Raw genomic sequence first — 122,068 nt, 5'->3', positions numbered from 1 at the left:
GAGCCTCCGTCTGCGCTGTGACACATGTTGTGATTCAGTGTGAAATCACAGTTCGACCGACAGAATGTGGGAATTTAGAAAAAAGTTTATATTTACACAGCCTCCATACGTCTGCGAAACAGCATATCACACGACAGCAGTGGAGGTCTTTGACATCAGGCTCGAAGGTGCCTGCCGCGTGCCAGACAAAAACCTGAAGTGTTCTGTGCAACGAGCGTCTCCAAGCGGCAGCAGAGTGGCGCAGCGGGAGCGTGCTGGGCCCATAACCCAGAGGTCGATGGATCGAAGCCATCCTCTGCTATCGTTCACTGTCACTTTGATCTGATCAGCAAGCTGCCTTTGCATCTACTTGCCGATGTTCATATCGATCCACTCCATTCAAACGGCATGGGTTTTAGAGGTCTCAGTGATATTCTGTTCTTGGTCGGTTTCCTCTGAACTGAATCGCAAAACCGGTTCTCTTCGATGCTAATGAGCTGGTAAAGTTGAAACTCAGACATCGTCCCCCACTATTAGGACGGATACCACCGATTGTGAATAACCTCAGAGAGAGACAAGTGACAGACAGTCGCCGTGGAATCCATGGGCTGAATGGCTTCTGTCTGCGCGACAATGATGCTACGTGTTGCTGAGGGAGCAAAAATGGTTCATTTTTAACCGTCCCTTCCGTGTTGGACTGCCTGCAGTCCCTCAGCTCAGGGCCGTGGGGATGACTCTCAGTGAGTGAAGGTTTCACGCGGATTCTCTTCATCTGGGACACTTGGGGCTCAGATGTTAACTGCTGCGCGGTCGCAGCAAAGAAAGCGATGCCCACTTTGCAATAGACTTTCCGTAAGATTGCTGCGTGAAGACGATTTCTGAACACCAAGCAGGCTGCACAACAATGTGAATTTACCTGGGCGAAGAGTCCTCGGTGTTCATTTCTCTCTGTCCTGCCAGCACAGCATCTTTCTGTCTCTCCGATAACAGACCTTTGGAGAAAGTTCACAATCAAAGTTGTTCATGTTCCCCGCATTAATGTAACTGACACCTCTCACCCCAAGAGTTTCAGAGAGAGAGAGAGAGAGAAAGAGGGAGAGAGAGCAGAAGAGCGAATGGACTCTTACCCTCCCCCAAACCTACATTCCCCCACCCCCCCCCCCCTCCCCCCAGAACAACGTGCAAGTAGAAATAAAATGGTTTAATTATCCGCCAGTGGAGATACTCCTGTTCCTGGGGAAGAGACAAACATCAGCCCCCCCGGGGACAGAATGACAAGCAGATGTTCTGGAAAGGCTTTGCTGCTTGCAATTCTTGCAGCAATGTGGAATCTACTTCACACTGAGCAAGTTTCAGCTGGCTCAGAGTCTCCAATGTTCATTGCTGTGTTTGCCGCCAGCTCAGAGAAAGAACAATAGGCAGGACGCAGGAGTGAATAACGATCCTCGTGAGAGGGCGAATAACTGTTAATGGAGACTGTTAGTGGCTAACAATACGTCGTGTGTCATAGCAGACGAGGTGATAAACAGGAGTCTTTCGTGTGGTAGGGGTCAAGGACATGGGGGGGTTCAGGCCCTATAGTTATAGAACTCGATATTGAAGACCGGAGGGCTGGAAGGGCTCCAAGTGGAAAATGAGATGTTGTTCCTTCATCTGGAGCTAGAACACTGCTGCAAGCCTGAGACAGGGATGTTGGCCAGGGAACAGGGTGATGTGTTAAAGTGGCAGGCAACCGCAAGGTCAGGGCCTTTAGTTTCTGCGGGCAGAAGCGGGATGTTCTGCGAAGCAGTCACCCAGTTTATGCTTCATGCTACGTTGGGGAAACGACACTGTGAGCAGAGAATGCGGTGGAATGAAATAGCAGCAGGGAGACTGGATGAGAAGCAGCTGTTCGGGAAAGTCTTTGCCGCTTGCTCAAATGTATTTCATACTGAGCATGTCTCAGGTCGCTCAAGAGGTGTGGGGCATTACCTGCGTGCGTGCTTTCTGGCTCGTTGGTCTAGGCGTATGATTCTCGCTTAGGGTCTGTTACTGCGCTGATTTGCGAGAGGTCCCGGGTTCAAATCCCGGATGAGCCCGTGTTTTTTTTTAACTTGACTTGTGCAAAACTGCCTGATTGACTTTCTCAAAAAGCACCTTCGTGAAACCAGCGTGGGCTGCCTGGAGTACGAATGAAGCAGAAAACAGAGAAATGAAATGGTTGGAGATCGTGTTCAACAAGCTACTTGGATGCTGCCTGAACTGCTGTGCTCTTCCAGCACCACTAATCCAGAATCTGGTTTCCAGCATCTGCAGTCATTGTTTTTACCATAGTGCTCAACAGGTTGACGTGAGTGGTGCGGTGTTTGAGGAATGTCAGCAATCAAGGTAGATTGGAAAATTGGGACAGCTCTCCTCGGAGAACCGAACTTTTCCAAGTCATGAGGGACCTAGAAACAGGAAATAATGTTGTGAAAATGCTCCCACGCCTGAAAGGATCCATAACGATTCGGCAGAATTTTAGAGTCACGAGCAAAAGAAGTAAAAGTTTCATTAGGAAGAACGTTTTCGTACAGGGAGTGGTGAGGGTCAGTAAGTCCCTGTCTGACATTGACAAAGAGGAAGATTCAATGGACCCAAAAGGGAATTCGGTGGTCACGTTCAGATGTGCAGATTTCCGCTGAGAAGGCGAGAGATTGAAACGACTAGAGTCACACGTTTACTTAAGCGTAGAACCAGCAGAGCGAAGGTGGGCCGCAGAGCCTCCGTCTGCGCTGTGACACATGTTGTGATTCAGTGTGAAATCACAGTTCGACCGACAGAATGTGGGAATTTAGAAAAAAGTTTATATTGACACAGCCTCCATTCGTCTGCGAAACAGCATATCACACGACAGCAATGGAGGTCTTTGACATCAGGCTCGAAGGTGCCTGCCGCGTGCCAGACAAAAACCTGAAGTGTTCTGTGCAACGAGCGTCTCAGAGTGGCGCAGCGGGAGCGTGCTGGGCCCACAACCCAGAGGTCGATGGATCGAAAGCAGATCACTGTCACCTTGATCTGCTTTCTTCAGCAAGCTGCCTTTGCATCTACTTGCCGATGTTCATATCGATCCACTCCATTCAAATGGCATGGGTTTTAGAGGTCTCAGTGATATTCTGTTCTTGGTCAGTTTCCTCTGAACTGAATCGCAAAACCGGTTCTCTCCGATGCTAATGAGCTGGTAAAGTTGAAACTCAGACATCGTCCCCCACTATTTGGACGGATACCACCGATTGTGAATAACCTCAGAGAGAGACAAGTGACAGACAGTCGCCGTGGAATCCATGGGCTGAATGGCTTCTGTCTGCGCGACAATGATGCTACGTGTTGCTGAGGGAGCAAAAATGGTTCATTTTTAACCGTCCCTTCCGTGTTGGACTGCCTGCAGTCCCTCAGCTCAGGGCCGTGGGGATGACTCTCAGTGAGTGAAGGTTTCACGCGGATTCTCTTCATCTGGGACACTTGGGGCTCAGATGTTAACTGCTGCGCGGTCGCAGCAAAGAAAGCGATGCCCACTTTGCAATAGACTTTCCGTAAGATTGCTGCGTGAAGACGATTTCTGAACACCATGCAGGCTGCACAACAATGTGAATTTACCTGGGCGAAGAGTCCTCGGTGTTCATTTCTCTCTGTCCTGCCAGCACAGCATCTTTCTGTCTCTCCGATAACAGACCTTTGGAGAAAGTTCACAATCAAAGTTGTTCATGTTCCCCGCATTAATGTAACTGACACCTCTCACCCCAAGAGTTTCAGAGAGAGAGAGAGAGAGAGAAAGAGGGAGAGAGAGCAGAAGAGCGAATGGACTCTTACCCTCCCCCAAACCTACATTCCCCCACCCCCCCTCCCCCCAGAACAACGTGCAAGTAGAAATAAAATGGTTTAATTATCCGCCAGTGGAGATACTCCTGTTCCTGGGGAAGAGACAAACATCAGCCCCCCCGGGGACAGAATGACAAGCAGATGTTCTGGAAAGGCTTTGCTGCTTGCAATTCTTGCAGCAATGTGGAATCTACTTCACACTGAGCAAGTTTCAGCTGGCTCAGAGTCTCCAATGTTCATTGCTGTGTTTGCCGCCAGCTCAGAGAAAGAACAATAGGCAGGACGCAGGAGTGAATAACGATCCTCGTGAGAGGGCGAATAACTGTTAATGGAGACTGTTAGTGGCTAACAATACGTCGTGTGTCATAGCAGACGAGGTGATAAACAGGAGTCTTTCGTGTGGTAGGGGTCAAGGACATGGGGGGGTTCAGGCCCTATAGTTATAGAACTCGATATTGAAGACCGGAGGGCTGGAAGGGCTCCAAGTGGAAAATGAGATGTTGTTCCTTCATCTGGAGCGAGAACACTGCTGCAAGCCTGAGACAGGGATGTTGGCCAGGGAACAGGGTGATGTGTTAAAGTGGCAGGCAACCGCAAGGTCAGGGCCTTTAGTTTCTGCGGGCAGAAGCGGGATGTTCTGCGAAGCAGTCACCCAGTTTATGCTTCATGCTACGTTGGGGAAACGACACTGTGAGCAGAGAATGCGGTGGAATGAAATAGCAGCAGGGAGACTGGATGAGAAGCAGCTGTTCTGGAAAGTCTTTGCCGCTTGCTCAAATGTATTTCATACTGAGCATGTCTCAGGTCGCTCAAGAGGTGTGGGGCATTACCTGCGTGCGTGCTTTCTGGCTCGTTGGTCTAGGCGTATGATTCTCGCTTAGGGTCTGTTACTGCGCTGATTTGCGAGAGGTCCCGGGTTCAAATCCCGGACGAGCCCGTGTTGTTTATTAACTTGACTTGTGCAAAACTGCCTGATTGACTTTCTCAAAAAGCACCTTCGTGAAACCAGCGTGGGCTGCTTGGAGTACGAATGAGGCAGAAAACAGAGAAATGAAATGGTTGGAGATCGTGTTCAACAAGCTACTTGGATGCTGCCTGAACTGCTGTGCTCTTCCAGCACCACTAATCCAGAATCTGGTTTCCAGCATCTGCAGTCATTGTTTTTACCATAGTGCTCAACAGGTTGACGTGAGTGGTGCGGTGTTTGAGGAATGTCAGCAATCAAGGTAGATTGGAAAATTGGGACAGCTCTCCTCGGAGAACCGAACTTTTCCAAGTCATGAGGGACCTAGAAACAGGAAATAATGTTGTGAAAATGCTCCCACGCCTGAAAGGATCCATAACGATTCGGCAGAATTTTAGAGTCACGAGGAAAAGAAGTAAAAGTGACATTAGGAAGAACGTTTTCGTACAGGGAGTGGTGAGGGTCAGTAAGTCCCTGTCTGACATTGACAAAGAGGAAGATTCAATGGACCCAAAAGGGAAGTCGGTGGTCACGTTCAGATGTGCAGATTTCCGCTGAGAAGGCGAGAGAATGAAATGAAACGACTAGAGTCACACGTTTACTTAAGCGTAGAACCAGCAGAGCGAAGGTGGGCCGCAGAGCCTCCGTCTGCGCTGTGACACATGTTGTGATTCAGTGTGAAATCACAGTTCGACCGACAGAATGTGGGAATTTAGAAAAAAGTTTATATTTACACAGCCTCCATACGTCTGCGAAACAGCATATCACACGACAGCAGTGGAGGTCTTTGACATCAGGCTCGAAGGTGCCTGCCGCGTGCCAGACAAAAACCTGAAGTGTTCTGTGCAACGAGCGTCTCCAAGCGGCAGCAGAGTGGCGCAGCGGGAGCGTGCTGGGCCCATAACCCAGAGGTCGATGGATCGAAGCCATCCTCTGCTATCGTTCACTGTCACCTTGATCTGATCAGCAAGCTGCCTTTGCATCTACTTGCCGATGTTCATATCGATCCACTCCATTCAAACGGCATGGGTTTTAGAGGTCTCAGTGATATTCTGTTCTTGGTCGGTTTCCTCTGAACTGAATCGCAAAACCGGTTCTCTTCGATGCTAATGAGCTGGTAAAGTTGAAACTCAGACATCGTCCCCCACTATTAGGACGGATACCACCGATTGTGAATAACCTCAGAGAGAGACAAGTGACAGACAGTCGCCGTGGAATCCATGGGCTGAATGGCTTCTGTCTGCGCGACAATGATGCTACGTGTTGCTGAGGGAGCAAAAATGGTTCATTTTTAACCGTCCCTTCCGTGTTGGACTGCCTGCAGTCCCTCAGCTCAGGGCCGTGGGGATGACTCTCAGTGAGTGAAGGTTTCACGCGGATTCTCTTCATCTGGGACACTTGGGGCTCAGATGTTAACTGCTGCGCGGTCGCAGCAAAGAAAGCGATGCCCACTTTGCAATAGACTTTCCGTAAGATTGCTGCGTGAAGACGATTTCTGAACACCAAGCAGGCTGCACAACAATGTGAATTTACCTGGGCGAAGAGTCCTCGGTGTTCATTTCTCTCTGTCCTGCCAGCACAGCATCTTTCTGTGTCTCCGATAACAGACCTTTGGAGAAAGTTCACAATCAAAGTTGTTCATGTTCCCCGCAATAATGTAACTGACACCTCTCACCCCAAGAGTTTCAGAGAGAGAGAGAGAGAGAATGAGGGAGAGAGAGCAGAAGAGCGAATGGACTCTTACCCTCCCCCAAACCTACATTCCCCCACCCCCCCTCCCCCCAGAACAACGTGCAAGTAGAAATAAAATGGTTTAATTATCCGCCAGTGGAGATACTCCTGTTCCTGGGGAAGAGACAAACATCAGCCCCCCGGGGACAGAATGACAAGCAGATGTTCTGGAAAGGCTTTGCTGCTTGCAATTCTTGCAGCAATGTGGAATGTACTTCACACTGAGCAAGTTTCAGCTGGCTCAGAGTCTCCAATGTTCATTGCTGTGTTTGCCGCCAGCTCAGAGAAAGAACAATAGGCAGGACGTAGGAGTGAATAACGATCCTCGTGAGAGGGCAAATAACTGTTAATGGAGACTGTTAGTGGCTAACAATACGTCGTGTGTCATAGCAGACGAGGTGATAAACAGGAGTCTTTCGTGTGGTAGGGGTCAAGGACATGGGGGGGTTCATGCCCTATAGTTATAGAACTCGATATTGAAGACCGGAGGGCTGGAAGGTTTTCCAAGTGGAAAATGAGATGTTGTTCCTTCATCTGGAGCTAGAACACTGCTGCAAGCCTGAGACAGGGATGTTGGCCAGGGAACAGGGTGATGTGTTAAAGTGGCAGGCAACCGCAAGGTCAGGGCCTTTAGTTTCTGCGGGCAGAAGCGGGATGTTCTGCGAAGCAGTCACCCAGTTTATGCTTCATGCTACGTTGGGGAAACGACACTGTGAGCAGAGAATGCGGTGGAATGAAATAGCAGCAGGGAGACTGGATGAGAAGCAGCTGTTCGGGAAAGTCTTTGCCGCTTGCTCAAATGTATTTCATACTGAGCATGTCTCAGGTCGCTCAAGAGGTCTGGGGCATTACCTGCGTGCGTGCTTTCTGGCTCGTTGGTCTAGGCGTATGATTCTCGCTTAGGGTCTGTTACTGCGCTGATTTGCGAGAGATCCCGGACGAGCCCGTGTTTTTTTTTAACTTGACTTGTGCAAAACTGCCTGATTGACTTTCTCAAAAAGCACCTTCGTGAAACCAGCGTGGGCTGCCTGGAGTACGAATGAGGCAGAAAACAGAGAAATGAAATGGTTGGAGATCGTGTTCAACAAGCTACTTGGATGCTGCCTGAACTGCTGTGCTCTTCCAGCACCACTAATCCAGAATCTGGTTTCCAGCATCTGCAGTCATTGTTTTTACCATAGTGCTCAACAGGTTGACGTGAGTGGTGCGGTGTTTGAGGAATGTCAGCAATCAAGGTAGATTGGAAAATTGGGACAGCTCTCCTCGGAGAACCGAACTTTTCCAAGTCATGAGGGACCTAGAAACAGGAAATAATGTTGTGAAAATGCTCCCACGCCTGAAAGGATCCATAACGATTCGGCAGAATTTTAGAGTCACGAGGAAAAGAAGTAAAAGTGACATTAGGAAGAACGTTTTCGTACAGGGAGTGGTGAGGGTCAGTAAGTCCCTGTCTGACATTGACAAAGAGGAAGATTCAATGGACCCAAAAGGGAATTCGGTGGTCACGTTCAGATGTGCAGATTTCCGCTGAGAAGGCGAGAGAATGAAATGAAACGACTAGAGTCACACGTTTACTTAAGCGTAGAACCAGCAGAGCGAAGGTGGGCCGCAGAGCCTCCGTCTGCGCTGTGACACATGTTGTGATTCAGTGTGAAATCACAGTTCGACCGACAGAATGTGGGAATTTAGAAAAAAGTTTATATTTACACAGCCTCCATACGTCTGCGAAACAGCATATCACACGACAGCAGTGGAGGTCTTTGACATCAGGCTCGAAGGTGCCTGCCGCGTGCCAGACAAAAACCTGAAGTGTTCTGCGCAACGAGCGTCTCCAAGCGGCAGCAGAGTGGCGCAGCGGGAGCGTGCTGGGCCCATAACCCAGAGGTCGATGGATCGAAACCATCCTCTGCTATCGTTCACTGTCACCTTGATCTGCTTTCTTCAGCAAGCTGCCTTTGCATCTACTTGCCGATGTTCATATCGATCCACTCCATTCAAACGGCATGGGTTTTAGAGGTCTCAGTGATATTCTGTTCTTGGTCGGTTTCCTCTGAACTGAATCGCAAAACCGGTTCTCTTCGATGCTAATGAGCTGGTAAAGTTGAAACTCAGACATCGTCCCCCACTATTAGGACGGATACCACCGATTGTGAATAACCTCAGAGAGAGACAAGTGACAGACAGTCGCCGTGGAATCCATGGGCTGAATGGCTTCTGTCTGCGCGACAATGATGCTACGTGTTGCTGAGGGAGCAAAAATGGTTCATTTTTAACCGTCCCTTCCGTGTTGGACTGCCTGCAGTCCCTCAGCTCAGGGCCGTGGGGATGACTCTCAGTGAGTGAAGGTTTCACGCGGATTCTCTTCATCTGGGACACTTGGGGCTCAGATGTTAACTGCTGCGCGGTCGCAGCAAAGAAAGCGATGCCCACTTTGCAATAGACTTTCCGTAAGATTGCTGCGTGAAGACGATTTCTGAACACCAAGCAGGCTGCACAACAATGTGAATTTACCTGGGCGAAGAGTCCTCGGTGTTCATTTCTCTCTGTCCTGCCAGCACAGCATCTTTCTGTCTCTCCGATAACAGACCTTTGGAGAAAGTTCACAATCAAAGTTGTTCATGTTCCCCGCATTAATGTAACTGACACCTCTCACCCCAAGAGTTTCAGAGAGAGAGAGAGAGAGAAAGAGGGAGAGAGAGCAGAAGAGCGAATGGACTCTTACCCTCCCCCAAACCTACATTCCCCCACCCCCCCCCCCCTCCCCCCAGAACAACGTGCAAGTAGAAATAAAATGGTTTAATTATCCGCCAGTGGAGATACTCCTGTTCCTGGGGAAGAGACAAACATCAGCCCCCCCGGGGACAGAATGACAAGCAGATGTTCTGGAAAGGCTTTGCTGCTTGCAATTCTTGCAGCAATGTGGAATGTACTTCACACTGAGCAAGTTTCAGCTGGCTCAGAGTCTCCAATGTTCATTGCTGTGTTTGCCGCCAGCTCAGAGAAAGAACAATAGGCAGGACGCAGGAGTGAATAACGATCCTCGTGAGAGGGCGAATAACTGTTAATGGAGACTGTTAGTGGCTAACAATACGTCGTGTGTCATAGCAGACGAGGTGATAAACAGGAGTCTTTCGTGTGGTAGGGGTCAAGGACATGGGGGGGTTCAGGCCCTATAGTTATAGAACTCGATATTGAAGACCGGAGGGCTGGAAGGGCTCCAAGTGGAAAATGAGATGTTGTTCCTTCATCTGGAGCGAGAACACTGCTGCAAGCCTGAGACAGGGATGTTGGCCAGGGAACAGGGTGATGTGTTAAAGTGGCAGGCAACCGCAAGGTCAGGGCCTTTAGTTTCTGCGGGCAGAAGCGGGATGTTCTGCGAAGCAGTCACCCAGTTTATGCTTCATGCTACGTTGGGGAAACGACACTGTGAGCAGAGAATGCGGTGGAATGAAATAGCAGCAGGGAGACTGGATGAGAAGCAGCTGTTCTGGAAAGTCTTTGCCGCTTGCTCAAATGTATTTCATACTGAGCATGTCTCAGGTCGCTCAAGAGGTGTGGGGCATTACCTGCGTGCGTGCTTTCTGGCTCGTTGGTCTAGGCGTATGATTCTCGCTTAGGGTCTGTTACTGCGCTGATTTGCGAGAGGTCCCGGGTTCAAATCCCGGACGAGCCCGTGTTGTTTTTTAACTTGACTTGTGCAAAACTGCCTGATTGACTTTCTCAAAAAGCACCTTCGTGAAACCAGCGTGGGCTGCTTGGAGTACGAATGAGGCAGAAAACAGAGAAATGAAATGGTTGGAGATCGTGTTCAACAAGCTACTTGGATGCTGCCTGAACTGCTGTGCTCTTCCAGCACCACTAATCCAGAATCTGGTTTCCAGCATCTGCAGTCATTGTTTTTACCATAGTGCTCAACAGGTTGACGTGAGTGGTGCGGTGTTTGAGGAATGTCAGCAATCAAGGTAGATTGGAAAATTGGGACAGCTCTCCTCGGAGAACCGAACTTTTCCAAGTCATGAGGGACCTAGAAACAGGAAATAATGTTGTGAAAATGCTCCCACGCCTGAAAGGATCCATAACGATTCGGCAGAATTTTAGAGTCACGAGGAAAAGAAGTAAAAGTGACATTAGGAAGAACGTTTTCGTACAGGGAGTGGTGAGGGTCAGTAAGTCCCTGTCTGACATTGACAAAGAGGAAGATTCAATGGACCCAAAAGGGAAGTCGGTGGTCACGTTCAGATGTGCAGATTTCCGCTGAGAAGGCGAGAGAATGAAATGAAACGACTAGAGTCACACGTTTACTTAAGCGTAGAACCAGCAGAGCGAAGGTGGGCCGCAGAGCCTCCGTCTGCGCTGTGACACATGTTGTGATTCAGTGTGAAATCACAGTTCGACCGACAGAATGTGGGAATTTAGAAAAAAGTTTATATTTACACAGCCTCCATACGTCTGCGAAACAGCATATCACACGACAGCAGTGGAGGTCTTTGACATCAGGCTCGAAGGTGCCTGCCGCGTGCCAGACAAAAACCTGAAGTGTTCTGTGCAACGAGCGTCTCCAAGCGGCAGCAGAGTGGCGCAGCGGGAGCGTGCTGGGCCCATAACCCAGAGGTCGATGGATCGAAACCATCCTCTGCTATCGTTCACTGTCACCTTGATCTGATCAGCAAGCTGCCTTTGCATCTACTTGCCGATGTTCATATCGATCCACTCCATTCAAACGGCATGGGTTTTAGAGGTCTCAGTGATATTCTGTTCTTGGTCGGTTTCCTCTGAACTGAATCGCAAAACCGGTTCTCTTCGATGCTAATGAGCTGGTAAAGTTGAAACTCAGACATCGTCCCCCACTATTAGGACGGATACCACCGATTGTGAATAACCTCAGAGAGAGACAAGTGACAGACAGTCGCCGTGGAATCCATGGGCTGAATGGCTTCTGTCTGCGCGACAATGATGCTACGTGTTGCTGAGGGAGCAAAAATGGTTCATTTTTAACCGTCCCTTCCGTGTTGGACTGCCTGCAGTCCCTCAGCTCAGGGCCGTGGGGATGACTCTCAGTGAGTGAAGGTTTCACGCGGATTCTCTTCATCTGGGACACTTGGGGCTCAGATGTTAACTGCTGCGCGGTCGCAGCAAAGAAAGCGATGCCCACTTTGCAATAGACTTTCCGTAAGATTGCTGCGTGAAGACGATTTCTGAACACCAAGCAGGCTGCACAACAATGTGAATTTACCTGGGCGAAGAGTCCTCGGTGTTCATTTCTCTCTGTCCTGCCAGCACAGCATCTTTCTGTCTCTCCGATAACAGACCTTTGGAGAAAGTTCACAATCAAAGTTGTTCATGTTCCCCGCAATAATGTAACTGACACCTCTCACCCCAAGAGTTTCAGAGAGAGAGAGAGAGAGAATGAGGGAGAGAGAGCAGAAGAGCGAATGGACTCTTACCCTCCCCCAAACCTACATTCCCCCACCCCCCCTCCCCCCAGAACAACGTGCAAGTAGAAATAAAATGGTTTAATTATCCGCCAGTGGAGATACTCCTGTTCCTGGGGAAGAGACAAACATCAGCCCCCCGGGGACAGAATGACAAGCAGATGTTCTGGAAAGGCTTTGCTGCTTGCAATTCTTGCAGCAATGTGGAATGTACTTCACACTGAGCAAGTTTCAGCTGGCTCAGAGTCTCCAATGTTCATTGCTGTGTTTGCCGCCAGCTCAGAGAAAGAACAATAGGCAGGACGTAGGAGTGAAGAACGATCCTCGTGAGAGGGCAAATAACTGTTAATGGAGACTGTTAGTGGCTAACAATACGTCGTGTGTCATAGCAGACGAGGTGATAAACAGGAGTCTTTCGTGTGGTAGGGGTCAAGGACATGGGGGGGTTCAGGCCCTATAGTTATAGAACTCGATATTGAAGACCGGAGGGCTGGAAGGGCTCCAAGTGGAAAATGAGATGTTGTTCCTTCATCTGGAGCTAGAACACTGCTGCAAGCCTGAGACAGGGATGTTGGCCAGGGAACAGGGTGATGTGTTAAAGTGGCAGGCAACCGCAAGGTCAGGGCCTTTAGTTTCTGCGGGCAGAAGCGGGATGTTCTGCGAAGCAGTCACCCAGTTTATGCTTCATGCTACGTTGGGGAAACGACACTGTGAGCAGAGAATGCGGTGGAATGAAATAGCAGCAGGGAGACTGGATGAGAAGCAGCTGTTCGGGAAAGTCTTTGCCGCTTGCTCAAATGTATTTCATACTGAGCATGTCTCAGGTCGCTCAAGAGGTCTGGGGCATTACCTGCGTGCGTGCTTTCTGGCTCGTTGGTCTAGGCGTATGATTCTCGCTTAGGGTCTGTTACTGCGCTGATTTGCGAGAGATCCCGGACGAGCCCGTGTTTTTTTTTTAACTTGACTTGTGCAAAACTGCCTGATTGACTTTCTCAAAAAGCACCTTCGTGAAACCAGCGTGGGCTGCCTGGAGTACGAATGAGGCAGAAAACAGAGAAATGAAATGGTTGGAGATCGTGTTCAACAAGCTACTTGGATGCTGCCTGAACTGCTGTGCTCTTCCAGCACCACTAATCCAGAATCTGGTTTCCAGCATCTGCAGTCATTGTTTTTACCATAGTGCTCAACAGGTTGACGTGAGTGGTGCGGTGTTTGAGGAATGTCAGCAATCAAGGTAGATTGGAAAATTGGGACAGCTCTCCTCGGAGAACCGAACTTTTCCAAGTCATGAGGGACCTAGAAACAGGAAATAATGTTGTGAAAATGCTCCCACGCCTGAAAGGATCCATAACGATTCGGCAGAATTTTAGAGTCACGAGGAAAAGAAGTAAAAGTGACATTAGGAAGAACGTTTTCGTACAGGGAGTGGTGAGGGTCAGTAAGTCCCTGTCTGACATTGACAAAGAGGAAGATTCAATGGACCCAAAAGGGAAGTCGGTGGTCACGTTCAGATGTGCAGATTTCCGCTGAGAAGGCGAGAGAATGAAATGAAACGACTAGAGTCACACGTTTACTTAAGCGTAGAACCAGCAGAGCGAAGGTGGGCCGCAGAGCCTCCGTCTGCGCTGTGACACATGTTGTGATTCAGTGTGAAATCACAGTTCGACCGACAGAATGTGGGAATTTAGAAAAAAGTTTATATTTACACAGCCTCCATACGTCTGCGAAACAGCATATCACACGACAGCAGTGGAGGTCTTTGACATCAGGCTCGAAGGTGCCTGCCGCGTGCCAGACAAAAACCTGAAGTGTTCTGTGCAACGAGCGTCTCCAAGCGGCAGCAGAGTGGCGCAGCGGGAGCGTGCTGGGCCCATAACCCAGAGGTCGATGGATCGAAACCATCCTCTGCTATCGTTCACTGTCACCTTGATCTGATCAGCAAGCTGCCTTTGCATCTACTTGCCGATGTTCATATCGATCCACTCCATTCAAACGGCATGGGTTTTAGAGGTCTCAGTGATATTCTGTTCTTGGTCGGTTTCCTCTGAACTGAATCGCAAAACCGGTTCTCTTCGATGCTAATGAGCTGGTAAAGTTGAAACTCAGACATCGTCCCCCACTATTAGGACGGATACCACCGATTGTGAATAACCTCAGAGAGAGACAAGTGACAGACAGTCGCCGTGGAATCCATGGGCTGAATGGCTTCTGTCTGCGCGACAATGATGCTACGTGTTGCTGAGGGAGCAAAAATGGTTCATTTTTAACCGTCCCTTCCGTGTTGGACTGCCTGCAGTCCCTCAGCTCAGGGCCGTGGGGATGACTCTCAGTGAGTGAAGGTTTCACGCGGATTCTCTTCATCTGGGACACTTGGGGCTCAGATGTTAACTGCTGCGCGGTCGCAGCAAAGAAAGCGATGCCCACTTTGCAATAGACTTTCCGTAAGATTGCTGCGTGAAGACGATTTCTGAACACCAAGCAGGCTGCACAACAATGTGAATTTACCTGGGCGAAGAGTCCTCGGTGTTCATTTCTCTCTGTCCTGCCAGCACAGCATCTTTCTGTCTCTCCGATAACAGACCTTTGGAGAAAGTTCACAATCAAAGTTGTTCATGTTCCCCGCAATAATGTAACTGACACCTCTCACCCCAAGAGTTTCAGAGAGAGAGAGAGAGAGAATGAGGGAGAGAGAGCAGAAGAGCGAATGGACTCTTACCCTCCCCCAAACCTACATTCCCCCACCCCCCCTCCCCCCAGAACAACGTGCAAGTAGAAATAAAATGGTTTAATTATCCGCCAGTGGAGATACTCCTGTTCCTGGGGAAGAGACAAACATCAGCCCCCCGGGGACAGAATGACAAGCAGATGTTCTGGAAAGGCTTTGCTGCTTGCAATTCTTGCAGCAATGTGGAATGTACTTCACACTGAGCAAGTTTCAGCTGGCTCAGAGTCTCCAATGTTCATTGCTGTGTTTGCCGCCAGCTCAGAGAAAGAACAATAGGCAGGACGTAGGAGTGAATAACGATCCTCGTGAGAGGGCAAATAACTGTTAATGGAGACTGTTAGTGGCTAACAATACGTCGTGTGTCATAGCAGACGAGGTGATAAACAGGAGTCTTTCGTGTGGTAGGGGTCAAGGACATGGGGGGGTTCAGGCCCTATAGTTATAGAACTCGATATTGAAGACCGGAGGGCTGGAAGGGCTCCAAGTGGAAAATGAGATGTTGTTCCTTCATCTGGAGCTAGAACACTGCTGCAAGCCTGAGACAGGGATGTTGGCCAGGGAACAGGGTGATGTGTTAAAGTGGCAGGCAACCGCAAGGTCAGGGCCTTTAGTTTCTGCGGGCAGAAGCGGGATGTTCTGCGAAGCAGTCACCCAGTTTATGCTTCATGCTACGTTGGGGAAACGACACTGTGAGCAGAGAATGCGGTGGAATGAAATAGCAGCAGGGAGACTGGATGAGAAGCAGCTGTTCGGGAAAGTCTTTGCCGCTTGCTCAAATGTATTTCATACTGAGCATGTCTCAGGTCGCTCAAGAGGTCTGGGGCATTACCTGCGTGCGTGCTTTCTGGCTCGTTGGTCTAGGCGTATGATTCTCGCTTAGGGTCTGTTACTGCGCTGATTTGCGAGAGATCCCGGACGAGCCCGTGTTTTTTTTTTAACTTGACTTGTGCAAAACTGCCTGATTGACTTTCTCAAAAAGCACCTTCGTGAAACCAGCGTGGGCTGCCTGGAGTACGAATGAGGCAGAAAACAGAGAAATGAAATGGTTGGAGATCGTGTTCAACAAGCTACTTGGATGCTGCCTGAACTGCTGTGCTCTTCCAGCACCACTAATCCAGAATCTGGTTTCCAGCATCTGCAGTCATTGTTTTTACCATAGTGCTCAACAGGTTGACGTGAGTGGTGCGGTGTTTGAGGAATGTCAGCAATCAAGGTAGATTGGAAAATTGGGACAGCTCTCCTCGGAGAACCGAACATTTCCAAGTCATGAGGGACCTAGAAACAGGAAATAATGTTGTGAAAATGCTCCCACGCCTGAAAGGATCCATAACGATTCGGCAGAATTTTAGAGTCACGAGGAAAAGAAGTAAAAGTGACATTAGGAAGAACGTTTTCGTACAGGGAGTGGTGAGGGTCAGTAAGTCCCTGTCTGACATTGACAAAGAGGAAGATTCAATGGACCCAAAAGGGAATTCGGTGGTCACGTTCAGATGTGCAGATTTCCGCTGAGAAGGCGAGAGAATGAAATGAAACGACTAGAGTCACACGTTTACTTAAGCGTAGAACCAGCAGAGCGAAGGTGGGCCGCAGAGCCTCCGTCTGCGCTGTGACACATGTTGTGATTCAGTGTGAAATCACAGTTCGACCGACAGAATGTGGGAATTTAGAAAAAAGTTTATATTTACACAGCCTCCATACGTCTGCGAAACAGCATATCACACGACAGCAGTGGAGGTCTTTGACATCAGGCTCGAAGGTGCCTGCCGCGTGCCAGACAAAAACCTGAAGTGTTCTGCGCAACGAGCGTCTCCAAGCGGCAGCAGAGTGGCGCAGCGGGAGCGTGCTGGGCCCATAACCCAGAGGTCGATGGATCGAAACCATCCTCTGCTATCGTTCACTGTCACCTTGATCTGCTTTCTTCAGCAAGCTGCCTTTGCATCTACTTGCCGATGTTCATATCGATCCACTCCATTCAAACGGCATGGGTTTTAGAGGTCTCAGTGATATTCTGTTCTTGGTCGGTTTCCTCTGAACTGAATCGCAAAACCGGTTCTCTTCGATGCTAATGAGCTGGTAAAGTTGAAACTCAGACATCGTCCCCCACTATTAGGACGGATACCACCGATTGTGAATAACCTCAGAGAGAGACAAGTGACAGACAGTCGCCGTGGAATCCATGGGCTGAATGGCTTCTGTCTGCGCGACAATGATGCTACGTGTTGCTGAGGGAGCAAAAATGGTTCATTTTTAACCGTCCCTTCCGTGTTGGACTGCCTGCAGTCCCTCAGCTCAGGGCCGTGGGGATGACTCTCAGTGAGTGAAGGTTTCACGCGGATTCTCTTCATCTGGGACACTTGGGGCTCAGATGTTAACTGCTGCGCGGTCGCAGCAAAGAAAGCGATGCCCACTTTGCAATAGACTTTCCGTAAGATTGCTGCGTGAAGACGATTTCTGAACACCAAGCAGGCTGCACAACAATGTGAATTTACCTGGGCGAAGAGTCCTCGGTGTTCATTTCTCTCTGTCCTGCCAGCACAGCATCTTTCTGTCTCTCCGATAACAGACCTTTGGAGAAAGTTCACAATCAAAGTTGTTCATGTTCCCCGCATTAATGTAACTGACACCTCTCACCCCAAGAGTTTCAGAGAGAGAGAGAGAGAGAAAGAGGGAGAGAGAGCAGAAGAGCGAATGGACTCTTACCCTCCCCCAAACCTACATTCCCCCACCCCCCCCCTCCCCCCAGAACAACGTGCAAGTAGAAATAAAATGGTTTAATTATCCGCCAGTGGAGATACTCCTGTTCCTGGGGAAGAGACAAACATCAGCCCCCCCGGGGACAGAATGACAAGCAGATGTTCTGGAAAGGCTTTGCTGCTTGCAATTCTTGCAGCAATGTGGAATGTACTTCACACTGAGCAAGTTTCAGCTGGCTCAGAGTCTCCAATGTTCATTGCTGTGTTTGCCGCCAGCTCAGAGAAAGAACAATAGGCAGGACGTAGGAGTGAATAACGATCCTCGTGAGAGGGCAAATAACTGTTAATGGAGACTGTTAGTGGCTAACAATACGTCGTGTGTCATAGCAGACGAGGTGATAAACAGGAGTCTTTCGTGTGGTAGGGGTCAAGGACATGGGGGGGTTCAGGCCCTATAGTTATAGAACTCGATATTGAAGACCGGAGGGCTGGAAGGGCTCCAAGTGGAAAATGAGATGTTGTTCCTTCATCTGGAGCTAGAACACTGCTGCAAGCCTGAGACAGGGATGTTGGCCAGGGAACAGGGTGATGTGTTAAAGTGGCAGGCAACCGCAAGGTCAGGGCCTTTAGTTTCTGCGGGCAGAAGCGGGATGTTCTGCGAAGCAGTCACCCAGTTTATGCTTCATGCTACGTTGGGGAAACGACACTGTGAGCAGAGAATGCGGTGGAATGAAATAGCAGCAGGGAGACTGGATGAGAAGCAGCTGTTCGGGAAAGTCTTTGCCGCTTGCTCAAATGTATTTCATACTGAGCATGTCTCAGGTCGCTCAAGAGGTCTGGGGCATTACCTGCGTGCGTGCTTTCTGGCTCGTTGGTCTAGGCGTATGATTCTCGCTTAGGGTCTGTTACTGCGCTGATTTGCGAGAGATCCCGGACGAGCCCGTGTTTTTTTTTTAACTTGACTTGTGCAAAACTGCCTGATTGACTTTCTCAAAAAGCACCTTCGTGAAACCAGCGTGGGCTGCCTGGAGTACGAATGAGGCAGAAAACAGAGAAATGAAATGGTTGGAGATCGTGTTCAACAAGCAATCTGCAGTCATTGTTTTTACCATCGTGCTCAACAGGTTGACGTGAGTGGTGCGGTGTTTGAGGAATGTCAGCAATCAAGGTAGATTGGAAAATTGGGACAGCTCTCCTCGGAGAACCGAACATTTCCAAGTCATGAGGGACCTAGAAACAGGAAATAATGTTGTGAAAATGCTCCCACGCCTGAAAGGATCCATAACGATTCGGCAGAATTTTAGAGTCACGAGGAAAAGAAGTAAAAGTGACATTAGGAAGAACGTTTTCGTACAGGGAGTGGTGAGGGTCAGTAAGTCCCTGTCTGACATTGACAAAGAGGAAGATTCAATGGACCCAAAAGGGAATTCGGTGGTCACGTTCAGATGTGCAGATTTCCGCTGAGAAGGCGAGAGAATGAAATGAAACGACTAGAGTCACACGTTTACTTAAGCGTAGAACCAGCAGAGCGAAGGTGGGCCGCAGAGCCTCCGTCTGCGCTGTGACACATGTTGTGATTCAGTGTGAAATCACAGTTCGACCGACAGAATGTGGGAATTTAGAAAAAAGTTTATATTTACACAGCCTCCATACGTCTGCGAAACAGCATATCACACGACAGCAGTGGAGGTCTTTGACATCAGGCTCGAAGGTGCCTGCCGCGTGCCAGACAAAAACCTGAAGTGTTCTGCGCAACGAGCGTCTCCAAGCGGCAGCAGAGTGGCGCAGCGGGAGCGTGCTGGGCCCATAACCCAGAGGTCGATGGATCGAAACCATCCTCTGCTATCGTTCACTGTCACCTTGATCTGCTTTCTTCAGCAAGCTGCCTTTGCATCTACTTGCCGATGTTCATATCGATCCACTCCATTCAAACGGCATGGGTTTTAGAGGTCTCAGTGATATTCTGTTCTTGGTCGGTTTCCTCTGAACTGAATCGCAAAACCGGTTCTCTTCGATGCTAATGAGCTGGTAAAGTTGAAACTCAGACATCGTCCCCCACTATTAGGACGGATACCACCGATTGTGAATAACCTCAGAGAGAGACAAGTGACAGACAGTCGCCGTGGAATCCATGGGCTGAATGGCTTCTGTCTGCGCGACAATGATGCTACGTGTTGCTGAGGGAGCAAAAATGGTTCATTTTTAACCGTCCCTTCCGTGTTGGACTGCCTGCAGTCCCTCAGCTCAGGGCCGTGGGGATGACTCTCAGTGAGTGAAGGTTTCACGCGGATTCTCTTCATCTGGGACACTTGGGGCTCAGATGTTAACTGCTGCGCGGTCGCAGCAAAGAAAGCGATGCCCACTTTGCAATAGACTTTCCGTAAGATTGCTGCGTGAAGACGATTTCTGAACACCAAGCAGGCTGCACAACAATGTGAATTTACCTGGGCGAAGAGTCCTCGGTGTTCATTTCTCTCTGTCCTGCCAGCACAGCATCTTTCTGTCTCTCCGATAACAGACCTTTGGAGAAAGTTCACAATCAAAGTTGTTCATGTTCCCCGCAATAATGTAACTGACACCTCTCACCCCAAGAGTTTCAGAGAGAGAGAGAGAGAGAATGAGGGAGAGAGAGCAGAAGAGCGAATGGACTCTTACCCTCCCCCAAACCTACATTCCCCCACCCCCCCTCCCCCCAGAACAACGTGCAAGTAGAAATAAAATGGTTTAATTATCCGCCAGTGGAGATACTCCTGTTCCTGGGGAAGAGACAAACATCAGCCCCCCGGGGACAGAATGACAAGCAGATGTTCTGGAAAGGCTTTGCTGCTTGCAATTCTTGCAGCAATGTGGAATGTACTTCACACTGAGCAAGTTTCAGCTGGCTCAGAGTCTCCAATGTTCATTGCTGTGTTTGCCGCCAGCTCAGAGAAAGAACAATAGGCAGGACGTAGGAGTGAATAACGATCCTCGTGAGAGGGCAAATAACTGTTAATGGAGACTGTTAGTGGCTAACAATACGTCGTGTGTCATAGCAGACGAGGTGATAAACAGGAGTCTTTCGTGTGGTAGGGGTCAAGGACATGGGGGGGTTCAGGCCCTATAGTTATAGAACTCGATATTGAAGACCGGAGGGCTGGAAGGGCTCCAAGTGGAAAATGAGATGTTGTTCCTTCATCTGGAGCTAGAACACTGCTGCAAGCCTGAGACAGGGATGTTGGCCAGGGAACAGGGTGATGTGTTAAAGTGGCAGGCAACCGCAAGGTCAGGGCCTTTAGTTTCTGCGGGCAGAAGCGGGATGTTCTGCGAAGCAGTCACCCAGTTTATGCTTCATGCTACGTTGGGGAAACGACACTGTGAGCAGAGAATGCGGTGGAATGAAATAGCAGCAGGGAGACTGGATGAGAAGCAGCTGTTCGGGAAAGTCTTTGCCGCTTGCTCAAATGTATTTCATACTGAGCATGTCTCAGGTCGCTCAAGAGGTCTGGGGCATTACCTGCGTGCGTGCTTTCTGGCTCGTTGGTCTAGGCGTATGATTCTCGCTTAGGGTCTGTTACTGCGCTGATTTGCGAGAGATCCCGGACGAGCCCGTGTTTTTTTTTTAACTTGACTTGTGCAAAACTGCCTGATTGACTTTCTCAAAAAGCACCTTCGTGAAACCAGCGTGGGCTGCCTGGAGTACGAATGAGGCAGAAAACAGAGAAATGAAATGGTTGGAGATCGTGTTCAACAAGCTACTTGGATGCTGCCTGAACTGCTGTGCTCTTCCAGCACCACTAATCCAGAATCTGGTTTCCAGCATCTGCAGTCATTGTTTTTACCATAGTGCTCAACAGGTTGACGTGAGTGGTGCGGTGTTTGAGGAATGTCAGCAATCAAGGTAGATTGGAAAATTGGGACAGCTCTCCTCGGAGAACCGAACATTTCCAAGTCATGAGGGACCTAGAAACAGGAAATAATGTTGTGAAAATGCTCCCACGCCTGAAAGGATCCATAACGATTCGGCAGAATTTTAGAGTCACGAGGAAAAGAAGTAAAAGTGACATTAGGAAGAACGTTTTCGTACAGGGAGTGGTGAGGGTCAGTAAGTCCCTGTCTGACATTGACAAAGAGGAAGATTCAATGGACCCAAAAGGGAATTCGGTGGTCACGTTCAGATGTGCAGATTTCCGCTGAGAAGGCGAGAGAATGAAATGAAACGACTAGAGTCACACGTTTACTTAAGCGTAGAACCAGCAGAGCGAAGGTGGGCCGCAGAGCCTCCGTCTGCGCTGTGACACATGTTGTGATTCAGTGTGAAATCACAGTTCGACCGACAGAATGTGGGAATTTAGAAAAAAGTTTATATTTACACAGCCTCCATACGTCTGCGAAACAGCATATCACACGACAGCAGTGGAGGTCTTTGACATCAGGCTCGAAGGTGCCTGCCGCGTGCCAGACAAAAACCTGAAGTGTTCTGCGCAACGAGCGTCTCCAAGCGGCAGCAGAGTGGCGCAGCGGGAGCGTGCTGGGCCCATAACCCAGAGGTCGATGGATCGAAACCATCCTCTGCTATCGTTCACTGTCACCTTGATCTGCTTTCTTCAGCAAGCTGCCTTTGCATCTACTTGCCGATGTTCATATCGATCCACTCCATTCAAACGGCATGGGTTTTAGAGGTCTCAGTGATATTCTGTTCTTGGTCGGTTTCCTCTGAACTGAATCGCAAAACCGGTTCTCTTCGATGCTAATGAGCTGGTAAAGTTGAAACTCAGACATCGTCCCCCACTATTAGGACGGATACCACCGATTGTGAATAACCTCAGAGAGAGACAAGTGACAGACAGTCGCCGTGGAATCCATGGGCTGAATGGCTTCTGTCTGCGCGACAATGATGCTACGTGTTGCTGAGGGAGCAAAAATGGTTCATTTTTAACCGTCCCTTCCGTGTTGGACTGCCTGCAGTCCCTCAGCTCAGGGCCGTGGGGATGACTCTCAGTGAGTGAAGGTTTCACGCGGATTCTCTTCATCTGGGACACTTGGGGCTCAGATGTTAACTGCTGCGCGGTCGCAGCAAAGAAAGCGATGCCCACTTTGCAATAGACTTTCCGTAAGATTGCTGCGTGAAGACGATTTCTGAACACCAAGCAGGCTGCACAACAATGTGAATTTACCTGGGCGAAGAGTCCTCGGTGTTCATTTCTCTCTGTCCTGCCAGCACAGCATCTTTCTGTCTCTCCGATAACAGACCTTTGGAGAAAGTTCACAATCAAAGTTGTTCATGTTCCCCGCATTAATGTAACTGACACCTCTCACCCCAAGAGTTTCAGAGAGAGAGAGAGAGAGAAAGAGGGAGAGAGAGCAGAAGAGCGAATGGACTCTTACCCTCCCCCAAACCTACATTCCCCCACCGCCCCCTCCCCCCAGAACAACGTGCAAGTAGAAATAAAATGGTTTAATTATCCGCCAGTGGAGATACTCCTGTTCCTGGGGAAGAGACAAACATCAGCCCCCCGGGGACAGAATGACAAGCAGATGTTCTGGAAAGGCTTTGCTGCTTGCAATTCTTGCAGCAATGTGGAATCTACTTCACACTGAGCAAGTTTCAGCTGGCTCAGAGTCTCCAATGTTCATTGCTGTGTTTGCCGCCAGCTCAGAGAAAGAACAATAGGCAGGACGCAGGAGTGAATAACGATCCTCGTGAGAGGGCGAATAACTGTTAATGGAGACTGTTAGTGGCTAACAATACGTCGTGTGTCATAGCAGACGAGGTGATAAACAGGAGTCTTTCGTGTGGTAGGGGTCAAGGACATGGGGGGGTTCAGGCCCTATAGTTATAGAACTCGATATTGAAGACCGGAGGGCTGGAAGGGCTCCAAGTGGAAAATGAGATGTTGTTCCTTCATCTGGAGCTAGAACACTGCTGCAAGCCTGAGACAGGGATGTTGGCCAGGGAACAGGGTGATGTGTTAAAGTGGCAGGCAACCGCAAGGTCAGGGCCTTTAGTTTCTGCGGGCAGAAGCGGGATGTTCTGCGAAGCAGTCACCCAGTTTATGCTTCATGCTACGTTGGGGAAACGACACTGTGAGCAGAGAATGCGGTGGAATGAAATAGCAGCAGGGAGACTGGATGAGAAGCAGCTGTTCGGGAAAGTCTTTGCCGCTTGCTCAAATGTATTTCATACTGAGCATGTCTCAGGTCGCTCAAGAGGTCTGGGGCATTACCTGCGTGCGTGCTTTCTGGCTCGTTGGTCTAGGCGTATGATTCTCGCTTAGGGTCTGTTACTGCGCTGATTTGCGAGAGATCCCGGACGAGCCCGTGTTTTTTTTTTAACTTGACTTGTGCAAAACTGCCTGATTGACTTTCTCAAAAAGCACCTTCGTGAAACCAGCGTGGGCTGCCTGGAGTACGAATGAGGCAGAAAACAGAGAAATGAAATGGTTGGAGATCGTGTTCAACAAGCTACTTGGATGCTGCCTGAACTGCTGTGCTCTTCCAGCACCACTAATCCAGAATCTGGTTTCCAGCATCTGCAGTCATTGTTTTTACCATAGTGCTCAACAGGTTGACGTGAGTGGTGCGGTGTTTGAGGAATGTCAGCAATCAAGGTAGATTGGAAAATTGGGACAGCTCTCCTCGGAGAACCGAACATTTCCAAGTCATGAGGGACCTAGAAACAGGAAATAATGTTGTGAAAATGCTCCCACGCCTGAAAGGATCCATAACGATTCGGCAGAATTTTAGAGTCACGAGGAAAAGAAGTAAAAGTGACATTAGGAAGAACGTTTTCGTACAGGGAGTGGTGAGGGTCAGTAAGTCCCTGTCTGACATTGACAAAGAGGAAGATTCAATGGACCCAAAAGGGAATTCGGTGGTCACGTTCAGATGTGCAGATTTCCGCTGAGAAGGCGAGAGAATGAAATGAAACGACTAGAGTCACACGTTTACTTAAGCGTAGAACCAGCAGAGCGAAGGTGGGCCGCAGAGCCTCCGTCTGCGCTGTGACACATGTTGTGATTCAGTGTGAAATCACAGTTCGACCGACAGAATGTGGGAATTTAGAAAAAAGTTTATATTTACACAGCCTCCATACGTCTGCGAAACAGCATATCACACGACAGCAGTGGAGGTCTTTGACATCAGGCTCGAAGGTGCCTGCCGCGTGCCAGACAAAAACCTGAAGTGTTCTGCGCAACGAGCGTCTCCAAGCGGCAGCAGAGTGGCGCAGCGGGAGCGTGCTGGGCCCATAACCCAGAGGTCGATGGATCGAAACCATCCTCTGCTATCGTTCACTGTCACCTTGATCTGCTTTCTTCAGCAAGCTGCCTTTGCATCTACTTGCCGATGTTCATATCGATCCACTCCATTCAAACGGCATGGGTTTTAGAGGTCTCAGTGATATTCTGTTCTTGGTCGGTTTCCTCTGAACTGAATCGCAAAACCGGTTCTCTTCGATGCTAATGAGCTGGTAAAGTTGAAACTCAGACATCGTCCCCCACTATTAGGACGGATACCACCGATTGTGAATAACCTCAGAGAGAGACAAGTGACAGACAGTCGCCGTGGAATCCATGGGCTGAATGGCTTCTGTCTGCGCGACAATGATGCTACGTGTTGCTGAGGGAGCAAAAATGGTTCATTTTTAACCGTCCCTTCCGTGTTGGACTGCCTGCAGTCCCTCAGCTCAGGGCCGTGGGGATGACTCTCAGTGAGTGAAGGTTTCACGCGGATTCTCTTCATCTGGGACACTTGGGGCTCAGATGTTAACTGCTGCGCGGTCGCAGCAAAGAAAGCGATGCCCACTTTGCAATAGACTTTCCGTAAGATTGCTGCGTGAAGACGATTTCTGAACACCAAGCAGGCTGCACAACAATGTGAATTTACCTGGGCGAAGAGTCCTCGGTGTTCATTTCTCTCTGTCCTGCCAGCACAGCATCTTTCTGTCTCTCCGATAACAGACCTTTGGAGAAAGTTCACAATCAAAGTTGTTCATGTTCCCCGCATTAATGTAACTGACACCTCTCACCCCAAGAGTTTCAGAGAGAGAGAGAGAGAGAAAGAGGGAGAGAGAGCAGAAGAGCGAATGGACTCTTACCCTCCCCCAAACCTACATTCCCCCACCGCCCCCTCCCCCCAGAACAACGTGCAAGTAGAAATAAAATGGTTTAATTATCCGCCAGTGGAGATACTCCTGTTCCTGGGGAAGAGACAAACATCAGCCCCCCCGGGGACAGAATGACAAGCAGATGTTCTGGAAAGGCTTTGCTGCTTGCAATTCTTGCAGCAATGTGGAATCTACTTCACACTGAGCAAGTTTCAGCTGGCTCAGAGTCTCCAATGTTCATTGCTGTGTTTGCCGCCAGCTCAGAGAAAGAACAATAGGCAGGACGCAGGAGTGAATAACGATCCTCGTGAGAGGGCGAATAACTGTTAATGGAGACTGTTAGTGGCTAACAATACGTCGTGTGTCATAGCAGACGAGGTGATAAACAGGAGTCTTTCGTGTGGTAGGGGTCAAGGACATGGGGGGGTTCAGGCCCTATAGTTATAGAACTCGATATTGAAGACCGGAGGGCTGGAAGGGCTCCAAGTGGAAAATGAGATGTTGTTCCTTCATCTGGAGCTAGAACACTGCTGCAAGCCTGAGACAGGGATGTTGGCCAGGGAACAGGGTGATGTGTTAAAGTGGCAGGCAACCGCAAGGTCAGGGCCTTTAGTTTCTGCGGGCAGAAGCGGGATGTTCTGCGAAGCAGTCACCCAGTTTATGCTTCATGCTACGTTGGGGAAACGACACTGTGAGCAGAGAATGCGGTGGAATGAAATAGCAGCAGGGAGACTGGATGAGAAGCAGCTGTTCGGGAAAGTCTTTGCCGCTTGCTCAAATGTATTTCATACTGAGCATGTCTCAGGTCGCTCAAGAGGTGTGGGGCATTACCTGCGTGCGTGCTTTCTGGCTCGTTGGTCTAGGCGTATGATTCTCGCTTTGGGTCTGTTACTGCGCTGATTTGCGAGAGGTCCCGGGTTCAAATCCCGGATGAGCCCGTGTTTTTTTTTAACTTGACTTGTGCAAAACTGCCTGATTGACTTTCTCAAAAAGCACCTTCGTGAAACCAGCGTGGGCTGCCTGGAGTACGAATGAAGCAGAAAACAGAGAAATGAAATGGTTGGAGATCGTGTTCAACAAGCTACTTGGATGCTGCCTGAACTGCTGTGCTCTTCCAGCACCACTAATCCAGAATCTGGTTTCCAGCATCTGCAGTCATTGTTTTTACCATAGTGCTCAACAGGTTGACGTGAGTGGTGCGGTGTTTGAGGAATGTCAGCAATCAAGGTAGATTGGAAAATTGGGACAGCTCTCCTCGGAGAACCGAACTTTTCCAAGTCATGAGGGACCTAGAAACAGGAAATAATGTTGTGAAAATGCTCCCACGCCTGAAAGGATCCATAACGATTCGGCAGAATTTTAGAGTCACGAGCAAAAGAAGTAAAAGTGACATTAGGAAGAACGTTTTCGTACAGGGAGTGGTGAGGGTCAGTAAGTCCCTGTCTGACATTGACAAAGAGGAAGATTCAATGGACCCAAAAGGGAATTCGGTGGTCACGTTCAGATGTGCAGATTTCCGCTGAGAAGGCGAGAGATGGAAACGACTAGAGTCACACGTTTACTTAAGCGTAGAACCAGCAGAGCGAAGGTGGGCCGCAGAGCCTCCGTCTGCGCTGTGACACATGTTGTGATTCAGTGTGAAATCACAGTTCGACCGACAGAATGTGGGAATTTAGAAAAAAGTTTATATTGACACAGCCTCCATACGTCTGCGAAACAGCATATCACACGACAGCAGTGGAGGTCTTTGACATCAGGCTCGAAGGTGCCTGCCGCGTGCCAGACAAAAACCTGAAGTGTTCTGTGCAACGAGCGTCTCCAAGCGGCAGCAGAGTGGCGCAGCGGGAGCGTGCTGGGCCCATAACCCAGAGGTCGATGGATCGAAACCATCCTCTGCTATCGTTCACTGTCACCTTGATCTGATCAGCAAGCTGCCTTTGCATCTACTTGCCGATGTTCATATCGATCCACTCCATTCAAACGGCATGGGTTTTAGAGGTCTCAGTGATATTCTGTTCTTGGTCGGTTTCCTCTGAACTGAATCGCAAAACCGGTTCTCTTCGATGCTAATGAGCTGGTAAAGTTGAAACTCAGACATCGTCCCCCACTATTAGGACGGATACCGCCGATTGTGAATAACCTCAGAGAGAGACAAGTGACAGACAGTCGCCGTGGAATCCATGGGCTGAATGGCTTCTGTCTGCGCGACAATGATGCTACGTGTTGCTGAGGGAGCAAAAATGGTTCATTTTTAACCGTCCCTTCCGTGTTGGACTGCCTGCAGTCCCTCAGCTCAGGGCCGTGGGGATGACTCTCAGTGAGTGAAGGTTTCACGCGGATTCTCTTCATCTGGGACACTTGGGGCTCAGATGTTAACTGCTGCGCGGTCGCAGCAAAGAAAGCGATGCCCACTTTGCAATAGACTTTCCGTAAGATTGCTGCGTGAAGACGATTTCTGAACACCAAGCAGGCTGCACAACAATGTGAATTTACCTGGGCGAAGAGTCCTCGGTGTTCATTTCTCTCTGTCCTGCCAGCACAGCATCTTTCTGTCTCTCCGATAACAGACCTTTGGAGAAAGTTCACAATCAAAGTTGTTCATGTTCCCCGCATTAATGTAACTGACACCTCTCACCCCAAGAGTTTCAGAGAGAGAGAGAGAGAGAAAGAGGGAGAGAGAGCAGAAGAGCGAATGGACTCTTACCCTCCCCCAAACCTACATTCCCCCACCGCCCCCTCCCCCCAGAACAACGTGCAAGTAGAAATAAAATGGTTTAATTATCCGCCAGTGGAGATACTCCTGTTCCTGGGGAAGAGACAAACATCAGCCCCCCCGGGGACAGAATGACAAGCAGATGTTCTGGAAAGGCTTTGCTGCTTGCAATTCTTGCAGCAATGTGGAATCTACTTCACACTGAGCAAGTTTCAGCTGGCTCAGAGTCTCCAATGTTCATTGCTGTGTTTGCCGCCAGCTCAGAGAAAGAACAATAGGCAGGACGCAGGAGTGAATAACGATCCTCGTGAGAGGGCGAATAACTGTTAATGGAGACTGTTAGTGGCTAACAATACGTCGTGTGTCATAGCAGACGAGGTGATAAACAGGAGTCTTTCGTGTGGTAGGGGTCAAGGACATGGGGGGGTTCAGGCCCTATAGTTATAGAACTCGATATTGAAGACCGGAGGGCTGGAAGGGCTCCAAGTGGAAAATGAGATGTTGTTCCTTCATCTGGAGCTAGAACACTGCTGCAAGCCTGAGACAGGGATGTTGGCCAGGGAACAGGGTGATGTGTTAAAGTGGCAGGCAACCGCAAGGTCAGGGCCTTTAGTTTCTGCGGGCAGAAGCGGGATGTTCTGCGAAGCAGTCACCCAGTTTATGCTTCATGCTACGTTGGGGAAACGACACTGTGAGCAGAGAATGCGGTGGAATGAAATAGCAGCAGGGAGACTGGATGAGAAGCAGCTGTTCGGGAAAGTCTTTGCCGCTTGCTCAAATGTATTTCATACTGAGCATGTCTCAGGTCGCTCAAGAGGTGTGGGGCATTACCTGCGTGCGTGCTTTCTGGCTCGTTGGTCTAGGCGTATGATTCTCGCTTTGGGTCTGTTACTGCGCTGATTTGCGAGAGGTCCCGGGTTCAAATCCCGGATGAGCCCGTGTTTTTTTTTAACTTGACTTGTGCAAAACTGCCTGATTGACTTTCTCAAAAAGCACCTTCGTGAAACCAGCGTGGGCTGCCTGGAGTACGAATGAAGCAGAAAACAGAGAAATGAAATGGTTGGAGATCGTGTTCAACAAGCTACTTGGATGCTGCCTGAACTGCTGTGCTCTTCCAGCACCACTAATCCAGAATCTGGTTTCCAGCATCTGCAGTCATTGTTTTTACCATAGTGCTCAACAGGTTGACGTGAGTGGTGCGGTGTTTGAGGAATGTCAGCAATCAAGGTAGATTGGAAAATTGGGACAGCTCTCCTCGGAGAACCGAACTTTTCCAAGTCATGAGGGACCTAGAAACAGGAAATAATGTTGTGAAAATGCTCCCACGCCTGAAAGGATCCATAACGATTCGGCAGAATTTTAGAGTCACGAGCAAAAGAAGTAAAAGTGACATTAGGAAGAACGTTTTCGTACAGGGAGTGGTGAGGGTCAGTAAGTCCCTGTCTGACATTGACAAAGAGGAAGATTCAATGGACCCAAAAGGGAATTCGGTGGTCACGTTCAGATGTGCAGATTTCCGCTGAGAAGGCGAGAGATGGAAACGACTAGAGTCACACGTTTACTTAAGCGTAGAACCAGCAGAGCGAAGGTGGGCCGCAGAGCCTCCGTCTGCGCTGTGACACATGTTGTGATTCAGTGTGAAATCACAGTTCGACCGACAGAATGTGGGAATTTAGAAAAAAGTTTATATTGACACAGCCTCCATACGTCTGCGAAACAGCATATCACACGACAGCAGTGGAGGTCTTTGACATCAGGCTCGAAGGTGCCTGCCGCGTGCCAGACAAAAACCTGAAGTGTTCTGTGCAACGAGCGTCTCCAAGCGGCAGCAGAGTGGCGCAGCGGGAGCGTGCTGGGCCCATAACCCAGAGGTCGATGGATCGAAACCATCCTCTGCTATCGTTCACTGTCACCTTGATCTGATCAGCAAGCTGCCTTTGCATCTACTTGCCGATGTTCATATCGATCCACTCCATTCAAACGGCATGGGTTTTAGAGGTCTCAGTGATATTCTGTTCTTGGTCGGTTTCCTCTGAACTGAATCGCAAAACCGGTTCTCTTCGATGCTAATGAGCTGGTAAAGTTGAAACTCAGACATCGTCCCCCACTATTAGGACGGATACCGCCGATTGTGAATAACCTCAGAGAGAGACAAGTGACAGACAGTCGCCGTGGAATCCATGGGCTGAATGGCTTCTGTCTGCGCGACAATGATGCTACGTGTTGCTGAGGGAGCAAAAATGGTTCATTTTTAACCGTCCCTTCCGTGTTGGACTGCCTGCAGTCCCTCAGCTCAGGGCCGTGGGGATGACTCTCAGTGAGTGAAGGTTTCACGCGGATTCTCTTCATCTGGGACACTTGGGGCTCAGATGTTAACTGCTGCGCGGTCGCAGCAAAGAAAGCGATGCCCACTTTGCAATAGACTTTCCGTAAGATTGCTGCGTGAAGACGATTTCTGAACACCAAGCAGGCTGCACAACAATGTGAATTTACCTGGGCGAAGAGTCCTCGGTGTTCATTTCTCTCTGTCCTGCCAGCACAGCATCTTTCTGTCTCTCCGATAACAGACCTTTGGAGAAAGTTCACAATCAAAGTTGTTCATGTTCCCCGCATTAATGTAACTGACACCTCTCACCCCAAGAGTTTCAGAGAGAGAGAGAGAGAGAAAGAGGGAGAGAGAGCAGAAGAGCGAATGGACTCTTACCCTCCCCCAAACCTACATTCCCCCACCCCCCCCCTCCCCCCAGAACAACGTGCAAGTAGAAATAAAATGGTTTAATTATCCGCCAGTGGAGATACTCCTGTTCCTGGGGAAGAGACAAACATCAGCCCCCCCGGGGACAGAATGACAAGCAGATGTTCTGGAAAGGCTTTGCTGCTTGCAATTCTTGCAGCAATGTGGAATCTACTTCACACTGAGCAAGTTTCAGCTGGCTCAGAGTCTCCAATGTTCATTGCTGTGTTTGCCGCCAGCTCAGAGAAAGAACAATAGGCAGGACGCAGGAGTGAATAACGATCCTCGTGAGAGGGCGAATAACTGTTAATGGAGACTGTTAGTGGCTAACAATACGTCGTGTGTCATAGCAGACGAGGTGATAAACAGGAGTCTTTCGTGTGGTAGGGGTCAAGGACATGGGGGGGTTCAGGCCCTATAGTTATAGAACTCGATATTGAAGACCGGAGGGCTGGAAGGGCTCCAAGTGGAAAATGAGATGTTGTTCCTTCATCTGGAGCTAGAACACTGCTGCAAGCCTGAGACAGGGATGTTGGCCAGGGAACAGGGTGATGTGTTAAAGTGGCAGGCAACCGCAAGGTCAGGGCCTTTAGTTTCTGCGGGCAGAAGCGGGATGTTCTGCGAAGCAGTCACCCAGTTTATGCTTCATGCTACGTTGGGGAAACGACACTGTGAGCAGAGAATGCGGTGGAATGAAATAGCAGCAGGGAGACTGGATGAGAAGCAGCTGTTCGGGAAAGTCTTTGCCGCTTGCTCAAATGTATTTCATACTGAGCATGTCTCAGGTCGCTCAAGAGGTGTGGGGCATTACCTGCGTGCGTGCTTTCTGGCTCGTTGGTCTAGGCGTATGATTCTCGCTTAGGGTCTGTTACTGCGCTGATTTGCGAGAGGTCCCGGGTTCAAATCCCGGATGAGCCCGTGTTTTTTTTTAACTTGACTTGTGCAAAACTGCCTGATTGACTTTCTCAAAAAGCACCTTCGTGAAACCAGCGTGGGCTGCCTGGAGTACGAATGAAGCAGAAAACAGAGAAATGAAATGGTTGGAGATCGTGTTCAACAAGCTACTTGGATGCTGCCTGAACTGCTGTGCTCTTCCAGCACCACTAATCCAGAATCTGGTTTCCAGCATCTGCAGTCATTGTTTTTACCATAGTGCTCAACAGGTTGACGTGAGTGGTGCGGTGTTTGAGGAATGTCAGCAATCAAGGTAGATTGGAAAATTGGGACAGCTCTCCTCGGAGAACCGAACTTTTCCAAGTCATGAGGGACCTAGAAACAGGAAATAATGTTGTGAAAATGCTCCCACGCCTGAAAGGATCCATAACGATTCGGCAGAATTTTAGAGTCACGAGCAAAAGAAGTAAAAGTGACATTAGGAAGAACGTTTTCGTACAGGGAGTGGTGAGGGTCAGTAAGTCCCTGTCTGACATTGACAAAGAGGAAGATTCAATGGACCCAAAAGGGAATTCGGTGGTCACGTTCAGATGTGCAGATTTCCGCTGAGAAGGCGAGAGATTGAAACGACTAGAGTCACACGTTTACTTAAGCGTAGAACCAGCAGAGCGAAGGTGGGCCGCAGAGCCTCCGTCTGCGCTGTGACACATGTTGTGATTCAGTGTGAAATCACAGTTCGACCGACAGAATGTGGGAATTTAGAAAAAAGTTTATATTGACACAGCCTCCATTCGTCTGCGAAACAGCATATCACACGACAGCAATGGAGGTCTTTGACATCAGGCTCGAAGGTGCCTGCCGCGTGCCAGACAAAAACCTGAAGTGTTCTGTGCAACGAGCGTCTCAGAGTGGCGCAGCGGGAGCGTGCTGGGCCCATAACCCAGAGGTCGATGGATCGAAAGCAGATCACTGTCACCTTGATCTGCTTTCTTCAGCAAGCTGCCTTTGCATCTACTTGCCGATGTTCATATCGATCCACTCCATTCAAACGGCATGGGTTTTAGAGGTCTCAGTGATATTCTGTTCTTGGTCGGTTTCCTCTGAACTGAATCGCAAAACCGGTTCTCTCCGATGCTAATGAGCTGGTAAAGTTGAAACTCAGACATCGTCCCCCACTATTTGGACGGATACCACCGATTGTGAATAACCTCAGAGAGAGACAAGTGACAGACAGTCGCCGTGTGAATCCATGGGCTGAATGGCTTCTGTCTGCGCGACAATGATGCTACGTGTTGCTGAGGGAGCAAAAATGGTTCATTTTTAACCGTCCCTTCCGTGTTGGACTGCCTGCAGTCCCTCAGCTCAGGGCCGTGGGGATGACTCTCAGTGAGTGAAGGTTTCACGCGGATTCTCTTCATCTGGGACACTTGGGGCTCAGATGTTAACTGCTGCGCGGTCGCAGCAAAGAAAGCGATGCCCACTTTGCAATAGACTTTCCGTAAGATTGCTGCGTGAAGACGATTTCTGAACACCATGCAGGCTGCACAACAATGTGAATTTACCTGGGCGAAGAGTCCTCGGTGTTCATTTCTCTCTGTCCTGCCAGCACAGCATCTTTCTGTCTCTCCGATAACAGACCTTTGGAGAAAGTTCACAATCAAAGTTGTTCATGTTCCCCGCATTAATGTAACTGACACCTCTAACCCCAAGAGTTTCAGAGAGAGAGAGAGAGAGAGAAAGAGGGAGAGAGAGCAGAAGAGCGAATGGACTCTTACCCTCCCCCAAACCTACATTCCCCCACCCCCCCTCCCCCCAGAACAACGTGCAAGTAGAAATAAAATGGTTTAATTATCCGCCAGTGGAGATACTCCTGTTCCTGGGGAAGAGACAAACATCAGCCCCCCCGGGGACAGAATGACAAGCAGATGTTCTGGAAAGGCTTTGCTGCTTGCAATTCTTGCAGCAATGTGGAATGTACTTCACACTGAGCAAGTTTCAGCTGGCTCAGAGTCTCCAATGTTCATTGCTGTGTTTGCCGCCAGCTCAGAGAAAGAACAATAGGCAGGACGCAGGAGTGAATAACGATCCTCGTGAGAGGGCGAATAACTGTTAATGGAGACTGTTAGTGGCTAACAATACGTCGTGTGTCATAGCAGACGAGGTGATAAACAGGAGTCTTTCGTGTGGTAGGGGTCAAGGACATGGGGGGGTTCAGGCCCTATAGTTATAGAACTCGATATTGAAGACCGGAGGGCTGGAAGGGCTCCAAGTGGAAAATGAGATGTTGTTCCTTCATCTGGAGCGAGAACACTGCTGCAAGCCTGAGACAGGGATGTTGGCCAGGGAACAGGGTGATGTGTTAAAGTGGCAGGCAACCGCAAGGTCAGGGCCTTTAGTTTCTGCGGGCAGAAGCGGGATGTTCTGCGAAGCAGTCACCCAGTTTATGCTTCATGCTACGTTGGGGAAACGACACTGTGAGCAGAGAATGCGGTGGAATGAAATAGCAGCAGGGAGACTGGATGAGAAGCAGCTGTTCTGGAAAGTCTTTGCCGCTTGCTCAAATGTATTTCATACTGAGCATGTCTCAGGTCGCTCAAGAGGTGTGGGGCATTACCTGCGTGCGTGCTTTCTGGCTCGTTGGTCTAGGCGTATGATTCTCGCTTAGGGTCTGTTACTGCGCTGATTTGCGAGAGGTCCCGGGTTCAGATCCCGGACGAGCCCGTGTTGTTTTTTAACTTGACTTGTGCAAAACTGCCTGATTGACTTTCTCAAAAAGCACCTTCGTGAAACCAGCGTGGGCTGCTTGGAGTACGAATGAGGCAGAAAACAGAGAAATGAAATGGTTGGAGATCGTGTTCAACAAGCTACTTGGATGCTGCCTGAACTGCTGTGCTCTTCCAGCACCACTAATCCAGAATCTGGTTTCCAGCATCTGCAGTCATTGTTTTTACCATAGTGCTCAACAGGTTGACGTGAGTGGTGCGGTGTTTGAGGAATGTCAGCAATCAAGGTAGATTGGAAAATTGGGACAGCTCTCCTCGGAGAACCGAACTTTTCCAAGTCATGAGGGACCTAGAAACAGGAAATAATGTTGTGAAAATGCTCCCACGCCTGAAAGGATCCATAACGATTCGGCAGAATTTTAGAGTCACGAGGAAAAGAAGTAAAAGTGACATTAGGAAGAACGTTTTCGTACACGGAGTGGTGAGGGTCAGTAAGTCCCTGTCTGACATTGACAAAGAGGAAGATTCAATGGACCCAAAAGGGAAGTCGGTGGTCACGTTCAGATGTGCAGATTTCCGCTGAGAAGGCGAGAGAATGAAATGAAACGACTAGAGTCACACGTTTACTTAAGCGTAGAACCAGCAGAGCGAAGGTGGGCCGCAGAGCCTCCGTCTGCGCTGTGACACATGTTGTGATTCAGTGTGAAATCACAGTTCGACCGACAGAATGTGGGAATTTAGAAAAAAGTTTATATTTACACAGCCTCCATACGTCTGCGAAACAGCATATCACACGACAGCAGTGGAGGTCTTTGACATCAGGCTCGAAGGTGCCTGCCGCGTGCCAGACAAAAACCTGAAGTGTTCTGTGCAACGAGCGTCTCCAAGCGGCAGCAGAGTGGCGCAGCGGGAGCGTGCTGGGCCCATAACCCAGAGGTCGATGGATCGAAACCATCCTCTGCTATCGTTCACTGTCACCTTGATCTGATCAGCAAGCTGCCTTTGCATCTACTTGCCGATGTTCATATCGATCCACTCCATTCAAACGGCATGGGTTTTAGAGGTCTCAGTGATATTCTGTTCTTGGTCGGTTTCCTCTGAACTGAATCGCAAAACCGGTTCTCTTCGATGCTAATGAGCTGGTAAAGTTGAAACTCAGACATCGTCCCCCACTATTAGGACGGATACCACCGATTGTGAATAACCTCAGAGAGAGACAAGTGACAGACAGTCGCCGTGGAATCCATGGGCTGAATGGCTTCTGTCTGCGCGACAATGATGCTACGTGTTGCTGAGGGAGCAAAAATGGTTCATTTTTAACCGTCCCTTCCGTGTTGGACTGCCTGCAGTCCCTCAGCTCAGGGCCGTGGGGATGACTCTCAGTGAGTGAAGGTTTCACGCGGATTCTCTTCATCTGGGACACTTGGGGCTCAGATGTTAACTGCTGCGCGGTCGCAGCAAAGAAAGCGATGCCCACTTTGCAATAGACTTTCCGTAAGATTGCTGCGTGAAGACGATTTCTGAACACCAAGCAGGCTGCACAACAATGTGAATTTACCTGGGCGAAGAGTCCTCGGTGTTCATTTCTCTCTGTCCTGCCAGCACAGCATCTTTCTGTCTCTCCGATAACAGACCTTTGGAGAAAGTTCACAATCAAAGTTGTTCATGTTCCCCGCAATAATGTAACTGACACCTCTCACCCCAAGAGTTTCAGAGAGAGAGAGAGAGAGAATGAGGGAGAGAGAGCAGAAGAGCGAATGGACTCTTACCCTCCCCCAAACCTACATTCCCCCACCCCCCTCCCCCCAGAACAACGTGCAAGTAGAAATAAAATGGTTTAATTATCCGCCAGTGGAGATACTCCTGTTCCTGGGGAAGAGACAAACATCAGCCCCCCGGGGACAGAATGACAAGCAGATGTTCTGGAAAGGCTTTGCTGCTTGCAATTCTTGCAGCAATGTGGAATGTACTTCACACTGAGCAAGTTTCAGCTGGCTCAGAGTCTCCAATGTTCATTGCTGTGTTTGCCGCCAGCTCAGAGAAAGAACAATAGGCAGGACGTAGGAGTGAATAACGATCCTCGTGAGAGGGCAAATAACTGTTAATGGAGACTGTTAGTGGCTAACAATACGTCGTGTGTCATAGCAGACGAGGTGATAAACAGGAGTCTTTCGTGTGGTAGGGGTCAAGGACATGGGGGGGTTCAGGCCCTATAGTTATAGAACTCGATATTGAAGACCGGAGGGCTGGAAGGGCTCCAAGTGGAAAATGAGATGTTGTTCCTTCATCTGGAGCTAGAACACTGCTGCAAGCCTGAGACAGGGATGTTGGCCAGGGAACAGGGTGATGTGTTAAAGTGGCAGGCAACCGCAAGGTCAGGGCCTTTAGTTTCTGCGGGCAGAAGCGGGATGTTCTGCGAAGCAGTCACCCAGTTTATGCTTCATGCTACGTTGGGGAAACGACACTGTGAGCAGAGAATGCGGTGGAATGAAATAGCAGCAGGGAGACTGGATGAGAAGCAGCTGTTCGGGAAAGTCTTTGCCGCTTGCTCAAATGTATTTCATACTGAGCATGTCTCAGGTCGCTCAAGAGGTCTGGGGCATTACCTGCGTGCGTGCTTTCTGGCTCGTTGGTCTAGGCGTATGATTCTCGCTTAGGGTCTGTTACTGCGCTGATTTGCGAGAGATCCCGGACGAGCCCGTGTTTTTTTTTTAACTTGACTTGTGCAAAACTGCCTGATTGACTTTCTCAAAAAGCACCTTCGTGAAACCAGCGTGGGCTGCCTGGAGTACGAATGAGGCAGAAAACAGAGAAATGAAATGGTTGGAGATCGTGTTCAACAAGCTACTTGGATGCTGCCTGAACTGCTGTGCTCTTCCAGCACCACTAATCCAGAATCTGGTTTCCAGCATCTGCAGTCATTGTTTTTACCATAGTGCTCAACAGGTTGACGTGAGTGGTGCGGTGTTTGAGGAATGTCAGCAATCAAGGTAGATTGGAAAATTGGGACAGCTCTCCTCGGAGAACCGAACATTTCCAAGTCATGAGGGACCTAGAAACAGGAAATAATGTTGTGAAAATGCTCCCACGCCTGAAAGGATCCATAACGATTCGGCAGAATTTTAGAGTCACGAGGAAAAGAAGTAAAAGTGACATTAGGAAGAACGTTTTCGTACAGGGAGTGGTGAGGGTCAGTAAGTCCCTGTCTGACATTGACAAAGAGGAAGATTCAATGGACCCAAAAGGGAATTCGGTGGTCACGTTCAGATGTGCAGATTTCCGCTGAGAAGGCGAGAGAATGAAATGAAACGACTAGAGTCACACGTTTACTTAAGCGTAGAACCAGCAGAGCGAAGGTGGGCCGCAGAGCCTCCGTCTGCGCTGTGACACATGTTGTGATTCAGTGTGAAATCACAGTTCGACCGACAGAATGTGGGAATTTAGAAAAAAGTTTATATTTACACAGCCTCCATACGTCTGCGAAACAGCATATCACACGACAGCAGTGGAGGTCTTTGACATCAGGCTCGAAGGTGCCTGCCGCGTGCCAGACAAAAACCTGAAGTGTTCTGTGCAACGAGCGTCTCCAAGCGGCAGCAGAGTGGCGCAGCGGGAGCGTGCTGGGCCCATAACCCAGAGGTCGATGGATCGAAACCATCCTCTGCTATCGTTCACTGTCACCTTGATCTGATCAGCAAGCTGCCTTTGCATCTACTTGCCGATGTTCATATCGATCCACTCCATTCAAACGGCATGGGTTTTAGAGGTCTCAGTGATATTCTGTTCTTGGTCGGTTTCCTCTGAACTGAATCGCAAAACCGGTTCTCTTCGATGCTAATGAGCTGGTAAAGTTGAAACTCAGACATCGTCCCCCACTATTAGGACGGATACCACCGATTGTGAATAACCTCAGAGAGAGACAAGTGACAGACAGTCGCCGTGGAATCCATGGGCTGAATGGCTTCTGTCTGCGCGACAATGATGCTACGTGTTGCTGAGGGAGCAAAAATGGTTCATTTTTAACCGTCCCTTCCGTGTTGGACTGCCTGCAGTCCCTCAGCTCAGGGCCGTGGGGATGACTCTCAGTGAGTGAAGGTTTCACGCGGATTCTCTTCATCTGGGACACTTGGGGCTCAGATGTTAACTGCTGCGCGGTCGCAGCAAAGAAAGCGATGCCCACTTTGCAATAGACTTTCCGTAAGATTGCTGCGTGAAGACGATTTCTGAACACCAAGCAGGCTGCACAACAATGTGAATTTACCTGGGCGAAGAGTCCTCGGTGTTCATTTCTCTCTGTCCTGCCAGCACAGCATCTTTCTGTCTCTCCGATAACAGACCTTTGGAGAAAGTTCACAATCAAAGTTGTTCATGTTCCCCGCAATAATGTAACTGACACCTCTCACCCCAAGAGTTTCAGAGAGAGAGAGAGAGAGAATGAGGGAGAGAGAGCAGAAGAGCGAATGGACTCTTACCCTCCCCCAAACCTACATTCCCCCACCCCCCCTCCCCCCAGAACAACGTGCAAGTAGAAATAAAATGGTTTAATTATCCGCCAGTGGAGATACTCCTGTTCCTGGGGAAGAGACAAACATCAGCCCCCCGGGGACAGAATGACAAGCAGATGTTCTGGAAAGGCTTTGCTGCTTGCAATTCTTGCAGCAATGTGGAATGTACTTCACACTGAGCAAGTTTCAGCTGGCTCAGAGTCTCCAATGTTCATTGCTGTGTTTGCCGCCAGCTCAGAGAAAGAACAATAGGCAGGACGTAGGAGTGAATAACGATCCTCGTGAGAGGGCAAATAACTGTTAATGGAGACTGTTAGTGGCTAACAATACGTCGTGTGTCATAGCAGACGAGGTGATAAACAGGAGTCTTTCGTGTGGTAGGGGTCAAGGACATGGGGGGGTTCAGGCCCTATAGTTATAGAACTCGATATTGAAGACCGGAGGGCTGGAAGGGCTCCAAGTGGAAAATGAGATGTTGTTCCTTCATCTGGAGCTAGAACACTGCTGCAAGCCTGAGACAGGGATGTTGGCCAGGGAACAGGGTGATGTGTTAAAGTGGCAGGCAACCGCAAGGTCAGGGCCTTTAGTTTCTGCGGGCAGAAGCGGGATGTTCTGCGAAGCAGTCACCCAGTTTATGCTTCATGCTACGTTGGGGAAACGACACTGTGAGCAGAGAATGCGGTGGAATGAAATAGCAGCAGGGAGACTGGATGAGAAGCAGCTGTTCGGGAAAGTCTTTGCCGCTTGCTCAAATGTATTTCATACTGAGCATGTCTCAGGTCGCTCAAGAGGTCTGGGGCATTACCTGCGTGCGTGCTTTCTGGCTCGTTGGTCTAGGCGTATGATTCTCGCTTAGGGTCTGTTACTGCGCTGATTTGCGAGAGATCCCGGACGAGCCCGTGTTTTTTTTTTAACTTGACTTGTGCAAAACTGCCTGATTGACTTTCTCAAAAAGCACCTTCGTGAAACCAGCGTGGGCTGCCTGGAGTACGAATGAGGCAGAAAACAGAGAAATGAAATGGTTGGAGATCGTGTTCAACAAGCTACTTGGATGCTGCCTGAACTGCTGTGCTCTTCCAGCACCACTAATCCAGAATCTGGTTTCCAGCATCTGCAGTCATTGTTTTTACCATAGTGCTCAACAGGTTGACGTGAGTGGTGCGGTGTTTGAGGAATGTCAGCAATCAAGGTAGATTGGAAAATTGGGACAGCTCTCCTCGGAGAACCGAACATTTCCAAGTCATGAGGGACCTAGAAACAGGAAATAATGTTGTGAAAATGCTCCCACGCCTGAAAGGATCCATAACGATTCGGCAGAATTTTAGAGTCACGAGGAAAAGAAGTAAAAGTGACATTAGGAAGAACGTTTTCGTACAGGGAGTGGTGAGGGTCAGTAAGTCCCTGTCTGACATTGACAAAGAGGAAGATTCAATGGACCCAAAAGGGAATTCGGTGGTCACGTTCAGATGTGCAGATTTCCGCTGAGAAGGCGAGAGAATGAAATGAAACGACTAGAGTCACACGTTTACTTAAGCGTAGAACCAGCAGAGCGAAGGTGGGCCGCAGAGCCTCCGTCTGCGCTGTGACACATGTTGTGATTCAGTGTGAAATCACAGTTCGACCGACAGAATGTGGGAATTTAGAAAAAAGTTTATATTTACACAGCCTCCATACGTCTGCGAAACAGCATATCACACGACAGCAGTGGAGGTCTTTGACATCAGGCTCGAAGGTGCCTGCCGCGTGCCAGACAAAAACCTGAAGTGTTCTGCGCAACGAGCGTCTCCAAGCGGCAGCAGAGTGGCGCAGCGGGAGCGTGCTGGGCCCATAACCCAGAGGTCGATGGATCGAAACCATCCTCTGCTATCGTTCACTGTCACCTTGATCTGCTTTCTTCAGCAAGCTGCCTTTGCATCTACTTGCCGATGTTCATATCGATCCACTCCATTCAAACGGCATGGGTTTTAGAGGTCTCAGTGATATTCCGTTCTTGGTCGGTTTCCTCTGAACTGAATCGCAAAACCGGTTCTCTCCGATGCTAATGAGCTGGTAAAGTTGAAACTCAGACATCGTCCCCCACTATTTGGACGGATACCACCGATTGTGAATAACCTCAGAGAGAGACAAGTGACAGACAGTCGCCGTGTGAATCCATGGGCTGAATGGCTTCTGTCTGCGCGACAATGATGCTACGTGTTGCTGAGGGAGCAAAAATGGTTCATTTTTAACCGTCCCTTCCGTGTTGGACTGCCTGCAGTCCCTCAGCTCAGGGCCGTGGGGATGACTCTCAGTGAGTGAAGGTTTCACGCGGATTCTCTTCATCTGGGACACTTGGGGCTCAGATGTTAACTGCTGCGCGGTCGCAGCAAAGAAAGCGATGCCCACTTTGCAATAGACTTTCCGTAAGATTGCTGCGTGAAGACGATTTCTGAACACCATGCAGGCTGCACAACAATGTGAATTTACCTGGGCGAAGAGTCCTCGGTGTTCATTTCTCTCTGTCCTGCCAGCACAGCATCTTTCTGTCTCTCCGATAACAGACCTTTGGAGAAAGTTCACAATCAAAGTTGTTCATGTTCCCCGCATTAATGTAACTGACACCTCTCACCCCAAGAGTTTCAGAGAGAGAGAGAGAGAGAGAAAGAGGGAGAGAGAGCAGAAGAGCGAATGGACTCTTACCCTTCCCCAAACCTACATTCCCCCACCCCCCCTCCCCCCAGAACAACGTGCAAGTAGAAATAAAATGGTTTAATTATCCGCCAGTGGAGATACTCCTGTTCGTGGGGAAGAGACAAACATCAGCCCCCCCGGGGACAGAATGACAAGCAGATGTTCTGGAAAGGCTTTGCTGCTTGCAATTCTTGCAGCAATGTGGAATCTACTTCACACTGAGCAAGTTTCAGCTGGCTCAGAGTCTCCAATGTTCATTGCTGTGTTTGCCGCCAGCTCAGAGAAAGAACAATAGGCAGGACGCAGGAGTGAATAACGATCCTCGTGAGAGGGCGAATAACTGTTAATGGAGACTGTTAGTGGCTAACAATACGTCGTGTGTCATAGCAGACGAGGTGATAAACAGGAGTCTTTCGTGTGGTAGGGGTCAAGGACATGGGGGGGTTCAGGCCCTATAGTTATAGAACTCGATATTGAAGACCGGAGGGCTGGAAGGGCTCCAAGTGGAAAATGAGATGTTGTTCCTTCATCTGGAGCGAGAACACTGCTGCAAGCCTGAGACAGGGATGTTGGCCAGGGAACAGGGTGATGTGTTAAAGTGGCAGGCAACCGCAAGGTCAGGGCCTTTAGTTTCTGCGGGCAGAAGCGGGATGTTCTGCGAAGCAGTCACCCAGTTTATGCTTCATGCTACGTTGGGGAAACGACACTGTGAGCAGAGAATGCGGTGGAATGAAATAGCAGCAGGGAGACTGGATGAGAAGCAGCTGTTCTGGAAAGTCTTTGCCGCTTGCTCAAATGTATTTCATACTGAGCATGTCTCAGGTCGCTCAAGAGGTGTGGGGCATTACCGGCGTGCGTGCTTTCTGGCTCGTTGGTCTAGGCGTATGATTCTCGCTTAGGGTCTGTTACTGCGCTGATTTGCGAGAGGTCCCGGGTTCAAATCCCGGACGAGCCCGTGTTGTTTTTTAACTTGACTTGTGCAAAACTGCCTGATTGACTTTCTCAAAAAGCACCTTCGTGAAACCAGCGTGGGCTGCTTGGAGTACGAATGAGGCAGAAAACAGAGAAATGAAATGGTTGGAGATCGTGTTCAACAAGCTACTTGGATGCTGCCTGAACTGCTGTGCTCTTCCAGCACCACTAATCCAGAATCTGGTTTCCAGCATCTGCAGTCATTGTTTTTACCATAGTGCTCAACAGGTTGACGTGAGTGGTGCGGTGTTTGAGGAATGTCAGCAATCAAGGTAGATTGGAAAATTGGGACAGCTCTCCTCGGAGAACCGAACTTTTCCAAGTCATGAGGGACCTAGAAACAGGAAATAATGTTGTGAAAATGCTCCCACGCCTGAAAGGATCCATAACGATTCGGCAGAATTTTAGAGTCACGAGGAAAAGAAGTAAAAGTGACATTAGGAAGAACGTTTTCGTACAGGGAGTGGTGAGGGTCAGTAAGTCCCTGTCTGACATTGACAAAGAGGAAGATTCAATGGACCCAAAAGGGAAGTCGGTGGTCACGTTCAGATGTGCAGATTTCCGCTGAGAAGGCGAGAGAATGAAATGAAACGACGAGAGTCACACGTTTACTTAAGCGTAGAACCAGCAGAGCGAAGGTGGGCCGCAGAGCCTCCGTCTGCGCTGTGACACATGTTGTGATTCAGTGTGAAATCACAGTTCGACCGACAGAATGTGGGAATTTAGAAAAAAGTTTATATTTACACAGCCTCCATACGTCTGCGAAACAGCATATCACACGACAGCAGTGGAGGTCTTTGACATCAGGCTCGAAGGTGCCTGCCGCGTGCCAGACAAAAACCTGAAGTGTTCTGTGCAACGAGCGTCTCCAAGCGGCAGCAGAGTGGCGCAGCGGGAGCGTGCTGGGCCCATAACCCAGAGGTCGATGGATCGAAGCCATCCTCTGCTATCGTTCACTGTCACTTTGATCTGATCAGCAAGCTGCCTTTGCATCTACTTGCCGATGTTCATATCGATCCACTCCATTCAAACGGCATGGGTTTTAGAGGTCTCAGTGATATTCTGTTCTTGGTCGGTTTCCTCTGAACTGAATCGCAAAACCGGTTCTCTTCGATGCTAATGAGCTGGTAAAGTTGAAACTCAGACATCGTCCCCCACTATTAGGACGGATACCACCGATTGTGAATAACCTCAGAGAGAGACAAGTGACAGACAGTCGCCGTGGAATCCATGGGCTGAATGGCTTCTGTCTGCGCGACAATGATGCTACGTGTTGCTGAGGGAGCAAAAATGGTTCATTTTTAACCGTCCCTTCCGTGTTGGACTGCCTGCAGTCCCTCAGCTCAGGGCCGTGGGGATGACTCTCAGTGAGTGAAGGTTTCACGCGGATTCTCTTCATCTGGGACACTTGGGGCTCAGATGTTAACTGCTGCGCGGTCGCAGCAAAGAAAGCGATGCCCACTTTGCAATAGACTTTCCGTAAGATTGCTGCGTGAAGACGATTTCTGAACACCAAGCAGGCTGCACAACAATGTGAATTTACCTGGGCGAAGAGTCCTCGGTGTTCATTTCTCTCTGTCCTGCCAGCACAGCATCTTTCTGTCTCTCCGATAACAGACCTTTGGAGAAAGTTCACAATCAAAGTTGTTCATGTTCCCCGCAATAATGTAACTGACACCTCTCACCCCAAGAGTTTCAGAGAGAGAGAGAGAGAGAATGAGGGAGAGAGAGCAGAAGAGCGAATGGACTCTTACCCTCCCCCAAACCTACATTCCCCCACCCCCCCTCCCCCCAGAACAACGTGCAAGTAGAAATAAAATGGTTTAATTATCCGCCAGTGGAGATACTCCTGTTCCTGGGGAAGAGACAAACATCAGCCCCCCGGGGACAGAATGACAAGCAGATGTTCTGGAAAGGCTTTGCTGCTTGCAATTCTTGCAGCAATGTGGAATGTACTTCACACTGAGCAAGTTTCAGCTGGCTCAGAGTCTCCAATGTTCATTGCTGTGTTTGCCGCCAGCTCAGAGAAAGAACAATAGGCAGGACGTAGGAGTGAATAACGATCCTCGTGAGAGGGCAAATAACTGTTAATGGAGACTGTTAGTGGCTAACAATACGTCGTGTGTCATAGCAGACGAGGTGATAAACAGGAGTCTTTCGTGTGGTAGGGGTCAAGGACATGGGGGGGTTCAGGCCCTATAGTTATAGAACTCGATATTGAAGACCGGAGGGCTGGAAGGGCTCCAAGTGGAAAATGAGATGTTGTTCCTTCATCTGGAGCTAGAACACTGCTGCAAGCCTGAGACAGGGATGTTGGCCAGGGAACAGGGTGATGTGTTAAAGTGGCAGGCAACCGCAAGGTCAGGGCCTTTAGTTTCTGCGGGCAGAAGCGGGATGTTCTGCGAAGCAGTCACCCAGTTTATGCTTCATGCTACGTTGGGGAAACGACACTGTGAGCAGAGAATGCGGTGGAATGAAATAGCAGCAGGGAGACTGGATGAGAAGCAGCTGTTCGGGAAAGTCTTTGCCGCTTGCTCAAATGTATTTCATACTGAGCATGTCTCAGGTCGCTCAAGAGGTCTGGGGCATTACCTGCGTGCGTGCTTTCTGGCTCGTTGGTCTAGGCGTATGATTCTCGCTTAGGGTCTGTTACTGCGCTGATTTGCGAGAGATCCCGGACGAGCCCGTGTTTTTTTTTTAACTTGACTTGTGCAAAACTGCCTGATTGACTTTCTCAAAAAGCACCTTCGTGAAACCAGCGTGGGCTGCCTGGAGTACGAATGAGGCAGAAAACAGAGAAATGAAATGGTTGGAGATCGTGTTCAACAAGCTACTTGGATGCTGCCTGAACTGCTGTGCTCTTCCAGCACCACTAATCCAGAATCTGGTTTCCAGCATCTGCAGTCATTGTTTTTACCATAGTGCTCAACAGGTTGACGTGAGTGGTGCGGTGTTTGAGGAATGTCAGCAATCAAGGTAGATTGGAAAATTGGGACAGCTCTCCTCGGAGAACCGAACATTTCCAAGTCATGAGGGACCTAGAAACAGGAAATAATGTTGTGAAAATGCTCCCACGCCTGAAAGGATCCATAACGATTCGGCAGAATTTTAGAGTCACGAGGAAAAGAAGTAAAAGTGACATTAGGAAGAACGTTTTCGTACAGGGAGTGGTGAGGGTCAGTAAGTCCCTGTCTGACATTGACAAAGAGGAAGATTCAATGGACCCAAAAGGGAATTCGGTGGTCACGTTCAGATGTGCAGATTTCCGCTGAGAAGGCGAGAGAATGAAATGAAACGACTAGAGTCACACGTTTACTTAAGCGTAGAACCAGCAGAGCGAAGGTGGGCCGCAGAGCCTCCGTCTGCGCTGTGACACATGTTGTGATTCAGTGTGAAATCACAGTTCGACCGACAGAATGTGGGAATTTAGAAAAAAGTTTATATTTACACAGCCTCCATACGTCTGCGAAACAGCATATCACACGACAGCAGTGGAGGTCTTTGACATCAGGCTCGAAGGTGCCTGCCGCGTGCCAGACAAAAACCTGAAGTGTTCTGCGCAACGAGCGTCTCCAAGCGGCAGCAGAGTGGCGCAGCGGGAGCGTGCTGGGCCCATAACCCAGAGGTCGATGGATCGAAACCATCCTCTGCTATCGTTCACTGTCACCTTGATCTGCTTTCTTCAGCAAGCTGCCTTTGCATCTACTTGCCGATGTTCATATCGATCCACTCCATTCAAACGGCATGGGTTTTAGAGGTCTCAGTGATATTCCGTTCTTGGTCGGTTTCCTCTGAACTGAATCGCAAAACCGGTTCTCTCCGATGCTAATGAGCTGGTAAAGTTGAAACTCAGACATCGTCCCCCACTATTTGGACGGATACCACCGATTGTGAATAACCTCAGAGAGAGACAAGTGACAGACAGTCGCCGTGTGAATCCATGGGCTGAATGGCTTCTGTCTGCGCGACAATGATGCTACGTGTTGCTGAGGGAGCAAAAATGGTTCATTTTTAACCGTCCCTTCCGTGTTGGACTGCCTGCAGTCCCTCAGCTCAGGGCCGTGGGGATGACTCTCAGTGAGTGAAGGTTTCACGCGGATTCTCTTCATCTGGGACACTTGGGGCTCAGATGTTAACTGCTGCGCGGTCGCAGCAAAGAAAGCGATGCCCACTTTGCAATAGACTTTCCGTAAGATTGCTGCGTGAAGACGATTTCTGAACACCATGCAGGCTGCACAACAATGTGAATTTACCTGGGCGAAGAGTCCTCGGTGTTCATTTCTCTCTGTCCTGCCAGCACAGCATCTTTCTGTCTCTCCGATAACAGACCTTTGGAGAAAGTTCACAATCAAAGTTGTTCATGTTCCCCGCATTAATGTAACTGACACCTCTCACCCCAAGAGTTTCAGAGAGAGAGAGAGAGAGAGAAAGAGGGAGAGAGAGCAGAAGAGCGAATGGACTCTTACCCTTCCCCAAACCTACATTCCCCCACCCCCCCTCCCCCCAGAACAACGTGCAAGTAGAAATAAAATGGTTTAATTATCCGCCAGTGGAGATACTCCTGTTCGTGGGGAAGAGACAAACATCAGCCCCCCCGGGGACAGAATGACAAGCAGATGTTCTGGAAAGGCTTTGCTGCTTGCAATTCTTGCAGCAATGTGGAATCTACTTCACACTGAGCAAGTTTCAGCTGGCTCAGAGTCTCCAATGTTCATTGCTGTGTTTGCCGCCAGCTCAGAGAAAGAACAATAGGCAGGACGCAGGAGTGAATAACGATCCTCGTGAGAGGGCGAATAACTGTTAATGGAGACTGTTAGTGGCTAACAATACGTCGTGTGTCATAGCAGACGAGGTGATAAACAGGAGTCTTTCGTGTGGTAGGGGTCAAGGACATGGGGGGGTTCAGGCCCTATAGTTATAGAACTCGATATTGAAGACCGGAGGGCTGGAAGGGCTCCAAGTGGAAAATGAGATGTTGTTCCTTCATCTGGAGCGAGAACACTGCTGCAAGCCTGAGACAGGGATGTTGGCCAGGGAACAGGGTGATGTGTTAAAGTGGCAGGCAACCGCAAGGTCAGGGCCTTTAGTTTCTGCGGGCAGAAGCGGGATGTTCTGCGAAGCAGTCACCCAGTTTATGCTTCATGCTACGTTGGGGAAACGACACTGTGAGCAGAGAATGCGGTGGAATGAAATAGCAGCAGGGAGACTGGATGAGAAGCAGCTGTTCTGGAAAGTCTTTGCCGCTTGCTCAAATGTATTTCATACTGAGCATGTCTCAGGTCGCTCAAGAGGTGTGGGGCATTACCGGCGTGCGTGCTTTCTGGCTCGTTGGTCTAGGCGTATGATTCTCGCTTAGGGTCTGTTACTGCGCTGATTTGCGAGAGGTCCCGGGTTCAAATCCCGGACGAGCCCGTGTTGTTTTTTAACTTGACTTGTGCAAAACTGCCTGATTGACTTTCTCAAAAAGCACCTTCGTGAAACCAGCGTGGGCTGCTTGGAGTACGAATGAGGCAGAAAACAGAGAAATGAAATGGTTGGAGATCGTGTTCAACAAGCTACTTGGATGCTGCCTGAACTGCTGTGCTCTTCCAGCACCACTAATCCAGAATCTGGTTTCCAGCATCTGCAGTCATTGTTTTTACCATAGTGCTCAACAGGTTGACGTGAGTGGTGCGGTGTTTGAGGAATGTCAGCAATCAAGGTAGATTGGAAAATTGGGACAGCTCTCCTCGGAGAACCGAACTTTTCCAAGTCATGAGGGACCTAGAAACAGGAAATAATGTTGTGAAAATGCTCCCACGCCTGAAAGGATCCATAACGATTCGGCAGAATTTTAGAGTCACGAGGAAAAGAAGTAAAAGTGACATTAGGAAGAACGTTTTCGTACAGGGAGTGGTGAGGGTCAGTAAGTCCCTGTCTGACATTGACAAAGAGGAAGATTCAATGGACCCAAAAGGGAAGTCGGTGGTCACGTTCAGATGTGCAGATTTCCGCTGAGAAGGCGAGAGAATGAAATGAAACGACGAGAGTCACACGTTTACTTAAGCGTAGAACCAGCAGAGCGAAGGTGGGCCGCAGAGCCTCCGTCTGCGCTGTGACACATGTTGTGATTCAGTGTGAAATCACAGTTCGACCGACAGAATGTGGGAATTTAGAAAAAAGTTTATATTTACACAGCCTCCATACGTCTGCGAAACAGCATATCACACGACAGCAGTGGAGGTCTTTGACATCAGGCTCGAAGGTGCCTGCCGCGTGCCAGACAAAAACCTGAAGTGTTCTGTGCAACGAGCGTCTCCAAGCGGCAGCAGAGTGGCGCAGCGGGAGCGTGCTGGGCCCATAACCCAGAGGTCGATGGATCGAAGCCATCCTCTGCTATCGTTCACTGTCACTTTGATCTGATCAGCAAGCTGCCTTTGCATCTACTTGCCGATGTTCATATCGATCCACTCCATTCAAACGGCATGGGTTTTAGAGGTCCATGGGTTTTAGAGGTCTCAGTGATATTCTGTTCTTGGTCGGTTTCCTCTGAACTGAATCGCAAAACCGGTTCTCTTCGATGCTAATGAGCTGGTAAAGTTGAAACTCAGACATCGTCCCCCACTATTAGGACGGATACCACCGATTGTGAATAACCTCAGAGAGAGACAAGTGACAGACAGTCGCCGTGGAATCCATGGGCTGAATGGCTTCTGTCTGCGCGACAATGATGCTACGTGTTGCTGAGGGAGCAAAAATGGTTCATTTTTAACCGTCCCTTCCGTGTTGGACTGCCTGCAGTCCCTCAGCTCAGGGCCGTGGGGATGACTCTCAGTGAGTGAAGGTTTCACGCGGATTCTCTTCATCTGGGACACTTGGGGCTCAGATGTTAACTGCTGCGCGGTCGCAGCAAAGAAAGCGATGCCCACTTTGCAATAGACTTTCCGTAAGATTGCTGCGTGAAGACGATTTCTGAACACCAAGCAGGCTGCACAACAATGTGAATTTACCTGGGCGAAGAGTCCTCGGTGTTCATTTCTCTCTGTCCTGCCAGCACAGCATCTTTCTGTCTCTCCGATAACAGACCTTTGGAGAAAGTTCACAATCAAAGTTGTTCATGTTCCCCGCAATAATGTAACTGACACCTCTCACCCCAAGAGTTTCAGAGAGAGAGAGAGAGAGAATGAGGGAGAGAGAGCAGAAGAGCGAATGGACTCTTACCCTCCCCCAAACCTACATTCCCCCACCCCCCCTCCCCCCAGAACAACGTGCAAGTAGAAATAAAATGGTTTAATTATCCGCCAGTGGAGATACTCCTGTTCCTGGGGAAGAGACAAACATCAGCCCCCCGGGGACAGAATGACAAGCAGATGTTCTGGAAAGGCTTTGCTGCTTGCAATTCTTGCAGCAATGTGGAATGTACTTCACACTGAGCAAGTTTCAGCTGGCTCAGAGTCTCCAATGTTCATTGCTGTGTTTGCCGCCAGCTCAGAGAAAGAACAATAGGCAGGACGTAGGAGTGAATAACGATCCTCGTGAGAGGGCAAATAACTGTTAATGGAGACTGTTAGTGGCTAACAATACGTCGTGTGTCATAGCAGACGAGGTGATAAACAGGAGTCTTTCGTGTGGTAGGGGTCAAGGACATGGGGGGGTTCAGGCCCTATAGTTATAGAACTCGATATTGAAGACCGGAGGGCTGGAAGGGCTCCAAGTGGAAAATGAGATGTTGTTCCTTCATCTGGAGCTAGAACACTGCTGCAAGCCTGAGACAGGGATGTTGGCCAGGGAACAGGGTGATGTGTTAAAGTGGCAGGCAACCGCAAGGTCAGGGCCTTTAGTTTCTGCGGGCAGAAGCGGGATGTTCTGCGAAGCAGTCACCCAGTTTATGCTTCATGCTACGTTGGGGAAACGACACTGTGAGCAGAGAATGCGGTGGAATGAAATAGCAGCAGGGAGACTGGATGAGAAGCAGCTGTTCGGGAAAGTCTTTGCCGCTTGCTCAAATGTATTTCATACTGAGCATGTCTCAGGTCGCTCAAGAGGTCTGGGGCATTACCTGCGTGCGTGCTTTCTGGCTCGTTGGTCTAGGCGTATGATCCTCGCTTAGGGTCTGTTACTGCGCTGATTTGCGAGAGATCCCGGACGAGCCCGTGTTTTTTTTTTAACTTGACTTGTGCAAAACTGCCTGATTGACTTTCTCAAAAAGCACCTTCGTGAAACCAGCGTGGGCTGCCTGGAGTACGAATGAGGCAGAAAACAGAGAAATGAAATGGTTGGAGATCGTGTTCAACAAGCTACTTGGATGCTGCCTGAACTGCTGTGCTCTTCCAGCACCACTAATCCAGAATCTGGTTTCCAGCATCTGCAGTCATTGTTTTTACCATAGTGCTCAACAGGTTGACGTGAGTGGTGCGGTGTTTGAGGAATGTCAGCAATCAAGGTAGATTGGAAAATTGGGACAGCTCTCCTCGGAGAACCGAACATTTCCAAGTCATGAGGGACCTAGAAACAGGAAATAATGTTGTGAAAATGCTCCCACGCCTGAAAGGATCCATAACGATTCGGCAGAATTTTAGAGTCACGAGGAAAAGAAGTAAAAGTGACATTAGGAAGAACGTTTTCGTACAGGGAGTGGTGAGGGTCAGTAAGTCCCTGTCTGACATTGACAAAGAGGAAGATTCAATGGACCCAAAAGGGAATTCGGTGGTCACGTTCAGATGTGCAGATTTCCGCTGAGAAGGCGAGAGAATGAAATGAAACGACTAGAGTCACACGTTTACTTAAGCGTAGAACCAGCAGAGCGAAGGTGGGCCGCAGAGCCTCCGTCTGCGCTGTGACACATGTTGTGATTCAGTGTGAAATCACAGTTCGACCGACAGAATGTGGGAATTTAGAAAAAAGTTTATATTTACACAGCCTCCATACGTCTGCGAAACAGCATATCACACGACAGCAGTGGAGGTCTTTGACATCAGGCTCGAAGGTGCCTGCCGCGTGCCAGACAAAAACCTGAAGTGTTCTGTGCAACGAGCGTCCCCAAGCGGCAGCAGAGTGGCGCAGCGGGAGCGTGCTGGGCCCATAACCCAGAGGTCGATGGATCGAAACCATCCTCTGCTATCGTTCACTGTCACCTTGATCTGCTTTCTTCAGCAAGCTGCCTTTGCATCTACTTGCCGATGTTCATATCGATCCACTCCATTCAAACGGCATGGGTTTTAGAGGTCTCAGTGATATTCTGTTCTTGGTCGGTTTCCTCTGAACTGAATCGCAAAACCGGTTCTCTCCGATGCTAATGAGCTGGTAAAGTTGAAACTCAGACATCGTCCCCCACTATTTGGACGGATACCACCGATTGTGAATAACCTCAGAGAGAGACAAGTGACAGACAGTCGCCGTGGAATCCATGGGCTGAATGGCTTCTGTCTGCGCGACAATGATGCTACGTGTTGCTGAGGGAGCAAAAATGGTTCATTTTTAACCGTCCCTTCCGTGTTGGACTGCCTGCAGTCCCTCAGCTCAGGGCCGTGGGGATGACTCTCAGTGAGTGAAGGTTTCACGCGGATTCTCTTCATCTGGGACACTTGGGGCTCAGATGTTAACTGCTGCGCGGTCGCAGCAAAGAAAGCGATGCCCACTTTGCAATAGACTTTCCGTAAGATTGCTGCGTGAAGACGATTTCTGAACACCATGCAGGCTGCACAACAATGTGAATTTACCTGGGCGAAGAGTCCTCGGTGTTCATTTCTCTCTGTCCTGCCAGCACAGCATCTTTCTGTCTCTCCGATAACAGACCTTTGGAGAAAGTTCACAATCAAAGTTGTTCATGTTCCCCGCATTAATGTAACTGACACCTCTCACCCCAAGAGTTTCAGAGAGAGAGAGAGAGAGAGAAAGAGGGAGAGAGAGCAGAAGAGCGAATGGACTCTTACCCTCCCCCAAACCTACATTCCCCCACCCCCCCTCCCCCCAGAACAACGTGCAAGTAGAAATAAAATGGTTTAATTATCCGCCAGTGGAGATACTCCTGTTCCTGGGGAAGAGACAAACATCAGCCCCCCCGGGGACAGAATGACAAGCAGATGTTCTGGAAAGGCTTTGCTGCTTGCAATTCTTGCAGCAATGTGGAATCTACTTCACACTGAGCAAGTTTCAGCTGGCTCAGAGTCTCCAATGTTCATTGCTGTGTTTGCCGCCAGCTCAGAGAAAGAACAATAGGCAGGACGCAGGAGTGAATAACGATCCTCGTGAGAGGGCGAATAACTGTTAATGGAGACTGTTAGTGGCTAACAATACGTCGTGTGTCATAGCAGACGAGGTGATAAACAGGAGTCTTTCGTGTGGTAGGGGTCAAGGACATGGGGGGGTTCAGGCCCTATAGTTATAGAACTCGATATTGAAGACCGGAGGGCTGGAAGGGCTCCAAGTGGAAAATGAGATGTTGTTCCTTCATCTGGAGCTAGAACACTGCTGCAAGCCTGAGACAGGGATGTTGGCCAGGGAACAGGGTGATGTGTTAAAGTGGCAGGCAACCGCAAGGTCAGGGCCTTTAGTTTCTGCGGGCAGAAGCGGGATGTTCTGCGAAGCAGTCACCCAGTTTATGCTTCATGCTACGTTGGGGAAACGACACTGTGAGCAGAGAATGCGGTGGAATGAAATAGCAGCAGGGAGACTGGATGAGAAGCAGCTGTTCGGGAAAGTCTTTGCCGCTTGCTCAAATGTATTTCATACTGAGCATGTCTCAGGTCGCTCAAGAGGTCTGGGGCATTACCTGCGTGCGTGCTTTCTGGCTCGTTGGTCTAGGCGTATGATTCTCGCTTAGGGTCTGTTACTGCGCTGATTTGCGAGAGGTCCCGGGTTCAAATCCCGGACGAGCCCGTGTTGTTTTTTAACTTGACTTGTGCAAAACTGCCTGATTGACTTTCTCAAAAAGCACCTTCGTGAAACCAGCGTGGGCTGCTTGGAGTACGAATGAGGCAGAAAACAGAGAAATGAAATGGTTGGAGATCGTGTTCAACAAGCTACTTGGATGCTGCCTGAACTGCTGTGCTCTTCCAGCACCACTAATCCAGAATCTGGTTTCCAGCATCTGCAGTCATTGTTTTTACCATAGTGCTCAACAGGTTGACGTGAGTGGTGCGGTGTTTGAGGAATGTCAGCAATCAAGGTAGATTGGAAAATTGGGACAGCTCTCCTCGGAGAACCGAACTTTTCCAAGTCATGAGGGACCTAGAAACAGGAAATAATGTTGTGAAAATGCTCCCACGCCTGAAAGGATCCATAACGATTCGGCAGAATTTTAGAGTCACGAGGAAAAGAAGTAAAAGTGACATTAGGAAGAACGTTTTCGTACAGGGAGTGGTGAGGGTCAGTAAGTCCCTGTCTGACATTGACAAAGAGGAAGATTCAATGGACCCAAAAGGGAAGTCGGTGGTCACGTTCAGATGTGCAGATTTCCGCTGAGAAGGCGAGAGATTGAAACGACTAGAGTCACACGTTTACTTAAGCGTAGAACCAGCAGAGGGAAGGTGGGCCGCAGAGCCTCCGTCTGCGCTGTGACACATGTTGTGATTCAGTGTGAAATCACAGTTCGACCGACAGAATGTGGGAATTTAGAAATAAGTTTATATTTACACAGCCTCCATCCGTCTGCGAAACAGCATATCACACGACAGCAGTGGAGGTCTTTGACATCAGGCTCGAAGGTGCCTGCCGCGTGCCAGACAAAAACCTGAAGTGTTCTGCGCAACGAGCGTCTCCAAGCGGCAGCAGAGTGGCGCAGCGGGAGCGTGCTGGGCCCATAACCCAGAGGTCGATGGATCGAAACCATCCTCTGCTATTGTTCCCTGTCACCTTGATCTGCTTTCTTCAGCAAACTGCCTTTGCGTCGACTTGCAGAGTGTCCAAATGGCGCGATCGTATCGAAACGCTCGCCAAATCCACTCCATTCAAGCGGCTTGGTTTTAGAGATCTCGGTGATATTCTGTTCTTGGTCGGTTTCCTCTGAACTGAATCGCAAAACCAGTTCTCTACGATGCTAATGAGCTGGAAAAGTTGAAACCCATGCCTTGCGGTTTCGGCCATTCCCTGCAGTAATTCGCCACCCTGGTTCAGATGTGAATGACAAGCATGTCAGAAACCGCATCACGACTCAGACATCGTCCCCCACTGTTAGGACGGATACCACCGATTGGGAATAACCTCAGAGAGAGAGAGAGAGAGAGAGGAGGACAAGTTCAAAGTTGTCATTTGATGCATTCGTGTCAATGACGTCTCCGACCCCAAGTGGTCGGGAGAGAGAGCAGAAGAGTGAATGGGCTCTGCCTTCCACCAGCACAGCTTGTAAGTTGAAACAAAATGGTTCAATTATCCGCTCGTGGAGAGAGCCCGGTCCCTGGGGACGGGACAAACAGCAGTGTCCTGGGAGCAGGAGACAGACGGAGAAGTAGATGTTCTTGAAACTCGTTGCTGCTTGAAATTCTGGGAGCAATGTACAATGTATTTCGTGCTGAGCAAGTCTCAGCTGCTTCTGGAGCTGGCTGCGCCCATGGCATGTGGCTCGTTGGTCTCTGGGTATGAACAGGTTGACGGGAATGGTGCCGTGCCTGAGGAGTGTCAGTTCTGAAGGTAGATTGGAAAGTTGGGACAGATCTCCTTGGACCTATGGTTACTGTGGAGGAGGATGATAAGACCCAGAACATCGAATAAAATATTATAGTGTGAGCAACATAAATGATATATTGAGGAATCCGAGATTGCTGTTGAGTCTTTCATCTTTTAAAACGGGTTGTAGATTTCGGTTCATTAATCTGTAAATCCCAGAACTTTTTAAAAGTCACATTCTCCAGATAACTTAAGGTTCTATAAAAGGAGGTGACACCTCAGGTCAGACAATGCATGAAAGCTGTGAGGGTAGGGTCTACCTGTATCCTAATCTTGAGTGAGACTGGTTCTATTTCCAAATATATAATCCTGCAAACGCAGATTCACCCCAAAGACTTCTATATGTGAGTGCATGCATGAGAGAGAGCGTGTGTGTGTGCATGTGCATGCTGGGTACAGTGTGTGTGTGTCTGTGTGTGTGTGTGTGTGTGTGTGTGTGTGTGATGGAGTAGAAGCATGTGAGATGGTGTATGCGTAGGTTTGAGTGTGGGGATGTATTACTGTGTGTCAGAGAGAGAGCATGTCTATCAGAGAGGGTCTGTACGAGGGTGTGAGTATGTAAGAGAGTGTGCTTGTGTGTGAGAGAGTGTATTGTGCAGCTGGATCTCCTGTAGTGTGACGTGAACCCAGGGTCTCGGCTGAGGCCATCCTCATGTGTTCTAAACTTGGCTATCAGCCTCTGCTCGGCCATTAGATCAAAGAGGGCTGAGGCACGAGAAAGGACGGGCGGGGGCAATGGTGGTGGTGGAGAAGGGAGAGAAATGGAGAGGGGATGGAGGTTGGGGAGTAGAGAATGACTGGGGTTCAGAGGGTTGGGGAGAGAATTGGGGTCCAGTGTGAAAAGGGGAGAAAGGGCGGGGGCAGTGGGTGGGGAGAAAATGGACAAGGGGCAGAATGGGAAGCGAAAGACAGCACAAATCCCACCTTCCCCAGGACTGGTGTCAGTGTCCCACGAACTGGAACCCACTCTTTCCACAGCAGATTTGGGGCAACCATTTCTCAATATAAGCATGGTTAAGGCATATCATCCCTGCAGGCCATTCACACCGACCTTCCCAACAGCATCCCTCTTAGACTCACTCGATTACGCTACATCCTTGCAGTTCCCCATGGCTATTTCCTGATGAAGGGTTTTGCCCGAAACGTCGATTCTCCTGCTCCTCAGATGCTGCCTGACCTGCTGTGCTTTTCCAGCACCACACTCTCGACCCTAATCTGCAGCATCTGCAGTCCTCACTTTCGCCCTGTAGGGGGTGGATGTTATATTCCTAGTCTTTTAAATCTTTTAAAATCATTTTCCCCTCACCCTAAACCTATACCCTGTAGTTTTGGAATACCTCTACCCTGGGGAAAAGACAGAAACGTTGAGCAGCCAAACAAAATGCAAAAGGAATAACATGTCAAGGCACAGGGGAAAAAACATTTCGACAAAAACTTGCTTTGGTATTTTTCTCTCGTATTCGCATTTACACACAACACCAGGTTACAGTCCAATTGGCTTGTTTGGAAGCACTGGCTTTCCCAGCGCCGCTCCTTCATCAGGCGGTTGTGGTGAAAAAGATCATAAATTCTGTGCCTTACGATTCTGTGCACGTCAGCTCCTTTCCATGGACCAATGAAGAACCTTGGAGGACCGGAAGGAGACTGGTCCTCCTGCCAATCAGAGCCGGCTATTGTCGAAATGTGGAGGTTGGACCGTGAGATCTGAAGTTGCTGCCGCCCCTTTCTCTGTGAACTTCTCCCCAGACTGTAACTTCCTTCCTCTGTCTAACTTTTGTGAGTACAACAGTCTGTTTCTCACCACATTTTCCATTTTTTGTTTCATTCTGGGTTTCAATTTTTAACTTGCAGCAACTGAAAGGAAAGAGTGAATCGAGGGAGGGGACAGACTCTGGAAAAGTTCATCCAGGTCTGTGTCTCAATTTGCAAGCACATGGCAAATGTAGTGACAGAATCTATAGCCTTTGGTGTTTAAAATAAACGCAGAGAGGAGGGACATTGTTTAAATGGTGATATGTTGAGATGTGGTGAAAGTGGAGATCAGAGTTGAAAAGTGGGGCGCTGGAAAAGCACAGCAGGTTAGGCAGCAACTGAAGAGGAGGAGAGTCAATGTTTTGGGCCCGAGCCCTTCATCAGGAATGATGTATGGATGGACAAAGGGGCCTCAACGTCCTTCGGCACCAGTCACTGTCAGTTGTCAGACAGAAGCAGCAAGCAATCAGCAAGGCAAGTGATATATTAGCAAGAGAAGTTGAGTTCTGAAGTGGGGATGTCTTCCTGCAGTTAGGTCAGTCATTGAATGTATTCAAGGCTGAGTTCATTTGACTTTGAAGAACAAAGAAGTGGATGGGTATTGGGGGAAGGTAAGAAAATGGTTTTAAGTCCAGTATAGAACAGTTACAGTCATACAGCACAGAAACAGACCATTAATTCCAACTAGTCCATGCTGACTGTGTTCTGAAACTAAACTAGTCCCACCTGCCAGTGTTTGGCCCAGAGTCTCTGAACCTTTCCTATTACAATTGCAACATTTAAGTGGCATTTGGATGGGTATATGAATAGGAAGGGTTTGGAGGGATATGGGTCGGGTGCTGGCAGGTGGGACTAGATTGGGTTGGGATATCTGGTCAGCATGGACGGGTTGGACCGAAAGGGTCTGTTTCCATGCTGTACATCTCTATGACTCTATGTACTTATCCAAATGTCTTTTAAACACTGTAACTGTACCTGCATCCACCACCTCCTCTGGGCATTGATACCACATGAGAACCATTCTCTGTCTTAAAATAAAAAGGTGCCCCTCATGTCTTTTTCAAATATTTCTCCTCTCATCTTCAAAGTTTGCTCCCTAACCTTGAAACACCCATCCCGGGGAAAGAATACCTGCTGTTCACCTCATCGATACCCCTGAAGATTTTATAATCCTCTCTAAGGTCATCTCTCAACCTCCGATGTTACAGTGAATAAATATCCCACCCTGTCCACCTAGATGCCGGTATATTTATATCCAGTTATGAACTGTTCAATGCTGGTGCCGACTGGAAAGACCAAATGACCTATTCCTGCTCCCAATTCTCACACTCTGTGTCCAGGACAGCAAGAGACCATATGACATAGGTGCAGAAATTAGGCCATTCAGCCCATCAGATCTACTCCACCATTCAATCATTACTGATACGTTTCTCAACCCCATTTTGAAATGTTGATTTTGGAAAGGCAGATCAGGGCAGGATCTGTAAAGTTAATGGGGTGTGTTGTTGACCAAAGATACCTTGGAGTGCTGCTTCATAGTTTCTTGAAGGTGGAGTCGCAGGTAGACAGGATTGCGAAGGAGGTTTTTGATGTGCTTGTCTTTATAGGTCAGTGCATTTTAGTACAGATGTTGGGAGGTCATGTTGCCCCTGTACTGGACATTGATGAGGCTACTTTTGGAATACTGTGTTCAGTTCTGGTTACCCTGCTACAGGAAATGTGTTGTGAACCTTTGAAAGGGTTTGGCAAAGATTTACAAGGCTATTGCCAGAGTTGGGGCGTTTGAGCTCTCGAGAGAGGCTGAATAGGCCGGGGCTGTTTTCCGTGGAGCATTGGAGGCTGTGGGGTGACCTTATAGAAGTTCATAAGGAGCATGGATAGGGTGAATTGCCAAAAACATTTCCACATAGTAGGGAAGTCCAAAACTAGAGGGCACAGATTTGAGGTGAGAGGGGAAAGATTTAAAAGGAACCTTATGGACAACTTTCTCACACAGACTGATGCAAGCGTGGAATGAGCTGCCAGAGGAAGTGTTAGAAGCTGGTATAATTACAGCATTTTAAATAGCATCTGGGAACAGGGTGAATTGAGAGGGATATAGGCTAAGTGCTGACAAATGGGACTATGTTAATTTGGGATATCTGGTCAGCACAGACAATTTGGACTGAAGGAAAGTAGAAGTATTGTTGTGAAGACTGGAATTTCAGAGCAGCTTTCAAAGATATTTTGTCCTTACTGGGAGCAGAAGCTACAATGAAATCTTTCATTTGAGAGACAGCAACTGAAGTGAGGACATCCAGGATTTTGATGGAATGTGGGAATTTGTTGCCATGTGGGGTTGAAGTGTTTCAAGTAAAGTGTCCTGAGCGGGAAGCCTCGTGAAGGGTTAGGTGGGTTTTTGCTTTAAACTGGTCATTACTTTCAGCCCCTAAAAATGTATTTCCAATGCTGTGCATCAGAAGGAGTGGTGAATCAGTTACTGGTATCATCAGAAGTCTTACAATTTTCAGTACTGCAGGTATTGCATTGTTGCATCAGCATTGTAAAGGTTACTGGCAGCAGCGGGAGGTGTGGGCTGTATTCACTGGAAGCGATGAAGCAGTTAGATAACACACATATGAGCGGGCAGAGTGGGACTTATCTTTCAATTTGCAGAAGTTGGGAGGTTCTGGGAGCTGTGGTTCTGGGCAAACACAACTGCAGTAAATCATAGAAACCCTCCAGTGTGGAAGGAGGCCATTCAACCCATCAAGTCCACACTGACCCATCGAACAGCATGCCACCCAGACTCACCCTATCTCGTTGTTTCTGCTGGTGGGTTAGACTAAGTAACAAGATTAGGGGTAGGTTTTAGGCATAGGAGGAGGGACTACGTTTCCTGGAGAGTGGTGAATCTGTGGAAGTCTTTGCCCAAGGAAGCAATACAAGCAGGCATATTCAAGACAATCGATGGGATTTTGGATGGTAGGTGAATTTAGGGTAGTCAGGACAATGCAGGTAAGAGGAGCTGAGATGATGGATAGATCAGCCATGACCTTAAAGAATGGTGGAGTAGGCTCAATGGGCCAAATGGCCTCTTTCTGCACTGCAGGGATTTTATGATTGCTTCATATGGTGTATATCTGATATTCGCTGTTGTACACGCTGCATGGCTATGATTTTTCACCTTTTCAAATAGTAATGGAATTACATCTTTTTTTTGGATTCATTTTTATTGAACAGGTCAGCAGGAAGTCTTTCAGCAACTTTACTGGCTTTCTTTCCTGAAGCAGCCTTGACATTTCATTTTCATATCCTTGATTCAGCCCCATTTCCAGCACCTTTGTAGGAAGGTTGTTCCAGGTCATTGTCACCTAAATGAAGTTTTCCTCTTTATATACCTAATGCTACCTTGCTGAATGAGTGTTTTCAGTTTTCTGTGTCATGGATAATATATGATCAGCAGGTATCTGGCAATCTAAGGAATTGTCACCGATGTTATGTTCATTTGACTGTACCGACCGTGACTTATTTCATGATTTCTTTTGCAGGAAGACATTGGGAAAGAAATCTGAAACCAAAAGATACATCAGCTTCTGACAGAGCTACTTGATTCATTGGGACTTGAATATCAGCAGCCATTCCAGTCGAGAAGAAATGTTTGCTTTTGTCTGCTTGGACACTGGTGTGGCAGGAAGAATACTGATACACCCGAATGAGGGAGATTCAGTGCGGTGACTGTGAAAAGTACAGTACTTCACACCAGTTACTCAGCTTGGAGGATCAAAGAGACCGTTCACTTGCTCTCCGTGCGGGAAGGGCTTTACCCACTCCTCCGACCTGCAGAGACATCAGTGAGTTCACCGACCATCGCAGGGGGATTGAAGGAGCTTCGGCCGAGTGCCGTTATCGACTGCATTAATAAACCAGTTCTGGGGACTCGCGGGTTTGAATCTCACCACAGCAGGTGGCGGATCTCCAACCAACACTATACACCAGATATATTGATGACATTTCTTCCTCTGGACCCATGGTGAGGAGTCACTGAAACAACGATACTGTGATATTAACAGGTTTCATCCCACCATCACACTCGCCACACTCTTTAGTATCTGTCTCATTTTTGAACACATGCAGCTCTATCAAGGATGGGTATCTCAGCACTTCTCTGTACCGCAATCCCACGGATAACCTGACAGTGCTACACTTCTCTAGTGAAACATATTAAAACAGCCACCCCCTCTGGACAAGCCCTTCACATACATAGGATCTGTTCAGGTGAGGAGGAACATGGCAGACACTTGGAAGTACACAAGCATGCTCTCATAAGAACGGGGTACAATGTTCAACTCATCAACTGCCACTTCCAATGTGTCACAGCAAGAAACTGGAATGACTTCCTTTGGGAGACAGACACGAGCTGCAACCAAAATGGTACCATTTGTTGTCCAGTACTTCTCAGGAGCCGAAACACTACGCCATGTTCTTCACAGCCTGCAACACATTATTGATGAGGATGAGCACCTCGCCAAGACCTTCCCCACGCCTCCACTTCTCGCCTTCAAACAACTGCCAAACTTTAAACAGATAATTGTTCTCAGAAAACTGCCTGGCCTTCAGGACAACACAATACAACTCTGTCACGGCAGATGATGAAAAGACGTATCAGAGTATTGACACGATTACCACCATTACACGTGGGGAAACCACCCACCATGAGTGCAGCAGGTACTCATGTGACTCAGCCAACGTTGTTTTATCTCATACGCTGCAGGCAATGATGCCCTGAGTCTTGGTATATTGGCGAGACCGAGCAGAGGCTACAGCAACAGATGAATGGACACTGCGCAACAATCACCAGCCAGGAGTGTTCCCTCCCAGTCGGGGAACACGACAGCGGTCCGGGACATTCAGCCTTGGACCTTCGGATGACCATCCTTCAAGGTAGACTTCAGGATGGGCAACAACGGAAAGTGGCTGGGCAGAGGCTGATAGCCAAATTCAATACCCATGGAGATGGCCTCAACCAGGACCTTGTGTTCATGTCACACTACAGGTGACCCCACTATAATATACATTCTCTCTCTCTCTCTCTGCCTGTCTGTCTGTCTCTCTCTCTCTCTCTCTCTCTCTCTCACACACACACACACACACACACACACACACACAAGCATGCATTCACACAAATACGTGCTCCTCCAAACCAACACACTCACACAGACTCTCTCTCCTACACATGCGCTCTCTCAAATGCTCTCTCTCTCACACACACCCTCTCACAAACTCTCCCCATTACACTCTCTCACGCACACATGATCACTCGGTTTCTCCTGCACACACTCGCACACATAAAAGTTTGTGGGTTGAATTTGTACTTGCAGAATCGCATTTTATTTTGCTCAAAAACTCAGACACGTAAGATTCTGTAATACCACGATAGAAATACAATCTGTCTGACCTAACATTGGGACACAGACAGACTTTAACTTAACACCTTCAATGCATTATCTGATTGAGATGACACCTATTGTTAAAAGCTATGTTGAGAACGTAACTTTTGAAAAGTTCTGGAATTTACATGTGAAGGAATCAAAACTAACATGGTCATTCTAAAATATGGTAGAGGTCAGCTAAAGTTGTTTGGTATTCCATTCCATGACACTGCAATCCTGTTGCTATAAAGTCTGTGTGTTATGATTCTGCTCCACAACCAACCGATGAAGGAGCAGCACTTCGAAAACTAGTGATTCCAAATAAACCTGTCGGGCCACAACGTGTCATTGTGTGATTTTTAACTTTGAAAATGTCAGTAATGCCAACATCTCCATACTGCGCATGCTTCTCAGTGTCAGCAATGCACTGCGCATGTGCCACAGTGTCAGCAAAACATTATGCATGCTCACGCAACAAGCGGAAACATTACATGACCTTGTTTTGATGGACCAATGAGAAGCTCTGGATGACCGGATGGCGACTGGTCCTCCTGCCAATCACAGCAAACCCATCGTCAGGATGCGGAAGTAGGACCATGAACTTCTGAAATTGCTCCTGCTGCTGCTCCTCTCTCTCTGAATGAAGATTGAGCTTCACCCCAGACTGCAACTTCCTTCCTCTGTCCAACATCTGTGAGTACAACACACTCTTTTCTCAACCCCTTTTCCATTCTGGGGTTGAGCTGTTGACTTGCAGGAACTGAAGAGAAACGGAGTGAATCCAGGGAGAGGACAGACTGTGGGAAAGTTAGTCCAGGTCTTTTTTCAATGGCAAATACAGGAGAATTGACATTTCAGGCTCGAGCCTTTCATTAGTAATGATGTGTGGATGAACAAAGGGGCCTCTGCGTCCTTCTAATCCAGTCAGTGCAAGTTGTCAGACTAGTGAAGCAAGTAGTGAGTAAAGCAAGTGTTATATTAGCAAGAGGAATTGAGTTCAGAAGTGGGGACGCCTTCCTGCAGTTTGGGCGTAATTGAATATATCCAAGGTTGAGTTCATCTGATTTTTGAACAACAAAGAAGTGATAGTTATGGGGGAAGGCAAGACAAATACAGATCAGTTATAGAAACAGACCCTTCACCCCAACTAGTCCATGCTGACTATGTTCTCAAACTAAACTGGACCCACCTGCCTGTGTTTAACCTATATCCCTCTGAACCGTTTATATTGGACTCCTACAGATGTACAACATAGAAACATACCCTTCGGTCCAATTTGTCCATGCCTACCAGTTATCCTAATTTAGTGTATTTGCCAGCCCTGGGCCCATATCCCTCGAACCCCTTCTATTATAGACCAATCCAAATGCCTTTTAAATTCTGTAATTATACCAGTCTCCACCACTTCCTCTGGCTGGTCATTTCATACATGCACTAATCTGTGTGAAAAGGGTCCCCTTACATCTCTTTTATGTCTCTCCCAGTTCGCCCAAAACCTTTAGTTCTGCACTCCCCCACCCCAGGAGAATACTTTGTCTATTTACCCTATCCATGCCACGCAAAACCTGTGCGTGCTCCTGGTTGTCGGTGAAAACTGCGCGTGATCTTCTTTTGTTGGACCAATAGGAAGCCCTGGAGGACCGGAAGGAGCGTGTAATCAGAGACATCTCTATTGTCTCTGTCTCTCTCTCTCACAATCTCAATTTCTGGAGGGGACAGATTCTGGAAAAGTTGAGCCAGGTCTGTGTCTCAGTTGGCAAACTCATGGAAAATGCAGTACCACGATGTGAAGTGATATTCCCTGTTGGGGGGTAAACAGCAGAAAGGAGATGCATTGTTTAAATGGTGATATATTGGGATGTGGAGAAAGGACTGCAAATGTTGGAGATCAGAGTCAAAACGTGTGGTGCTCGCAAAGCACAGCAGATGAGGCAGCATCCGAGGAGCCGGAGAGTCCGCGTTACAGGTACGAGCCCTTCATCAGGAATGTGTATAAAGGGGCCTCAGCGTCCTTCCATACCAGTCAATGCCAGTTGTCACAGGTGCAGCAAGCAATGAGCAAAGCAGGTGTTATATAAGCAAGAGGAATTGAGTCCAGAAGTGGGGATGTCTTCCTGCAGTTATGGGATCATTGAATATATTCAAGGCTGAGTTCATCTGATTTTGGAACAACAAAGAATTGGATGTTTATGGGGGAAGGCAAGAAAATGGTTTTCAGACCATTGCAGAACAGTTCCTGAGTCAAACAGCACAGAAACAGTCCCTTCAGTCCAACTACTCCATGGTATGTTCTCAAATTAATCTAATCCCACCTGCCAGTGTTTGGCCTATATCCCTCTGTCACAAAGCTGGTCCTTATACTAAAAGCTGGTCCTTCTTCTCAAGGATGCTGTGTCCTTGGTTTTTTTTCAGAGGGGTGGTAAAAAGACCCGGGCTCTGAAGCGACTGGTTTAGTACAGAGATGAAAACCGGTATTGGGAGGCATTTTTGGTTATATGTGAACAGATGAGACTTGAGGCCAAAGCTTTTATGTTTTAGAAATGACCTGTACAATAAAAGGGGAGTGGTCAGTCCTGAAAGCTGAAGTCTCGTTTGGGTGAGTTAAGCAGTGGTCTATGTGGAGAAAGGCTGCTAACACTGTCTCCTTCTGCCCTTCTAACTTCAACTGTAAGCCTCTGTTTCAGTTTTACTTTGTTTAAGGGATTTGGTTTTTTTTGGTACTGCTGTGTACCAGCATTGCGAAGAGTATTAAGAGTTTCTCCACAGCTTGTACTGTACTTAATAAAGTTTGGTTGTTCACAGAAGTTGGCGTATTGCAGTGTAAGAAGCTCAAGCAAAAGAACTTAACAAAGGAACCTAAGGGATAAGTCTTTCATGCAGAAAGTGGCGTGTTTAAGGAAAGAGCTGTCAGAGGAAGTGGTGGGTGCTGGTACAATTATGACATTAAAAGGCATCTGGATGGGTATACGATTAGGAAGGGTTTAGACGCTGTGGGCCAAATACTGGCAAATCGGCCGAGATTAGGTTAGGTTATCTAGTTGGCACAGATGAATTAGACTAAAGGGTCTGTTTCTGTGCCTAATATCTCTATCACTCTGGCTTGCCACTAACATTTGCCACATCTATATGTACAGTTTCTCTCTGGTGTCAGTGTCAATGCCTTGATATCTCACTCTTAACCGGACTGGCAGTGATGACTTTTGTAATCTTTTCTTACAGACTATCTGAAGACAGAAGTTTCAAAGTCAGCAGATAAAGGGCTTATGTCCAAAATGTTGATTCTCCTGCTTCTCTGATGCTGCTTGCCGTGCTGCGCTTTTCCAGCGACGCAGTTTTTGACTGACTCTCCAGCGTCTCCAGTCCTCCCTTTCACATCAGTGTCTGACAGTTACTCAGTCCATCAAGACCACAACAATTTTCAACTATGATTCTGTGAGAAGGAGCAAAGCTTTCTTTTTGGTTCCTGTTTGAGTACGGGGGCACTGGTTGAAAGACCCAATTGTTGCAGCGCACTGAGTGTGGAGCCTGAAACAACTCTTCTGCCTGGAAAGAAGAATTCATGGTGGGGTTGTACACGTGTGTGTGCAGCTGAAGCTTCGGCCATGGAGAAACCCGAGGAAACACAACCTGTTGAGAAACCATGGAAGTGTGGCGACTGTGGGAAGGGCTTCCGTGTCCCATCTGTCCTGGCGGCTCATCAGTGCAATCACACTGGGAAGAGGCTGTTCTCCAGCCCCAAGCGGGCAAAGGGCTTTACCTGCTCTTGTGTCCTGCTGGCCCACCAGCATATACACACTGGTGAGAGGACGTCTTACTGTTCCATGTGCGGGAAAGGGTTCACTTGGGTGGACAACCTCCAGACCCACCAGCAATTCCACACAGGGGAGAGGCTCTTCAGTTGCCACGAGTGCGGGAAAGCCTTCAGCAATTCCTCCGACCTGCTGAAGCACCGGCGGGTCCACACGGGGGAGAGGCCATTCAGCTGCCCCGAATGCGGGAAGGCCTTCAGCGACTCCTCCAACCTGTTGAGGCACCGGCGGATCCACACGGGGGAGAGGCCCTTCAGCTGCCCAGAGTGTGGGAAGGCCTTCAGCAATTCCTCCAACCTGCTGGCCCATCAGCAGGTCCACACGGGGGAGAGGCCCTTCAGCTGCCCAGAGTGTGGGAAGGCCTTCAGCAATTCCTCCAACCTGCTGGCCCATCAGCGGGTCCACACGGGGGAGAGGCCCTTCAGCTGCCCAGAGTGCGGGAAGGCCTTCAGCAATTCCTCCGACCTGCTGAGACACCGGCGAATCCACACGGGGGAGAGGCCATTCGCCTGCCCTGAGTGTGGTAAGGCCTTCAGCAATTCCTCTGACCTGTTGTCCCACCGGCAGGTCCACACCAGGGAAAGGCCATTCAGCTGCCCCGAGTGTGGGAAGGGGTTCACCCGCTCCTCCAAACTGCTGGCCCACCAATGGGTCCACACCGGTGAGAAGCCGTTTGCCTGCCCCGACTGCGGGCGGAGGTTCACATTGTCCTGCAACTTGCAGAGGCACCAGCGGGGGCACCAGTGCATCCAACAATCAGATTCCACCAGTGACGCAGCAGTGGGTCACCCACAGGGCTGAACCTCCTGCCCATTCTGACAGTGGGTGTAGTGGTTTTTTTTTTGTTTTGTGCTGGACTCACCATCCCCCCCCCCCCCCCCCCCCCCCCCCCGCAAGCCCACCTATGTGGCTCAGGGGTGGCATGGTGACGCAGTGGTTAGTACCACTGCCTCACGATGCTGACCTGGGTTCAAATCCACACTCGGGATGACAGTCTGTGTGTAGCTTTCACGATGCCCCCCCCCCACATCTGTATGGGTTACCTCTGCGTGCTCCGGTTTCCTTCCCCAGTCTAAAGGTGTGCAGGTTAGTTTGGATTGGCCCATCTAAATTGTCCCATAGTGTTCAGGGATGTGTAGGTGTGGTGCATTAGTTGGGGTAAATGTAGAGGAATAGGGATAAGGGAATGGGTCTGGCTGGGTTACTCTGCGAGGGCCAGTGTGAACTTTTTGGGCCAAAGGAACTGTTTCCATCCTGTAGGGAATCTAATCTTAAAAAAAGATTTCCTTCAAGCGATACTGATAAAATATGCCGAGTTGGACAAAGTATCCCATCAAGTTTGAGACAAACCCAGGGTTGAAGAAGTTGGAAGTCACATGACACCATGTTACAGTGCAACAAGTTTATTTGAAATCACAAGCTTTAGGAGCATTGCTCTTTCATGAGTGCTGCTCCTTCATCACTTCATCTGGCGCCGTGTGACTTCTGACCTTGTCCACCCCAATTCAACACCAGCACCTCTGCATCAGAGTTGACGAATGAGATTGGATTTTATTCGGCCTGATTTAGTGAGATGTTAATTTGGAAACTCAAAACTGTCGGACCGACAAAGAGATGCGAATCATAGAGTCCCACAGCAGGAGACAGGCCCTTCGGCCCAACATGGTCCACCCCGAACAAACTGTCCATCAACACTAAGCCCATTTCCCTGCACTTGGCCCATTTCCTTCCATACCTTTCCTATCCACGTATTTGTCCAAATGCCTTTTAAATGTTGTTAATGTACCCACCTCAACCACTTCCGCTGGCATCTTATTCCATATGTCTACCACCGTCTGCATAAATAAAGTTGCCCCTCATGTTCCCTTTTATTCTTTTTCCTCTAACCTTAAACTGATGCCCTCTAGCCCTCACATCCCCAACCCTGGGGTAAAAGTCTGAGTGCATTCACCCTCTCACGATCTCTTCACTTCTCTAAGGGCCTCTCTCAGTCTCTAATGCTCTAAATAAAAATATCTTAGCTTGTCCAACCTCTCCCTTTTACACAGACCCTTGAGTCCTGGCACCATCCTTGTATATGTCTTCAGCCCTCTTCCAAGTTTAATAACATTGTTGTTATAGACACTGCCCTGACTACATATTTTGTTGGAGAAAGAGGACCAAATATTATCCAAACTGGATAATCTGGCTGATGGGACAGGAAACCACTTCCTTTCTTGAGACAAGTCTCCTGGAGAGAACTGGCTGGCTGACTGATCTACTGACCCTCACAGTGCCCCACTGCCCTCAGTTATCTGGAGGGAGTCCACACATTTGCCTAAGGTGGTGCTTGAAACCTTTGTCATCTTTGGGATTGTTCCCCATTCATTCCGTGCTATGGAGTCATGCAGCCTGGAAACAGACCCTTCAGACCAACCAGTCCATGATCCCCAACTAAACTAGTGCCACCCATCTGCTCCTGGCCTGTATCCAGTTTGTTAATAGTTTTGTTCATTTGTTCACTGTGATAGTTGGATAAATAAATTGCTGATTGTTGATTTTAAAGTGTTGGGGATTTATTCTTATCACTAGAGCAGGTTACACCACTTTTCATGCTAATTTTACAGATTATTGGGCGACACGCTCCTCTGGGTGTTTCTGTTTGAGAAAGGCGGTGCTGTCAGCCTTCGCTTTATAAGAGTATTGACGTGATGTACTGCTGAATGCAATGGAGTCAACATGAATCGCAGCCTCTCACTGTGGTTGTGGGTGAATCACCTTAATTTGGCTCTTAACTCAGAAACTGCACACAATTAACTGCTGAAACAATCATTTACACTTTATTGTATGTAACAACACAAATAAAACTCCTCAAGTAACCAAGTTCAACCTCACTCACAACTTGGCTATCTCCCAATTGATGGCTGAATTTAACTGAGTTTCCACCAACAGTTTATGTCTCTGGAAGTGTCCAGGGATTCAATGCAGCATTCTTCTTCCAAGTACTGCTGCTCCATCATTCTGAGGTTGAATTCTGGTGGAGATTCCTCACTTTCAAATCTGTGATGTGATGTTTCTTTCGATTCTAACACCACCTCCCCACACTTCTGGAGATCTCTGGTCTGTAGCTTACCTTCTTATCCTCGAGGTTTAGTGGTTTGTTTGATACAGCCTTTCCTGCAAAAAACCCTTTTATGTCAGGGCCTTCCTTCCACAGACAAACTTAATTGTCCTTTTGTCATGAGGTTATTAAACACTTAGCTCATCTGTCGCAGGAAACAGTTTGTTGTTTTGCGTCCTTCTTCCCAGGGATGGTTAACTAGCAGAAATTAGGCCATTCAGTCTGCTCCACTATTCAATCATTGCAGATACGTTCCTCAACCCAATTCTCCCCGTAACCCTTGATACTTAAGAATGATTAAGTCAGCTCCACCATTCAATGAGCTGAATGGCCTAATTTCTGCCTCTGAGATCTTCTGATGTAGCAGTTTCTCAGTGGCCCTTTTGTTTCTTGGTCCAGAAAGAGTTCCTGCTGACTCAGGGAGTTTGGAAAGTTCTGCAGTTTAAAGGACCACACCACATTCCCCTCTGCCTCCTCTTGCGATACTGGCAATTCCCAAGATCCCTTGGTATCCCTGAAAACAATCGAGGTGTCTGGAAATCTCTGCTGCTACTCTGGAACAGAAGGATTATGGGGAGAAAATTCAGAAATCTGATGTGCAAAGAGACTATGGAGTTCTACTCCAGGATTCTCTCAAGGTAAACTTGCAGGTTGAGTCAGTGGTTAGGAAGGCAAATGCAATGAAGGCATTTATTTTGATCAGACTTGAATATAAAAGCAGGGATGTACTTCTGAGGCTCTGTAAGTCTCCGGTCAGGCCACAATTGGAGTACTGTATGTAGATTTGGGCCCCATATCTCAGGAAGGATGTACTGGCCCTGGAACGTGTTCAGAGGTGGTTCAAAAGAATGGTCCAGGAATGAAAAATTTAACATAAGAACATTAGAGGACTCTAGGTTTAAACTTCATGGAGTTCAGAAGGATTGGGGGTGGGGTGGGATCTAATTGAAACCTACAGAATAATGAACGGTGTGGATGTTGGGAAGATGTTTCCATTGGTAGGACAAACTAGAACCTGAGGGCTCAGCTTTCCTGTCAAGGGAAGACCCTTTAGAACAGAGGGGAGAGAAACTTCTTCAGCCAGAGTATGGTGAATCTATGAAATTCACTGCCACAGAAAGCTGCGGAGGCCAAGTTACTGAGTATATTTAAGACTGAGATAGCTAGGCTCTTGAGTATCAAGGGGATCAAGGAGTTCGGGGAGAATGGGGTTGAGAAACGTATCAGCCGTGATTGAATGGCGAAGTAGACTCAATGGGCTGAATGGCCTAATTTCTGCTCCTATGGTCTTATGGTATGCTGATTTGAGGAGGGGGGAAAAGAGATGAAGAGAGAAAGATAGTTAAGGTGAAGCTCGATAGAGATGAAGGAAATATGAGAATTGTATGATAAATGGCAGAACACATAGGAGCACTGGCATACAGAGGGATCTGGGCATAGTGGTAATGCAGGTGGGCACGGTGGTCAAGAAGGTATACAGCACGCTTCCTTGAGTGTAAGAGTTACATTACAGCTGTTTATTCTAGCCACATTCGGAATATTGTGTGCAGTTCTGGTCACTGTGCTACTGGAAGGATGTGGGTGCTCTGGCTGAGGATACAGACAAGGTTCACCAGGACATTACCTAGTCTGGAGGGCTCTCGTTACGAGCAGAGGAGGCATAAACCTGGATTGTTTTCTTTGGAAAAACAGAGGCTGAAAAGAGACCTTGACAAAATGATGAGAGACACAGATTGGCTGGACAGGGGTAGCAGGGTAGCTCAGCGGTTCGCACTGACACCTCACAGTGCCAGGGACCTGCGTTCGATTTTAGTGTCAGGCAACTAGCTGTGTGGAGTTGGCAGATTATCCCTGCACCCCACCTCCCGTGTCTGCGTGGGCTTCCTCTGGCTGCTCCGGCTTCCTCCTACAATCCAAACATGTATAGGTTAGGGTGGATTAGCGATGCTATGTTACCCATAGTGTCCAGGGAGAGGCAGGTTAAGTTGGATTGTCTGTGTGTAAATTGCCCCATTGTTCAGGGATGTGTAAGTTCGGTGCATTACTCAGGAGTAAATGTAGATAATAGGGGTAAGGGAACGGGTCTCCATGCGTTAATCTTTAGAGGGCCGGTATTGACTTGTTGGGCTGAATGGTCTGTTTCCACGCTGGAGGGATTCTGTGATAGTCAGAGGTGTTTTTTTCCCCTCCAAAGTGGAAAGGTCAACTAAAAGAGGGCACAGGTTCAAGGTGAGCAGGGGACTGTTTGGGGGAGAGATGGTGGGGGTGGGGAATCACACAGAGGGGTGGTGGGAGTTCCTGGAACGCACTGGCAGTGCAGGTAGTGGAAGCAGGCACCTTAACAATGTTTAAGGTGTATCTTGATAAACACATGAACGGGAGGTGAACAGAGGAACAGAAACCACACATGGGCAATAAATAGCAGGTCTAAGTAAGGATTAAGAATTAGCACAGGCTTGAGGGTGTGTGTGTGCCTAAACCAAGTGAGACGGGCCTGAGACTGTGCTGTATTGTATTGATACAGCTTTCCCCCACTATTTGAAAGTAGAGTGTTCCTTTCATAAGCCGAAATGGCCTAAATCGAAGAAGCAATTACCATGAATTAATTTGTATTATGCCTTTCTTTGTAAAAGCGACAATACTCTTCAGATTTCTTTCGGTTTGTGGGAGCAGGTATTAATGTAGGTCTTTTGTAAAAGTGAAGTAGTGTAAAGCGAACTTTGAAAAAGTGGGGGATACCTTTATGCTGATGGAGGGAAGATGGGGGGCAATGAAGAGGGGTGGATGGAGGCTCAGGTGGAGAATAAACACAGAGACCAATTGAGCAGCTTGGCCTGGTTCTGTGCTGGAGACTCAATGGGATAGAGACAAATGTATCTATTTCAGGTATACCTGCAGAATGCTCCATCCAGGATAAAAAATGTCCTACATCTGCTTCAGCATACAGGGCAGATGAGCAGTTTCTCCCCGGTGTGGACCAAGAGGTGATGCGACTGAGTGAAGCCTTTCCCGTGCTGAATGCAGGTGAATGGCCGCTGCCTGGTGTATAAATGCTGATGAATATCGGGCAGGCGAGGAAGGGAAACCGTTCCTACATTCCCCGCATTTTCATGATTTCTCCATGGTGCGGGTGTCCTCGCACTTCTCCAGGTTCAACAATCAGTTGAAACTCGCTCACGCTTACAGCATGTGTGTGGTGTTACTGGTGAACCCGCTGATAATTGGAGGACTCTCATTCAGTCTGTAAAGCATGTTCCAGTCACTGCTCTGGTGTGTGGGTGTGTGAGACTCTGAGTTTCCAGTCACACTGACGCTTAAAACCTAACAAAGCAGGCAGACCTTCTCCCCTTTGTTTTCAAGGCCATCAATATCCAAGTCCTGGTGAATCAATCGACTGTCAGACTTCGATGTGATGTTTGGTCTGAGATTTCTGCCTCCAAATTCTTCTCTTGTAATATTCCTGTGGAAAGAGATTGCAAAGGTCATCTCTGTCAGTCCACAATAGAAAGTCAAAACACACAATTCTAGTTTCTGTGGAACATTCTTTCCTCTCTTACCCAAGATCTTTGTGCTGATCTATATGTAAATGAATACAGCAGGGGAATGTGGTGGATTGCATACTCCATGAAGAGTTCACTCAAGTTGCTGAATGAACATCTATCGTGCGGTATTGACGTTCTTACTGAAGATATACAATATTCTGCAGTACAATATTATGAGCCCAGAAACAACTGCAAATCAGGATTTTGGAGCCATAAACATTCCATCAAATACGTAACATATACCCCAGACTTATCTGTCTTATATTAATGCACTGTTGTCTTACATTTCCAGAAGACTCAGATTTAAGTTTTAAGTGTGACTTTTTGTAAAAGAAGCCGTCTTTTGGACTCCTTCCATGCCATACTGACTCTATTACTGGAAATACATCCATACAACCAGGATTCATGGATCAATGACGTGAGGCTTATCTTTACCCTCTTATAATTTTCTGTTGCATAAATGTTTCGACGAATGCCAACGCTTTTCACCAGTCATAGAGTCAGAGACATAAAGCACAGAAACAGATCCTTCAATCTAACTTGTCCACGCCGACCAGATATCCAAAATTAGTCTAGTTCCATTTGCCATCACTTGGTCCATATCCATCTAAACCCTTCCTTTTCATATACCCATCCAGATGCCTCCACCACTTCCTCTGGCAGCTCATTCCATACACTCATCACCCTCTGTAAAAAAAGGTTGACTGCAAGGTCCCTTTTAAAATTTTCCCCTCTCGCCCTAAACCTATGCCCTCTAGTTCTGCACTCCCCCTATCCCAGGGAAAAGACCTTGTCTATTCACCCCATCCACACCCAAGTTTTTATAAACCTCTTTAAAAAACACACACTCAACCTGCGATGCTCGAGGGAAAACAGCCCCATCTTATTCAGCCTCTCCTTGTGGTTCAAACCCTCCTACCCTGGCAATAGCCTTGTGAATCTTTTCTGAATCCTTTCAAGTTTCACAACATTCTTCTGATAGGAGGGAAGACCAGAATTGCACACAATATTCCAGAAGAAGCCGACAGAAGCTGACTTTTGCAGAGTCTGCTCCCTGCTTGGATTCATATTTCTGCCTCCAGTTGCTGCAAGTGAACAGTGCTTCCCCCCTTCTCTCTCCCTCCCAGGATAAGGAATGGAAAGGGGGAGACATTGCTTCACTCCCAGATTTTGCCCAGAATAGCCCCCCTATTGTCTGAATGCACAAGTTGAACCATGAGCTTCTGAAGCTACTGCTGCTCCTCTCTCTCTCTGAATGAAGATTGAGCTTCACCCCAGACTGCAATTCCCTTCCTCTGTCCAAACATTTGTGAGCACAGCACATCTTTGTTGAAGTAAGGCATCTTTCCTGAATGTTACAATTAAAGGGGTGTCTTCCCCCTGATATTCAAAGGGATGGTCAGTCAGAGAAGGACCATGCCTTGTGTTGTGTGACATGTGTGACAGTTGCAACAGGATGTCCCAACTCCTATGCTCAATTCAAAGTTTGTGAGAAGATTTGTAGCTCGGGTGCTCATTGTTGTGGTTCTGTTCGCCGAGCTGGGAATTTGTGTTGCAGACGTTTCATCCCCTGTCTAGGTGATATCCTCAGTGCTTGGGAGCCTCCTGTGAATTGCTTCCGTATTGTTTCCTCCGGCATTTATAGTGGTTTGTCTCTGCCGCTTCCGGTGGTCAGTTCCAACTGTCCGCTGCAGTGGCCATATTGGGTCCAGGTCAATCTGTTTGTTGATAGAATCTGTGGATGAGTGCCATGCCAGAGAACAGCCAGGGAACTCCTAGAAGTATGGCCTCTAGGCATTTTTCCAGCACCACATTTTTCAACTCTGGATCTGGGACAAGGTGTGTGGTGTGGGGGTGGGTGGAGGGGAGGGGAAATAAGGAAACTGGTGAAATCTACATTGATCCTATGCAGTTAGTGCGTCCCAAGGCAGAAGACGAGGTGTTCTTCCTACAAGCGTCAGGTAGCTAGAGCTTGGAGGGGGAGGCAGCAGAGTACTTGCATGTCCTTGATGGATTGGGAGGGGGAGTTAAAGCGTTCAGCCACAAGGCGGTGGGGTCGTTTAGTTTTGGCATCCCACAGCTGTTCCCTGAAATGTTCTGCAAATTGGCGTCCAGTCTCCCCAATGTGGCAGAGACCACATTGAGAGCAATGGACGTATAAATAAATCTTATAAACAAATTGTACAAATTGTATAAACAAATTTGTTAAATTAAACAATTTTAACTTTAATTAAGTTAAAGAAAATTTTCGTTAAATTGGGTGACTACATGAAACGGTTTGTTAGTCAGACTCAAGTCATCATCCTCAAATGAGACAATGCCATTAATATCAGTGAACTGCTTTTTTGTTAGAACCACAAGTTCTTGATTTATTTTCACAACTTACTGATATTCACATCTGCACATTTAATGTCAAACTCTGACATCAGAAATGACTTGACACCATTATTTCTTTCTTACAATAATCCAACAAACAAATTAATAACACAGTGAATACCAAATATCATTAATATGAAATTAAATTTGACCAAATAAAATGTAAAATCAAAATGTGAAATAACAAATGGGGGAAGGGCAGAATGCAAGAAATGCAGCATCATAGAAGGTGCTCCTCCAGGGAGTGTATTTTACCAACTACAACTGCTAAATATAAACAAACTATGGGATATAGGTAAATTAATGTTACTTCTGCATTTCTGCAATTTCATTTTACAAAGTAAAATGAACTCTCAGCAGTGTGTAATTGTTTTAGCCACGAGCTGAGTCAACAAGAATGGAAACGATGTGGAGGAAATATATAATTGTTTTTGTATTAGCTAAACCTGTATGTCAGAAGGTAGACATTACAGGCAAATAGATAAGATGTTGTGAGGGGATGAAGTTAAGCAAGATATGCCTGTACAAAAAGTAGGTATAAACATCTGCTTCCCACTTTTACAAAAACACAGGAACAAACCCCAATTAAAAGGGTTATAGGGATCAGAACAGCCTCGAGAAAGGCAACAGATGAAGGGGGGAGATAATGATGAAGAAAGAATATGCCTAACAATGACCTACAGCAGGATGAGGTCAAACAGCCTTGTGAGGCCAGAAATAAGCATTTTGTCACAGACAAGGCCGTATAAGGCAAGAGATAAACAGGGGTAATGGGGGCCGGTCTTAGGGAAGTGGATGATGTAAGCAGGGGAGGAGCGATGTAAAACAAAAGACATCAAATCATATAAATATTATGTATGAATTGAACTTGGTGTGTGTATGTCCTCTGCCTTATAGGCACTGGACATCTCACCCACTTGCAAGTGTAAAATAAAGGACGCTGCTGATTCAGATTTTGTCTCGGACTGCAATTATTGAGGTGTGTGAGCTTTGTTTCTCACAATCAGTGAACTGCTTTTTTGTTAGAACCACAAGTTCTTGATTTATTTTCACAACTTACTGATATTCACATCTGCACATTCGATGTCAAACTCTGACATCAGAAATGACATGACACCATTAATGTTTTCTTACAATAATCCAACAAACAAATTAATAACACAGTGAATACCAAGTCTCATTAATATGAAATTAAATTTGACCAAATAAAATGTAAAATCGAGATGTGAGATAACAAATGGGGGAAGGGCAGAAGGAAAGAAATGCAGCATCATAGAAGGTGCTCCTCCAGGGAGTGTATTTGACCAACTACAACTGCTCAATATAAACAAACACTCTGACATGATCCTCCGGTTTTAATGTAAACCATAGCCCCATACAGTAGGTACCATTTAAATAAGTTAATAGATACAAGCCTTGAGCAAATCCAGCCTCCAGCCGGACCCCCCGCTTCTTGGAGCTCGGACCTTCCTCCAGCTCCGGGGGGTTGTTGAGCTCCTGGGCTCCGGCCGCCGCCGAAGAAGCCGCGGGCGCCGGCTCTCTCTCCTCCACCGCCGACATTTTTAATTTGTTTTCTCGTTCACCCGGTAACCGTCACCTCCCCCTTCCCGGGCCCCGGAAATTATACAAAAATAAACAATAAACCCCACCGGGGACTGTCTCCTTTTCTTCACAACTTTTGTTTGAAAAGTTCCGACTTTAATTTGAAATGTATTTTAAAGGTATTTTCTGAGGTAAACGATGCCTGTCTGCCCCCCTCCCTCCGTCGGAAACCGCCCGCTGAGTCGATGAGAAAACCGCAGCCTCGCGCCGCCATCTTTGTTTTTCTTCTTCATTCCGTCTCCTCCTTCAGTGACGCGCGTCATCCGCGCTCCCTCCAATCAGAGCGCACCTTACTCCACCTGACCAATGGCGGCCGGCTTTGCTTGTCGTGTTGGCCCCACCCTCTGCAATATCTCTCTCTGATTAGTCGGTCCCGACCACAAGCTTTGGTATTGGTGGGGAATGTCACAATCACGTCAGTGTATCCGCCCTTTTCATTCCCATTCATTCATTCAACAGCAGATGACCCAGTTTACTGCAACGGGCTCTGGGGCTATAGGGGTAGTGTCAGATATTCAGGGGGAAAGATATGATTTTTAACGTTATCAACCAACTCAACTCTGGCACCTTCACATCCACTCATTCAACCGAAGAGGGCTCAATTTAGTGTAATGGCTCTGAAGGTATAATATTTCTATCCTATGTTCAAAACAAACCTCTTCCCCTTCATTCAATAGAAGAGGGCTGATTTGCTGCAGAGGTTTTTTTTATGGCGCAGTGGCAGTGTCCCGATCTTCGAGCCCTGAAATCCCACAGCTATGAGGATGCGTAGTAACAAATTTTGTAGTTATAAGTCACATGACACCAGGTTTATAGTCCAGCAGGTGTGTTTGGATGGGATCTTAGAGAAATATATTAAAGTATGAAAGAAATAGAAATAGGATTTTCCACTGGTAGGTGAGCAGTGGAAATGCGGCCCAATAAGGGCGCATGGCCTCAAAGATTAGAGGTAGCAGGTTTAAAATTGAACTGAGAAGAAACTTCTTCACTGGAGGGTTGTCAATCGATGGAATTCCTTGCCCAGGGAAGTATTTGACACTACTTCAGTAACCACTAGAAGATAATTCTTTTATTTTTCAAAAACGTAAGGGATATGGTGAAAACGCAGGTAAGTGGAGCATAGTCCACGAAAAGATTAGTCATGATCTTATTGAGTGGTGAAGCAGACTCGAAGGGCCAGAAGGCAGACTCTTGCTCCTAGTTCTTATGCTCTTATGTTGAAATCAAAAGCTTTTGGAGTGTAGTCACTTCAGCAGATGAAGTCATGAGAAAACAAGTGCAGGAAAGAGAATTTAGATAAATGAAAGACAGAGCATCTCAACGGTCAATTACTTACTCCCATTCCTATTTCTGATGATCTTACTACACAGCAAGTTGTGTTTTCCAAACATTAATTTTATTTCCGTCATTTAAAAAACAAATATTTAAGATGAACAGTTTGTGTCCAAGTGGAGGAAAAACATTGTGACCCACAACAATTTATACAGCACTGTGAATATCATAAACTAGATTTGTCACTGAGTCACTCAAGTAGATACTAGAAAGGAGAAAAACTCATTCTGACGTCCACTACAGTACCTTGTACTATTCTTCACTGAACACTGCAAATGCTTTCCTTTTCAATTTAATGATCCACCTCTATTTTGAACGCCAGAATCGAATCTGACTCCAACACACTCTCTGGCAGACAGTTCCAGAGGTCAAAGTATTTTCAAACATTAACGAAGTAAGTTTTGGATCCGCCCCAAAGACAATTCCGATGGACTTTTGTTTCCAAACATTTACAGGAAGTTCTTGGTATGGACACATTTCCAATTTAGTGTGTTTATTAAAATTTTATGACATATTGGGGTGGCACACTGCTTAGCATTGCTACCTCACAGCGCAAGGGACCCAGGTTCAATTCCAGCCGCAGGTAACTGTCTGTGTGGAGTTTGCATGTTTTCCCTGTCTGCACAGGTTTCCTTCCACAGTCCAAAAAGGGGCTTTGGTACATCTGTGTGGACCTCCTCCAGATAACGGAGGGCAATGGGGCACTGTGAGGATCAATAGATCAGACAATCAAATCAGTCAGCAAGTTCTCTCCGGGAGACTTGTCTCAAGAAAGGCAGCGGTTTCTTATCTCATCCATTCTCCTTCCATCCACAAACTCCACAGACAGTCACCCCAAGGGTGGAATTGATCCTTGGTTCCTGGTGCCATGAGGCAGCAGTGCTAATCACTGAGTCACCATGCCCCCCCTGAGCCACCGTGGGGTTGCAGTCCAACGGAAAACAAATAAATAGAGTGCACCAACTCTCCCACTGCACCCACTGTTAGGAGAATCAGTCCTGGGGGGGACTCATGGCACCATCAGCGGCAGAATCTGATTGTTGTGAGCGCTGGTGCCCCCGCTGGTGCTTCCGCAAGTTGCGGGAAAATGTAAACCTCTTCCCGCACTCAGGGCAGCTGAAGGGCCTCTCCCCAGTGTGGACTCGCTGGTGCTTCAGCAGGGCAGAGGAATCACTGAAGGCCTTCCTGCACTCGGGGCAACTGAATGGCCTCTCCCCCGTGTGGACCCGCCGGTGGGTCAGCAGTGTGGAGGAGCGGGTAAAGCCCTTCCCGCACTCGGGGCAGGAGAACGGCTTCTCTCCGGTGTGGACGCGCTGGTGCCTAAGCAGGGCAGAGGAATTGCTGAAGGCCTTCCTGCACTCGGGACAACTGAATGGCCTCTCCCCTGTGTGGACCCGCAGATGGGCCACGAGGTTAGAGGAAACAGCAAAGCCCTTCCCGCACTTGGGGCAGGAGAACGGTTTCTCACAGGTGTGGATCCGCTGGTGGGTCAGCAGGTTGGAGGGCTGGGTAAAGCACTTTCCACACTGGAGGCAGGAGAATGGCCTCTCCCCAGTGTGGACCCGCTGGTGCCTCAACAGGTGGGAAGACCTGCTGAAGGCCATCCCACACTCGGGGCAGCTAAAGGGCTTCTCACCCGTGTGGACCCGCAGATGGGTCAGCAGAGCAGAAGAGCGGGTAAAGCCCTTCCTGCACTCGGGGCAGGAGAACGGCCTTTCCCTGGTGTGGACCCACTGGTGTCTCTGCAGGGTAGAGGAATCACTGAAGGCCTTCCTGCACTCAGGGCAGCTGAATGGCCTCTCCCCTCTGTGGACCCGTTGGTGCTTCAGCAGGTCCGAGGATTTGCTGAAGGCCTTCCCACACTCTGAGCAGGGGAAGGGCCTTTCCCCGGCGTGGACGCGCTGGTGGGCCAGCAGGTGGGAGGAGTAGGTGAAGCCCTTCCCACACTCAGGGCAGGAGAATGGCTTCTCTCTGGTGTGGACTCGGCGGTGGTCCAGCAGGTGGGAGGAGCAGGTAAAGCCTTTCCCGCACTCGGGGCAGGAGAATGGCCTTTCCCCAGTATGACTTCGCCGATGAATCTCCAGGACAGATGGGGCATGGAAGCCTCTCCCGCAGTCGCAACACTTCCACGGTTTCTCCACGGTGTGGGATTCCTCTGGTTTCACCATGGCCACAGCTACAGCCGCGTGTACTGCCCCTGCCCGCAGTAAATTCCTCTTTCCTGGCCGTACAACTGTTTCAGGTTTTACACACAGTGAGCTGTAACAGAAGAGACTCTCATTCAGTCCCACTAATGCTGAAAATGGTCTGAAACAGGAACCAAAATGTTTTGCTCCTTCTCACAGAATCATAGTTGAAAATCGTTGATGTCCCGATGGATTGAGTGACTGTCAGACATTGATGTGAAAGTGGGGACTGCAGACACTGGAGAGGAGTTGAAAAGTGAGGTGTTGGAACAGCATGGCAGGTCAGGCAGCTTCCAAAGTGCAGGAGAATCGACGATTCAGGCATAGGCCCTTCATCTGTTGATTTTTAAACTTCAGTCTTCAGATCTTCAAATACTCTGGAAAAAGAGATTACAAAAGTCATCATGGTCAGTCCAGGGTAGAAATTCAGAACAAGCTACTCCAGTTTCTGCAGAACATTTTTTTCTTATGCTGTTCCACAAAATTGAAAGCATCCCACTCTCTCTCTCTCTTCCTCTATTCTCACTCCGCTCAAACGAATTGTCCTGAAGGTGCTGATTCAGGATCTTACAGGGACAGAAAAAGCAAAAACGTCAGGACTGACATCTTCGAATTTTGGATAACACCATGTGAAAGTTAATATCTTTCAGGATATTGGGATATTGCTGAGAGTGAGCAAGTCTGATTTTGGGAGCAAAAGAAGTGTAAATTCAGGTTGAACCTGCAATACAGCTTCTTGATAAAAAAACAGACATGAATTGGTTATCGTCCCTATGGTGGGTGGGGGTGGTGGTGATATGTGGTGGGTGGAATGAGACATCAAGGCATTGACACAGACAACCAGAGAGAAACTGAACACACAGACATGGCAAACGATAGTGGCAAGCCAGAGTTAGATCTACAGCACAGAAACAGCCCCTTCGGGCCAACCAGATATCCTAGCCTAATCTAGTCCCATTTGCCAGCACTTGGCCCATATCCCTCTAAACCTTTCCTATTCATATACCTATCCAGGTGCCTTTTAAATGTCATAGCTGTATCAACAACCACCACTTCCTCTGGCAGCTCATTCCTTACACACACCACCCTCTGCATGAAAAGGTTACTCCTTAAGACCCTTTTAAATCTTGCCCTCCTCCGCCTTAAACCTATTACCCTCTAGTTCTGGACTCCCTCACCCCAGGGAAATGTCCTTGTCTATTTACCCTATCCATGCCTCTCATGATTTTCTTAAATGACTCTCAGTCACCCCTCAGCCTCTGGTGCACGAGGAAAAACAGCCCAGCCCATTCAGCTCAAACCCTGGCAACATCCTTTTAAATGTGTTCTGAACCCTTTCAAGTTTCACAACAACATTCTGATAGGAGGGAGACCAGAACTGCACACAATATTCCAAAAGTGGTCGACCCAATGTCCTATCAGCCACAACATAACTTCCCAACTCTTATCCTCAGTCAGAGGATTGGGAAAAAGTTTTCAAAACCCACAAAAGACAACCAGGAAAGAATGCAGGGACAAACCAAATTTGAGGGTCAGCTTGGAAGCATCAATGAGAAATCGGTGGACTGGGTTTATTGGGTATCCGTACTTCTTGAGTACATATACGTATTTCTCTTCTGCTCTTCGCAGTTTCTCTGGGCTGCAATGTGTGGTGGCTCGCTAAATAATCTCCTGATGCAGCTTCGTTTGTGGGTGTTGTGATGATTGCTTCTGTAGTTAGGTATTTGGTTTGTGTGTATTGTTACTTGTAGACGCTAGTTTGAAGTTCCCCTTGACTGTTCGCTCTACTGTGACATCTAGGAATGGCACTTTGTTGTTGTGCCCTTCCTCTTCAAACCAGGAGCACCCCTCAGGCCGATACTCTCACTACCTGGAACACCAGTATACAGAGTAGTCAAAGAACTCCACTGAGGACTAAAACACCAAGTTGAAGATTCATGCCACTCCATTCACTCCACCCAAGAATTCCTGAACACCAAAGACACCAAGATAGAAGAGGATGAAATAATGCTGTCTTTTGATATAACAGCCCCATTCACATCCATTAACATCAACGTGGCCAAAGACACACTGACTACACTACAAGAACCACCAAAGACACAAACGCCAAACAGCACCAACTTCATCAGCAAAGATAACATTGTCAAGTTTGTGGACCCGTATCTTATCATCCACTTCACATTCAATAACAAGCCCTACAAACAAATCAACAGAACACTCATGAGACCACCAATATCAAGGTTCCTAGCAGAAACAATAATGCAGAGACTCGAACAAACAGCCCTCCCAACGCTCCAACCCAAACTTTGGGTCCGCCACAGTGATGATACCTTTGTCATCACAAAATGAAACAAATTAGAGGAAACCTACAACACCATCAACAATATCCTTACTGGCATAAAATTCACAAAAGAGAACAACAAAGTGCCATTCCTAGATATCAGTAGAGCGAACAGTCAATAGGGAACTTCAGACTAACGTCTACAGGAAAACAACATACACAGACCCAAGTACCTAATGCAGAAGCAAATCATCCCAAACAAATCTGCATCAGGACACTATTTCAATGAGCCACTACACACTGCACCACCCAGGAACTACAAAGAGCAGAAGATAAATACTTATACAACATATTCAAGAAGAACGGGTACCCAATAAACCCTGTCCGCTGATTTCTCAACAACAAACGCAAACAAGCAGACACATGCACAGAAACCCGAGCCACATTACCTTACATCAAAGGTATCTGTGAAATGATGTCCAGACAACTCAAACCTCTCTGCATCATGGTAGCCCACAAACCTACCAACACACTTAAGCAGCAGCTAATGAACCTGAAAAAACAAATGTTATTTACAAATTACCATGCAAGGAAGTATAGACATGGACTCTGCCCTCATAGTTCTCTGTGGCAAGAAATGCTGGGATGAGATAAAGATTTTTTTCAGTCAGAAAGAGGTGACTCTGTGGAACTCATTGCCACTGAAACGAGGCAAGTAACTGAGTACTTTTAAAACAGATAAAGATAGGCTCTTGATTAGTAAGGGAATCAAGGGTTACAGGGAGGAGGCAGGAGAATGGGGTTGAGAAACATTGGCCATGATCAAATGGTGGAGCAGACTCAACAAGTCGAATGGACTGATTCTGCTTCTGTATCTTATGGATCTGTAACCACAAAGATCTGACTTAATTTTCACTACTTTTACTGTGTTCCTGTCGTATTTATGGCAAGCGTGTGGCAATATGTTGTAGATTTCTCAAGCTAGATCTTCTAATTTCATATCAAATATTGATAATTGGAGCTAATATTAGAGAGAGTAAAGGTGTTTATTTCTTGGATAAATAAACCTGCCATGCATTTTAAGCTTAAACCTTGCATACTTGCGAAATTAGCGTTGCCATTTTGCCCACTGTCATCAAATCTCCAATAATACTTCCCTTTTACTTGATAACCCAGTTTGGGGAAATAAACATAACTGAGGTTTCGTGTTTTATGCAAGTGCTTTAAGCTTTTGATACAATGATTTTAAGCCATCTACACAGAGTGTGATTGAATTTCTAAACTTAAGTAGCAGCCTTAAAGTATTGTTATTTGTGTCACTCACATAACTTTAATGTAAATATTGAATTAAACTTATTGAAAAGAACATACTTGCTGAATTAGAGTCAGCATTGTTTTTAATTGCTTTGTCCATTATTCCCTTTCACCTCATTACCTATTTTCGAGAAAGAAAAAGATTGCATATGCTGGAACATTTACTTGTTTTGGCAATATTATAAAATGAAGAAAGCAGTTCAGTCAACTTCAATCTTCATGCAGTCACTTTTTAGAAAAGGTTTTGAGCAAGGTTACAAAATAAGGTTACCTAATTTGCAGCATTGCTTGAGACAGATTTAACAGTACAAGAAGTTATGATCTCCATTCAGTAATGTCTTGATTTGAAAATAGTTTAAGTTAAGCTAAGGGTGTTGCAGAAATTGAAGTCATTGTGAAAATGTTACCAGGGAAAACATTGGATTAAAAAAAAAATTCTGGTTTGAGTTTCTTCTTTGGGTATAAACAGATGCTGGATCCAAGTATCCTCCCAATATTCTAAAAATACGCCCACAAAATAAACACAATGCAATCTAAATAAATCAGGCCCAAAAGAAATTCAGAACCCACACTAATATATGGCAAGGAGGAAAGTTTTAGACTACAGGACAATAAAGATGGGTTGGTCAGATGAGCAGAACAATGACAGATGGAGTTCAATCCTGAAAAGATTGAGATGATACATTTCAGGAGGATCAACATGTTAAATCACAAGAACTTAGAATGTACTGAAGATCAGAGTAAGGTATGTGTGTTCATAGATTCTTGAAGGCAACAGGACATGTGGATGAAATGATTAAGGTGGCATATGAAATACTTGCCCTTAATAGTTAAGGCATTGAACATGAGAGCCAGGAGATCGTGATGGAACTGTACAAGACATTAGTTGGGCCACAGCTGGAGTAGTGGATCTGGTCATCACATTATTAGCAGGATGTGATGGCACGCGAAAGGGTGCAGAAGGGAATACTAACTCAGGGTGGTGCATGTTGGTGGGTTTCAGCTATGAGAGTGATTAAATTGGCTGAAGGTATTTTCCTTACAGAGAAGGCTGGGTGAGGACCTGTTTGGAGTGTACAGATAAGACACTTAGGGTCTAGATAGGAAGAAACTTTTCCCCTTGGTGGACGGCTTCAGCAACTAGGGGGCATAGATTTAAGGAAAGAGATAGGACATTTTAATGGAATTTAAGGAAAAATATTACCTAGAAGTGTGCTGGAGATGGATGAATTTATTTATGGGAAGAATTGGTTTGTTTGAAGGGATGGATATAATGAAATAAAACTAGTTCAGAAGATCATTATAATGTGCTAAGAAAAAGAACTGGAGGTAGACCTCCAATAGTGGAAACAATCTAAAGAAGTTTCATTGTCCCATCTGAGAAAAACAATTCTGCTAAACTTCTCAAACGAACCCGAACATGTGTCAAAACTTGTTTGTTGAAAATCAATTAAACCTATTCCAAGTATTTAGGAAAATGAGAATCATTTTTAATCCTGACCCTATTGTCTACAACCAAAAGTGATAGGAAGCTTTTTCCGTTTTATTGAAATGGAGCTGTCAGAGATATTGGCTCATTAGAAGAACAGAAGAGGGTTGTTTGAGCTTATTGAGCAGTTTGTGGACTCAAACAAGGACCCAGAAAACAATTTTCTGTGGTATAGAAGCAAGGACAATTAACAAGGATTGATGTTGGTACTGTGTGTCCAAGTGTCTCAGTCTTCAAAGTTCTAGATAAGTTAAACTTCTGAAAAATTGAAGGTGTCAAAGGAAGATCAGTACGGAATCAAGGGTTTTGGGGAAAAGGCAGGAAAATGGAATTGAGGGTTATCAGATCAGACATGATCTCACTGAATGGTGGAGCAGAATGGCCAATACTGCTATTTCTTGCGGTAAATCGATCTGGGAGTTGATAAAAGCTTTGTATGATTTTTCTTTGTAGTCAGCAACATTTTGTATTTGGAAGAAGTTGGCTTTTGTGTTGGATCTCAAATAACGCTTGAGGCTCCACTGAGGGTTGTTTAGCAACTGAGGTTACATATCATCAAGTTAAATCAAAATAAGCAGCAAAATATATGGTAAAAGTGTAGGTGTGACTGCTGAAGGCCAAATAAAACATTTTCAGTCGCAAAAATGTCTTTCCTCCATAATGTTTCATTTTACATGTAGTCAGCGACAACTCAAGCCAATCAAGGTGTCGCAGAGTAAAGTTAGGTCTCACCAAGACAGCTGACATGTCTGTACAATACTGTTGTAGCGCTCTTTAACCACAGGGTATATACTAGTGATTCATTTATTTTGCACTTTCCCCAACATCCCAAATTAGGTTGAGGTTTGTTACAGCATCCTGATGGGAAGCCCAATGTAACGTGCTCAGATTCTGCTGCAGTCGTGTGATGTGTTAAATTCCCAATGATTTTAAAAAAAAAGGAGTGAAAGGCAGTGGTTATGTGTGTTGACACCACAGGTATTATTGATATTGGCTTTGAGATAGGGAACAACCATCACCTCCCAAATTGTGTTTTGTTTGCACAGTATGAAACGCATTCTATTTTTAGACGGCCTAAACGCATACATAGTTTCTTATCAGCGTACCTTAAAATCAACATTAAAAAGCACAAACAATTCATTTTCACTGTAAATTACATATTTTAAAATCAAATATTGCAAGACATACAAACACATCAAGAAGTCAAAATTTGTGAAGTAAGCACATCTTTTCTGACAGTTCAGACAGGGAAAAACTTTGTTCTTGTGGTGGTCAGTGGAGACTTACTCGATCAAATATTAACGACCAGTGTATCTCACATAGATGCTGTATAAAACCAAGATCTTATTGATCACTGTTGACAAAATTAAACCTATTGACCTGACTCTTTACAAAATAAGAACATATTTTAGTACATAACATTTCCCCATAATACAGACATTTGCAGTAGTGCAGTTATGTGAAAAGAAACCTGCATTGTTAATTTAGTTTGTTGCTCCACTTCAGAAATGTTGTTTTCATTTACTTTGAAAAATCAACCCTTCCACTCTTTCTAAAGGTACATGACACTTGAATTTTGTTTTTCTTTGCCAATTATCTTTCACCAATAAAAGCATTCACTTTTTTGGCATTGGGTGGGAGAGCTCTGCCAGCTGCCAATTTCTTGCTGAAATTGTTTCACTTAACATGAGTCTTGCCAATAAATGACAGCAACAGCAGCAGCTAATACTGATAACATTTCAACAAGAGTATACCAAGCTGCTTCACATTAAGTATCACCCAAGTTGGAGAAATGTGAGGATCTCCTTCTCGGCCTTTCCCCTCAGCTGAGGTGTGGTGACCCTCAAGATAAACCACCACTAGCCATCTCTAATGAGAGAGAACAGTCTAATCCTCTGGGAAGACTGTGATGAATGTGTTTAAAGTTGAAAGACTGTTGAAATATAAGGGGGCGGCACGGTGGCTCAGTGGTTAGCACTGCTGTCTCATGGCACCAGGGACCCGGGCTCAATCCCATCCTGGGGCGACTGACTGTATGGAGTGTGCACAATCTCCCAGTGTCTGTGTTGGTTTCCTCTGGGTGCTCCGGTTTCCTCCCACAATCCAAAGATACACAGGCTAAGTGAATTGACCATGCTAAAATTGCCCATAGTGGTCCATAAGTCAGGGGTAATTGTAGAGGAATGGGCTTGGCTGGCATAATCTCTACAGGGTCAGTATGGAGCTGTTGGGCCGAAGGGCATATTTCCACACATAGGGGTTCTATGACTGTAACAAACACCACATCTGACAAACAGGTATAAAACTAGCCACCAGGATATATGAACATCAACTAGCCACAAAAATACACGATCCACTACCACTCGTATCTTTACACACAGATAAAGGAGGACACCATGTTGACTGGGACCATACATCCATCCTATGACAAGCCACCGTCCTATAAGCCAACCAGAAACACACACAAGAATTCCTTGGAACATGTCATTCCAACTGGAAATGTATTGATTTGGACCCCATCTACCATGCTCTGAGAAAAAGAATGGAAATGATATCACCCACCCTAAGAAACCAAAAGACATAAATAGAAATCAGGACATAATACCAGCGCTTCACTCGACTCACTGATGATGTTACCTAGTACGGTGATGAAACATCTGAAAATGACCTTCCAGCTCAGCGAGCAAACTTACATCCACAATGAGAAAATTCTAGTTGACACAAAGGCTGCCACAAAGTTGGAATTCTCTCCCAGAAATGACAGTTGATGGTGCCCTCATCAAGATGGATCCTCGCGCTCCCCGCCCCAAGACAATTTGCGTCTTACCCTCACGAATATGGCGACTGGTTGCCCCCAGAGGTCCTTCCCCAAACAAAGTAAACACTGGGCCTGTGGAGCTTTTACTCGCGGCCTCAGGCCTCCCCTTGGAGTTTATAAACTCCCCAGTCTCCCTCCTCCCACGGTTTCCAATCCTCCCCTGTTTCACTGTCTCCTCTCTGTAAAAACAATGATTGCAGATGCTGGTAACCAGTCTAGATTAGACTGGTGCTGGAAAAGCACAGCAGTTCAGGCAGCACCCGAGGAGCAGTAAAATCGACATTTTGGGCAAAAGCCCTTCATCAGGAATAGAAACAGGGTACCTACAGTGTGGAGAGAAAGATGAGAGGAGGGTGGGGATGGGGAGAAAGTAGCAGAGAGTACAATAGTTGAGTGGGGGTGGGAAGAAGGTGATAGGTATGGGTGGAGGGGGTGGTGGAGTGGATAGGTGGAAAAGAAGATAGGCAGGTAGGACAAGTCATGGGGACAGTGCTGAGCTGGAAGTTTGGAACTGGGGTGAGGTGGGGGAAGGGGAAATGAGGAACTTGTTGAAGTCCACATTAATGCCCTGGGGTTGAAGTGTTCCGAGGCGGAAGATGAGGTGTTCTTCCTCCAGGCGTCTGGTGGTGAGGAAACAGCAGTGAAGGAGGCCCAGGACCTCCATGTCCTCGGCAGAGTGGGAGGGGGGAGTTGAAATGTTGAGCCACAGGGCTGATTGGTGCAGGTGTCCCAGAGGTGTTCCCTAAAGTGTTCTGCTAGGAGGCGTCCAGTCTCCCCAATGTACAGGAGACCGTATTTGGAGCAATGGATACGGATATTGGCGGATGGGCAGCTAAAACTTTGATGGGTGTGGAAGGCTCCTTTAGGGCCTTGGATGGAGGGGAGGGAGGAGGTGTGGGCGCAATTCCTGCAATGGCAGGGGAAGGTGCCAGGGTGGGACAGTGAGTTGTAGGGGGGCATGGACCTGACCAGGTAGTCACAGAGGGAATGGTCTTTGCGGAAGGTGGAAAGGGATGGGGAGGGAAATATATCCCTGGTGGTGGGGTCAGTTTGGAGGTGGCGGAAATGTCAGCAGATGATTTGGTTCATGCGAAGGTTGGTAGGGTGGAAGGTGAGCACCAGGGATGTTCTGATCTTGTTACGGTTGGAGGGGTTGGGTCTGAGGGCGGAGGTGCGGGATGTGGACAAGATAGGTTGGAGGGCATCTTTAACCACGTGGGAAGGGAAATTGTGGTATCTGAAGAAGGAGGCCACCTGGTGTGTTCTGTGGTGGAACTGGTCCTCCTGGGAGCAGATACGGCAGAGGCGAAGGAATTGGGAATACGGGATGGCATTTTTGCAGGAGGTAGGGTGGGAAGAGGTGTAATCCTAGTAGCTGTGGGAGTCGGTGGGTTTATAAAATGCCGGTGTCAAGGCGGTTGTTATTAATGGAGATGGAGATGTCGAGGAAGGGGAGGGAGGTGTCAGATGGTCCAGGAAAATTTAAGGTCAGGGTGGAATGTGTCGGTGAAGTTTGCTCAACCTCCTCGCAGGAGCACGAGATAGCACCAATGCAGTCATGAATATAGCAGAGGAAGAGGTGGGGAGTGGTGCCGGTTTAACTACTGAAGATGGACTATTCTACGTAGCCAATAAAGAGACAGGCATAGCTGGGGCCTACATGGGTGCCCATGGTTGTCCCTTTGGTCTGGAGGAAGTGGGAGGATTTGAAGGAGAAATTGTTAAGGGTGAGGACCAGTTTGGCCAGATGAATGAGTGTGTTGGTGGAAGGGTACTGTTGGGGACGTCGGGAGAGGAAGAAACAGAGGGCTTGGAGGTCCTGGTCATGGCGGATGGAGGTGTAGAGGGATTGGGTATCCATGGTGAAGATGAGGCGTTGGGGGTTGGGGAAACGGAAGTCTTGGAGGAGGTGGAGGGTGTGGGTGGTGTCTCGAACGTCGGGGAGTTCCTGGACTAGGGGGGGGGAATAGGACAGTGTCGAAGTAGGTACTCACTGTCTCCTCTCCCCGGGCGCTCAGGCCTGGCGACCTCTCCGGGATGTTTCCGTTCTGAAGGAGGATCACTGGACCCGTAACGATTCCTCGGATTCTCTTGACACATGCAGCCAGGGCTGCTCAGCTTTTCCAGCGAGTCCTGTTCTTGTTCCTTAAGCCGCCGGCGCCATTCCTCTCCCACACTCAGTAACACTGCCTTTGTCCCACTACATGGCCTACACTGCACATGCGCCAACTCACAAGGGGCTGGGTGACCAGACCGTGACGTCACCCCGCGTGTAGTGGGCGCGGTTCGACGAGGCATCCAACCAATCGGAGACAATGGGGGCGGGGCCAATGTGTTCCCTGCTCCCTTCGCCAGCCACCTGAAAGGTAGGTTTTTTCTTTAAGTTTTAACGTAGTTTTTAAAAAAAATTTCAGTCTTTTCCGCAATGTTATTCCAGACCTCGAAGGCTAAAACATTGGAAACCTTGCAAACATAAACGAAGGGGTACTAAAAAAAAATGAATAAAGATAAATTACGAAAGAAACCGAGCGCAAAATATCAAAAAGAATAGCAAAAGCTTCTGTTGACATGCTAAAGGGAACAGAGTCGCTCAGGCCCCTTGGAAGATGAAATCGGTGAGTTAATAGGAGGAACACTGAAATGGCAGAGATGCTAAGTCAATCCTTTTCCTCAGTTTTCAAGCTGGAGGACAATAGTGCCATTCCTATTGGAACGGGTAAGTCAGAGGTGATAGAAAGGATAGAACTTAAACAATCAACGTTGAGAGGGAAAAGGTACACAGCAAACTATTAGGATTGAGGGCAGACAAGTCCCCTGGGCCTGACAGCCTACATGCCAGGGTACTATATAGACTTTAGTAAGGCTTTTGACAAGATTCCCCAAGGGAGACAGGCTCGCAAGGTTAGTACCACGGAGTACAGGGAGAACTAGCCATTTGGATGCGGAACCAGCTCACAGGTTGGTGGTGGTGGAGAGTTGCTTTTCAGACTGGAGGCCTGTGATCAGTAGTATACCACAAGTATGGGTGCTGGGTCCGCTACTTTTCATCATTGATATAAATGCTGTGGATGTCAATAAATGAGGTATAGTTACTAAGTTTGCAGATGACACCAAAATTAGAAGTGTAGTGGACAGTGAAGATGCTTAGCTCAGAGGATAACAGGGTGGAGTTTAATTTAGATACATATGAGGCACTGCATTTTGGAAAAGCATATCAGAGGAGGACTTATACACTTAATGGTAAGATCCAAGGGAGTGTTGCTGAACAAAGAGACCTTGGAGTGCAGGTTCAGAGCTCCTTGAAAGTGGAGTCACAGATAGATAGGATAACGAAGGCGGCGTTTGGAATGCTTTCCTTTATTGGTCAGAGTATCAAGTATTGAAGTTGGGAGGTGATGTTGCAGCTGTACAGGGCTTTGGTAAGACCACTTTTGGAATATTATGTGCAGGTCTGGTCTCCTTCCTGTCAGAAGTTTGTTGCTAAACCTGAACGGGTTCAGAAAAGATTTAGAAGGACGTTGCCAGGGTTGGAGGATTTGAGCTATTGGGAGAAGCTGAATAGGTTGGTGCTGTCTTCCCTGGAGGGTTGGAGGCTGAGAGGTGACCTTATAGAGGTTTATAAAATCATGAGGGACATTGATAGGATAAACAGTCAAGGTCTTTTCCCTGAGTTGGGGGGAGTCTAGAACTTGATGGCATATATTTAGGGTGAGAGGGCAAAGAAATAAAAGGGACTTAAGGGACAACTTTTTCACGCAAAGGGTGGTGTGGGTATGGAATTAGTTGCTTGAGGAAAGCTGGTATAATTACAACATTTGAATGGAATCTGGATGGAAGGGTTTAGAGGGATATGGGCCGAGTGCTAGCAAATGGGACTAGACTGTTTAGGCTAACTGGTCAACATGGATGAGTTGGAGTGTTAAAGTAGGGATTTGAGACGGCCAGGGAATCCTTTGTGGAGTCAGACCTGCAGTCTCTCACGATTCGCCCCGGAGTTCGTACTCTGAGAGTCTGGAATAAAAGAAAATCCTCTTACAGGCAGTTTAGTTTAATTTTCGTGAACCCCTTTATTTACCAATAGCTCCACTGATACCGATAAGCTAAACTAGCTAGGTTCTAGTAACCTAGGAGAGTAGGGGACCTAACTCTTCAAGTACCCTGGCAGGTTACTCTGATGTATTGCTACAAAGTGGTTTCCTTTTCACAAAGGTTTACAAAAACATTGCATGTTCTTAATTCGTAAGGAAGAAAAGTTAATTGACAGGTCTCCGAACGCTTGACTAATCACTCCTACAGGCCCTAAGCCATTCATCAGGTGGGAAAACATATCCAGCCGAGTTAGGTGCCTGCTAGCGAGATAAACTCCTAACATAAAGAGGTACCAGTCTGAGCTAATTGGAGAGTTCCTAACCTTGCACAGGTCACAAGTCAGATACAACTGTTTTCCAAAACGGCTTCTTAGCAGGAGGGCAAACTTTTGACCATAAAATGGCTTCCTGACACATTGTGCCTGAATCTCTTCAATGTTAGGCCGAGAATAATTTCTAAGCTAGGAGCAGACTCCTGCTTTTTCGGCACTGAATCATACTGTACCTGAAGCTGAGATGTTACCAAAAGGTTGCATTTAAACTGATTCATTAGTCTTTTAATTAAACATGCTCTCTTTTCAGGGTTGTGATTCAAATAAGACATAAGATCTGATTAGTTGGAATTGACAGTGGGGTAGTCTGAAAGGTCTGTAGAGTGGTCTGCAAGAACAGCAAGTAAATTAAAGCTTCGTCAACATTACCTTTTACAGAGTTCATATTTAATAACCGGTAATGGCTCCTCAATACCATCATAAAGTGTCAAAAATGCAATTATGTTCAATCCAAAGCAGGTAATTTTTTAATAGCTTCGGGAGCCCCAGCACTATAATGGTTTCTCTCTCTCTCGTCCATTTGAACTCTCAAGTCAGGGACTTGTAACAGCAAAGATGTTTTTCCCTCTGTTTGTCTAGCTTGCAAAGGGTGATAAGAATCTATTATAATTAACAGGACCTGACTGTCAAATACAAGGCTTTTGACAGTACCAAGTTTCGTTTTGGGGTCAAAATCAAACGCTGTCATTAATTTCACAAGGGAACAGCCATGAATGTTATCACTGTGTCCTGTTTTCACAGATTCACTGTTAAGGCAAATGTACTTAATTGCCTTAGGGTATCCTGTTATCACTTGGTTATCTTCTGCATACCTTGAGTTCTCCCCTTTTACCAAGCCTCCCTGCCTGTCTATTTTCTAGTGTGCAGCAAATGTGCTCTATAATTCAACATTATATTTTAGTTTAAATGTTTAAAGACAGGTTTTATGGCTATAGACTTTCTTATTCCCTCCTTTTGTTATTTCATGACAACTACTTGGCTTATAACTATCATTAGTCCATTCAGTCAATTTGTATTTTCAAATAAGTCAAGTGCCTCCTCTGCCAGGTCATCATCCAGAGGGGCAGAGTCTGAAAGATACTGGATTTCAGCATGGAAGTTCAGGCATGGAGGTAGAGGGGTAGACAAGGGTCATTTAAGCAGACTCTTCTTTGGCTTAGGTGAAAAACAATGTACAGTCCATTTCACGCATAAGCGGACGACAGTGTATATTCCTAGGATGAGACCAAGGACTATCAGTACAATCCACACGATCCATCCACACAGCGATCATAACCAACAAGTAAACTTCCATCCATATGAATCAGACGACAGTTGGGCAGGTATCTTCCCTGCATCTTGACCCGTTTTGTTGATCACATCTGTGTCGTCCGTAAGATCAGGACATGGTTTAGAAACAAGTTCATTTCTGAGAACACAATCATGGTGTGGATAAGGCAGTTCAAGTGGTTCTTCCTGCAGGAATGTAGGGGGTTAATGTTAGAGCAGTACTTTCAGGAGAGAAATGGATTCAGAAGTAATGAAATCTCACAGCGACTGAGACGAACCATAACAAGGTGTTCAGTATATTTAGAAATCAGCAAGAATACTGTAGAATGCGAGGTACAGACTTCTACATTTTGATGTAAAGTTATATTAGAGGCAGCCACTACCATAGTATGGATGGCAGAGAGAATCTGGGTGCAGGAAGGCATACCTTGAGCAACGGGGTCAAGCTTAGTAGAAAAATAGGCAATAGGGAGCCAAGAGGAGCCATGTTGCTGGTTGAGAACAGCTGAAGCACAGGTATCAAGGACGGCAACATAAAGATGAAAGTGGCAGTCATACAAACGTCGGCCTAGCGTGGGTGCTGAAGAGAGGGTAGTTTTAAGCTTCGTAAAGACATGTAGTTGTTATGGGGTGAGTTCATACCGTTAAGGCTCATTAGACGAGGACAGGGGAGATCATGTTTGGGTCAGAAGGGCACAATTAGGAATCCATTGTCGGCAATAATTGATGAGGTCAAGAAACTACCGTATCTGTTTAGGAGTGGTTGGAGGGGCAATACAAAGAATAGGATCAATACGGTCAGGTGTCAAGCACCGATCGAATTCAGAAATGAGAGTACCTAGGAACTTAAGACTAATCAGAAAGAAGTTAACTTTGCTGGGGGGGTACAATATAGCCACATTGATGTGGATGGTTGAGAAAGGTAGTGGAGTCAGTGTGATTGGACACTTTTGTCAGGGCTAGCGAGGAGGTCATCGATGTATTGAACTAGGGTAGTGTCTCCAGGAAATTCAAATAATTCAAGCTGGGTGTGAAGAGTCTCTGAAAAGGTGTCGGCGACTGGATAAACCCTTGAGGTAGGCAAGTCCACATATATTGGTGGCCCTTAAAAGGCGGCAAAAGTGTAATGGGCTATCTGGATGCAAAGGAAGACAAAAGAATGCATGTTGGAGGTCAACGATAGTGAAGAGTTTGGCATCAACTGGAACTTGGCTAAGGACAGTAGCAGGACTGACAACTGGAGGATTGAGCCTCAAATGATTTTAATTTACTTCACGAAGGTCATGAACAACATTCAGGATATCCCGGTTTAGGGATCGGAAAGGTAGGTGTATTGACAGAAGAATGGCATGGGACTAGAAGGCCTTGCTGTAGAAATGAATCAATGACAGGTTGAATGCCAGCTTCACCTTCTGGTTTCAGGGGGTATTGAAGTATAGACAGGAGGACAGAATTCGGTTTGATCAGAATGGAGATGGGTGGGACCTTAGCAAGGCCCACTTGTGTTTTAGAGTCCACCCAGACTCCAGGATATACTATGTCCTGCAGGTGAGGGTGGGCATGATAATGATGAAGGCTGCCATGAATCGATAAGGCTGTGCATAAAATAGGATTGATATCTCAGTGAGCAGCTGAATTTCATGGCAAGTTTGATCAGCATGGTCAAAAAAGAGTCTTAGCGTCAAAACCTACTTCTTAGGCTTTATGTTCTGGGATCAAGTGAGTGGTGGCACAGGGGAAAACGAGGGGGCCAGTTTTCCAGCTATGAAGAGGAACTGACACGAAAAGAACGCCACCAGCTGGTGATCTGATCTCACCAATCACCCAAGCGTGCGGAGTAATGCCCAGTAAGGAATTATAGTATGTGTTCAAGCCTGAGATCATTCCTGGATGAGTCATAAGCTAAAGTAATGTGGGGGTGAGGGACATTATGTAAAATACAATCGAAAGCATAAGGATCCAAATCAAATGACCACCATCGAGGCAGCTTTGGTTTGGTATTGATGCATTGAACAAAATGAGGTGGATCCTGAATCAGGATACCATTATCATGACATTTAATAGTAATATTTAGAGGACAGAGGAGAGCTCTAGCAAGTAGAGGGATACGTAATCCATTAGTAACAACAAAGCAAAAAGGGAGCGTGACACAATTTTTCCACACCACTGTCAGAGGGACAGCGTATGCATGTTTATTAGAGGAACCATCAAAAGATTGCAGGATATCATCATCGTCCAAGATTTGAAAATCAAAAGCATTAGCAAGATGGACAGGAAGTGATGAAACAGTGGCTCCTGCGTCAAACATAAATTCAATATCGTGGCCATTACGGGTAAGAATTAGCATAGGTCCATCCTCTGGGCTAGCAGTAAGTATGGGAAAATTCAAAACAGGAAGCTGCCTTATATCCGGGAGTCAGTTTTGACAAGGGTTTTGTGTCGTAAAAGGGGCAACCTGCTGAGGTTACTGGGGAGGGAGACCAGGAGATTGTCTGTTGTTTTTACTGCGGTGATGAACCAGGGACTGCTATGGAAAGGGTAGTTCTTGGACCAATGTCATAGTTCACTGCAATTGGAACAAAGGTGTAGTTGTTGGGGGACTCTAGGGGGTGGGGGAGGCAGTGAAGAGTAATGAGAGAATGTATAGGGGCATCATGGATTGTTGGGGAAGGATACATAGGAGGACCGCAAGGTCCATTGGGATGTTGTGAATACACAGTACCATTTCTACTGTCCTGCCATACTGGACAATAGTATGAAGGTTTCACTTGCTAGCTTGACTGACCTTGCAGATAGAAAGGTCTACTTTGAATCCTGGGTTGAACATTAGCCACTGTAGTTTGGACAAGTTCTGTCTTAACCGTGCCGATGGTAGCCTTACTCTTGGGATCCTTTAGTTCTCAGAAGTAACGAACCTCTCGGCTAAATTGTGCAACCTCAGCATGTTGCCAGTGGATATTGTGGGTTTTAATAGCTTTCTGTACCTGATCAGGTAAGAGTCATACATATGGCATTAAATTGGGATGATCACCCTTGTAGGTAGTTAGTGTCATCAGAGGAAGCGCCATAGCATTCCTTAAAACGGGTAAGGAACTCCTCAGCCTCTTCGCCCGAGCTGGGTTTACATGTTAAGACTTTACCCACATCAACTACATGATGCACTGCTTGGTGGAGACAGGTAATAATCCAATCTGATAGTTTCAGCCGGGTGCCGGACTACAGGCTGGGTATGATTATTACCTTGTAAAATTTCTCAGAACTCGCCCATTTTTCAGGCGAATAGCTGCATTCTGAGGTGAATTAGGTCTTGGGAGGCAGCGTTAGAAATGGTCTTGGTCCTATTAATGTAATTAACAGATCCCTCAGGATTCCTTCCATAATCTGCAGCCTTATTGATAATGCTTGAGAGTCATGAGGTTTCCATGGTTGATAAAGATCCATAAATTGGGCTTGTTCCAGATTCAGAGCCTGTGGGTTAGGAACCTCTTCTATTTGGGAAATTTCTTTTTTGCCCTCCCACATCATGGTGAGTGCAAGGTCTGATATTAAGGTCCCGAGACTTTGATTGCAAATCATCGGTGTCTTCGGGACTTATTAGTTTTGGGGCAGTGGAAATCAAAAGGAGTCTCATCAGTGTTTCTTCCAGATTTTAATTTTAATTGACTCCTAGTATAGTAGGCACCGGGTTTGTGGTAATCCGAATTCTCATTCGGCAGAACAGCTGGGGAAAGGGCAGGAGCCTTGGCACGTTCGTCATCAGAGTAAGAGGGGAGGGTTCAGGCAGGGAATCGGAGGTGGTCAGCTGACAGGATTAGAGGCATAAAATATTTCCTCCTCCAAATCAGTATCCCACCCACCATCTATAAACAGATCAGGATTCTTTAGTAATGGGTCCTTGGAAGAGGGGAGGGTGGAGTATAAGGAACAGTCCTTGTCAGCTTCGTCCTGTGCAGCTGCAATTGCAGTCTGTTGTTTATTCACCAGTTTCCTTTTTATTTGGTGCCCTTGACGTTTCAACGTAGATTCTGAATCTTGGCGTTTTTTTAAATTTTCTCCCTTGCCTATTCCAATTCTGCTTCTAAATCATGTGCTTCACATTTATGTTTTAGTTCTGTCCAATTTAGTTCACATCCTTCCTCAGTTAATGGACTTACTCCCCTTTTAATACAGTTTTGTCTCCATGATGATTTTTCCCGAGCTACCCTTTTCCACTCTGATAAGACTTCTTTCTGCTTACTTCCCTCTCTTTTTTCCCAAATCCCTTGTTCAATTTTAGTGAATAGAGTTAAATCATGTGCGCGTCCTAGAGACCAATACTTATTCTGTTGAGCATCTGCAGCTGATATTCTCCTTAATTGTTTCTCATAATTAATAATACTGACTTGTTATTTCTGTTAAGGGACATTTGTCTTACATCTTATTTAGGGGCACACTCAGTTATCCTACCTACTTTAAATCTTCACAAAACTACTGATCAACAAGGGCTCCAACCCCACAAAATACAAACACAAACATTCATTCGTCAACAAGCAAATGTGCATCCAAACCAAATCTCACAGGATTAAACTTTCTGCAAGCTGCAGGGAATCAGTGCTGAGTCTCTGTCTGTCTCACATGGGTGCTCTCTTGTACATACACATGAACATTTTAAGAGAAATGAGGCACTCACATTCCAGATGTCTCATAAATCCTGGATGTGGCACATAGTTGCTTAACCAAGTATGCAAGAATTGTATCACTGGTCAGCTTTTTTTTTTATATATACACATGACAAAAGCAGCATCCACCCTCTATATTACATAAACGAAGAACACCCAACAGAACAAAACCATAACTAACAAACAAGCCAAAACAGCAAAGCAAGACAAGCCAAGTTGAACAGATACAACAGAGAAGATAATCTCACCTTAAAACTTTCACGAATCAACAACCCAACAATGAACAAAAAGACTAAAGATTTCTGCAAAACATTCTCAACATTGTAAAATCCTGACAGTTTCTATTTTTAAGTCCTATTTAAACGATTTCATTTAGGGTTCCGTGATTTCACCGAGAGAGTGAAACGGGGGAAACACCACACAGATGTAGACAGAGAGTAATCAAGATACAACTTTACCTTATGGGCCCATTGGTCTTGAGTCCAACCCTTCGATGGAACTCCTCTTTTCCAATTTCACTCAAATGTAGCCCTTGTTGGAACCCTGCTTGCAGCGCCAAATTGAGACATTCCAAGGAGTCCCTTGTGGACTCAGACCTGTCAGCTTATCTTGGTTCATTCCCGGAGATCGTACTCTTTGGAAGTCTGGAATAAAAATAAAACTCTTACAGACACTTTAGTTTAATTTTAAATTATCCCCTTCATTAATACCATCACCGTTACAACATAACACTGATACCTATAAGACAAGCTAACTGGATTCTATTAACCCAGAAGAGTAGCAATCGCTCTTCTTCCAAGAGCCTGGGCGGGCTACTCTGTATACTATCTTTATACACAAGTTTTTTTTTACAAAGGCAGTGCTGTCGCAAACAAGCTTTCTTAAGGTGAATTTTTTTTTTACAAAAGCACTGCATGTTCTGAACTAGACAGATAACAATGAAGGGCAATAATTCGGGAGAGAAGTAATTGATACCGAGTTTCATTTTGAGGTCAGAATCAAACACATTCATTTCACAAAGGAACAGCTGTGAATGTGATCACTCAATATCGTGTTTATACAAATTCACTGATGTTAAGGCAAATGTTCTTAATTGCCTTACCCTCCCTGCCTGTCTATTTTCTAGTGTGGAGAAAATGTGTTCTATAATTCAACATTACATTTTAGTCTAAATGCTTAAGGACAAGTTTTCCTTACAAACATTCTCACGACCCCTTTCAAAGTTTCATAAGTTCTATCCTATATCAGGGGGAGCAAAACTTAACGTAGTATTCCAAAAATGCCCTAACCAACATTCAGCCACAATATGACCTCACAACTCCTTTATTCAATGCTCTGACCAATAAAGGAAATCATACCAAACACCTTCTTCACTAGTCTATCTACCTGCGACTCCAAGGTCTCTTTGTTCAGCAACACTCCCCTTAACTGTCAGTCCTGCCTGGATTGCTCAACCAAAATGCAATACCTCATTTCTCTAAATTAAATTCTATCTGACACTCCTCAGCTTGTTGCCCATCCCAAAAATTCTAATTTATAGCAAACTCTCTTTGCTCTCTCATTCCCTAGAAGCTGAAAATCTCCATACCACACACTCCCCCTCTGTTTTCACTTTGCTGAACCGAACCCCTGCTGTACCTCATTCTGAAGGGTTAAAATACTGACCAGCCAGGATAAGTGTACATTGGGAAGATGTTTCCATTGGTAGGAGAGACAAGGAGCTGAGGGCACAGCCTTAGAGTAAAGGAAAGACCTTTTAGAATGCAGAGACGGAGAAACGTCTTCAGCCAGACAGTGGTGAATCTATGGAATTCATTACCATCAACAGCTATGGAGGCCAGGTCACTGAGGGTATTTAAGACTGAGGTTCTTGAGTATCAAGGGGATTGAGGGTTACAGTGAGAAAGTGAAAGAATGGGATTGAGAAACTTATCAGCCACGATTGTGTGGTATGAACAGACCTGCTGGGCTGAACAGCCTAATTTCTGCACCTATTTCTGATGGTCTTTTGCTGTCCTGGGCACAGAGTGTCAGAATTGGGAGCAGAAGTAGACCATTTGGTCTCTCGAGCCTGCACCAGCATTGAACACATAACTGGGTATTAATCTACCTACATCTTGGTAGTTAGACTGTGACTTATCTCACTGGAGCACAGAAGGTTGAGACATAACCCTACAGAGGTTGTATAAAATCATGAGGGGAGTAGAGGAGGTGAATCACAGGTGTCATTGCCCTTGGGTGGCGTTTTTAAGATTAGGCAGCAAATTTTGAAGGTGAGAGGAGAAAGATTTTAAAAAGACTTGAGGAGCAGCATTTTTTTTTTAAAAACAGAGTGGTTTGTGTGTGGAATGAATGTCCAGACATTTTCTCACCTTCCCTCCATAAACAACATTCGTTGTTGTTGAAAAATCACATGAACTTAGCCTTGAATATATTCAATGACCCCTTAACTACAGGAAGAAATCCCCACTTCTGAACTCCATTCCTCTTGCTAATATACCACTTGCACTACTCATTGCTCACTACACCTGACAACTGGCATTGACTGGTGAGGAAGGATGCTGAGGCCACTTTGTACATCCACACGTCATTCCTGATGAAGGGTTCATGCCTGAAATGTCAACTCTCCTGCTCCTGGAATGCAGTCTGACCTGCTGTGCTTTTCCACACTTTTCAACTCTGACCTCCAGCAACTGCTGTCCTCACATTCTCCATATCCCAAAACAGTGCATCAACATTTAAACAATGCACCTCCTTTCTGCTTTTTTTTTTACACAGCAAAAGCTCCAACTTCAGTTTGGCCACGTGTTTGCCAATTGTGGTCTTTGCTACACTGGGGAAACTGAGCATAAACTTGGGGAACAGTCTGCAGCCGGGGCCGCAGAGGCTGACCATACCTCCCAGTCGCCACCCATTTTAATTCCCCTTCCCACTCCATTTCTGACATGACCATCTTTGGGTTCCTCTATTACCACAATGATCCAAACCGCAAATTGGAGGAACACCACATCTTCCACCTGGGCAGCCTACAGCCTGGTGGACTCAATTTGGAGTTCACCAATTTCAAATAACCTCCCTTGCCACCCCTTCAATTCCTTCCTAGACCCTCCCCGCCACCACCAACCAGATTCCTTCCTACCAGTGACCAACCAGTTTGTACCCTCTACCTGTCCCCACCTATCCCCAATTCACCACCCTGCCCCCAGCACATCCTTGTTCTGCAGCTATCCCTACACCCATCCCCAGTCCTCAACAAGGGTGACACCCAAAACATTGACTTGACCTCCTGATGCTGCCTGGCTTGCTGCGTTCTTCCAGCCTCCTGCATGTCTATTTTGCCAATTGAGTCACAGACCTGGCCCAACTTTTCCCAAGTCTGTCCCCTCCCTGGATTCACTCCCTTTCCTTTCAGTTGCAGCAAGTCAACAATTGAACCTCACAATGAAAAATAAATGGAAAAGGGGATGAGAAATGAGAGTGTCGTACTCTTGGTCAATCAAAAGAAGGTCTCACACTTTTTCTGCCGACAGTGAGGAACACGTGCAATGTTTTGGTGACACTGGTGAACATGTGCCGTGCTTCTTGACACAGGAACGCACACAATATGCTCAGTGGCGCTGCTGGTATTATTAACAGATTAAGTGTCCAAATGCCAATAGGAGAAAAAAAAAGGTAGAGCCACAATTGTTTTCCCCATACGGCATAATATTTTATTGCTTTTCCATCTTGTCTGGCTGCTCAACATTTTTGACTTTTCCCCAGTGTAGGGGTGAAGTTCAGAACTAGAGGGCATAGGTTTCGGGTGAGAGCGGAAAGATATAAAAGGTACTTAAGGGGCAACATTTCCATGCAGAGGGTGGGGTGGTGTGTGTATGGAACAGGCTGCCAGAGGAAGTGGTGGAGGCTGGTACAATTACAGCACTTAAAAAGGCATCTGGATGGGTAGATGAATGGGAAGGGTTGAGGAATATGAGCCAAGTGCTGGCAAATGGGATGAGATTAATTTAGGATATCTGGTCAGCATGGACGGGTTGGACCAAAGGTGTCTGTTTCTGTGCTGTACATCTCTGACGACTCTAAATAATAAAAAGTATAATTTGACAAACAACAAACTATATCCATGTTAACAAGGCTTAGCTCACCACATGCTTTACTAACCATTCTCCACAGGTCCTATCCCTTCAATGACTGAGGAACATATGCTGGTGCATAATCTCCTTCACTAGTATTTACACACTGGTCTAAGGAATTGCACAAGTAACAGAGAGGGTAAAAAGCACAAGGATTAATAAAAAAGTGAGGGTAAAAATCACAAGAAGCACAAGCCCCAGTAAAAGCAGATGTAAAGTGAGTGTAAAATGTGACTATGACAGGTCAGGCCCCACATTCCTTCCCCTCCGTCCCCCCCCCACAACCTGCCTCACCTTTCACCTCCCGGGCCCAGTACCTTCCAGGTGGCCCCAGAGTTGACACAGGGGCCGCCCCACGACCAGTAGAACTCCACCACCCAGGCGGCCGACGGGTTCCCAAACAGGCCCTTAACCCCATCCACCTCCAGAATGGTCACCGGCTCCTACCTGCTGTACAGCCGGGCGGTGTGGCCGTGACACAGCAGCTGCGCCAGGAAGGCGGCGGTGCCCAGTGACGGGTGTCTGCCCCGGGGCCGCACGGCGCCATTTTCCTAACGGCCGCCGCTCGAGCGACTTCTCCTCCCAACCGGCTTCACCCCCGCGTGACGTCAGCTCAGGGGGATGGGCGGGGCCGGGGGAAGCCTCACCGTCACCAAGTAACAGCCACCTCGCGCTACAACTGCTCATTCACAAAAACAAACTCTCCTGTCTCGCTCTGCAGCTGCAGGGGGGACACTGCCACGTTTCGAGGAGCCCTGTCTACATTGGGAAAGCTCACGGCTCAATTTAAACAGATATTCCGACATCTAACGGAACGGCGTCATATCTAAAGGGGGAAATCTGCATTTTAAAGGACATGGACATTTTAATGGGCTATTTCTGCAAATAAAGAGATTTAAATGGACAAGATTATATTTCAAACGGATGCGTGCACATTAAAAGAAATGTCTTAATATGTACAGTGACGCAGTCATATCTAAATGAAATCTATATTTCGAGGAGACGTTGCCCTATTTATAAGCAGAAATATCCCTTAGACAATAGGTGTGAATTCTGTCTGTGTCCCAATGTTGTCAGACTGACATTTTTCTTAGAAAAGCTCTGCGTTTAAATTACATTCTCGAGAAGGTAATTTATAGATAAGGGTGTCGGTTAGGGTGGATTGGTTGTACTATATTGTCCATAGTGCCCAGGGATGTGCAGTTTCGGGTGGACTGGCCATGGCAAATATAGAGATACGGGGTGGGTATGGGTGGGATGCTCTTCAGGGAGCCAGTGTGGAATAGATGGGTTGAATGGCCTGCTTCCAATTGTCGGGATTCTATCACTCCCTCCACAATAGAGCATTTTATCTACATCTATCCTGTCAAGCCCCTTTCAGAATTCTATTGGTTTCAGTAAGATCACTTCTTTGGTTCAGAGACATATAGCACAGAAACAGACCCTTCGTCCAACTCATCCATGCCGACCAGGATTCCCAAACGAAACTAGTCCCAGTTGCCTGCAATTGGCCCATATCCCTCTTAAACCTTTGACAAAGGGTCAGTTAGACTCGAAACGTCAGCTCTTTTCTCTCCTTACAGATGCTGCCAGACCTGCTGAGATTTTCCAGCATTTTCTCTTTTGGTTTCAGATTCCAGCATCCGCAGTAATTTGCCTTCATCCCTCTTAAACCTTTTTATTCATGTACCCATCCAAATATCATTTAAACGTTGTAACTGTCCCTGCATCTACCACTTCCTCCGCAAGTTCATTCCACATGCAAACCACCCTCTGTCAAAATATTACCCCTCAGGTTCCTTTTAAATCTCTCTCCTCTCATCTTGAAAAAAAATGCCCCTAGTTTTGAGCTCCCCCTTTGCTGTTCACCTTACCTCCGCTCCTCATGATTTTATAAATCACAATAAGGTCATCCCTCATCCTCCTGTGCTCCAATGAAAAAAATCCCAGCTGCTCCTTATAGCTCAAACCTTCCAGTCCTGGGAACATCCTGGTAGATCTTTACTGAACCCTCTTAATAGAATTCTTCCTATTACAGGGCCACCAGAAATGCACTCCGGACCTGGAAAGTGTCCTCACCAACATCCTGCACAACCTCAACATGATGTCCCATCTCCTCTCCTCAATGGTGTGAACAGTGAAGGCAATGGTGCTAAATGACTTCTTATCCGCCATGTCTACCAGTGATGCAACTTTCAAAGAATTATATACCTGAACTTCTCACTGTTTTGCAATACAACCCAAGGTCCTATCATTAATTCTTGCACTTCCTTGTTTTAGCAAAACGCAACCCCTCTCTTTTATTCATACCTCTCTCTCACACATACACATACAACCCCCCCAACACTCTCACAGGCTTATATTCCATCATACTCACAATTTACCAAGCATGCAAACACTCTTACGCATACTCTCATGCACACACACACACATAACTCTATGGGGTGAATTTGTATTGGCAGAATTACATTTGCAGATACTTTCAAAATGTGCACAATCTGTAGGCAGCCAATCCATGTAATATTTTATAAGGTTCCTACTTTGGAAATAGAACCAGTCTAATTCAAGATTGGGATACTGACAGACTCAAACCCCACACCTTTCACGCATTTTCTGAGCTGTCACTTTTTTTAAAATGAAATCTTAAGTCATCTTGATGAAATAATGCACTCTGCGCTCCTGAAAAATTTGCAATTTCTAATGATACCAGCTACTCATTCACTGCTCCACCTGATACACGACATTGGAAAGAAATGAGCAGCTTTCAAACAAAAACCTCTTGGAGCTCAAAGCTTTCATTCAGAGTCTGAGCCCAGCCGTAAGTTCAGGTAGCCTTTATTGTGACCTAACTTTGTTACAGCTTCAGATCTCCCCAACAAAAAGTTGGAGAAAAAGTAGCTGCTTTTTAAACAGCTCAAGGTCAAAGCGCACACACTCCCCTCCACGCCACCCCACTTCCTTTACGATTGGTCCAGTCAATAATGGCACTCAGCCATCATTCCTTCAATCCCCCTGCGATGGCATATGAACTCGCTGGTGGCTCTATAGGTGGGAGGAGTGGGTGAAGCCCTTCCTGCACTGAGAGTGGGTGATTGGCCTTTCCCCAGTGTAAACCCGCTGGTGCTTCAGCAGGGTGGAGGAATTGCTGAATGCGTTCCCACACTCAGGGCAAGAGAATGGCCTCTCCCTAGTGTGGACCTGCCAATGCCTCAGCAGATTGGAAGAATTGCTGAAGGCCTTCCCGCACACAGGGCAACTGAAAGGCCTTTCCCCTATGTGCACCCGCTGGTGCTTCAGCAGGGTGTAGGAATCGCTGAAGGCGTTCTCACACTCTAGGCATTTGAAGGGCCACTTCCCCGTGTGGACATACCGGTACTTCAGCAGGGCGGAGGAATCGCTGAAGGCCTTCCAGCACTCGGGGCAGGAGAACAGCCTCCCCCCAGTGTGGACCCGTCAGTGGGTCAGCAGGTTGGAGGAATTGTTGAAGGCCTTCCAGCACTCGGGGAGCTGAAGGGCCTCTTCCCAGTGTGGACCCGCCGGTGCTTCAGCAGGGAGGAGGAATTGCTGAAGGCCTTCCCACAGACAGGACACAAAAACGGCCTCGCCCCCGTGTGGGCCCGCTGATGCTTCAGCAGGTTGGAAGAATCGCTGAAGGTGTCCCTGCACTCGGAGCATTTGAAGGGCCTCTTCCCAGTGTGGACCCGCTGGTGCTTCAGCGGGGAGGAATTGCTGAAGGCCTTCCCACACTTGGGGGAGAGGCCTTTCAGCTGTCCCGAGTGCAGGAAGGCCTTCACCATTTCCTCCACCCTGAAGCACTGGCAGGTCCACACGGGGGAGAGGCCTTTAAGCTGCCCCGTGTGGACCCGTCAGTGCTTCAGCAGGGTGGAGGAATTGCTGAAGGCCTTCCCGGGGATGGGGCAGGAGAACGGCCTCTCCCCAGTGTGGCTGCGCCAATGAGACTCCAGGACAGATGGGACATGAAAGCCTTTTCCACGGTTGCCACACTTCCATGGTTTCTCCAAAGGGCGGGATTCCTCTGGGTTCTCCATGGCCGAAGCTTGCGCTGCACACAAATGCGTGTACAGTCCCTCTCTGCCGTGAATTCCTCTTTCCAGACTGTATCGCTGTTACACGCTCCACATTCAGTGCGCTACACCAGTAGGGTCTCTCATCCAATCCCACTGATGCTGAAAATGTACCGAAACAGGAACCAAAAAGCTTTGCTCCTTCTCACAGAATCATGGTTGAAAATTGTTGCAGTCCTGATGGATTGAGTGACTGTCAGACATTGACGTCAAAGTGAGGACTGCAGACGCTGGAGAGTCAGTGTTGAAAAGTGCGGCACTGGAAAAGCACAAAACGTCAGGCAGCATCCGAGGAGCAGGAGAGTCAATGTTTTGGGCAGAAGGCCTTCATCTGTTGATTTTGAAACTTCTGTCTTCAGATCTTCAAATACTCTGCAAAAAGAGATTACAAAAGTCATCACGGCAATTGCAGGGTAGAAATTCAGAACAAGCAATTCTACTTTCTGCAGAATATTCTTTTTTTTTGTTATTCCATAAAATTGAAAACACCATCCCACTCTCTCTCTCCCCCTCTGCTTTAACTAATCCTCCTGAAGGTGCTGATTCAGGATCTTACAGGGGCAGAAAAGCAAAAACATCAAGACTGACACCTCTCTGAATTTTGGGTAACTTCACCTGAAAGTTAATATCATTCACAACATTGGGCTCCTGCTGACAGTGAGCAAGTCTGATTTTGGAAAGCAAAAAAAAAGTGTGTCAATTCAGGGTGAACCTGCAATTCAGCTTCTTGACGAACAACCAGACATGAAATGGTTAACATCCCCAGAAAGGTGGGAACAAAATGAGACATCAAGGCATTAACACCGACACACTTCAGTCAAATTCTTCTATTCCCAGTAAGGGCAAAACATCCTTGAAAGCTGCTATGAAGGGCCAGCCCTCACAACGACCCTTTTGCTTTCACCACTGACAATTAGAGTCATACAGCACAGAAACAGAGCCTTCGATTCAACTCATCTGTGCCAAACAGATATCCTAAATTAATCTAGTCCAATTTGCCTGCATGTGGTCCATATCCCTCTAAACCCTTCATATTTATGTACCCATGCAGGTGCCTTTTAAAATTCCCCTCTCACCTCAAATTTATACCTTCTAGTTTTGGACTCCCCTACCCTGGGGAAAAGACCTTGGGTATTCATCCTATCCACGCCCCTTATGAACGTCTATAAGGTAACCCCTCAACCTCCAATGCTTCAGGGAAAATATCCACAGCTTATTCAGCTTCTTCTTGTATCTCAAACCCTCCAACTCTGGCAACAGTCTTGTAAATCTTTTCCGATCCCACTCAAAGTTTCACAATATCTTTCCTATAACAGGGAAACCAGAAATGAACGCAGTCTTCCAAATGTGGCCTAACCAATGTCCTGTACAGTCACCACATTACCTCCCAACTCCTATACTCAATGCTCTGGCCAATGAAGGAAAACATACCAAATTCCTTCTTCACTGTCCTGTCTACCTGAGACTCCACTTTCAAGGAACTATGAACCCACACTCTGAGGCCTCTTTGTTCTGCAACTCTCCCCTTAACTGTGTCAGTCCTGCCTGGTATGCTTGACCAAAATGCAAACCACACACTTCTTTAAATTAAAGACCATCTGCCACTCCTTGGCCCATCAGCCCACCTGATCAAATCTAATTTATAGTGAACTCTCTTTCCTCTCTTATTCCTTTGAAGCTGAAAATCTCTATCCCCCACACACTCCCTCCATTCTCACTTTGTTCAACCTAATCCCTGCTGTATCTCATCCTGAAGGGTGTGGTTCATGCTGATTAACAGGGCCACACTCAGGGGGGTTCCCAATTGAAACATTCAGAATCCTGATCAGCTTGGACAGAGTGGACGTTGGGAAGATGTTTCCATTAGTTCTAGTCTCTCCAACCAGTGGGCACAGCCTTAGGAGTAAAGGGAAGACCTTTAAGAACAGAGAGAAGGAGAAACGTCTTCAGCCAGACAGTCGTGAATCTACGGAATTCACTGCCACAGAAGGCTGTGGAGAACAGGTCATTGAGGATATTGAAGACCTCATGAGATAGATAGGTTCTAGAGTATCAAGGAGATTGAGGGTTACAGAGACAAAGTGGGAGAATGGAGTTGAGAAACCTATCAGCCATGATTGAATGGCAGAGCAGACCCGATGGGCTGAATGACCTAACTCTGCTCCTATGTCTTATGGTCTCTTGCCATCCTGGACACAGACTGTGAGAATTGGGAGCAAGAGTTAGCCATTGGGCCTTTGAAGCCTGCACCAGCATTCAACAGATCATAACTCGACATGAATCTACTAACATCTAGGTGGATAGGCTGGGAAGTTTTCACTGGAGCATAGGTTGAGAGGTGATCTTACAGAGGTTTATAAAATCATGAGTGGTATAGATGAGATGACCGCTGGATATCCTTTCCAGAGGGTGGGGGTTTCAAGATTACGCAGCAAATTTGAAGGTGAGAGGAGAAGGATTTTAAAAAGGCATGAGGGGCACTTTCTTTTTGTTTACACAGAATGGTTTGTGTGTGGAATGAAGATCCAGAGGAAGTGGTGGATACAGGTACAGTAACAACATTTAAAAGACATTTGGGTAAGTACATATATAGGAAAGGTTTGGAGGGATATGTGCCAAACACTGGCAGGTGAGACTAGTTTAGTTTGCGTGAATATAGTCAGCATGGACTAGTCCGACTGTTTTTGTGCTGTATGACTCTGTAACAGTTCTGTACTGATCTTAAAACCATTTTCTTGCCTTTCCCCATAAACATCCACTTCTTTGTTGTTCAAAAATTAGATGAAGTCAGCCTTGAATATATTCAATGTCTCCATAACTGCAGGAAGACATCCCCACTTCTGAGCTCAATTTCTCTTGCTAAAGATACCACTTGCCTTGCTGATTGCTTGCTGCACCGATCTGACAACTGGTATTGACTGGTTCCAAGGGACGCTGAAGCCTCTTTGTACATCCACACATCATTCTTGATGAAGGGCTCCTGCCCGAACCATCGACTCTCCTGCTCCTTGGATGCTGCCTAACCTGCTGTGCTATTCCAATACATTTTTGACTCTGATCTCCAGCATCTGCACACTCCAATATACCACCATTTAAACAATACACCTCCATTCTGCTTTTTCATCACATCAAAAGATATAACTTCACACTGTAGTTCTGCATTTGCCACCTGTTTGCAAATTGTGGTCTTCTCTACATCAGGGAGACAGAGCTTAAACTTAGGGAATGGTTCGCTGAGCATCGCAGCTGAGTCCACAGAGGCCAACCAGACCTCCCAGTCACCATCCATTTTAATTCGCCTTTCCACTCCCTTTCTGACATGACCATCATAGGCCTTCCATTGCCACAACAAACCAAACCGCAAATTGGAGGGACAACACCTCATCTTCCACCAGGACAGCCTACAGCCCAGAGGACTCAACACTGAGTGCTCCAATTTCAAAACAAAATCGCCCTTCCCTTCCCATCCCTTGACTCCATTCCAAGCCCCACCCTCCTCCCTGCCACCAACCAGATTCATTCCTCCATTGACCAATCAGGTCGTACCCTCTACCTGTCTTCACCTATCCCCACTTCACCACCCTGCCCCCAGCACACCCTTTATCTGCACCTCTACCCACACCCACACCCCTGTCATGAAGAAACCGAAACGTCGACTTCTCCTCCTCCTGATGCTACCTGGCTTGCTGTGTTCTTCCAGCCACCTGCCCGTCTACTTTGCTCATTGCGTCACAGACCTGGACCAACGTTTCCAGAGTCTGTACCTTCTAGGATTCACTCCTTTTCCTCTGAGTTCCTGCAAATCAACAATTGAACCCCAGAATTAAAAAGAAATGGAACAGGGGGCGAGAAAATAGACTGCCGTACTCACAGGTCTTAGACAGAGGAAGGAATTTGCAGTCTGGGTGAAGCACAATCTTCATTCAGAGAATGAGAGGAGAGCAGGAGGAGCAGCTTCAGAAGGTCATGGTGAAACCTCCACATTCAGACAATGGGGTGGCTCTGATTGGCAGCAGGGCCAATCTCCTTCCGGTCCTCCAGGGTTCTCTATTGGTTCGTCAAAAGAAGGTCTCGCGTCTTTTTTGCGGACAGCGATGAGCATGCCCAGTGTTTTGCTGACTCCGGCAGACATGCGCACTGCGTTGCTGACACCGGGAAACATACATAGTATGCTCAATGGGGATGCTCGTGTTCCTGACAGATTGAGTGTCCAAATGCCAATAGGAGGAAAAAAGGTTGGAGCCACAAGTTTTTTTCTCTCCCTGTGGCTCGACATGTTATTGCTTTTGCATTTTGTCTGGCTGCTCAACTTTTGTATGTCTTTTCCAGTTTTGGCAAAATGCAAAACATCACATTTCTCTCAATTAAACTCCCTCTGCTACTCCGCAGCCTATTGGCCCACCCGATCAATTCTAATTCGTAGCGAACTCTTTCCTCTTTTATTCCCGAGTAACTGAAAATCTCCATCCCACACACTCTCCCTCCATTCTCACTTTGCCTCACCTAATCCCTGCTGTACCTCATCCTGAAAGGTCTGTTTCATGCTGATTAACAGGCCCATACTCAGGGGGTATCTTATTGAAACATACAGAATATTAACGGCCTGGACAGAGTGGACGTCGGTAGATGTTTCCATTGGTTGGAGAGACTAGGACCTGAGGGCCCAGCCTTAAAGTGAAGGGAAAACCTTTCAGAACAGAGATAAGGAGAAATGTCTTCTGCCGGAGAATGGTGAACCTATGGAATCCATTGCCACAGAAGGCTGTGGAGGTGAGGTCACTGAGGATATTCAAGACTGAGATAGAAAGGTTCTTGAGTATCAAAGGGATAGAGGGTTATAGGGAGAAAGCAGGAGAATAGGGTTGAGAAACTTATCAGCCATGTTTGAATGATTGAGCAGACCAGAAGGGCTGAATGGCCTAATTTCCACTCCCATGTCTTATGGTCTCTTGCTGTCCTGGACACAGTGAGAGAGAATTGGGAGCAGGAGTAAGTCATTCGGTCTTTCAAGCTTGCACCAGCATTCAACAGGTCATAACAGGATATGGATCCACCAACATCTAAGTGAATAGGCTGGGACATTTTCCACTGGAGCACAGTAGGTTGACAGTAAGCCTTTATAGAGGTTTATAAAATCATAAGGGGGAGTAGATGAGGTGAACGGCAGATGTCCTTTCCGTCGGGTGGGGGTTTTCAAGATTCACGAGCAAATAATGATGGTGAGAGGAGAAACATTTTAAAAAGACATGTGGGGCACCTTTTTTTCCCCCCACAGAGGGTGATTTGTATGTGGAATGAATGTCCAGATGAAGTGGTGGATGCAGGTACTGCAACAATGTTTAAAAGACATTCGGATAATACATGAATACGAAAAGTTGGAGGGATTTGGACGAAACACAGGCAGGTGTGACTAGTTTAGTTTGTGAATATAATCAGCATGAACAACTTGAACTGAAGGATCTGTTTCTAAGCTGTACGACTAACTGTTCCATACTGGTCTTTAAACCATTTTCTTGCCTTTCCCCATAAACATAGACTTCTTTGCTGTTCAAAAATCATTGAACTCAGCCTTGAATATATTCAATGACCCCCTAACTGCAGGAGGACCTTCAGATTTCTGAACTCAATTCCTCTTGCTAACATCCCACTTGTCTTGCTGATTGCTTGCTGCACCTGTCTGACAACTGACATTGACTGGTGTAGAAGCATGCTGAGGTCCCTTTGGACATCATTCTGATGAAGGGCTCATGCCCAAAACGTTAGCTGTCCTGCTCCTTGGATGCTGCTTGACCTGCTCAGCTTTTCCAGCCCACGCTTTTCAACTCTGATCTGCAGCATCTGCAGTTCTCACTTTCTCCACGTCCCAATACATCATCATTGAAACAATAAACCTCCTTTCTGCATTTTTTCACAGCAAAGGCTCTAACTTCACATTGAGGTCCTGCATTTGCCAATTGTGGTCTTCTCTACATCAGGAAGACCGAGTGTAAGCTTGGGGAATGGTTCGCCAAGCATCGCAGCTGGGTCTGCGGAGGCCAACTGGACCTCCCAGTCACTGGCCATTTTAATTCCCCCTCTACTCCCTTTCTGACATGACTATCTTTGGCCTCCTCCATTGCCACAATGAACCTAACTGCAAATTGGAGGAACAACACCTCATCTTCTGCCTGGGCAGCCAAAGCTCCCAGAACTCGATAACCTCCCTTACCATTCCCCAACTCCCTTCCATTCCTCCATGCCACCAACCAGATTCCTTTCACAAATTGGCCCCATGTCTGCGTGGGTTTCCTCCGGGTGCTCCGGTTTCCTCCCACAGTCCAAAGATGTGCAGGTCAGGTGAATTGGTCATGCAAAATTGCCCGTAGTGTTAGGTAAGGGGTAACTGTAGATGTAGGGGTATGGGTGGGTTACGCTTCGGCGGGGCGGTGTGGACTTGTTGGGCCGAAGGGCCTGTTTCCACACTGTAAGTAATCTAATCTAATCTTTAAAATTGACCAACCCGGTTGTACCCTCTCCCTGGCTTCACCTATTCCCACTTCACCACGCTGACCCCAGCACACCTTTGTTCTGCAGCTCCCCCTATACTCAGCCCCAGTCCAGAAGAAGAGTTGCACCCGAGACTTCAACTTCTCCACCTCCTGATGCTGCCTGGCTTGCTGTGTTCTTCCAGCCTCTTGCCTGTCTATTTGCCAATTGAGACACAGATTTGGACCAACATTTTCTGAGTTGTCCTCTCTTTGGATTCACTCCCTTTCCTTTCAGTTGCTACAAGTCAATAGTTTATAGAATCCCTGCAGTCCAACACATCCACACTGGCCCACCGAAGAGCAACTCACCCAGACCCATACTCCTACCGTATTACTCTACATTTACTACTCAATAATGCACCTAACCTACACATCCCTGATGACTATAGGCAATTTAACATGATCAAAACCCACGCCCTTTGATCCCAGAATGAAAAAGGGGGTGAGAAAAAAAAAGTGCTGTACTCACAGATGTTGGACAGAGGAAGGAAGTTGCAGTCTGGGCTGAATCTCGATCATCTTTCAGAGAGGAGCAGCAGTAGGTTCAGAAGCTCATGGTCCACCTTCCGCATTCAGACAATAGGGCAGCTCTGAGTGGCAGGAGCAGCATTCTTCTTCCGGTCCTCTTGACTTTCTATTGATTCGTCAAAAGTTAGTCGCACGCCTCTTCAGCGAACAGCGAGGAGCATGCGCAGTGATTTGCTGACACTGGAAAACATGTGTCGTGCCTTACTGACATTGAGGAGCACACGCAGTACGCTCTGCGGCGATGCCGCTGTTACTGACAGTTTAAGTGTTCAAATGCCAATTGGAGAAAAAAAGGGTGGAGCCACATTTTCCCTGTGGTTCAACTTTTAATTCCTTTTGCATTCTGTCTGGCTACTCAACTTTTGTGGGCCTTCTCCCCAGGGTAGTCGGGGCGAGTCTAGGACTACAAGGTATAGGTTTATGGTGAGAGGAGAAAGATTTATGGAGGGAACTAAGGGGCAAATTTTTCACACAGAAAATGGTGTGCGTTTGGAATGAGCTGCTGGAGGAATTGGTGATGGCTGCTACGATTACAACATTTATTAAAAGACATCTGGATCGGTAGATGAGTATGAAAAGTTTAGAAGGAGATGGGCCAAATGCTGGCAAATGGGTCATTAGATTAAATTAGGATATCTGGTCAGCCTTGCCTGAAAGGCTTTGTTTCCGTGCTCTACAACTCTATTTCTACATAATTGGAACCAATTACACAAGACTAGGAATAGTCCATTCACCCCTTCCAGCCTGTCCTGAGCTGTAGTCTAACTGCATATTTCAATGCAAGTTTCAGAAAGATTTCAGCCGGTACCTGTATGTACTTTCAAACTTTAACGATGTTTCTGAATATATCATTTTAGGTATTCTCAGTTGTTAAGATCAGCCATTTCTCATCTTTCCCTTCGCCCAGGTAGAGTCATCACCACCCATTCTCTCTCTCTCTCTCCTTAGAAGGGCTTGATACAGCGATCAAAGAGGGCTCAAGGCACAAGAAAGACCGGAGTGAGGGGGAAGCTGGGGAGAAAAGAGACAGGATGGGGGGATGGGGGGGGGGATGGGGGGGGGGGATGGGGGGGGGGGATGGGGGGGGGGAAATGGGGGGGGGGGATGGGGGGGGGGGAAATGGGGGGGGGGGATGGGGGGGGGGAAATGGGGGGGGGAATGGGGATGGGGGGGGGGATGGGGGGGGGGGATGGGGGGGGGGGATGGGGGGGGGGATGTAGAGAGAGAGAGAGAGAGAGAGAAAATGGACAAGGGGGGGCAGAGGGTAGAACGTAGACAAAGACTGGGGGGGAACAGAGGGTGGCGGGACAGAGAATGAGAGAGAGGGGCCAGAGAGAGAGAATGGGGAAGGGGTGTACTGGGGAGGAGTGGTAGAGAATGGGGTGGGGTGCAGAATGTGAGGAGAGCGCGAATTGGGTATGCAGAGTGTGAGGAGAGGGAGAAACAGAGAGAATGCACAGGGGCACTGGGTGGGTAGAGAATGGATGGGGATGGAAGGTGGGGGGGGGAGAGAGAATGGGTTGTGTGGCAGAGGGTGAAGGCAGAGGGTGAGGGAAGTGATAGAGAATGAATTGCGACAGAGGGTGGGGAAGAGAGAATGGATGGAGAGGAGAGAGTGCGGAGAGAAACAACAGTGGTGCAGAGGGTGGCGTGAGAGACAATGGACAGGGTGTTAGAAGTAGAGAGGGAGAATGGACAAGAAGCTGGGGATGGAGAGAGAGAATGGACAAGAAGCTGGGGATGGAGAGAGAGAATGGATAAGAGGCTGGGGATGGAGAGAGAATGGACAGGGTAGGGTAGGGTAGGGTAGGGTAGGGTAGGGTAGGGTGGGGTAGGGTGGGGTAGGGTGGGGTAGGGTGGGGTGGGGTGGGGTGGGGTAGGGTGGGGTGGGGTGGGGTGGGGTGGGGTAGGGTGGGGTGGGGTAGGGTGGGGTAGGGTGGGGTAGGGTGGGGTGGGGTGGGGTAGGGTGGGGTAGGGTAGGGTGGGGTGGGGTAGGGTAGGGTGGGGTGGGGTGGGGTGGGGTAGGGTAGGGTGGGGTAGGGTGGAATGGACAGGGGGGCGCGGTGTGGGGTGGGGGGGAATGAACAGGGGACGCTGTGTGGGGCGGGGGGGAATGGACAGGGGACGCTGTGTGGGGCGGGGGGGAATGGACAGGGGACGCTGTGTGGGGCAGGGTGGGATTGACAGGGGGCGTTGTGTGTGCTGGGGAAAATGGACATGGGCGCTGTGGGTGGCGGGGGGAATGGACAGGGAGCGTGGTGGGAGCCATGGGCGAATGGACAGAGGGTGCTATGAATTGTAGGGTAGTGGAATGGACAGGGGGTGCTTAGGGTGGGAGGGGAATGGATGGGGGTGCGGTGGGTGGTGGGGGAAATGGATAGGGCACTGTGGATGTTTGGGCGGGCAGAATGGACAGGGGGTGTTGTGGGTGGCAGGGGTACACACAGGGGGCACTGTGGGTGACGGGGGTGAATGAATGGGGGCGATATGTGTGGCAGGGAAATGGACAAGGGGTGCTGTGGGTGATGGGGGGTTGGATCGAGGGATGTAAGGGACCATCTTTTTATTCTGATGGTTGTGTGTGTGGAACAAGCTGCAAGAGGAAATTGTGCAGTTGAATACAATTACATCATAGAACATAGAAAAATACAGCGCAGTACAGAAGGTATCTGGATGAATCATTTGGGTTTAGAGAGATATGGGCCGAATGCTGGAAATTAGGATTGGGTCAGTCTCGGACAATTGGTCAGCATGGACGTGTTGAACTGAAGGGTTTGTTTCAGTGCAGTGATACTCTATAAATCAATAACACTTAGAGTCATAGAGATGTACAGCATGGAAACAAACCCTACCGTTCAACCTGTCTATGCTGACCAGATATCCCAACCCAAACTAGTCTCACTTGCCAGCACCGGCCCATATCCCTCCAAACCCTTCCTCTTCATATTCCTATTTAAATGCCTCGTAAATGTTGCAATTGTACCAGGCTCCACCCCATCTACTGGCAGCTCATTCCGTACCCGTACCACCCTGTGTGTGAAAAAGTTGCCCCTTAGGTCTCTTTTATATCTTTCCCCTCTCACGCTAAATCTATGCCCTCTAGTTCTGGATTCACCGACCCCAGGGAAAAGACTTTGCCTATTTACCCTATCCATGTCCCTCATAATTTTGTAAACCTCTTATGAGCGAAACTTGACCTTTTTGGTGATAATCTTCCCACTGGATTTGTTTTAATGCACCCAGTTTCCGGAGCTTTTTGATGGGTAAAAGTGGCACAAATCCACTAGATCTTGTGGAAGCAGTGCATTTGTCAAATACTTTCATCTGTCCATCTTCCACAAGGCACAATTTAGCAGTGTAATAGAATACTCTCCCACCAGCTTGGATCGGTGCAGCTTCAACATCATTGAAAAAAACCTGATACCATCCAGGACAAAGTAACCTGGTAGATTGGCACCATATTCACATACATCCACTCCCTCTGCTCCACTGTTCAGAACCAGTAGTGTGTACTATCTACAAGACACACCGCAGAAATTCAGCAAAGAACCTCAGAAAATACCTTCCAAACTAACAACCACTTCCAGCTAGAAGAATCAGGACAAAAGCTACTTGGGAAACACTATCTCTTGCAAGTATCACTCCAAGCCATTCATCATATTGACTTGGAAATATATTGCTGTTCCTTCAGTGTTGCTGGGTCTAAATCCCGGAATTCCCTCCCTAAGGGCATTGTAGGTTATCGTGAAGCGTGTGGACCACAGCAGTTCAAAACGGCAGCCCACCACCACCTTCTCAAGGGGAACAAAATGCTGCCAGCCAGCAACTCTCATGTACCACGAATAACTTTTAACAAATGATTGAAACAGAGTGTTGGAATGTGCAAACTAAAAACAAAAATCAATGTTCAGGAGTGACAGGTAGAGGGTATTGACTCGGTCCTTATTTGAGGACAGATAAAGAGCAACATACTGACACTGAACTGGAAATAGAGTTTAGAGGCAAAGACCTGTAGTCTTTCATTCAGTGTATACATTTAAAATCGATTAAAGGTTGGTTCCTGAGATGTACTACAGCAACACACGAGTAGGACGGCTAAGGAGACACATGAGACACTTGATTTCATCTCTTTAATGGCAGCTATATCTCCCACACTCCCATGCGATGGAGAAACCGCTCTTCTGACGGCGGACAGTGCACATGCGCTGAGAGGGAGGTGCTGGTGCGCATGTCTCTGATCGGGATGAGGCGCCGCCCCTCATCGTTCTGATGGATGGCTGACCAATCTTTGGGAAACCCTGGAGGACCGGAAGGAGTCTCGTCATCCGGCCAATCAGAGCCCCCCGTATTGTCTGAATGCGGAAGGTGGACCATGAGCTTCTAAAGCTGCTGCTGCTGCTCCTCTCTCTGAATGAAGATTGAGCTTTAACTCAGACGGCAACTTCCTTCCTCTGTCCAACACCATCCAAATGGTCCAATTTGAAATCTAAATATTGACTTTGCTTTTGTGCACCTCCTGTGCAGCCGTAACCCTGCACGCCTCGCTCGGTCTAAGCGCCGTATGACCTGCATGTCCTTGTTTGCTCGGATCTGACTGTACTGCTCACAAATCGAAACTTTTGACGTAGAACACAGAACAGTACAGCACAGAACAGGCACTTTATCCTACTCTAAGATGAGGCACACCTATCATTGTATTAACTTCCATGTGCCTATCCAAGAGTCGCTTAAAGTTGCAAATATATCTGACTCTACTACCACTGCTAGCAGTGGATTCCATGCACCCACCACTCTGAAGAACTTACTCTGACATCTCCCCCAAACCTTCCTCCAATTACCTTAAAATTATGCCGACTTGTAACAATCATTTCTTCCAATGCTATCCACTCTATCTATGCCTCTCAACATCTTGTATACCTCTATTAAGACACCTCTCATCCTTTTTCACTCCAATGTCCATTTCATACCTTATGCTAATATTTTTTGAAGGACTTCTTCAGAAGGATAATATATTACAAGTGGCAAAGACAGTATACATACACAATATTAAGTCTTTCAACTTGATTACGTTTTAATGAACAGAAGAGCTTATTTATGGTAAAATGGGTAAACTGAACACGCATTTTGAAGGGTGAAGAGTGTGGAATATTTTGAGGTGCATGGTAGAACAGGACTGAATCTGCACAGCTTTGACAAGAGGAGGTCGTGTCTGACAAATCTATTAGGATTCTTTGAGCAGCGAATGAGTAAGTTAGACAAAGGGAGAGCCAGTGGATGAGAGTGATTTGGATTTCCAGAAGGCCTTTGACAAGGTGCAGCACAGGAGGCTGTGAAATAAGACAAGAGTCCCAGGTGTTAGGGGCAAGGTGCTGACATGGATTGAGGATTGGCTGGCAGAAGGCAGAGTGGTGGTATAAAGGGATATTTTTCAGGAGGGGACAAATGGAGTTCCAGAAGGGGTCCATGCTGGAAACACAAAGAGACTTGGAAGTTCCCAGCTCAGGATTCTCAAGGGAGGATTGTACCATTCTGGGGGGAATGGGGAATGGGAAGGATCCTACTATTCATGGGTTGTGGTAGAGGTGGAAGGATTGTACCATTCACATGGGAAGGGGACAATTATACAATTCAGACAGCAAGGGTCATACCATTCATGTCAGATGTGGGGAGGACTGTATCCTGAATGGGTGTGGGAGCGGAAAAGATTGTAATTGTTCATTGCAGAGGTAGCAGTGGGGAGGGTTGTACCATTCACAGGGAGAACTATTTATTTTTATTTTCCAGAATTTCCATGACACAGGACAGATGCCAATTTTACCCACCAGAAATCTCCTGAAATTGGGTGCTCTTAAAAAAAAAATCCAGCCGGAAGATTATCAGTGAAGAGGTCTGGTTTTGGTCATAGAGGGATAGATATAGAGTCACACTACACGGAAACAGACCCTTCGGTTCAACTCACCCATGCCGACCAGATGTCTCAATCTGGCCCAGACCCAAGATCCACATTTAGCCCATATCCCTCTAAACCTGAACCCTTCATCCAGATACCTTTTAAAATGAGTAATTGTACCCACTTCCACCACTTCCTCTGACAGCTCATTCCATACAAACATCACCCTCTGCATGAAAATATTTCCCCTTAGGTCCTTTTTAAATATTTCCCCCTCTCACCTTAAACCTATGCCCTCTAGTTTTGGACCTCCCCCCACCCCCTCCCCGAGAAAAGAAGACCTTGGCTATTCACTCTCTCCATGCCCCTCATGAATTTACAAATCAGTATAAGGTCACCCCTCAGGCTCTGACGCTCCAGGGTAAAAAAAAGGACCCAACCTCTCCCGATAACTCAAAACCTCCAGTCCCAGCAACATCCCTGTAAATCTTGTCTGCAGCCTCTCAAGTTTGACAGGGTCCTTCCAAATGAATGGCGACCAGACTTCTGTGCCTTGTTCTAAAAGTGGTCTTACCAATGTCCTGTACAGCCACGACATGACATCCCAACTCGTTTACTCAATGCTGTGACCCATGAAAATAAGCACTTTCTTCACCACCCTGTCTACCCGCAACTCCACTTTCAAGGATTAACGCCTGCACTCCTGGAGCTATTCATTCAGCAACACTCCACAGGGGTCTACCATTCACTGTATCAGTCTGCCCTGCTTAGTCTTCTCCAATTTTGTTCCATTTGCCCACACAGGCATGTCTTGTTGACTTTGTTCTGAGCAGTGTGGATGCTTTCTCTCTTTCATACTTCCATTAACACCCATACGATACCTCAATCTCACCTTCACCAACATTAACATTCACCATATGTTTCCCTCGGTCTTACTCCCCCCTCTGTCTATGCCATAAAAATGAGCATTTTCAAGCCCCTTTCAGTTCTGAACGAGAGTGAAATCAGACACGAGACATTAACCAATTCTCTCTCCACACACGTTACCTGATCTGAAGACTTACCCCAGCCCCCACAAGGATAGAAATGTCAGCACCTATTTCTCCAAATGTCATCTTTGATCTGCTCATGACACATTCCTTGGATTTGGAGTGTTCTGATATAGTGTTTAATCAGGATCCATCAAAATCAACATCCAGTCTTGTCTGAGAGGAGAACCAACTCAACTGACCGAACAAGCTGCACAACTCTTCTGTCGGATCTGTAGATGCGACATCCTCTCTCTCTCTCGTTAACATAATAGGATTAGAGAGGCTTGGAGTACCATTCTCTCTAAACACGATTCCTAATCCACTGTTATTCCAGACTTATATGTGTAACATCAAAACCTAAATAGTCACAGCTCCTCAGCTTGATCTCCCACAAACAATAGAATGGTTTCAGCACAGAAGGAACGTGCTCTAATGGAATGATGTCTGTTCTTAAATTCCACGTGAAGGTTATTATTGCATTAATCTGTTATAAATGGTGTCTGATTCAGAGAGGCATCCTTTGTTGAACCCTACGTGAGTTTTCTGATCACAGAATCATACAGTACAGAAAAGGCCATTTGGCCCATCAAGTGTGTATCACCAATATGTTATCACTTACACTAGATTCATAGAGCTGCACAGCATGGAATCAGACCCTTTGGTATCCATAACTAGAAGGCATAGGTTTAAGGTAGATGGGGAAGGGAATCTAAGGTGCAACCTTTTCACGCAGAAGGCGATGCATGTATGGAATGAGCTACCAGAGGGAGTGGTGGGATTGGTACAATTACAACATTTCAAAGTCATCTGGATGGATAGATGAATCGAGAGAGATATGGGTCAAATGCTGGCAAATGGGATGAGATTAATTTCAGATATCTGGTCAGCATGGCCAAGTTGGATGGAAAGGTCAGTTTCTGTGCTGTCCAGCACTACGGTGGGGACATAACCCATGTCCACATGCCCCCCTCTACCCTGCCACTTGTTGTGTGGCTCAGAGCCCGGGAACATCGTTGGGTCAACCAGACCCTGACAATTTCCATATAGCTCCGGGCATTTCTCACAAACGCCACTTGGATTGTCAGCCACTGTCAGAAACTTTAGTTTTCCTTTTTGTCCAACCTTCAGCACTGGGCGAGCATTCTCTGTTCCCGTTGTGGGATCGTGTTCAAACAGCGATCAAAATCAGCAACTGGCGAAAATAGCCTCTTTATTCAGCAA

General features: G+C 47.3%; 2 protein-coding genes, 1 long non-coding RNA gene and 15 other non-coding genes across 24 annotated transcripts; 16 read left to right on the top strand and 2 right to left on the bottom strand.

The window, feature by feature from the left end:
* The first annotated feature begins 8,351 nt into the window (after positions 1-8,351).
* trnam-cau (transfer RNA methionine (anticodon CAU)) lies at positions 8,352-8,423 on the top strand. Its single transcript has one exon. It is a non-coding gene; the product is annotated as a tRNA-Met (tRNA).
* A 2,655-nt stretch (positions 8,424-11,078) lies between these two features.
* On the top strand, positions 11,079-11,150 carry trnam-cau (transfer RNA methionine (anticodon CAU)). The gene has a single exon. It is a non-coding gene; the product is annotated as a tRNA-Met (tRNA).
* Positions 11,151-13,782: 2,632 nt separating this feature from the next.
* Positions 13,783-13,854, top strand: trnam-cau (transfer RNA methionine (anticodon CAU)). Its single transcript has one exon. It is a non-coding gene; the product is annotated as a tRNA-Met (tRNA).
* Positions 13,855-16,486: 2,632 nt separating this feature from the next.
* Positions 16,487-16,558, top strand: trnam-cau (transfer RNA methionine (anticodon CAU)). Its single transcript has one exon. It is a non-coding gene; the product is annotated as a tRNA-Met (tRNA).
* Positions 16,559-19,134: 2,576 nt separating this feature from the next.
* On the top strand, positions 19,135-19,206 carry trnam-cau (transfer RNA methionine (anticodon CAU)). The gene has a single exon. It is a non-coding gene; the product is annotated as a tRNA-Met (tRNA).
* Positions 19,207-21,843: 2,637 nt separating this feature from the next.
* On the top strand, positions 21,844-21,915 carry trnam-cau (transfer RNA methionine (anticodon CAU)). Its single transcript has one exon. It is a non-coding gene; the product is annotated as a tRNA-Met (tRNA).
* A 2,638-nt stretch (positions 21,916-24,553) lies between these two features.
* trnam-cau (transfer RNA methionine (anticodon CAU)) lies at positions 24,554-24,625 on the top strand. The gene has a single exon. It is a non-coding gene; the product is annotated as a tRNA-Met (tRNA).
* A 2,646-nt stretch (positions 24,626-27,271) lies between these two features.
* Positions 27,272-27,343, top strand: trnam-cau (transfer RNA methionine (anticodon CAU)). Its single transcript has one exon. It is a non-coding gene; the product is annotated as a tRNA-Met (tRNA).
* Positions 27,344-29,984: 2,641 nt separating this feature from the next.
* On the top strand, positions 29,985-30,056 carry trnam-cau (transfer RNA methionine (anticodon CAU)). The gene has a single exon. It is a non-coding gene; the product is annotated as a tRNA-Met (tRNA).
* A 5,344-nt stretch (positions 30,057-35,400) lies between these two features.
* On the top strand, positions 35,401-35,472 carry trnam-cau (transfer RNA methionine (anticodon CAU)). The gene has a single exon. It is a non-coding gene; the product is annotated as a tRNA-Met (tRNA).
* Positions 35,473-38,103: 2,631 nt separating this feature from the next.
* On the top strand, positions 38,104-38,175 carry trnam-cau (transfer RNA methionine (anticodon CAU)). Its single transcript has one exon. It is a non-coding gene; the product is annotated as a tRNA-Met (tRNA).
* A 2,632-nt stretch (positions 38,176-40,807) lies between these two features.
* On the top strand, positions 40,808-40,879 carry trnam-cau (transfer RNA methionine (anticodon CAU)). Its single transcript has one exon. It is a non-coding gene; the product is annotated as a tRNA-Met (tRNA).
* Positions 40,880-46,236: 5,357 nt separating this feature from the next.
* Positions 46,237-46,308, top strand: trnam-cau (transfer RNA methionine (anticodon CAU)). Its single transcript has one exon. It is a non-coding gene; the product is annotated as a tRNA-Met (tRNA).
* Positions 46,309-51,682: 5,374 nt separating this feature from the next.
* trnam-cau (transfer RNA methionine (anticodon CAU)) lies at positions 51,683-51,754 on the top strand. The gene has a single exon. It is a non-coding gene; the product is annotated as a tRNA-Met (tRNA).
* Positions 51,755-54,401: 2,647 nt separating this feature from the next.
* Positions 54,402-54,473, top strand: trnam-cau (transfer RNA methionine (anticodon CAU)). The gene has a single exon. It is a non-coding gene; the product is annotated as a tRNA-Met (tRNA).
* An 8,589-nt stretch (positions 54,474-63,062) lies between these two features.
* On the top strand, positions 63,063-68,826 carry LOC140460667 (uncharacterized). The gene is made up of 2 exons (XM_072555292.1): positions 63,063-63,153; positions 65,680-68,826. Exon 2 carries the CDS (start codon positions 66,063-66,065, stop codon positions 67,068-67,070), a length of 1,008 nt encoding a protein of 335 aa, XP_072411393.1. The 5' UTR covers positions 63,063-63,153; positions 65,680-66,062; the 3' UTR covers positions 67,071-68,826.
* Positions 68,800-103,375, bottom strand: LOC140460666 (uncharacterized). 7 transcript variants are annotated; one of them, XR_011954268.1, is made up of 4 exons: positions 103,081-103,368; positions 99,115-99,300; positions 90,304-90,668; positions 68,800-72,829 (listed from the first exon to the last, which is right to left on the bottom strand). XR_011954268.1 is itself a non-coding variant. In XM_072555288.1 (4 exons), exon 4 carries the CDS (start codon positions 80,387-80,389, stop codon positions 79,214-79,216), a length of 1,176 nt encoding a protein of 391 aa, XP_072411389.1. In that variant the 5' UTR covers positions 80,390-80,784; positions 90,304-90,668; positions 99,115-99,300; positions 103,234-103,375; the 3' UTR covers positions 78,264-79,213. The 7 variants fall into 7 exon arrangements, 4 of the variants coding, with proteins under 4 accessions (XP_072411389.1, XP_072411388.1, XP_072411390.1 ...); XM_072555288.1 differs by lacking the exon at positions 68,800-72,829 and adding an exon at positions 78,264-80,784 and having other exon boundaries at positions 103,234-103,375; XM_072555287.1 differs by lacking the exon at positions 68,800-72,829 and adding an exon at positions 78,264-80,784 and having other exon boundaries at positions 103,081-103,346.
* A 2,230-nt stretch (positions 103,376-105,605) lies between these two features.
* On the bottom strand, positions 105,606-110,867 carry LOC140460692 (uncharacterized). Its single transcript, XR_011954289.1, has 2 exons — positions 110,743-110,867; positions 105,606-107,243 (listed from the first exon to the last, which is right to left on the bottom strand). It is a non-coding gene; the product is annotated as an uncharacterized lncRNA (long non-coding RNA).
* Positions 110,868-122,068: the final 11,201 nt, after the last annotated feature.

This window comes from Chiloscyllium punctatum, chromosome 36, assembly GCF_047496795.1.
Source record: "Chiloscyllium punctatum isolate Juve2018m chromosome 36, sChiPun1.3, whole genome shotgun sequence".
Lineage (NCBI taxonomy): Eukaryota > Metazoa > Chordata > Chondrichthyes > Orectolobiformes > Hemiscylliidae > Chiloscyllium > Chiloscyllium punctatum.
This window is presented reverse-complemented; position numbering and strand designations above follow the sequence as displayed.

Bases quoted from the DNA above. Each gene is read 5' to 3' on its own strand.
- LOC140460667 (XM_072555292.1), top strand. From the start codon at position 66,063: ATGGAGAAACCCGAGGAAACACAACCTGTTGAGAAACCATGGAAGTGT.
- LOC140460666 (XM_072555288.1), bottom strand. From the start codon at position 80,389: ATGGTGAAACCAGAGGAATCCCACACCGTGGAGAAACCGTGGAAGTGT.